Genomic DNA, 144,179 nt, shown 5'->3' with positions numbered 1-144,179 from the left:
TTCGAACGTAGATCGCGTGGCTACTTATCGATTTTTCAGTTATCCTTAACACTAGATATCGTCAATGCCTTTGCCCTGGGAGGCGATTATGGGGGCGCTAGATTTTCATCGGGTGCCCCCATATCTGAGGAGGATAGTCGGGTCCTACCTGAGCAACAGGTGGATCAGTTGCACCGGCCGGGACGGAGTTACGATGCGGAGGGGGGTCGTACGCGGTGTTCCGCAGGGGTCAGTTCTGGGGCCCCTGCTGTGGAACATCGGGTACGACTCGATACTGCGGGCCCCTCTACCCACTGACGTGGTGCTGGCGTGTTATGCCGATGACACGCTGGTGCTCGTCAGCGGGTCAGATTGGAGAGGGATAGCTCGCGCCGCGGAGGTGGCGGTGGCCACCGTCGTCGCTGAAATCCGCAGGCTGGGTCTAGAGGTGGCACCCCAGAAAACGGAGGCCATGTATTTTCAAAAACTTGGCCCCCGTGGGATGCCGCCGGCCAGCCTGCGGATCCGAGTGGGGACAGCCTACGTCGAGGTGAAGGCCCATATGAAGTATCTGGGCCTGATCCTCGACAGCCGGTGGCGCTTCGTCGAGCATTTCGACCGCTTGGCCCCCCGTGTGGAGAAGGCGGCTGCCGCGTTAGACCGCCTTCTTCTGAATATCGGGGGGCCTGATGTTGGAGTCCGCCGCCTCTATGTGGAGGTGGTGCGTTCAATTGCCCTCTACGGGGCCCCAATTTGGGCCTCGCAACTGGATGTCAGCCGGCGCAGCATCTCCGTGCTGCGCCGCGTCAACCGTCGGCTGGCAATCCGGGTGGTAAGAGGGTATCGCACCATCTCCCACGAGGCGGCGACTACCCTGGCGTGTCTCCCGCCCCTGGAGCTCCTAGCCTGGAGAAACCAATTGGTTTTCCGGCATTCCAGGGAGCTTCAGGAGGCTGGGAGGCCGCCAGAGGAGAGGAGGCAAGCGGTCGAAGCGACGAGGCGCCATGCCCAACGGACCGTTTTGTTTATGTGGTTCCACCAACTAATTCAGGCTGGTGGAGCCACACAACGGTCCGTTGGTGCAGTCCTGCCACATTGGCAAGAGTGGCAGGATAAACCGGGTAGGCTGTCCTACAGGATAACGCAGGTGCTCACCCGGCATGGTTGCTTTGGTGAGTACCTGTGTCGAATCGGGAAGGAAGCGACGGCGGTATGCCACCACTGTGGAGACCCTCGGGACATGGCGCAGCACATGCTGGCAGCCTGCCCAGCGTGGGCAGATGAGCGCCGTGTCCTGCAACAGCAAGTTGGGAGGAACCTCTCGCTGGCCACAGTAGTTGGCAAGATGGTGGCCAGCGAGAGGACATGGCAAGTGGTGGCCTCCTTCTGTGAGGTAGTTATGTCACAGAAGGAGGCTGCCGAGCGGGCGCGCGAGCGGGCCGCGCATCCCGCTCGGAGAGGAAGGGCTCGGAGAGGGGCGAGGGCGAGGCGACCTTCGCCTCCTGGCCCCCTCCAATAGCTCCTGAAGATGTGGGCGGCCCGTCAACTTTCACCTCCGGCCACCACGTCGATGGCCGGGGGATGGACGGGCCGCCGGTGGGGGCTGCAGGTGCTCGGCGATAGGAGCCCGAGCATCGAAGGCAGCCCCGGGGCCGTGGGCGTCGGGTGGCCTGGCGTCTGCGGCGGAGAAATCAGGGGGGGAGAGACACGTTGTCGATCCTCCCGGGATGAGCCTCGACAGGCAAGGCAAGGCGGGGGACTCTGTGATGTCTCACTAGAGTTCCCGGTCCCCCGCCGCAGCGCCCGAGGACGGTCACCGTGGGGTTTTAGCCGGTAGGAGTCCGGCACTACCCCGAGGCCCACCCCTACATAACGGCCTCGGGGTGCCCATGAGGATTCCCCCACGTAAAAAAAAAAAAAAAAGGTCTGGGTTACTTTTGGGCTGATCGTAAAAACTGCTGCAGTGAAAAAATTGCCGGATGTAGAATTCCCTGTTTTGCCAAAAGTATGGAATCTATTAGTATTGAAGATCTATCTTTGTGATAGATTTTCTCAATCGCTTACCGCAGAAAGAAGAAAAAATAATTTGTTGATACGGTATAAGGTGTAAGACACGGAGGCGACAAAATATATGGAAGATTTTTCTTCGCGGTCAGGGTTGTCGCACAACTAACTGCAAACCGAGAAACCCCCGTCTATATATGCGTCGCCAAATGGTCGGCAGACCTATTGGTTTTATGACATGACCTGGGCCGACGTCGAACAGAGAAAAATCGCGAAGATTCGGAAATACAAAATATATCTATTCTCAACACTCCCACTTATTTTGAATGTCCGCTAATATTTAATTTTTCTCTCAGATAGCTGCTTTGGCTTGCAAACGGCTGCTTTTGCAAAGGCTTAGTAAAGATATCAGCCAATTGTTCTTTCGATTGAACATACCTAATTTCTACTTCTCCGCGATTAACGACATCACGAATAAAATGGTACTTTATATCAATGTGTTTCGAGCGCTTATGGTTTTCGGAACTATTAGCAATTTTTATGGCCGCTTGGTTATCAACAAAAACAGGGACGATATTGCACACAACATCCAATTTATTCAACATACGACGTAACCAAACCACTTCTTTCACATCGTGAGCTAACGCGATATATTCCGACTCAGCGGTCGAAAGGGCAACAATCTTTTGCAATTGACTGGACCACGAAATTGGTCCACTATTCAAAATATAGACAAATCCACTCCCAGATCTTCGAGTCTCTGAGCATTCCGCATAATCTGCATCCGTGAATCCCGAAATATCAAGTGAACTCCCATTATTTCCGTAAACTATACCGTGATTACGTGTTCCATTTAAATAACGCATTATTTTCTTTACCGATTGTCAATGAGTGTCGTCGTAACAACTCAAAAATTGACTTGCGTAATTGACCGCAAATTCGATATCCGGGGGACAAAGTCGTGCAGTGAACAATAAAGAGCCTATTGCCTCACGAAACGGTATTTTATTGTCAGTCGCAGGTGTTTGTTTTTACAAGGGTATACCTGGCTCCGCAGGTACACTTGTCGGATTTGCTTCAAGCATGTTAAAGGTCTTTAATATTTTCATAATATAGTCCGGTTGAGAAATTTTTAAGAGTCGACGTTCGCGATCGTGTTTAATTTCGAAACCGAGAAATTCATCGGCCCGATCTACCGAGATTTTAAGATTACCTTCTAAATAATCTAAGACGCTCTTAATTGCATTCTCGCTTTTGCTCATAATCAAACTATCATCCACATACAGGGCTAAATACACTTTTGAACTTTCCACTACACCGACAAACACGCACTTATCACTTGCGATGTTCACGAGATTAAATTCGTTCAGAAACCTCGTGAACTTCTCGTTCCAGCATTTGGGTGACTGCTTCAATCCATACAGGCTGCGATGTAGCTTGAAGACTGGCATCCGGTTGGCTCTCAATTGTGTATCCTGAAGGCTGCTCCAAATAAATTTCTTCTTGAAGATCGCCATATAGAAAAGCGGTTTTCACGTCGAACTTCATTATTTCATAATCTTCTGTCGCAGCTATTGCAAGAAGAGTTCTAATGGACTCGTAGCGAACGACAGGTACGAATGTGTCAAAATAATCGATTCCTTCTCGTTGTCGGAATCCTTTCGCTACGAGTCTCGCCTCGTATCTCTTCAGATTTCCAGCTGCATCATTTTTGATTAAGAAAACCTATTTGCAACCGATTGCACGTTTTCCTTGCGGCAGTGCATATATAGTCCATGTATGATTTTCTTCAAGCGCTAGCATCTCTTCGTCCATGGCTTTCTTCCATTTGCTGGTGTCGTCACTGGATATTGCCTCGGTGTAGGTCATAGGCACCATATCAGCCAAAAAAGCAATAGGTAGGCCGTATCGGTCAGGTGCTTGTAATGTTCTTCTATTGCGCAGTTGTCTACCTTCCCGAGCATTTTCATTGGCGGCTACCTGCTCTATCTCTGGCAAAGCTGCGTTTTCTTCATTTCCATTGTTTTCCAGTTCTCGTGTTTCGGCGACATCTTCCACAACTGGAGCTTGGTGTTCGGCTGCACCTTCTGGAGTATGAATCGTCTCTCCTTCGTCTTCAATTCCGAACTTGATTATTGTATCGGTTTCGGCACGCGTTTCGGCACTGGGCAGGGCACTTTCGTTGAAGGTTACGTCACTGCTTATTGAAATTTTCTTCAATTTATTATCCCAGAGTCTATAATTAGTAGACTCCCCATCATAACCGACGAATATGACCTGCCTGCTTTTTGGGTCGAATTTTTGCCGTCTTTCCTTCGGCACGTTCAGGTAAGCTACGGATCCAAACACCTTTAAATGTTTTATATCAGGTTTGCGTTTAAACCACTTCTCGAACGGAGTAATCGTCTCCCCTGGCTTTAGGATGGTCCGATTCAGCAGGTAGCACGCGGTGTTTACTGCTTCTGCCCATAATTTTTGATCCATGTTCTTTGCGTGAATCATAGAACGTGCACTTTCAATGAGCGTACGAATTTCGCGTTCAGCGCGACCATTCTGCTCATGAATGTATGGTGACGAGCATTCGTGGATTATACCTTTTTCCTCTAAAAAGACCCGGAGCTGGCTGCAGGTATACTCTGTCCCATTGTCCGAGCGCAGGACTTTAATTTTCGTTTCTGTTTGCGTCGATACGAATGCCTCGAACTCCTTAAATTTGTTGAACACTTCTGATTTATGGCTCATGAAGTATACCATCCTATAGCTGGTACTCTCGTCCTTAAACAGTAAAAAGAACCGCGTGTTGTTCGGTGAGTTTATGTTTACAGGGCCACAGACATCGGTATGAATTTTCTCCCCTGGCCCGTAATTGCCTTCAACTCCGATGCTTGGATGCGGCCTTCGGGACTGCTTGCCCATAATGCATCCTTCACAAAAAAACTTTGTCAAATTGTCCTTTTCAATTCCATGGATGCCGAGTTGTTCACACGTGTGTTTTACGGTGCGCACATTTACGTGCCCCATTCGCTCATGCCAAAGTTTTAATTTTTCCTGGCCATCTGCTAATTTCAACGCTTTACAGTCAATGGGCACTTTCACTTTGAAACACATTTTAAACAGTTTTCCGTGCGGTATTCCACGTGCGACGAGTTTTCCTTTACTATCGCGAACTTCACATTTGTTTTCAAACGAATGAAAAGAGTACCGTTTTTTGTTCACTGAGCCTATAGAAAACAAACTACACTTTAGTTCAGGAACATAGAGCACATCTTGTAATTCGCGTTCGTATAGCACTCCCTCAAGCACTTCTTGGATTTTAATTGCTCCGATGCCAGCCGCTAAGATGATGCGATCATCCGCTACTTTAACCGCATGACCATTTGAATTCGGCTGCAATGCCGAAAAATAGTCTTTGCGGGAAGTCATATGCATTCCGGCACCCGAATCCGCAATCCACACGTCACTGTCACTTTCGCTGGTGCATTTATATGTTGCAACAATGTCACACACCAACGCTAGCGCATTTCTCGCTGAACTGTCCGATGATTTTCCAGCTTGATTTTTCGGACATTCACGTGCCCAGTGGCCTTTTTCTTTGCAGACTCCACACCGCATTCGTTTTTTCAACTCCTCGATATCCTTCTTGGAGCGTTTCTTTTTCTTTGCGTCGTTCAAGGACGTCTTTTGGACACGAAGTGCGAGCGTCGACACTTCATCCTCAGCAAAACGCCTGTCTTCCTTGATCAGTCTGCTGATCAAGTTCGTTTTCGTTTTTTCCGTAGCAGGAGTGCATTCCCACGTGTGACGAACAATGGAGAACTTCGCGGGTAAACTGCGCAGCAGTTTTGTCATGACAGCTTTGTCCGACGGTTCTTCACCCGCATCCTGCAGGCGTCTACAGATGCTCTCCAGTATTTCCAATTGATCTGCAATGGGCTCCTCTTCATTAACGCGGAAATTATAAAACTGCTCCTAGGCAGCTTGTGCAGCGTCTTCACTTGCATCTCCGTACAGGTCCCTCAGCTTGTTCCACATTTCCTTTGCAGTGGAGCAGTTGTACAAATTGCGGCGAAGATTTGGGGCGATTGTACTCAGTATAATCATTTTTACCTGCGCTGATTTTTGACCGTGCACTTTGAGCTCCGTTGCCTTGTCTTCTGCAGGTTTTACTATTGTACCATCTACGAAACCAAGCAAACCTTTTGCTTCTAGCGCAATCATTACTACAAATTTCCACATGGAGTAGTTAGTGTCGTCCAGTTTCACGATTTCCATTCCAACTTCTTTGTCAAACATTGCGAAGAAATCACTTACACAATTGGTACCCAGTAAAAAGAACCTTTATTCACTTAGCCAGCGTGGCTTATCAACAAACAAATTCTTTCTAGCAGGTGTAGTGGAAGTGTGCTGGGCCCATAACCTGTTGAGGATCTATCTTTGTGATAGATTTTCCCAATTGCTTACCGCAGAAAGAAGAAAAAATATTTTCTTGAAAAGGTATAAGGTGCAAGACACGGAGGCGACAAAATATATGGAAGACGTCTCTCCACGGTCAGGGTTATCGCACAACAAACTTCAAACCAAGAAAAATCCCGGCTATATATGCATCGCCAAACGATCGGCAGACCTATTAGTTTTATGACATGATCTGGGCTGACGTCGAACAGAGAAAAATCGCGAAGATTCGGAAATACAAAATATATCTATTCTCAACAGAAACATTATTCTGGAAGATTTTAGAGTCGGGTTGCATGTCGATTAAAATAAAATATTGCCGTCAAAGTCATCTTCATTTATAATACGCGCTTCGTAGGAGAGTATGTGTTGGATTTATTGTAAATAATAAATGAGCAAAAAAGAATCGATGATTGAGAAACACGGTCTTTGCCTGTATAAAGAAAAACCTTAGTGGGTCCAACGAATCTAAGGGCCTCCGCTGTTTGCCACCGAAGGACAGAGTAATAAACACGGTGCAGGCATAGAGTTTCTTTTTCAAGTAGATGACACGTTTTCTTCACGTACGATTTTCATAGCGATAGGATATCCTTCCTAGCCGTAAAATAAACTTTTTCAAAAACCTTTTTACTCGCCGTTTTATGCGAGGATGAATCGATCTCGCTCCTCGTAATAGAATCAGTTTGCGGATAGACAATTTATTGGAAAATCTCGTCATAGCGACTTGAAATTTTCCCGAGAAAAAGGACAATCTGCCTGTTGTTGAAGCGATCGCCGTGCACGCCGAGTGTGAAACGATCGTAGACGCAGGATTGTGATTGAACGTTGCAGTTCGTGGATGCGATTGCGACGTTGGAGATTCGGTGTGTATCGCCTTGAGTCTTTTTCCAATTATCCGGTTGGAGCTACTGGAAGGCTGATACCGACATATTGGTATCGCCTGGTGGTAGTTCACCATTCGTAGAGGTCGTACGAAACCCACTGGAATCACCCGTCCTGTGTACCACAGAGAGTACACCGACCGGTGGGTTGAAAAGTCTCAACGACCAGATTAGAGCTATACGACGTAGGAGCAACCGGAAGATAGATATTCAGGAAGGATATCACTTCGTGGTGTTCTCCGTGCATCGGGCGTCGGAGAACCCGCTCCAATATACCGTCGTGAGGGGACAATAAGTAGAGCCTAAGCGTACGGTGGAGCGAAGGGTTTGAAGAGCCTTCCTTCCATTACTACACCCACTACCAGTTGTGAGTCGACCACACTGGGCTGTGAACGTAGGGTGGTAGGAATTGCAGGGGATTGAGTCCTGAACCGGTGAGCCGCAGGCCAATTTCTCGGAACATAGGAGCCTCCGTCGAGGTAGCCACGGCTGGCTGCCGGGCGTTCCTTTGATGAAGGAATCGCCGGCTTGGCAACCACGTGAGCATACCGCAGGTTGCTCCTGAGGAGCCGCCGTCGAGGAAGCCGAACCAGGACAAGACGTCCTCTTGCGTGGGTGGTACAAACACCACCCGCACGGGGAGCGTGCTCGCGGGATATAGCCTCTTGGAGCCTTACAACCTCTATTTGGTTTCCCGTCCGTGGCATTGCGAAGAGAACCCGGTAGAATGGAGGAAAACCTCGTCTACCCGGTTGTGCACGTCGGTGAGATCGTAGGAAACGAATCTCATCGACCAGAAAGAGAAGAAAATACAGTCCACTAGCTAGAGCGCTAGATAGCCAGCCAGCTCTCCCCTCCAAGCACACCAGACTGTCGCTGGAGCGCGAGAAACAGCTGACGAGCGCGCGATTGTGGACTTGTCCGCAGAAATATTTATTAGACGGATTCTATTGTTACAGAAAGCCTCCGCAGTAGAGGAAAAAGGAGACTGAAAAGAGGTGACGGGGCCAAAGAAAGAGCCACCGTCCGAGTTTTTGTTTTCGTTTTTCCTTTTGAGTTTACATTTTGTATCTGAATTTTCATTTATATTTTTGTAATAAAAAACTTATTGAATAACTTCTAACAATTTCTCTCCCTGTCTGATTCCTCATCCGGACCCATGTTAAAGTCCCTTAGTACTTTAACAAAGTATATCTTACAATGTTTCATATTTCTATAATACATACAGCAAGCTAGCATTCGAGTTACAATAATGAAATAAATCAGAATGATTGCGTTTATGAGACGAGTAATATACCATGAAGCAAGCACAGTTTTCCAAGAGCATCGGTAGTCCAGCAGTAATCGTACGAAAATGCATACATTGTCAGCATCATGCTTTCTCGAGAGGGGGGGGAGGTCGTATTTATCGAAGCTGACGCTTCACTTTTGCTATGGTTTCACCTTCACAGCCTGTAGGCTTATTGGCGCCATAGGGAATGCGCAAATTTCCCTCGACTCGCGTTTAGTGATCGCTCCGACGAGGTTGGCAGCTCCGACCTCGGGCGATGAGAAAAGGAGAGAGGACTGAACGCTCTCTCGCCAACTGACCACCGGTCAAGCTGGATGCGTTCGTCTTGTACGCTTGGTCGGCCATTATTTCTTGAGTTAAATATACAGTTTTACGGTTACACCTCTGTGTACCATTCATTCGTAATCGACCATCTCCTTCCTGAAACGCGAAGCAGCGTAGGCTGCTAATTAGTACCGCGTCAGTACACGGCACTCAGAAACCTACAACTATAGTGGCGCGTCGTACAGAAAGACGACATCCGCGAAAGCCACTATAGTAGCGCATAGTGCCTAAGAGGTTAAGCCACATGCACCCCAAAACCCTGTCATAAATCCATAACATAAACATATCCATGATTTAAATCTATTATCACTCATCCACGAAGATAAAAAACCGCGCTTACTGTTATTCTTGAATTTCACAACCGTTTCCATTGCATAAAAGCAAAATAGCAGAAGTAAAAGCAAATTAAAAAATAATTAGGCGAAAGCTTTTTATTTAATTTAAATGCCATAATATTTTAAGCACGTATCTTGAAATCTCTGCTAACGTTCGTTCTCGTCGATCGAATGCAACAAACTCTCAAAAGAAACAGCAGTGACTCGAGCACGTTGACGATAGCGTTTTGTTTGTACTACTCGCGGGTGGATGGGCCGTTGAAATGACGAGGAAGAAGAAAGAAAGGATGTAGATATACATAGCCTAGTCCCCATAGGTTTTTAAAGGGCAATAATCAGAAATAATGTTCTATTGAATGAACAGCAGCATATAGACGTCAATTTAATATATTCCATTTTGCAAAAATGAATTTAAGAAATTCCTATGCATATTGAGGTATTAAGACACTAAAAGCGCACCTGATCGACAAAGCGAAAATATATATTGCAGGAAAGCAATTTTTAACGCTTTAATCCTTCGTAGAAGTAGGTGATCATAAGCAGGTATCATAAACCCAGTTTATAAAATGCAGCGGTTATGTGCTACGTTGGATGAGTGTGCTTGAGACTAAGCAGTCTTTACAGCAGAGGTCGGCTAGTGACTATTTATTTTATTACTTATGTTTAGCATCGATGCAGTCCCTAGGTAATTATTTGTACGGTCGGTGACTACCTGCTTAACCGTGGTCTTTCGAGAGCGATCATACAACTTAATTAATCAACCAATAAAAAAAGTACAATATTCCATCCACGAATAGCAGTTTACATTTTTCAAATACCCCAAACTCTCCCCCGGTTGTGAAATGACTTCTTCCAAGGAAAGGGATGTAGAAATGAATCAATCTTGGACGAAATTCCAAACAACACGGAAAGCAATCAGCTAGCTTTACTATTTTTTGTTTGCCTATATTCGCCATGTTCTCAACATGTCAAGTAGAGGCTTTGAATTTATTGACAGGGAAACTGTGCGCATTAGATGTATTAATTGTAATATATTGATACGCAAATCATATGGTCAGAAAAAAAGAATTAATACAGAAGCTGATTTCGCGATGTTTTCAAGAATTCTAAGCAAAGTGGTTACTGTTGGTGATGTATTGTGCAACATGTGTCGTATTTTTGTATACAAAAATAAAAATCGTGTGCGCGAGGTGAATTTCGAAACACCAGTTGACCAATTTCCACAACGTGAGAAATCTTCACATGAAATATTTTCAATCAGAACACCCTCTATCGAAACTTCCACAGCCGGGATCTTTTTGGACGAAACGATTGTACCTGGAACATCTGCAATCGGAGAATGTTCATCTGACGCACGTGTACAGAAACCACCTTCACCCGAAGAGTCAAGCGATAAATCATCATTTGAGTTAAATTCAACAGTTTCTTTAATGGGAGATCTGTCGTTTACATTAGATACAAGTGATCATCCAGAAACAAATATTGCATGCATCGAAATGCCATTTTCAAGGATTATTGCCACTCATAGATATTGTTTCATCTGTGGGTCCAAAACGAATATTATTAATGTACCACCTGAGACAAGGAAGCAGGTATTTATTAAGCGGAGATTATATGTTCCTCAAGGACATAGGTGCTGCTCTAAACATTTATTTAAAAAACGGTTGTTGGAAGACGTTATATTGAGCTTAGGCGTACATTCGAATTCCAGTTTGATCGATGTTAACGAAATTAGAGATTATTTCAAATACCTTGCAGCTACATTATCTAATCCAACTTAGAGAAATGATGAAGTCCATGAGAAATACGGAAAAACACGCTGTGACACAGGCTATTGTTGTCTTTTTATTTAAATTGCGTACTAGAAATTCCAATAGTATGATAGCTTCAATTTTGGGGTTAGAGCGTGAACAACAGGTATCCGATTTTTGTAAAGCAGTAGGAACTCGCTTGAAAATGATATTTTATCATTTCGGAGTCGTGGCTTTTTCTCGTCAACATTTAATAGAAAATGGAACGTCCATTAGTGCTAAACAGTTATATAAAATAACAGACCAGCTAGCACTTATTTTTGACGGAACATATATTCACCACCAAAAAAGTTCAAACAATGAATTGTAAGCAGCCTTTAGGTTTGTAATGAATGAGTGCAGTTACACTATTTGAGAGTATCGATTAAAAGCATTGCCGACTACGTGTATGTGTTTCGTGTGAAGTGTGCATTTAAAAATTGTTCATTTAATTAGTTAATCGTTTGTTAATAATAATTCAGTTAGTTACGTTTGGGTTAGCTTTTCGTACGAACCATTGTACTGAAATATTAAAGGAAAAAATATCTAAAAATATCTTACAGAATACCAACGGAAATCATATTCTGGCCAAAAAGAAGTACCACTCTGCACACCTTTTACTGTTTGCATGAGAAACGGTTATATTATTGATATGCTCGGACCTTTCTATGCAAATCAAAATGATGCAGAAATAATGAAAATTGTACTTCAAGATCCGAATGGCTTACAAAGACTAATCAAACGAGGAGATATTTGTATAGTTGATCGAGGGTTTCGTGATGTACGATCATATTTAGAAGAATCTAGGTATAAAGTGCTCATGCCTGCTTTAAAAGGAAAGTGGAATCAATTAACAACTGCAGAATCCAATGCTTCACGCCAAGTAACGAAAGTTCGCTGGGTAGTAGAAGCGATTCACGGCATCATTGGACAAAAATATAAATTACTACACCACCAAATGGACACTAAATTACTCCACTCAGTCGATTTATATTGCAGAATAGCATTTTTTTAAATAATATATTTGGAAAACGAATAAATTCAGATGTTGAATTCTGTGATGAAATAGTAAATAGAATGTCAAATCAACAACATATAGAAAATACATTGGCAATTGAGGTTGAGAAGAACCACTGAAACAGAAAAAAAATACCATTTAATATGATATCCACGACGGATCTTGTTTAAAGATCAAGTTAATTCGATTTATTTAAACCAGAAATAATCCGTTAATCCGTTTTGTTTTCAATACATGTGGCCGACCAGAATATTCTAGGTCGACGCGTCCGCGGTTCGAAACATAAGACAGCAGAAAAAATCACGCTCCTTGAGTTTTTCTGTAAGTCACGCGATCAATACAGTAACGTTCGATTTCGAACTTTTCGGTTAAACGCTCGACCATAGAGAAGGTACGACAATTACAAATTAGATAAAGACGGACGAGAGCCACGACGACAGCGCCGCGCGTCGGAGGATTCCCCCTCTCTCACGTGTACTTTTCGGCAGCTCGTGCTCGTCCGTCACTTGCAAACGAGAGCCTGCCAAGCGCGGATCGATAACCGATCACGCTTCACATAATTTACAGAATTCGGAATTGCTTCGAGTTATTCTAGCATTCGTTGAAAAATCAAAAGGACCTCGTAATATCCGAATTGCTTCGAGTCATTCGAGCCTTCGGGAAAATTAAACAAAAAAAAAATAGAAAATTCTTGGATTCTAGCGGTTGATTCCCACGCAACGTTGAAAGTTCGAGTTATTCGAACTTTCACAACGCGGGCAACCGACGTATAGCCGCAGCTTTACGGGATTAGCTTGCGTAAGCAAACTGCCCCCAGTAAACTGCGTGTAATTCCGGTTGTTGAATCAAACAAGTTAATCGATTCGGTTGTGAGTACGACCCGGTTAAAGACTGCGGGAAACTCTTTGGTATCATCGAGTTCCCGAATTTTCCGCGTATTGCTGCAAAGAGCGGTCGTGCGAGAGGTATCGAGGTTAAGACTCGATCCTCCCTTGATTTAATCGAACGGCTTTACACCCACCTAAACGGGCCTTATTGGCACGTATACCCTGGGTGGACTTGCCGCCTTCTAGTCGGAGCGTGGGATGAGTTACTCTAAGCCCAGCTTCCGGCGAATGCCAGAGCGTTGTTCTCTGATCGCCAGTCTTGTACGGTCACTGCGCATAGAACGCGACTCACAAGGCGTCGTGGTGACAGTCTCAATAGTAAGTCGTCCTATACGCTATTAAAAGACTGCACCACATCGTGTTCCGTACACACGCATACGAAGACGGTAAGGGGCCGAGGACCGGGTGACGGTTGGAGCCATACAACCTCCCTCTAGGCACCCTCTCCTGCGACAATCAAGTGTTGCAGTCGAACAGAAAACCGAGACGAAATTCCATAATTGAAAGAAAGCAAGCGATTCCCGATTTAAAGGGAACGCTTACATATACAGTCCGCAAGCCTAGCTGGGTACCGCGGCGGCAGAGATTCCCGCTCCTAGGTGCGGCAAGCACAAACCAGAAGCGTACGGAGAAGAGGAAGACAGACGACGTGACTCACGTCGATAGGTATTTAACGCCTAGTTGTGTCTCTTTCTGTTACAGGGCATCAACAGAAGCAGGAACCAAACAACGTCTGGCGGCCACAGACGTACAGCCTGCATTCCCAATCGATAGAAAAATAAAAAAAAAGAGATATAATAAAAGGCTTAGCCGATCCTTCGGCTAAGCGAAAATTATACTTTCTTGTACCGCTTATTTTCCGTCTGTTCCTTCCCTCGAGATCCGGACCCCCGTTAGGCGAGGTATTTTCAAACCTCCTCCCCCTAACAGATCTCCTTGATTTCCCAGACATGACAGAGAGAGACTAAAAATTCTATTTACCGGATCGTATCAATTATCACAAGCAGTTTCATATTTAGCAGAAATAATGGACGAAGACAACAATATTCAGATACGTTCCTTAAAAGATAATTGTTCCGCTCGGTCAACTCGGATTTTTCCGCTTCTTATGGTGCCAGATGCGGAACGTCGAAAAGTCGAAAAAGGTTTTTGAACATTCCGCATCTGGCAAATATCATCATAAAACAATCAAAGACCTTCGTCGAACGAAGGCACTAGACCCGAGTTGGCCAGCGAAGGGTTATATTGTTCCGCAGGTGGTCCGGTCTTCGAGGCCAACGTCGGCCGACCGGCAACGACCATTGTCACCCCGAGGAACAATATAGCCATAACACAACTGCAGAACACGTGCGGCAATTCGGCGCATGCTAATCCGGAGTCCCGTTTTTCTTTTTCTCTCCTCGGCAAAATTAACACGGTCCTCGACTTGGGAAGGGCACCGCGGTCACCCTCGTCCAGGGTGACCTGGGACTCCTCCTTCACCACGTGCGCATGCGAGGGAGAAGTTTTCCGCCCAAACGGGGCGAGAAAATGGATCCTCCTTCCCCAAGTCGATGGCCAATCAATCGAAGTCCAAGATCAATGAAAAGTTCAGTCAACACCCTCAAAATCGCGTGTCGGAGGGGGTTTAAGCCGAGGAGGAAACGGGCTCCGGAAACCAAAGACATTCTTGAAACATTCCTGCAGTAACACACAGTTCATAGATTTCAACTTACCATCTCTAATTAGTAACACGGTTAGAGACGTACGGTTCCGCGAATTTTAAACTTTAAAGTCGAAGATTTACAACCTCCGACGACTCAGAGATATCGGTCGTTCGCGAAACGTGCGAAAACAATAACAACATAATCAAATTCCAAGGGCAATCGCGTCATATTGATAGTAAAATGTATCGATGTTACATAGAATATATACCAAATTCAATTGACTATTCAGGAGTGATACGGTATTATTGCGAATGTGCGAATGGTAATCACGCTATCGGGTGTTGTTCCTATATTGCAGCTATTATTTATTATTTGTCACATGCTCGATTCTTGTCGACAATTATAAGGCCTGCAGAGATATTAAGTAGAATGTTTAACGAGGAGCAAGTGGCAACTGTTATCAATGAAGACAGTGATGAAGATTAAAAATATAAGATATAACTTTATTCAATTTACTTAATGATCATGCAGATGAGTACTATCACAACAAAATTCATATATGTATCAAGTGTCAAATAATCTAAAAAATTGTATTATTAATAGGGGTACTAAAAAGAGATGAACGATGAAAGCTAAGGACACCAGACATGAATTTTTATTAAATTCACCAAACAATCATGCAGATAAGTATTACTACAAAAAAGTTCATACATGTGTAGGAGATTTGTACTAAATATTTGTGCCACGCTGTAGTTTTGTTAAATGTTAATTTATGTGCAAAAGGTTTGGGAGTGTTATGTTCGAGAAGGAATGGGTAACCAGGGACAGCGAGAAAACGAGGAGTTGGAAACGAGTGATTGTCCAAGAGAGACGTGATTATAAGTTGTGTTGCCAATTAATGTGATTTGAATTTGTGTTGTTAATTGTTAATTGCTAATTTGTGTGTTCATAATTCGTTTATTAAAATTATATTCTTTGTATATTTCTTCCTCAAATATATTCTCTCCGTTAAATCCTACACATGTATTAAGTATCAAATAATATAAAGAATTGTATTATTAATAGGAATCCTCAGAAGAGATACAACAAAGAAGCAATGAAGTCACCTCTGTCTTGAGTTAAGCATTATGCATCATGTTTAAAGATCGAGTTAATCCGATTTATTTAAACCTGAAATAATTCGTTAGTCGTTTTGTTTTCGATATACGAGATCAACCAAAATATTCTAGGTCGACGCGTCCGCGATTCGAAACATAAGGCAGGAGAAAAAAACCTCGCTTCTCGGGTTTTTCTGTAAGCCACGAGAACGCTACAGTAACGTTCAATTTCGAATACGCGGATTGAACGCTCGACCATAGAGAAGGTACGAAAAGTATACGTTAGAAAAAGACGGACGAGAGACTAGGCGACAGCGCCGCGTATCGGAGGATTCCCCCTCTCACGCGTGCATTTTGGCCGCTGGTGCTCGTTCGTCACTTGTAATTGAGAGCCTGCCGAGCGCACATCGATAAACGATCACGCTTCACAGAATTCAAAAAATAATCTCGGAATCGCTTCGAGTTATTCGAGCTTTCGTTTAGCGGACAAGCGACGTATAGCGGTAGCATTACTGGTTTAGATTGCGTAAGCAAACTCATACCAGTAACCTACGCGCAATTCCGTTTTGTCGTATCAGCTAGGTAATCGATTCGGTCGTGAGTACGACCCGGTTAAAAGACTGCGGAAACTCGTTGGTATCAACGAGATATCCTCTCAGCAGTGAACTTCGGTTCACGTCAGCCTGCCATTTCCGCGTACTGCTGCAAATAGTGGTCGTGTGAGAGGCATCGAGATTAGGACTCGATCCCCCCTTGATTGTTGAACGGTTTTGCACCCACCTATAGGGGCCTTTGTGGCGAATCTACCCTGGGTGAACTTGCCGTCTTCCAGTGGGAGCGTGGAACGAGTTATTCCAAGCCCAGCTTCCTGCGACCTGCTAGAGTGCTGTCCACTGATCGCCAGTCCTGTACGGCCACTGTGCGTAGAACGCGACTCATAAAGCGCCGTGGTGTGATAGTTCCAATCGTAAGTCGTCAAATACGCCGTTGAAAGACTGCACCACACCGTGTTCCGTACGCACATACTAAAACGGTAAGGGACCGAGGACCGGTTGACGGTTGGAGCCTTACAATCTCCCTCCACTAATCGCCCTCTCCTGCGACAATCAAGTTTTGCAGTCGCCAAAGAAACGAGACTGAATCTCGTTCTCACGTAATAATACCAGAGCGATTCCCGATTTAAAAGGAACGCTCACATATACAGTCCGCTAGCCTAGCTGCGTATCGCGGCAACAGAGATTCCCGCTCCTGAGTGCGACAAGCACGAACCAGGAGCGAGTGAAGAAGAGTAAGAAACACAACGTGACTCACGTCGATAGGTATTTAACGCCTATTCGTGTCTCTTTCTGTTCCAGGGTATCGTCTGGCGAAGTCCAAACAACGCCTGGCAGCCGCCGACGTTCTTTCCACCGTTGTCGAAATTAAACAAAAAAAAAAAAAGAATAAACGGCTCAGCCGAAACTTTCGGCTATGTGAAAATAAAAATTTATTTGTATCGCTCATTTCCGTCAGTTCCTTCCCTCAGGATCCAGACCCTCGTTAGGCGAGGTATTTTCAAACCTCCTTCCCCTAACATATGGTTCTTCGAGCCGGATCGTAACGAGACTGATTGGAACGGGAAAATAGTGGACACTCTTGTATGTGAAGAATTAACCACTTAAGAGTTTAAATCGAGTTGATTGCTTCTCGATAAAACACTATGGCGGTATCGGAAGAATTGTCGCGGTCCGAACCTGAGAATCAACTCACGGAATTGGCCGAAGAGTTTGACCATCTCAAAGCGCTGAGCGCTAACCTAAAAAAGATGGGTAGAGCGAAGTACTCGGAGAAACTCTTGGAGGAAAAACTTAACTACGCCCCACAATTATGGCGAGATACTCGAACCCTGCACACGACCGTGCTGAGGATAATTCCCGCCGCGAAAAGACAAGCCTACGCATTGTTTAAGCCGAGCTACCTCTTTGGTGCGAAAAACGAATTCCAGGAATTCCAGAATTACGTTACCACTGAGATCGACCGAATAGTCGCTGAGTCAAAATCAGCGACAACGGAAGTCCAACCAAGCAGCATGCCGATCGAGCTCCCGAAACAACGATTGCCCCAATTCGGAGACGATCCTCAAGAATGGAAACAATTCGAAGAACTATTCACCTCCGGGATAATTAATAATGCATCGCTATCGGATGTACAGAGACTGCATCATCTGAATGCATGCTTAGAGGGACCGGCTCTCGCGACGATTTCGTCGCTTGAGATCGTCGGACGAAATTTCCCGGAAGCCTGGAAAAAATTGAAGGATAAATACGACCTTCCACGCCTGGTAACGAGGAAGCTGCTTGACAAACTTCGGTTCCTGAAGCCGATCGATTTGAACGATTTTGCCAGTATGCAGCAGATAACTGTGGATTACACAGAAACTATTGCTGCCCTCCGAAAAAGAGGAACCCCCGAGCAGCTGTTCGAATGGTTGCTCGCTCACTGGGCGAAACAGCATTTCACTCCAAAACTGGAGTTGGAATGGTAGAGGACGCTAAGCCTCTCCACCGAGTACCCTACGTTCGAAGACGTTAGGTAGTTCGTCGACCATCACACGCAAGCCTTATTTCGATGAACGAAGACCGGCGAGAGGCAGTCCTCGAACCCGAAACAAAACTTCGAGCGCCGAAGCCCAATGATGCTCGGCAAAAGGGCGTCGCTTCAAAAGCCCTGACGAGCCATAACGTCGTTGTGGATATCAACCCGGTTTAAAAACCAAAAGTGTCGAGTTCGGAGAACAACGGACGAGTCAGGCAGGTGCGAAAAGAAGTGTGCGGATTTTGTGCTGGGCCACACCATTTTTTGCAATGCAATAATTTCAAAGTGTTGCCGGCGAGAGTACGTAGTCAATACGTAAAAAGTCGCCAATGGTGTGTGCAATGCCTAGCTTCCTCACACACAGTGATGCACTGTCAGAGCCCCCAGGTGTGCCGTAAGTGCAGTGGGAGGCACCATTCCCTACTGCATTACGAGTACACGCGGGAAGAAATAAGTGCGAGGCCGTTAGCCCAAAACGCACACGGCAGACAAGAAGAAAGCCGTTTAAATGACCAGCACCGGCGACCGGCCAAATCGAAGCCAAGACAAAAAAGTTCGGCTTCGAATGCTAATTTGAAACATGCCACGACGCCACACTGTACAGCGCTCGGTACAGGCACACCGAGGCCTGTGGTGTTAGCTACGGCACGAGTACGCGTGTTTGATAAGAACGGTGCGACATGAATCGCTCGCGCACTATTAGATCAAGGTTCGGAGATGTCATTCGTCTCCGCGAGTCTGGCTAACGACCTCAACCTACAGCGAGTACGAACCCCAGCCACGGTATCGGGCTTGGGGGGCGATCAAACGCAAAAAATAAAATATAGCGTGAATTTGAACCTCGGTCTGAAAAACGAAGCGAAACCGGTGTGTGTTGTAAATGCGTAGGTTGTGCCGAAAATCACGACTTACCGCACACCGTCGGCGAGCGCGCTTGTTTACAATGCGTTCCGAGGATTACCGCTAGCCGACACAGATCCCGCGGCCGATCAAACGATCGAAATTCTAATCGAAGCGGATTTTTACGCTCAGGTGATTAGATCGGGCTTCCGACGAGGGTCGATCAATGGTCCCATCGCCCAAGAAACAGCGTTCGCTGGGTTATTTCCGGCCCGATAAATGCTGAAGGCGAAACCCGGAATACCGCACGAATGTTGCATTGCATCGTTCTCGAATCGCTTGATTATGCAATTCGAAGGTTCTGGGAGACCGAAGAAATCCCCGTGACTTTGGTACGTTCCAAGGCGGAAGAAGAGTGCGAAGCACTCTTCCGAAAAACCGTCAGACGGGACGCAACCGGAAGGTTCATAGTTCGACTGCCCTTGAATCACCCCAGACCGGACGAAGCGTTAGGACGCTCGCTCCACATAGCGCTGTCCACTCTAATAAGGCTGCGGCGTAAACTCGACGCAGATACGACCCTCGACATCACGGCGGGTACAGTGGGGGCTCTCGAGGAGCGTGCAAACCACTCCATAAGGGTCGTTATGGAGTGGCTCGTTGCACACGACCTGGAGGTGACGCCCTACAAGACGGAGGTGTTCTCCCTAAACTAGAAAAGACTAGGGGACTTTAAAATTCAAGTCGCGGGGGTAGAGGTGGGACCCAGCACCCAGATCAAGTACCTGGGGGTCACCTTCGATAGAAGCCACAGTTTTCGCGTGCACGTGGAAACGGTGGCTTCAAGGGCGGTGCGAGTTATGGCGGCGCTGGCTCGTATCATGCCTAACGTCGGGGGGCCCGGTCAGGCGAAAGGTATGTTTTACTACCGGGTGCTGGAGTCTATCATCCTGTACGCCTCCCCCATATGGGCAGTGGCCACGGATATCCAAGCGAAAAGGGTAAAATTAAGAAAGGCCCAAAGGGTGGGGCTGTCCAGGGTGGTTAAGGCATACCGTACCGTGTTCCTGAACGCTCTTAATGTGCTCGCGGGGGTCCCCCCCATCGTACTGAAAATCAAGGAACGGGCAGCCTTGTATGCCATACAAAGAACGGAGCAGGCCGAGGCGGGGCCACAGTGGGGACAAAACATTAACGGCCCGCACCTGGAAGCGGAAAGGGAGAGGGTCCGGGAAGGCACACTACGCTCCTGGCAGCAATACTGGCAGGAGAGATGCAGTGGGAAAATCACGTACGGATGGATCCCCAGCATTCGTGAATGGGTTGGAAGGGGACACGGTGCCCTCACGTACCAACTCACCCAGGCCCTTACCGGTCACGGGTGTTTCAACGAGTTCAGGCATCGGATTGGTAAGACAGCCTCTGGCGTGTGCTGGTACGGCTGCGGGGCAATCGACACGGCGGAGCACACGCTGTGTGTTTGTAAAAAATGGGAGATTAGGAGAAGGGAGCTGGCGACAACCCTCAGGGTGGGGAGGGTCACGGTCGGAGAGATGGGGAGGAAGATGCTTGAAGGCATCGAAGAATGGGAGGCCATTGTGAAATACGCAACGGATATAATACAAGAGAAGGAGGATTTCAAAAGGGAAACCGACAGGGCTCGGCGAAGGGGTTCTCCTCCTCCTCCCCCCCCCTCTGCCGCCCCCGCAGTAGCCATACCACCTGGAAGGACATGGCGGGTGCAACGGGTGCATCGGGACACGGGATGTACCGGTCTGGCATCCACGTGTACTTTCCGCCGCTATTTTCCCACTCAAATTTACGCTCTCTCACAGCGTGGTTACATAGATCTCTCGTTACTTTTAGCTATCACTTGTGTATTTATTTATCCATTTATTCAGTTCATGCATTTATTTTGTTTAGTTATTTATTTATTTATGTACTCATATAGGCCTTCGGTTAACAATTCATTTATTTTATATATTCATCTATCTAGTTCCTTATTTTATGTTATTTATTTTATTTTATTATATTTATTATATTTATATAATATTAACTTTATTTTATTTTATTTTGTCTTATCTTATTTTATTTTATTTTATTTTGTCTTATCTTATTTTATTTTATTTTATTTTATGTATTTAACCAGCTTAAGTTAGTTATATGGGATTGTGCTTACTTATTTACTTATGTTTATAGATTTGCATAATGTTTAAATATCGCGTTAATTCGACAATCGAAAAACGTCGGTTAAACCATCGCGTGATCGAGAGAAAAACGGACCATTTCTTGTACGGTGTTGTTCCTTGTTTACGCGACATTCCAGAGGCTTCTCTGAGGCGTAATACGTTACGGGAACAATACCGCATAGAAAAACTCCGTATTTACATTCGATAACAGTTCCGCGATCGGCCCAGTAACGGTTCCAAGAGAACAGGTGTTACTACGCCGAAACGAAGAGAGGATTCAAAATTAATAAGAGACAGACAGCTTAGACCAGACAGCGCCACGAGATGAAAATTTCCCCTCCCTCGTGGCCACGGTTAAGCAGGTATGTCTCAGGGACTCGCTATTTGGTTCTCGACGAGAGTGGACCTCATCGTCGACCTCGTCTGAAGTCGGAGACCGATTCTCGACAAGTTAGTTTTGTCTAACCTGTCGTAGAATCATGTGAACAAAGTTGCTCGGAATTGAGACTGCAGCGGATTTAAATAATCCTGCCCTTGAGTCAAAATATTCCGGCCATACGTTCACATGCAGAAATCGGTCACCGCGACGAACGAACCATTTTGGAAAGAAACAAAATCCAACTGATTTTCTTTCCACTTCGCTCAAAAAGCAACCGATGGCTAAAAAGTACCAAATTTACACTTTTATAGTGATTGGTTACCGCCATCGGTGCTGAATAAACACGTATTGCTGTAATCAGTCGTCGTGTAGAAGTGGAAATGAATCAAAATCAGCGTGATTATCTTTCCAAAGATTTAACCCGCAATCGGTGGCTGAGCATAATCAAATTTACACTAAAATAGTGCTTGATTATCGCCACCGTTGCGACGAAGAACACGGATTGCTGTAATCAGTGGTCGTGTTCGAGAACCGAGAGAATTTCTTGATTCTCTGCTTGGCTATTGCACGGTTCAAAAACCCAATCTATAGGGCAACTTTGTTGCATTCCCCCTGGGTTGGGTTCGTCGTTTTCCAGGGTCGAAACAAAAGTTTGGGATAACACCCGATAGGGGCCTTATTTGGCATTCCCTGGGTAAATATCTCGGCTGGTTTCGACCTGCTCGAGCGTGGGTTCCAGATCGTCAGTGGGTACGGACACTGGACGTAGAACTACGTTCAAAGGGCACCGTGGTGTTAGAACCTTAATAATCAGTCGCTTCTGTGCAGTTAAGGCTCTGCATCACACCGGTCCCGTACGGACCAGGGAACGGCGAGGGACCGCGGAGTTGACAACCTTTGGAGCCTTACAACCTCCACTTGTTGTCCTCTCCTGCAAAAACCAAGCCTGCAGCAGGGGGAAGATCGAGATTAGAATCTCGTTTTCCCCATGTGCAATTCAACGTTTCCAAAATCTGAAACGTTGAAATAATAATACAGTCCACTAACACAGTTGTGTATCGCTGTGTAAGAATCTCGCTCCTATTTACCGTAAACGGAAGAAGGAGCGTGTGGATTAGAGCGAGTCAGACAACGCACCGAGCGTTGTCAGGTATTAACCGCCGGATTTCGGTATTTCTTTTGATTACAGAAGACCGAGACGAGAGCCGTAGGGGCCAACGGCGGCGCAGGTTTTTTTTCCTGAGCCATCAGCTCGGGGTTTTTTCCTGCAACTTTTTTTAAATAATAAATAAATTTAATTTCAATTTTAATTTCCTTCATTTTTTGTTTATTTTCAATGTGATTTTTGTTTAAATAAACGGCCTGTGTCCGGTGGACCAGGCGAAGGAAATTTTTAAATGTACAATTCACTTTCCCACACAATTCCAATCCCTCGAAATTCGGACACCCCGTTAAAGGGTGAGAGATCGGGTCAGGGGAGAAAACCCCCCACCAGACCGACTCGCACCTATTTTAACACATAATGTCGAGCGATTGTCCTCGGCCGCGATTACCGTTAATCCTGTTAACGTACAATTCGAAGGAGATTGTCTCTAATAGGATTTGTACAGCAAACAGTGATAGAAAAACGCGTGTATTACTAGTTTTTCTGGCATCGGTAACGGCTCATTACCTTCGATTCGAGTGTGCTAACGGTGTTGATGACGTCAGTACCGTAAGAGAGTAGCGCGTAGAGAATTAGACAAAGATAGACTGCCGAAATTTGGACAGCGCCGCAGAACGGCTAATTGGAGCAACGCGGCGACGTTTTTCGGCTGTCAATCGACACAATCCAACAACGACTTCTGCGAGAGACACTTCGGCTCCCGATCGCGTCTGACCAGAATTCGAACACGACTTGGGAAATAAATTCTTAAGTTATTGGATTGCTTTTTCCAAAAATAAAAGGTGCTACGAGCAGATGTTCAGTCTGGTGCGGGTCCTCGAATTGACCTCGCACAGCTGAGAATTCAAAAGCTCGGATAAAAGAGTGAGGAGGGAGTCAGGTCAACGTCCACCTTGGACGTGTGACATTCGGTCTTCGCCTCCTTATCTCTACAGACCCCGCCGGTGTAACGTTTAGAGGAGCACCAGTGCGGAGAGGTAACGGAGTCGTGGGTCAGGCCCCCACGTAGTTCAAATACTGTCACGAATCACATCGAGTGGTGCATTCGTGCAGTGAACAACGTGCAGTCGGGCTTCGCAGTGCAACTCTCGACCAACAAGTTCTCTGTTGGAACGTCTAGAGAAGCCGCAGATCGACGATCGTGCCGTTGCATTGCAGTGCGACTCGACGCACAGATTCAGTGAGCATACTCGCGGAATCAGTGCATTTGGAGACTTACAACCTCCACGTGCATCCCCGTCCATTGAGCAATCGACCTAATCGGCAAAGAAAAGAAGTTTAATTCCTTTCACGCCAATAAATAAAATAAAGTCCACTAGCGCGTTCGTACATTACGAGCGAGCGAAATTCTCCGCTCCCATACATTCGAATATCGAAGCCAGGAGCGTGAGGACACACACGCGGCGAATATACGTGTAACGTGTTTACGTGTCTAACACATTGCCGTGTTTTTCTATTCACAGAACCTTGGCCTACCTCAACGTCTCGATTCCGACGCAGGATTGGCAACAACGTTAGTACTTGCATCGTCAAATAAGATTTTTCTTAGTTTCTGATTGTTTATTTCATTTTTATTTTTATAATAAACAGTTTTTTTGAAAAGGAAAATCTTACACATTCTCAATCACTTCCCACAATAAAGATCCGATCCCTCTATCCGGACCTCGTCGTTAAAAGCATCAGCTTTTTAACATAAGGTCCTTCGAGCCGGATACTGAGGTAATCGGTAAAGGGAAGTGTTGGCATCCATCAACCTTAAAAAGATGGGTCGAGCTAAGTACACAGAAAAAATTCTGGAGGAAAGGCTCAATTATGTAAACACTCTGTGGCAACAGATGAACGATCAGTATAAGGTCGTGTAGGCTTCTCCCTCCTGGGGAACGACTCTCTTACGAGCTGTTCCAACGGGATTTTATGGGGGAAACCGAAAACGAGTTTTTGGATTTTCAGGCTTATGTGTCTACGGAAATAACCCGTATCACGACTGGTCCAAGATCAGTAATGCCGGAAATCCAGCAATCAATACCGATCGAACTCCCGAAGATGAGGTTGGAGAAATTCGACGGGGATTCTTCGAAATGGGAACATTTCGAAGATCTATTTACCGCCGGAGTAATCAACAACCCCACTTTAACGGATGTACAAAGGTTACAATACCTGAACACCTGTATAACCGGGAGAGCCGCAGCCGCTATCGCATCACTTGCGATAACGGATAAAAATTTCTCAGTGGCGTGGACGACCCTGAAAACAGAATTCGGGCTCCCACGCTTGGTGCTGATCAAGATTCTTGATCAGATACTGAGATTGTCCAAAATCCGAAAAGGTGACCTGTCGAGTGTTCAGCAGGTTACCATTGGCTTTCGGCAAGCACTCGCTATGCTTGCAAAAAAGGGGACTGTGGAAGAGCAGCTTAGCTGGCTGCTAACACACGTCGTAGCAAGTCAATTTGACGCTACGTTGCAAGGGGAATGAGAACGATCCCTCAAGATGTCAACGGAATATCCGTTGATTGAGGAGATCCTGAGATTCCTTGACCAGGAAGCACGCGCTATGACCGTCATTGACGAACATAACCGCAAAACTGCCTCAAAAAAGGAACATAAGCCACGAGTACGGAGTCATAACGCCGTCGTGGGCTCCCCCCCTGCGCAGCGGAAGTGCATAATTTGCGGACAAACGCATGCACTGACCGAATGCGGTGCATTTAAGAGTTTTTCCACAAGAGTGCGGTACCAGCTCATAAGGGACAGACAAGGGTGTATAATCTGTCTGGCCCTAGATCATGACGCAAAGGGTTGCCGGAGCCAACACGTTTGTTCGAGATGCAGTGGCAAGCATCATGCCCTGTTGCATTTCGAGCAATACGAAAGAGAGGCTCCTAGCCAAAAGCCGAAAACGAAATTTTCGAACGGCAAGCGTGAGGAGCGGCGGGATAACGCCCCTTCACAGCGCCGTACGGCTAAGGCGAGAGCCGCCGATACCTCGACGACGCAAGCAACGACGTCACGGGCTACTACGTCACACTACTGCGAGTACAGACGTACCGAGGCCGGTGCTGTTGGCTACCGCGATCGTACGAGTGTACGGAGAAAACGGCGCGTCGCGTTTAACTCGCGCGCTGTTGGATCAAGGGTCCGAGACATCCTTCATCTCGGCGAGATTGAGGAATGACCTCAACCTCCCGAGGAGGAAAACTTCAGCCACGGTATCGGGCTTGGGGGGTGGTCGAACCCAACAAATTAAGTACAGTGTAGGGTTAAATCTGGGAGCGGCTAACGGGGTTACCCCGATGGTTTCGGCCAGAGCATACGTCGTGTCAAAAATCACGAACTATGCCTCGCCGTGTGTAAACGTGTTCAATAACGACGCGTTACGAAACCTTATGCTCGCAGACCCCGAACCCGCGTCCGGACAAAACATTGAAGTTTTGATCGGCGCGGATCTGTACGCCCAAGTTATTCGATCGGGATTCCGACGAATAGCGTCCGAAGGGCCAATTGCACAAGAAACTGCATTCGGCTGGATATTATCCGGACCAATAAATGCAGCAAGCAAGGCCCGGTGTCACGTGCGAACGTTGCATTGCAACGTACTTGAATCGCTGGATTACGCGATTCGACGGTTCTGGGAAATTGAAGAAATTCCCTCGACCTGAGTGCTTACAAAAGCTGAGGAAGAGTGTGAAACTCATTTCCAAAAGACTGTCGCACGGGATGCAACGGGACGATTTATTGTCCGATTGCCGTTTAATCATCCGAAACCGGAAGAAGCGCTGGGAGATTCACTCCATATCGCTCTCTCCGCGTTGTCAAGGTTGAGAAGGAAATTGGACATGGATCAGACCCTCGTACGAGAATACCAAGAGTTTCTCGCGGAGTATGAGTCGATGGAACACATGACTCGTATAGAGCCCTCTGAAAAATCCAGACTCTACATTCCGCATCGAGCGGTCATCATAAAGCGTATATCGCAGTTTTCGTCTGCTTCGCTACAAAGGCCATACATATTGAACTCGTCCATGATTACACGACGAGTGCATTTTTGGCTGCATTGGATCGGTTCATGGCCCGACGAGGAATCCCGTCTTGCATACGCAGTGACAATGGGACAAACTTCGTCGGTGCAGATCGTGAATTGAGAAAACATTTCAATAAGGTGTGTAAAACGCCGGAAATGCAAAACCAATGCGGCGAAAAGGGCATTCGGTGGCAGTTTAACCCACCCAGTGCCCCCCATTTCGGTGGGATGCAGGAAGCCGGAGTCAAATCTGTGAAGCATCATTTAAAGCGCATCATAGGAGAATTTACTCCCACGAGCGAGGAATTACAGACGTTACTCTGTAAAATCGAAGCCAGTTTAAACTCGCGACCAAATTGATATTCGTCGTCCCCACCAAAACAACCGGGTCCGTAGACCTAGGTGGCCACGTTTACGACGTCACAGGAGCTGACCATCGGGGTGTGGTCTCACGCGATATTAATATACCCCCGCACGACATGAACGAAACCATAATTACTATAGTTACCACGATGTTGACGTCGAGCCGTTCGCTAAGGGAGGCGTTCTCCTGCTACACGGCACAATATTTCCCGAAGGGCATTGATTGGATTGAAGTCAACTCACTCACAGTAGCGCTTACGGTGCGTTGGCACCAAAGGGTAGAAGGATACAGCGGAGGACCCGGGCTGCCCAACAAATACACGGGAGCACCTTCAGATGTCCTCGACCATCTGGGACTTGAACCCGCCGCCGGTATCGAGCCTACTTCATACTCCGGCTACGGTTGCTACTCCGCTGTTTCGGGACTCGACCAACGCTTCACCACGCGGGGCAAGGCCAGGAGGTACCCCATGGTGCGCATCGGGGAGTGGGGGGGGGGGGATGGCTTCTCTGGCCGTAGCAACAGGATTTGCCTACTGTGACACGGATACGGCCGAAGACCCGGTTCATCTAGCGGCCCGATCCCACTCAAGCGGCTTGGACAGATTGGAACGTGGTCGCATGTTGCACCGAGGCTTCGAGGAGCGGAAGAGGGCTGCTGCACAACAAGATCGTGTGGCGTTCCCAGAGGAGGACGAAGCCGCGCTCAAGTATTGGGCCTTGTTGATTAAGGACCCAATGCGAGGAGAAGGAGCCACGACGGAGTGATTCGCTCGGTATTTCATAAACGAGTCGGTCCAGTGTTCATGGACTATGAATATTCACGTACGGGGCAACGGCGGCACGCTTACGGGCATACGGACACCCAGCTCATATTGGCGGTCGACCTTAAATACGGAGTGGCAGACCATGACGATCCAGGAGAGTGGCCGCCCTGGATCTCAATATACCTACAACACCATTCCAGGGAGCTCGAGTACGAGGTGATACATCCAGGTCCAACAAGGAGAGGACGATGCCGCCCTTGACTCGGCGTTATTTAAGATAGACCTCAACGCCAACGAAAGACAGGATTGGGGGTTGTGCTACAAAACTCACCCATTAGGAGATAGGCTCGACGGCATAAATTGGATAGTCGACTACACACGGGGGGGTCGTATGGCCTGGGAACAAGGGTGGGACGACCACGGCAGCCCGAGCGTTCCCGAGAATTCATGGGGCTGGGGAGTCCCTATTAGAGTCAAAGACTACTCTAATGAAGAGCTAAAGACGCTAGTCATACCGAAGGGGACAGCCTCGATCGTAACGGGCCGTCAGTTCAGCGACGGGACTATAATCTTGAGAGAAGAAAGGGATGAGAAAGCCACCGGACTCATCCAGCACTATATAGGCCGTTCGATGGGGGTCGATACGTCCAAGTTGAGCAAGAGCCGTAAAGGCGGTTGGCCGTCGGAATACAGCGGCGGGGTCGCCCAAGCACCCGGGGCCGACCCGCTGACCAAAATTGCCGAATTGACAGCAGAGATCGAGCGGTTAAGGTCAGCAGCGATGGCAGAAAACCGAATCAGGAGGAACTTCGAAGATGCGGGACCCCTAGGGTGGGAATCAGACTCGAAACTCTCGCATGGCGAGAAGCGTGGCCGGGACCCTCCTATACTGGAAGCACAGGAGGCAGCGAGGGGAGCAAGGTCGGAGGTAGTTGTGGCCAGAGTCACGAACACACCGGAGGTATTGGAAGAACACGGTGTGAGGGAGGGAGTCAAGCGCTGATTCAAGACATCTACGAACACCTTGACAACGAGAGTTGGGTAGGGGGCGGGAGGATTGTCCCTGAACTTCAGTGGTCCCCAGCTCTTTTCACTTATAAATTACAAGAAGCGTATCGAAGCGTCGAAGAGGAGGTGGGACGTAACTACAACTGTGGATGCGGGATTCCAGCCTGGGGTATGGAATATGACGAATTCCTGCTCCAGCTGAAGAAACCAACAACCAAACACCCGACTTGTGCTGTATGTTCGATTGGAGCTGGAGTGATGGAAGACCACGTGTACATGATTTACAGGACAGCTTACAAGCGGGCAGGTGTCGCAATCCTCGAGAGATTCCACAGGATTAAGAACCAGACAAGCCAGGCATGCAGACACGGGCTGCAAAAACTCTTGAAAAAAGAGACCGGATTATACAAAATGGGGGGCCCGAACATTGACGTCTATTGGAGAGACTTCTGTTATTGGGAGTTAGGTTTTGGGTTCCTCCCTTACAAGGCACCGGACGATATGTACAGCGAAGCATACTCGTGGTTAGGCAGTAAACTCGACCTAGGCGGACCTCTTGGACCGGATACATACTCCCGGCTCTTAGGCGAGGAGGTCGCCACGTTCATGAGCACAGAATGGAAGATCCCGAAGAAGATACCGAGCATAGAGGAGTGGGTCCAGACTTGCAAGTGGATGGAGGGCAAGGCTGGTACTGGACTACCTTTACGAGTGGATGTGGAGGGAAGGAAACCCATGAGGGCTCGCGGGAAGGGGGTCGACGGCTATTACCTATCCGACGCTCAAATTGCAATAGAACTACAGACACCGTCCATCGAGCAATTTAATGTTATGCAAAAGAGCGAGGGCGCAAAAATAAGACCCGTCGTGAAAACGGGGAATGAGGTCAATAGAAAAATGAACTTCCTGTCATCCTACCTAGAGGTCGGACTTCACGGATTCCCCCTCTCCACACTTTTTGCCGGCGAAGACGGAAACGAGCAAATTGACTACGATCTCATCGGAGCGGTTCGCAACCCCATGCTGTGGAAGGTGCCTCTTGACCAGGGTGGATTTGATCAGCACCAAAGCAAAGAAACTATCCGTACTGTTCTTCGGGAAGTAGGTAACCATATATGGAATGCAACCCGAAATGAGGAGTTCTCCAAGGTATTCAATGCTCTGTGGGTCTCCTTGTTCGAGCAGGAGGTGTTGGTGAAATGTGGCACCCATATTTTTAAGTGGCAGAACGGCTTGCCGTCGGGGTGGCGTTGGACAGCAGTGCTTGACATTATTTTGAATGTGTGCAGTTTTAGAGTAATGCACAAAATTGCTCAGAGCCTCCTAGGGTACAAAGCTGACGTTCAGCACTTCTACGCGCAGGGGGATGATGTTATCTTCGCAACGCGTGACCTTCCACTAGTCCAGCGTATTATTGATTGCTACCAGATCGTAGGGTACGAGGTGCACCCCCTAAAGACATATATTTCGCGGAGCAGGGCAGAGTTCCTTAGGCGAAGTTACGAACAAGATGGCGTGACGGGCTACTTGGCTCGGTCATTTGTTAATCTGCGGTTCAGAAATCCGGCTCGAAGGACCATTGTTTACCATCGACCCACGGGCGAAAGGGAGCAGGGATCAGATGGGAGTACAGACAAAACAGGCAATACTTTGTATGTCATAGATTTATTCAGGAATTTTACAATTTCTTGTTCCTTAACTTATATCTCTTAGGTATTCGAAAGTCGATCAGCGTGCCGACCCCGAATGCCGTCCCATTAGCGATTTGAAAGTTTTACCATATTGTCATAGTGACCACCGATTAATGCCAAAACCAAATCCGGAACTCTTGCCATCGAGTTCACCCATGCACTCGACCTCGCAAGGCACCAGTTGCGAGGAACGCTCAACAATCGTCTACGCGACATTGTACCGTCCATCCAGGGAACAATGACGCAGTAGTCGACATCGGAACAGTCGCGATTCGGTCGGGAAACGGCATGTAAGTATCGAAGGATTGGAAGGTCGAGCGACCTCGGCCCGTGTTGTCCCATAGCGATTTGTTTGTTGATTAATTTTGGCACGTTCCCTGGCTGTTCGGGCGTGTATCGGCATCTTTAATTTGGTATATTATAATTCCCAATGCTCGTGCTCCGATGTCGACTACTGCGTCAATGTTCCCTGGATGGACGGTACAATGTCGCGTAGACGATTGTTGAGCGTTCCTCGCAGCTGGTGCCTTGCGAGGTCGAGTGCATGGGTGAACTCGATGGCAAGAGTTCCGGATTTGGTTTTGGCATTAATCGGTGGTCACCATGACAATATGGTAAAACTTTCAAATCGCTAATGGGACGGCATTCGGGGTCGGCACGCTGATCGACTTTCGAATACCTAAGAGATATAAGTTAAGGAACAAGAAATTGTAAAATTCCTGAATAAATCTATGACATACAAAGTATTGCCTGTTTTGTCTGTACTCCCATCTGATCCCTGCTCCCTTTCGCCCGTGGGTCGATGGTAAACAATGTCCCTAGCCTCGCCCCAACCACCCAACCTTAGTGCAATGGACGAGCCTCGCCCTGGAGGAACCGCCTTATTGATCACGGTAACCTCTACGCCAGGTAAGGTACCATAAAATAGTACAACATTCCACTCGATTATCGGCGCGGTTAGTAGCAGACATATGTACTTGAAATGAAATGTATAGGCTCTTTTGAAAAACAGATCCGGACATTGACAGTGACAGCTTTTTGAATTTCAAGTATCAATCTTTCCTCATTTTTTTCATTTTTGAGATTAAAAAAGAATAGAATTGTACATGAGATCTTCAGGGGGTTTTCTACTGTAAAACGCGTATTTTTAATGTTCCCTTTTGTTTAAAGATCGAGTTAATTCGATTTATTTAAACCCGTAATTAGCCGTTAATCCGCTTTGTTTTCAATATACGCGACCGACCAGAACATTCTAGGTCGACGCGTCCGCGACTCGAAACAGAAGGCAGCAGAAAAACTCTCGCTCCTTGAGTTTTTCTGTAAGTCACGCGAGCAGTACAGTAACGTTCGATTTCGAACGTTTCGGTTAAACGCTCGACCATAGAGAAGGTGCGATAATTACATGTTAGAAAAAGACGGACGAGAGCCACGGCGACAGCGCCGCGCGTCGGAGGATTCCCCCTCTCTTACGCGTACTTTTCGGCAGCTCGTGCTCGTCCGTCACTTGCAAACGAGAGCCTGCCAAGCGCGGATCGATAAACGATCACGCTTTACCTAATTTAACATATTCCGAATTGCTTCGAGTTATTCGAGCATTCGTTGAAATTCAACAGGCCCTCACAATATTCGAATTGCTTCGAGTTATTCGAGCATTCGAACAAATTAAGAAAAAAAAAAGACATAAAGAAAATTCTCGGGTTCTAGCGGTTGATTCCCTCGCAACGTTGAAAGTTCGAGTTATTCGAACTTTCACAATGCGGGCAACCGACGTATAGCCGCAACTTTACGGGATTAGCTTGCGTAAGCAAACTGCCCCCAGTAAACTGCGTGTAATTCCGGTTGTCGAATCAAACCAGTTAATCGATTCGGGCGTGAGTACGACCCGATTAAAGACTGCGGGAAACTCTTTGGTATCATCGAGTTCCCGAATTTTCCGCGTATCGCTGCAAACAGCGGTCGTGCGAGAGGTATCGAGATTAAGACTCGATCCTCCCTTGATTCAATCGAACGGTCTTACAACCATCCAAAGGGGCCTTATTGGCGTAAATACCTTGGGTGGACTTGCCGCCTTCCAGTCGGAGCGTGGGATGAGTTATTCTAAGCCCAGCTTCCGGCGAATGCCAGAGCGTTGTTCTCTGATCGCCAGTCTTGTACGGTCACTGCGCGTAGAACGCGACTCACAAGGCGTCGTGGTGCCAGTCTCAATAGTAAGACGTCCTATACGCCATTGAAAGACTGCACCGCATCGTGTTCCGTACACACGCATACGAAGACGGTAAGGGGCCGAGGACCGGGTGACGGTTGGAGCCTTACAACCTCCCTCTAGGCACCCTCTCCTGCGACAATCAAGTGTTGCAGTCTAACAGAAAAAACCGAGACGAATTTCCATAATTGGAAGAAAGCGAGCGATTCCCGGTTTAAAGGGAACGCTCACACACACAACAAGTCCACTAGCTTAGCTGCGTATCGCGGCGGCAGAGATTCCCGCTCCTAGGTGCGACAAGCACCGACCAGGAGCGTACCAAAGAGAGAAAGACAAGCGACGCGACTCACGTCGACAGGTATTTAACGCCTAGTCGTATCTCTTTCTGTTTCAGGGTAACAACACGGGCCGCAACACAGATCGTCTGGCAGACGTCGGCCGATTGTCAAAAAAAACCTATACCGACTAAATAAACGGCTTGGTCGCATAAGGCGATCCGGCGAAAATAAAATTATAATTGTATCGCTTATTCTCCGTCTGTTCCTTCCCTCGAGATCCGGACCCCCGTTAGGCGAGGTATTTTCAAACCTCCTCCCCCTAACATAAGGTCCTTCGAGCCGGATCGAAACGAGGTTGATTGGAACGGGAAAAGAGTGAACACTCTTGTGCGTGAAGGTTTACCACGACAGAGTTTAAATCGAGTTGATTGCCCCTCGATAAATCACTATGGCGGTATCAGAGGAACTGTCGCGGTCCGACCTTGAGGATCAACTCACGGAATTAACCGAAGAGTTCGATCGTCTCAAACCACTGACCGTTAATCTAAAAAAGATGGGTAGAGCCAAGTACTCGGAGAAACTCCTTGAGGAAAAACTCACATACGCCACGCAGTTATGGCGTGATACCCGAACGTTGTACATGAGCGTGCGGAGAATGATTCCCGCCGCGAAAAGACAAGCCTACGTGCTATTTAAGCCGGGCTACCTCCTCAGTGCGGAAAACGAATTCCAGGAATTCCAGAATTACGTTACCACTGAGATCGACCGAATAGTCGCTGAAGCCAAACCAGCGACAACGGAAGTACAGCCACCCAACATGCTAATAGAGCTCCCGAAGCAGCGATTGCCGAAATTCGGAGGTGACCCTCGAGAATGGGAACATTTCGAGGATCTTTTCACCTCAGGTGTGATCCGAAACGCATCGCTCTCGCACGTACAGAGATTATTTCATCTGAACGCATGCTTGGAGGGACCAGCTCTCGCGACGATTTCGTCATTTGAAATCGTCGGACGAAATTTCCCGGAAGCCTGGAAAACGCTAAAAGAGAAATACGGCCTTCCACGTTTGATAACCGGGAAACTGCTGGACAAACTGCTGTACTTGAAGCCGATCGATTTAAACGATTTGGCCAGCATGCAACAAATCACTGTGGATTATACAGAGACGATTGCTGCCCTCCGAAAAAGAGGAACCCCCGAGCAGCTGTTCGAATGGCTGCTCGCTCACTGGGCGAAACAACATTTCACTCCAAAACTGGAGTTGGAATGGCAGAGGACGTTGGGCCCCTCGACCGAGTACCCTACGTTCGAAGACGTTAGGAAATTCATCGACCATCATGCGCAAGCCTTGCTCTCGATGAACGAAGACCGGCGAGAGGCAGCCCTCGCGCCCGAAATGAAGCCTCGAGCACCGAAGCTTACCGACACTCGACAAAAGAGCGTCGCTTCAAAGGCCATGAGGAGTCACAACGTCGTGGTGAATTCCAACCCGGTTCCCATTCCAAGAGGGCCGAATTTGGACCACGACGGACGAGTCAGGCCGGTGCGAACGGAAGTGTGCGGGTTTTGTGCTGGGCCACACCAATTAGTGCAATGCCATAATTTTAAAGTATTGCCGGCGAGAGTACGTAGTCAATACGTACGAAGTCGTCAATGGTGTTTGCAGTGCCTCGCTTCCTCACACACCGTAATGCAGTGCCAGAGCCCTCTGGTGTGTCACAAGTGCAGTGGGAGGCACCATTCCCTGCTGCACTACGAATGCACACGAGAGGAAGCCAGTGCGAGGCCGTTACCCAGTAACGCACACGGCAGAAAACAGGAAAGTCGTGTAAGTGACCAGCCAACGCGATCGGCCAAATCGAAGCCAAGGCAAAAAAGCTCGGCTTCGAATGCTAACGTGAAACCGGCCTCGACGTCGCACTGTACCGCGCTCGGTACAGGCGCACCGAGGCCTGTGGTGTTAGCTACGGCACGAGTGCGCGTATTCGGTAAGAACGGTGCGACACGAATCGCTCGCGCACTGTTGGACCAAGGATCGGAGACGTCCTTTATCTCCGCTGGTCTGGCTAACGACCTCAATCTCAAGCGGATACGAACCCCAGCCACGGTATTGGGCTTGGGGGGCGGTCAAACGCAAGCCATAAAATACAGCGTAAATTTAAACCTCGGTTCGCAAAACGAAGCGAAACCGGTGTGTACTGGAAACGCGTACGTCGTGCCGAAAATCACGACCTACCGCACACCGACGGCGAGCGCGCTTGTTTACAATGCGTTCCGAGGATTAACGCTGGCCGACGCAAATCCTGCAGCCGATCAAACAATAGAAATTCTTATCGGCGCGAACCTTTACGCTCAGATAATTCGAGCGGGTTTCCGACGTGGGTCGATCAATGGTCCCATCGCCCAAGAAACAGCGTTCGGCTGGGTTATTTCCGGCCCGATAAACGCTGCAGGCGAAGCCCGGAAAACCATAAGAACGCTGCATTGCACCGTTCTCGAATCGCTGGACTACGCAATTCGAAGGTTCTGGGAGACCGAAGAAATCCCCGTAACTTCGGTACGTTCGAAGGCGGAAGAAGAGTGCGAAGCACTCTTCCGAAAAACCGTACGGCGGGACGCGACCGGAAGGTTCATAGTTCGATTGCCCTTGAATCACTCAAGGCCGGACGAAGCGTTAGGACGCTCGCTCCATATAGCGCTGTCCGCATTAACAAGGCTGCGGCGTAAACTCGACGCGGATTCGACCCTCGACAGAGAATACTCTGAGTTCCTTGCGGAATACGAATCATTAGGTCACATGACTCAAATTGAGCCTGTTGACCAAGGACGATTGTACATTCCGCACCGAGCGGTCATACGCACGGAAAGTGCAACGACCAAATTGCGGGTTGTGTTTAATGCAACCAGCAGAACGGTCGGAGGGCGATCCCTTAACGACGTCCTACACGTAGGGCAAAAATTACAAAATGACATCACCTCAGTTTTAACGAGATGGCGCGTGTATGAGTACGTGTTGGTGGCTGACATCGAGAAGATGTTTCGACAAATTCTCGTCGCCCCACAGGACCGTCGTTTTCAATGCATCGTCTGGCGCACGTCAACAACCGAACCGCTTAAAGCGTTCGAATTAAATACCGTAACATACGGTACGGCGTGCGCCCCATATTTATCGATGCGTACTCTTCTTGAATTAAAGGAGCAAGATGGAGAGAGGTACCCTCTCGCAGCTCCGATTCTCGAGAAGGATATATACGTCGACGATGTATTTATGGGAGCGCCCGACAAATCCCTGCTCGAGAAAATTCGCAAGCAAGTCTGCGAACTCCTGCAGGGAGGTGGGTTTAAATTGAGAAAGTGGGCTGGAAATTCGGCACAATTATTGCAGAATATTCCCCAAAGCGCTCACTCCCACGCCGTAGACCTCACTCTGTTCGATGATTCCGAATTAAAAGTGCTTGGTTTACGTTGGATCCCTTCCGGAGACTATTTCTATTTTAATCTGCAACGATTTCAACCGTCTGCGGTACCGCTGACAAAAAGAAACTTGTTTTCGGAAATTGCGAAGCTCTTCGATCCGCTCGGCTGGTTATCACCAGTCGTAATTCGCGCAAAAATTTTGATGCAGTCCCAATGGCTGGAGAAACTCCAGTGGGACGATCAAATTTCCGCGGATACGCAAAAAACGTGGAACACGTTCTGCGTGGATTGGAGCAGTCTCAAGGAATTAAAATTCCCCAGATGGATCCGATACGGAGCAAATGCAGCTTCTGTGGAATTACACGGATTCTGCGACGCGTCGCTCGCTGCCTTCTCGGCCGTCACATATTTACGAGTGACGACGAACACCAATGAAGTGTTTACAACGTTAATAATGGCAAAGACACGAGTGGCTCCGATAAAAACACAATCCATCCCCGTTCTGGAATTGAACGGGGCTGTACTTCTCTCCGAGCTTGTCGTGCACGTGAAACGGTCCCTCCCCATAGAGATGGACCGTATAATCTGCTGGACAGATTCTACGATTGCACTCGCCTGGTTGAGAAAGCATGCTTCGACATGGAAGGTTGTGATAGTCAACCGCGTGTCAAAAATCCAGACCTTGCTCCCGAAAGCTGAATGGAGACACGTTCCCACACGCTTCAACCCCGCAGATTTAAATTCGCGAGGTGTAGAAGCTGCGGAACTCATTCAGTCGGAGCTGTGGATCTCTGGACCGACGTGGCTTCGACAAGCCGAGGAAAATTGGCCGAAAGCACCGGCCTCTCTCGAGACCGAGGAGGGTAAACGCGCATCGCATACCCTCTTGGCGACTCCACAAAAGGAATGGGATTTTGTATTCCGATTTTCCAAATGGAGTAAGCTGTTACGAGTCACCGCCTATTGCCTCCGGCTCCGGAGGCCGCTGGCTGGAGAACAGAGGTCATTTGATGCACAAGTTGTCGAAGCATTGGAAATGCAGCGTGCAACGGAAAGAATTGCACGCTACTTGCAGCGTACGCATTTTGCGGAAGAGTACCGGTGTTTAGAAGAGCACAAGGGAATCCCTGCAAAGTCTCCCTTGGAAAGCCTCAACCCTTTCCTCGATGACAAGCATGTCTTGAGAGTGGGCGGAAGATTGGAGATCGCGACGCTGACATGGGAAACCAAACACCCGATAATACTGCCGAAACATCATGTTTCCAACATGATAATTCGGCAATGCGACGTGGACACGTTGCACGGGGGTTTGCAATTAACCATGTACACGGTGAGACAGAAATTCTGGATCATCGGGTGCCGAAACGCAGCGCGCACGGTTATCCACCAATGCATACGATGCGTGAGATGGCAAGCGAACACATCCACGCAAATCATGCAGGATTTAATACCGGAGCGCAGCCAAGCGGCACGACCTTTTACAAATTGCGGAGTCGATTACGCTGGACCGTTTCGGGTCCGCGACTCCGCCGGTCGGGGAAAAACGGCTCATAAAGCGCATATAGCAGTGTTCGTCTGCTTCGCCACGAGAGCCGTGCACATCGAACTCGTCCACGATTATACGACGAGTGCGTTCCTGGCCGCCTTCGACCGATTCATCGCTCGCCGAGGAGTTCCGTCCTGTATGTTCAGTGACAACGGAACAAACTTCGTAGGGGCGGATCGCGAATTGAAGGCACACTTCAATGCGGTGTATCATACACCAGAAATGAGAACGAAGTGCGGTCAAAAGGGCATTACGTGGAAGTTTAATCCACCCAGTGCACCCCACTTTGGTGGTATGCAAGAAGCCGGTGTGAAATCGGTGAAGCATCACCTGAAACGCATCCTCGGAGAATTTACGCCTACAAGCGAAGAAATGCAGACATTACTCTGTAAGATCGAGGCAAGCTTGAATTCGCGACCGATCGCCGCTTTCAGCGACTGTCCCGAGGATTATGCACCTCTTACACCGGGCCACTTCCTGATTGGGGGACCGATGAATGCACTCCCGGTCGAGTCCGTGGAAACGGAAACCCTCTCGCGGCTTACGCGATGGAGGGCCATTCAAAAATTCCATGAGCAGCTCTGGAAACATTGGACGCGAGATTACCTCACGCATCTCCAGAGCCGCTATAAGTGGCGCACCACCCAAGTGCAGTTAAAACCAAACGATTTGGTTCTTGTACAAAATCCTCTTCTCCCCCCAAATCAGTGGGAAATGGGACGAATTGAGGAAGTATTACCAGGCCGAGACAGACGTGTGCATGTGGTAAAAGTACGCACGGCCACATCTACATACACGCGTCCAATTACGCGACTGTGTAGACTGCCCGTCGATGAGTCAACTTCGACAACGGCCGACGAAGGAGCCGCATAGGATAAACAAAGTCCCGAATCCTGTTGTACAGAGAAAAGGACAGGGAATACAGCCGTTTGAAATCAAAACGGTGTTGATTCCCACATATCCTACGTCGTCGGAGACAGAAGGATGAGAGGGGAAGTGATACCCTACTATCCGACTAATTTCCTGGAAGGAAGCGATCCGCGAGGGTCCACGCGTAAAAGCGGGACCCGCGGACAAATTCGCCCAGTTCTCACGACACGAGAAAGAAGAGCTAAGCCATGTCTTCGAGCGGAAGCGACGAAAGCCTCGTGACGGTAGTGGGGTCCCCGAGGACCCAAGACATAAACCGACAATTCGACCGGTTGTTGCAACTGGTCGAGCAGCCACAACCGGGAACCTCCAGACCAGCGGAGGGCGAACCAAGGACGGAGGAAACGTCCACCCCCGCCATCACGGAGGTCCTGCCTAGGCCGGCAGCCACCCAGCCGCCGGCCTTCGTGTTGAATCTGGGGCAGGATATTCTACAGATTCCCGCCCACGTACCCTGGACAACACGAAGGTTACGCTGCAAGGCCCCAGGCGGCCACTTTAAACTAAAGTGGGCAAGAGGTGGTCGGCTCATCGAGCTGGTGTTCCGACCGGCCAGCACAACCCCGAGGACGCCGCCGGTACAGGCGGTCCCAAACGAGGCGCCGGCCGCTGCGCAACAACCACAAGCTGGAGGGCCCCTGCAGCCAGCCGCCACCCCCGCATCGTCCAGGAGGACCCTCGCTAGAAGGCGACGACACCGCGGGCCGGCCAGGGAGGCATACCGGGAACGCACACGGGAACCAGTGAGCGCGGTTATCCAGTGCCCACGGCACAGGCGTCAAGGGCAACGCTACGCCCCGGACAGGACCGCTATCGCGGAAACTGTCCTCGCCACCCTCCAAGTGTTGGAGGACAGACGGGGCCGATCTCGCCGCTGAGTAAGTACCTTGAATTTTTCAAGTACAAAATTTTTCTCAACATTGCAACCTTCTTTATGTGTTTCGATCGCGAAGTGACCGCGGAGAGGGCTCCCCATGTAAATTGCACGGACCGTGCAAGGGGGGCGGTATGTTTAAAGATCGAGTTAATTCGATTTATTTAAACCCGTAATTAGCCGTTAATCCGCTTTGTTTTCAATATACGCGACCGACCAGAACATTCTAGGTCGACGCGTCCGCGACTCGAAACAGAAGGCAGCAGAAAAACTCTCGCTCCTTGAGTTTTTCTGTAAGTCACGCGAGCAGTACAGTAACGTTCGATTTCGAACGTTTCGGTTAAACGCTCGACCATAGAGAAGGTGCGATAATTACATATTAGAAAAAGACGGACGAGAGCCACGGCGACAGCGCCGCGCGTCGGAGGATTCCCCCTCTCTTACGCGTACTTTTCGGCAGCTCGTGCTCGTCCGTCACTTGCAAACGAGAGCCTGCCAAGCGCGGATCGATAAACGATCACGCTTTACCTAATTTAACATATTCCGAATTGCTTCGAGTTATTCGAGCATTCGTTGAAATTCAACAGGCCCTCACAATATTCGAATTGCTTCGAGTTATTCGAGCATTCGAACAAATTAAGAAAAAAAAAAAGACATAAAGAAAATTCTCGGGTTCTAGCGGTTGATTCCCTCGCAACGTTGAAAGTTCGAGTTATTCGAACTTTCACAATGCGGGCAACCGACGTATAGCCGCAACTTTACGGGATTAGCTTGCGTAAGCAAACTGCCCCCAGTAAACTGCGTGTAATTCCGGTTGTCGAATCAAACCAGTTAATCGATTCGGGCGTGAGTACGACCCGATTAAAGACTGCGGGAAACTCTTTGGTATCATCGAGTTCCCGAATTTTCCGCGTATCGCTGCAAACAGCGGTCGTGCGAGAGGTATCGAGATTAAGACTCGATCCTCCCTTGATTCAATCGAACGGTCTTACAACCATCCAAAGGGGCCTTATTGGCGTAAATACCTTGGGTGGACTTGCCGCCTTCCAGTCGGAGCGTGGGATGAGTTATTCTAAGCCCAGCTTCCGGCGAATGCCAGAGCGTTGTTCTCTGATCGCCAGTCTTGTACGGTCACTGCGCGTAGAACGCGACTCACAAGGCGTCGTGGTGCCAGTCTCAATAGTAAGACGTCCTATACGCCATTGAAAGACTGCACCGCATCGTGTTCCGTACACACGCATACGAAGACGGTAAGGGGCCGAGGACCGGGTGACGGTTGGAGCCTTACAACCTCCCTCTAGGCACCCTCTCCTGCGACAATCAAGTGTTGCAGTCGAACAGAAAACCGAGAAGAAATTCCCTAATTGGAAGAAAGCGAGCGATTCCCGGTTTAAAGGGAACGCTCACACACGTACAGTCCCCTAGCTTAGCTGCGTATCGCGGCGGCAGAGATTCCCGCTCCTAGGTGCGACAAGCACCGACCAGGAGCGTACCAAAGAGAGAAAGACAAGCGACGCGACTCACGTCGACAGGTATTTAACGCCTAGTCGTATCTCTTTCTGTTTCAGGGTAACAACACGGGCCGCAACACAGATCGTCTGGCAGACGTCGGCCGATTGTCAAAAAAAACCTATACCGACTAAATAAACGGCTTGGTCGCATAAGGCGATCCGGCGAAAATAAAATTATAATTGTATCGCTTATTCTCCGTCTGTTCCTTCCCTCGAGATCCGGACCCCCGTTAGGCGAGGTATTTTCAAACCTCCTCCCCCTAACACCTTTGGTATTTTTCTTGCATCGACATATCGCATATATATTTACTATTCCTATAGTAATTTTCACAAATTTTTACAACGAGAAACAGTGAAAAGTAGTAGCAGTGCAGAGTCTCGTATTCAATCGTGTATCGAAAAAGAGTTCTAACTGGTTCCACGATTCCAGCCGTTCTGTTTGACTAAATCAAGAAAGCGCAAGATTCCTAAGGAGCCTTTCTACTTTGTGAGATTTAAAAAATCGAATTTCTTATGCATTTTCTGTTAGTATGCAGTCTCGAAAATACATGTATCAAATATTAAATTGAAATTCAGAAAATTAACGAAGTTATAGCCTGCTGAAATGTACCACGCGCAGGTATAACAACTGGACATGAAACTTTAAAGCTGTTTTTCTCGAAACTATATTTTTCAGCACTACGTAGACGACAACATGAAAACCATTCAAGATATGAACATCAAATTTATATAGTATCTTTAGAACTGGTCTCTCTATGGCATGAACTAGAATACTTGCGATATGTGCAATATGTTTTCTTTTATAACAAAAAAGCAAGCGAATATAAGAAAATATTCAATATTTTTTCGTAAAATAGCTGCCATTCTTCGTTTTTTTGAGAAGATCCTAGTTCATGCCATAACCAAACTTATCTATATTAAGAATATCTTCGGTTTTTGGATTTCGGATAACTTGTTCGCAAGATATCACCTATGCAGTCAGGCGCCGTTCATAAAAACTGTTGTTCGTTGATCAACCAAAACAGCGTAATCAACAGGTATTATGCGTTGCAAAAATTCGTGAATATAGTTAAATATATAATAAATATATCCACAAAACCCGGAATTAATCGCTCTTTAATAGCACGCAAAAAAGAAATTATTAAGAAACATGTATTTTTCTTACCTACAAAGTAGAATGGCTCCTTAAGGGGGTTTCCCGTAAGGAAGTAAAGGTAGACCGTAATGACGTACAGTTGAGATTATTGGTAGTTCCAGATAACACGACGGCTAGCGCGAGTATATTTTCCAACCATTTGTAAAAATTCCGATTGTCTGTCAATTTGTGTTTAAATATCGTGTTCCTCCAAGACGGAGAAACTTGGCCGCGATTCCAGTTTCTATGTTGAATTCGCGTTATTCTAGAAGGCTGGGCTGGCGCTGAATTTTTTCAGCATACAGAAAATTAAACCGCGGCCATTTACGTGTTTTTGCTAGCTAAATTCGCAGGAATTCTCGCTACCCAGTTTTGCGGTCACGCGACAGAACCCAGTCCGCGGCCGTCAATAACGATGTCGCTCGATTAACGTACATGCTCCAAGAAGTATGAGATCCTCATAATCACTTCTCGTAATCGAGTCTAGTTTGCGGACATTCATTTATTGGAAAATCTCGTTATTGCGACGTGAGATGTTCCCACAAAAGGATAATCTGCCTGACGTTGTAACGATCGCAGTGCTCGCCGCGCGTAACGCGACCGTGGACGCAGGATTGTGATTGAACGTTACAGTTCGTTGCTGCGACAGTGACGTTAGGGATTCGGCGCGAAGCACTTAGAGTCTCTTTCGAATTAATACAGTCTGAGTCACTGGAAGGTTGATACCGACATACTGGTATCGCCTCGTGGTGGTTCGCTGTTCGAAGGGATCGCACAATCCACTCGAGTCACCCGTCAAGTGTACCATATAGGGGACACCGACCGGTGGAGTGGCAGGTTCGACCCATTAAAGCTATACGGTGTAGGAGCAACCGGAAGATAGATATTCAGGAAGGATATCACTTCGTGGTGCTCTCCATGCATCGGGCGTCGGAGAACCCGCTCCAATATAACGTCGTGAGGGGACAATAGGTAGGGCCTAAGCGTACGGTGGAGCGAAAAGCACACTGGGCTGTGAACGTAGGGTGGTTGGAATTGCAGGGGATTGAGTCCTGAACCGGTGAGCCGCAGGCCAGTTCCTCGGAACATAGGAGTCTCCGTCGAGGTAGCCACGACTGGCTGCCGGGCGTTCCTTTGATGAAGGAATCGCCGGCTTGGCAACCACGTGAGCAAACCACAGGTTGCTTCTGAGGAGTCGCCGTCGAGCAAGCCGAACCAGGAGAAGACGTCCTCTAGCGTGGGTGGTGTCCATACGCCACCCGCACGGTGAGCGTGCTCGCGGGATATAGCCTCTTGGAGCCTTACAACCACCATTTGATTTCCCGTCCGTGGCATTGCGAAGAGAACCCGGTAGAACGGAGGAAAACCTCGTCTACCCGGTTGTGCGCGTCGGTGAGATCGTAGGAAACGAATCTCATCGGCCAGAAACAGAGAAAAATACAGTCCACTAGCTAGAGCGCTAGATAGCCAGCCAGCTTTCCCCTCCAAGCACACCAGACTGTCGCTGGAGCGCGAGAAACAGCTGACGAGCACGCGATTGTGGACTTGTCCGCGAAAGTATTTATTTGCCAGATTCTTTTGTTGCAGAAAGCCTCCGCAGTAAACTAGCAAAAAGGAGACAAAAAAGAGGAGATGGTGCCGGAGACTGAGCCACCCTCCAATAATTCTTTTAGTTTCTCGTTTTTGTTTAAGTTTTACGTTATTGCAATTTGCAATAGGTTTATATTTTTTGTAAAATAAAAAATTTATTGAAAAACTTGTAATAATTTCTCTGCCTGTCTGTTCCCTCATCTGAACCCACGTTAGAGTCCCTTAGTACTTTAACATTTGGTCCTTCGAGCCGGATTGGAAGTAGAAAAGACAATAGAGAGTTACAAATACATTCACGTAAGTCGCTACTTACGGGACGAATTTTCGAGTTGATTTTAAATCCTCGAACAAGAGATCACCGTGGCATTGGCCAGAGAGGTCGGTCGTAGCGAGATCGAAATCGATTTCGATGACCTGACCTGCCGGTTTGAAGCAATGTCTCGATCGATAACGAATTTAAAGAAACGAGGTCGAGCTCAGTACAATGAGATACTTCTAAAGTCAAAGCTCGACTCAGTTTCCGAACAGCACAAGGAAGCTGTTGATCAGTACTTGGCTGTTCGAAGAAAATATCCACCTGCGAAGTGCGAGAAAAGCAACTTCGTTTTGAAAGGTAGAATCGAAGCATGGAAAACGATGTTTATGGAGTTTCAGGCGTACATTGCTACGGAACTGACACGACTAGCCGCTGAGTGGAAAACAGCGGCGTCGTCGGTCGGCCAGCACGATGTCGCTATTGAGCTTCCAAAGCAACGTCTGAATAAATTCGGCGGGGATCCTCGTAAATGGAGCCATTTCGAGGATCTATTCACCGCCAGCATAATAAATAACTCGAGGCTTTCAGATGTGCATCGATTGCAATATCTGAATGCCTGTGTGGAGGATCAAGCGTCGGCTGCGATCGCACACCTTGAAATTACCGACGATAATTTCGAGGTAGCGTGACAAACCCTAAAAGATCAGTCCGGGCTTCCACGTATTGTGATCGTCAAACTGCTTGATCAATTGACAAAAATGAAGACGATTAAAAAGGATGACCTGACTAGCTTACATAAGGTCACCGTCGTCTTCAAGCAGGCTTTTGCCGCTTTTGAAAAACTGGGCACGTAAGAGAGCAGCGAGATTGGCTGCTGGCCCATGCAATCAAAAGCAGGCTGAAAGGGCCTCTCCTTTTCGAGTGGGAACTGTCGCAGAAGCTCTCTATGAAATATCCCTCGTTTCACGAACTGGTGGAATTTCTGGAGGTGCGTGCTCGCGCCATCACAATAACGGATGATGGTCAGAGCAAATCTTCGACGAGTAACCCACCGAAAATTAAAGTACGGAGTTACAACTCCGTCGTGGAAAGTCGCTCGGAGAACAGCGAATCTTGTGGATTTTGCGGCCTCGAGCATGGAATAGCACAATGCAGTGCTTTCCAAGGCTCGACGGTAGCTCACCGCAATCTTCACAAAAAAGATATTCGGTTGTGCATTATCTGCTTGTCGCCGGATCACGAGCGGTTCAGCTGTCCGTCCGAAAAAGTATGCCCTAAATGCCATGGCAGACACCATACTCTGCTGCATTGAGAGCAATACGGATACGAAACGAAAAGTCGTAAGCCTACGACGGAGTTTTCGAAGGACAAGCAACAGAAAAAACGGGCAATCGACCCGCGACGTCTCCCCCTGGCAGGACAGAAAAGTCAACCAGGTGGCGACGAAACAGAGAAAATCCCCAATGCTGATTGAAGGCATTTCCCGAGCATTCCAATACCGCGAATTCAAATTCGCGAGGAATGGAAGCTGCGGAACTTCTTCAATTCTAGCGGTGGATTTTTGGAAAAAATTGGTTTCTTGGAAAAAAGATTCTTGGAAAGAGGCATATGGCCCATAAATCGCTAAAATCAAATTATGTGGTTTTAGTGCAGAACTCTCTATTCTCCCATAAATCTATGGAAAATGAGACGAATCGAGGATGTTTCATTGGTAAGGGATAGGCACGTGTCGTTAAAGTACACACGACCAAATCTATCTTTACACGACCAATTTCTAGGTTGTGTGAATTTTTCCACGATAGCGACAATTGGCAACGTCGTTTTCGAGGAAACATTGAAATTCCAGATTTTGTCGCCGAGGAATTCGGAAGGTGAAGTACCACCGCGTTCATAGCAACCGGTGTCTACTTCCATCTATCCGTCGTTGCTAAAGCTCAATCTGAGGTACAGGTTGCCTAGCAACGTAAACAACCCGGGCGAGACTGCGGTCCACGCGTCGCCATATTGGCTTCAGTTGAGTCTGAGCTTCACAATGAGCGACACCGGAAGCAACGTCAGTCAGATCGAGCACACGGTGATGATCTCGGGTGATCCCGAGATCGACCTGCGGTTCGACCGCATCCTGCGGATCGGAGAGGAGTCCGCTAACCCGTCTTGGGCGGACGAGGTAGAAGCCGCCGCCAAGCCAGCCCCGGAGCCCGAGCTGGAAATCAACTTGGGCCTGGACAAGGTCCGAGTTCCAGCCCGGATTGTCGAGTTGGGTGGGAAATTTTACGCCCGACAACCCGGGGGGATGTACGTCTTGCGTTGGGCACCCGGCGGACGCCTGCTGCACAGCGCCTGGAGAGCGGACAAGCCGGAGAAACCGGCCCAGCAACCAGCCGCCTAATCGGCCGCGTCGGCAGCCGCCATGAGGCCTATGGAAGCCGGCCCCAGCGGTCAAACTCCGCGTCCGAAGCGGAAGCGGAGGAGGGCAGCGGCACCGGAAGCGCCCTGCAACAGCCAGGCAGGAGGGAGCGGCGGAAACCAGCGAGGTCCGGAAGGGTCTCGCCAACCCCAGCCACCCGGCTCCCGCCAGGAAGGAGGCGTCCATGGCAGCCGGCAGGGACTCTCGCGACGGTCGAGGCCACGACGAGAGCCTTGGCCGACCAGATGCTGCTAACCTCAATGAGGATCTTGCAGCAAGCCACTTCTGGACAACAGTAAGTACTTTTAATTATTAAAAAATTTTTTAATTTTGTAAATTAAAAGTGCGCGTCCCTCTTCCTCAGTTCGTGTAAAATCATTGCCGTACGGAACAACCGCGTCCTCATAGTGTTGCACAATTCGTGCAAGGGGGGCAGTATGTTTAAATATCGCGTGAGTCCGAGACGTAGAAACTCGGCCGCGATGCCCGTATCTATGTTGAATTCGCGTAATTCTAGATGGTTATGCTGACGTGGAAATTTTCTATCGTTCAGATTAGTATACCGCGGCTATTTACGTGTTTTTCAAGCTAGCTTCACTGAAATTCTCGAGTTTCCAAAAAAATTCTAGAAATTGTATTGTTAGCGCTGGGAAAGAGAGAGAAAAGAGATCTATCGGAGAAAGATCGATAGACGAAACGCGGCAGCGCCGCGCCGTGGCCACGTAGCGCGTAGCAGCCCGGGCCCAGCAACGCGAGGCGTAGCTACCCGGTTCTGCGCTTGCGCGACAGAGCCGGCCGCGGCCGTCGCTGCTTGCAGATCGTCACCGTTCATTCTTGAGCCGTCGACGATCGAGAGTGGACCCTGTGACGGTCGCGTTCTCATTTACCTACTAGCTCCGAGGAGAATGAGTCGATCTCGCTCCTCGTAATAGAATCTGTTTGCGGACAGACAATTTATTGGAAAATCTCGTCATAGCAACTTGAGATTTTCCCCAGAAAAAGGACAATCTGCCTGACGTTGCAGCGATCGCAAGGCACGCCGAGTGCGAAGCGATCGTAGACGCAGAATTGTGATTGAACGTTGTAGTTCGTTGCCGCGACTGCGACGTTGGAGATTCGGTATGGAACACCTTGAGTCTTTTCCAATTATACGGTTGGAGCTACTAGAAGGCTGATACCGACAGACAGGCAGCGCCTAGTGGTAGTTCATCGTTCGTAGGGATCGTACAAAACCCACTGGAATCATCCGTCCTGTGTACCACAGAGAGTACACCGACCGGTGGGATGGAAAATTTCAACGACCAGAATAGAGCTATACGGCGTAGGAGCAACCGGAAGATAGATATTCAGGAAGAATATCACTTCGTGGTGCTCTCCATGCATCGGGCGTCGGAAAACCCGCTCCAATATACGTCGTGAGGGGACAATAGGAAGAGCCTAAGCGTACGGTGGAGCGAAGAGTTCGAAGAGCCTTCCTTCCATCACTACACCCACTACCAGCTGTGAGTCGACCACACTGGGCTGTGAACGTAGGGTGGTTGGAATTGCAGGGGATTGAGTCCTGAACCGGTGAGCCGCAGGCCAGTTCCTCGGAACATAGGAGCCTCCGTCGAGGTAGCCACGGCTGGCTGCCGGGCGTTCCTCTGTTGAAGGAATCGCCGGCTTGGCAACCACGTGAGCATACCGCAGGTTGCTCCTGAGGAGCCGCCGTCGAGGAAGCCGAACCAGGACAAGACGTCCTCTTGCGTGGGTGGTACAAACGCCATCCGCACGGGGTGCGTGCTCGCGGGATATAGCCTCTTAGAGCCTTACAACCTCCATTTAGTTTCCCGTTCGTGGCATTGCGAAGAGAACCCGGTAGAACGGAGGAAAACTTCGTCTACCCGGTTGTGCGCGTCGGTGAGATCGTAGGAAACGAATCTTACCGACCAGAAATAGCAAAATTACAGTCCACTAGCTAGAGCGCTAGAGAGCCAGCCAGCTCTCCCCCCCCAAGCACACCAGACTGTCGCTGGAGCGCGAGAAACAGCTGACGAGCACGCGATTGTGGACTTGTCCGCGAAAGTATTTATTTGCCGGATTCTTTTGTTGCAGAAAGCCTCCGCAGTAAAAAAAAGGAGACAGAAAAGAAGAGACGGGACCGAAGAACGAGCCACCCTCCAATCCAAGCTTTTGTTTCCGTTATTTGTTTTGTTTTTACATTTTTGCACCATCTAAATTTTGATACTTTTGTAAAATAAAAAATTTATTGAAAAACTTGTAATAATTTCTCTCCCAGTTTATTCCCTCATCCGGACCCACGTTAAAGTCCCTTAGTACTTTAACAATTAGAATGATAAAAAAACATTTTCCATTGTGCTATTGGCTTTGGTAAATGCCAATTATAAATTTATAGCCGTCGATATTGGATCATGCAGAAAGAATAGCGATGGAGGTATATTCAGTAATTCAAAATTAGGAAAGTGTCTTGCACAGAATAAATTGAATATACCGGAAGATACAAAATTACCAAATACTAATACTGTGATGCCTTATGTGATGCCTTTATCTACGTCGAATGCAATTACACCTACAAAATGTTGATAAAATTATTTTAACGCCGTGCATTTTACATAATTATATTTTATCATCCCGTGATTTTCGACCATCGGATATGGGCATGGAACCTTCGGAAACAACGATGCAAAATCTCCCGTTGCAAGGTGGTAGCAATACTTCAACCGCGTTTCATCTAAGGGAAGCATTTAGTGATTTTTTTAATACTACACGAAACTAACGTAGAAATATGTATCCTCATGAAGAACAATAAAATACATGTATTTATATGTTACTTACCGGTTAAATTTATAATTTTCCCAATGTCTCTCCAAGCAGCTCCCTTTTTCTCATTGTCACTGTATCCTCTTTCTTCCTGATTATATAAAAAACTATGTAGTCGCACCAACTCTATTAATTACCTCGTCTTTCATACTTTGCGATTCCGTTGCACCTGTGTTTGACGTACTCATTTTTAACTGAGAAATTGTGTTTTTCGAGGGTATTTGCGGTTTATATAAGTTCTGTTGCGTTGCTATTGGTTAAAAATGTTGGGGATGGGGGTGTACAATTTTTTAGCTTATTGGTTCGTGACAGTGGTAGTAGGTGTGGTTATTTTCTAAAATGGAAGGGGAAGTGCGCGAAGTACGAATTTTCTGTTTGGGAAGAAGGCTGGTGGTTCTTGGCATCGAAGACGCGGAGTCAAAGTAAATACACAATTTCAGCTAAATGGATAGAAATACGAGCGGATAAGGACCTTAAACCTTTTTTTTTGTTGGGACCCTTGACTTTGAACTTGCCCGAACTCAAACATTCTGTTAAAGAATACTGATCTTTACCTGTCCGTACACGCAACGTGCCTGAACATGCTGTGACGCTAGATATAAACACTCCTATTCCAGTACTCGCAATAATGTCTGCCAAAACTGGAGATGCTGCAAACGTTACGTGCATGAATGGATCATGTGCACGTTCAAAACGTAACGTGCCGAAACGGATCCGCGACGTTACGTATAAATACTCGTATCTTAGCAGCTTGAAAGAATGTTTGCCTGAACCGTGCCGGCTGTGTCGTGCTGTAAACGGATAGTACAAATCGACCTTTATACGGACTTACGCAGGCCGGAAGCGAATTTCGGAGACTTGGAGCGATCTCTTCAAAAAGCGATCCATATCTGTATTTGAAGGGTGAAGGAGACGATCTGTTAATGATCGTCGTATACGTTGACGATATCCTTATTATGTCTAGGAATTTGAATAAAATTACTAACTTCGGAATTGAACTACACCAAAATTTTCAGATGAAGGAACTAGGTGATCATCGATGCCTGGGTATAAATTTTGAGAGAAATCAGGGCGGCATAAGCCTGACCCAGAAGACCTATATTCGCGATATTTTGCGACGTTTCGGGATGGAGAACGCGAATCCGGTATCAACTCCTCTCGACGTGGGTACAAAATTGACGAGAACGGAAGTCTGGACCCCATCCGATGGACCGAAACCGCCGTATCGTGAGTTAGTCGGAACATTATTGTATTTATCCGTAGCAACGCTGCCGGACATGGCTCATGCGGCGAGTTTGCTGAGCCAGTTCAACGAATATTTTGGACGGACTCACTGAATGGCAGCAAAGCGGGTTCTACGGTATCTACGAGGAACAGCAGATCTGGGCATCACCTACCGGCGCAACGAACGGCCGATAGAAGGATTCGTCGATGCAGATTGGGCTGGATGTATTGATGACAGGTCATTTACTGGGTATGCATTCATTATGAATGGCGCGTGCGTAACGTGGGATTCGAAGAAGCAGCGGACAGTGGCTTTATCTTCAAACGAAGCAGTGTATGTGGCACTCAACGAGGCAACCAAGGAGGCTATCTATCTTCGGCGTTTTCTACGCGAGCTCGGCGAGAGCGTGGACGTTATAAAATTGTCAAATGATAATTTTGGAGCTCAGAGACTTGCAGGCAATCTAGTTTTCCACGCTTGGGCCAAGCACATAAACATTCGGCATCATTTCGTTCGCGAGGCTGTCGATTCAGGGCTAGTGGATATTCAACACATCGCTTCTGAGAATATGCCAGTGAAAAGGTACATCCTTCTTTAAAAGTTTCGTTAATGGTTTTGCGGTTTTAGCCATATCGGGGATGAATCGTCTGTAGCAACCTACCAGACCTAGAAATTGTTTAATATTTTTCCGCGTTCGGGGTACTGGGAAATTTATTACAACTCGAATTTTATCTGGGTCAGGCTTCACTCCTTCACTGGTAACTTTATGACCTAAGTATGCGATTTCTTTTTGCAGGAAACGACATTTCGTCGGTTGAAGAGTTAATCCAGCATTTTGCAACCGAGCCAGAAGGGCCCTCAGTTTACGTGCGTGTTCCGAAAGGGAAACTGAGTAAATAACAATGTCGTCCATGTAGACGAAGAGTTCGATTCCCTGCAACCCGAATGGCGCGAGATCCATAACTCGTTGAAAGGTGGCTGGCGCGTTCCTCAGGCGGAAAGGCATCCGGTTGAATCCAAAGTGGCTGTAGGGGGTGGAGAAAGCCGTTTTGGACTTGGACGCGGGATCTACGGGGATTTGATGAAACCCGGAGGCTAAATCTAAGGTGCTAAAATGTTTAGCTCCTCCTAGCTGATCTAAGACTCGTTGGTTAGGGCCGAGGATAAAACGTATCTACTCGCGTTGATTCAGAGCCGAGTACAGTACCTAATCTACCGCGGCATTGTAGGCGACGATTCCCCCCAGACTGTAGAAGCATTAATAAATCTAATAAAATCCGCGTATCCCTGGAGATTTAACCTTAACGACTTGCAAAACGAATTATGAGGCGTACAGCGTCACGATCATGAAACTATCGAAGAATTCGGTTACCGGGTACATGGGATTGTAGATCGTGGGATTCAGACGGCGCGTGAAAATGACGATCCGGAGCAATTCGTCGGGATCAAGGCGTTGCTCACGGAGAACGCGGTTCGCGATTTCCTAAAAGGCCTGCTAAGCGACATTATCTCGGGGATAGTATCGAGGGACGATTTGCAGGATCTAAAAACGGTCATAAAGTCAGCCTCCAGAATTGAAAGCCTAGCCGGTTTTACGTGAACCCCGAAACCCGCGAACATTCCCCGGGATCGGCCCTGGATACTTAGGACGGAAGTACATGAGCGAGCTTGTTTCCGTTGCGGGGAAACGGGGCATTTGGTCGCGGACTGTCGGCGCGAGGCTAGTAACTGATTTCATAGGCCCCAATCATACACACCGAGATGCCGACAATGCGGGGGAACGGGGCACACGGAAAGACAGTGCCGTCGGTATAGTTCAAATCGCGTTCCTGAGGATACGCGCCCCATCCCCTTACTCTCCGCGAACCTGGAGGACCGAGGTTTGCATGTATCCTGGCGGGTGATGCCAGATGAAAGTGTGAATGGGGATGACCAGGACCGCACAGAGATATCCAGAGGTGTGACCTCGGTAGTAAATCCGGTAGACCCTGTAGAAAACCTTTTAGCTGCACAAGATATCAATGACAAAAATAGAATCAATGTCGGGGAAAGAATTTTAACCATAACTGCCTATATGAATGAACCGACGCAATCCTCCCCTATCGTTCCTACTGTATTCTATTTAAAGGACCACCTTTTTACACGACGAGATAACCTCATTCACTTCGTCCCTATCAACGGCACCGATACTTCCCACGCCACCGAGGGACTGTTAAATCGAATAGGTCTATCAATAGAACAGGTACGACAATACGAACTAAATGTTGGGAATGCCATGGCGTTCCCTCAGGACAAATACTCGGTATTCTTTTTGTTTTTCAAAACCGATCCCCAAGACGAATTAAATTTTGATCACATCCAAAACTTCCTGAAATCCCTCAAAAACCTACTAAACTCTTTGCGTTCCGATACCTTCAGTATCCTAATAGACCCAAATAAATTCGACTCCTCCGCGCAGAATAATATATTAAGCTTGCTTAGGGAAATCTTTAACGACATTTTCTCAGAATGATTTGAAATTTTTTAATTTAATTTTGTTAACTTTTTAACGAAGCCTCCATCAACAAATTAGTATTTTTGATTTCCGTCTTATTTTGGCCTCTAGAATCTCCCATTAAAATTTTTCCCGGGGGTGGCCGAATACCCTGTATAGATGAAAACCCAAATGCATTCCAGAATCTTGTTGAGTACTGCTATTCTGTTCAAAATGAACCAAGATGCCATATTTGTGGTGACGTGGCAATAATTAAATGCGCATGGTGTAAGAAATCTTTATGTTTCAAACATTTTTTCGACGAGTACCACTATTATCGAAACTACATAGAGTAATTGCTATACACACTGTATGTATTTATAATTAATATATCGCTTCGCCTTTGCCACGATGTCATAGGTGGGCAATAAAAACAATTTTCATTGCTGTTAAGAAACTTGTTACTGTTATTATTACTTGTTGCTTGTGTAAGAAGTCTATATGTTTGGACCGTGGGACCGTTGGCGTCGATGATGTTTAGTCTAAGCTAGTGTAGGCATCGAGTGAGGTGTGTAGGTTTAAGCTGAAATACGTTCGGGGCACTGCGCCTCGAACGTGCGTTTTGTTTAGATCATTATTGTAAGATAGGAATAAGGAAAGGTCGACTTTGACTGTGGGAACGTCACTCTGCATCGAACGTTAATCGAGAGGAGTCACAGTTCTATGCTTAGGAATTTTACGTTTACGTTTTATGTCTATCTTTTATGTTCTCTATGTTAACTAGTTTTACTAAATATTAAATAATACAGTTAATATAGTTACGTTTATTGTCCGCGTGTTTGAATTCAACCATACGTCTTTGACCATCCTCGCCAATCCTTACACTTGTTACTGTATAATTTAGTACAAGCCTACAGTGCTTCATTAAAATCAAAGTTAGAACGGCTACTACCATAGTGGATGTACGCGCAAGATGTAAATCATCAAAATTTGCAAAACTATAAGAGGCAATTTTAAAATGTTACATGCCAATGGATTTGGAATAAAATGCTCGTCATTTTTTGTCATGAAAATTTCAATAAAATGAAAAATTAAGTTAATAAATTTTTTTTTGTTATAAATTGTATTTTGTTAAATTTGTTAACGCCATGTTATTGTACATAAGAAACCATTAAACTCGCCCATTAACAATTTTTTCGTATGTCTTTCCGTTTCGAGCCACAACTTCAAAGGGTGGTTTCACCCCCTAAACTCGAGTTACCACAGCTAAAAAAAAATACGTGTCGATTATTTTTGGCTGCTTTATGAGTGTACGAAGTTTCATTAAAATCGAAGCCGGACCGTTCGCGGAGGTTCCTTGTAAATACCACGGGGAAATGCGATTAAATAAATATATAAAACAAACAAATTTTATGTTTATTTACGTATGAATATCTTCGAAATTTCATGAAAGCAGGGGGACAGTGTTGAAAACACATGAAAACTAACGATGAGATTAGTAAAACTTGACAATTTATAACCTCCCGATAATCTGAAAAACGGTCAGCGACAAGCGAAGTAATCCTAATTAGTGCAGCCGGCGCCAAGAGAATAAGTTTTTAAGACACGTGCGGACGGTAAAGTGTTAACATTCAAAATACATAGGGAAAACATCATTTTAAGCTTCACTTAATACTTTTCTTATTATTTTTCTAAAAAAAATTAATTTCGCGTCAAACTTCGTTCATAAACAACTTATGCAACGTTATTTTTAGTAAAAATACACCAACCTGTAGTAAGAATGTTGAATACCCATAACACATGTATATAAGAAATCTACATGTAAAAAGAACCACTGTACTTGACCACCCCTCTTTTCATGTTAATATTAAACTAAAAGATACGACGCGGCCTACACCGAAAACCGACCAAACTTCTACGAAGTCAACAAAGCTCACGGCGAAAAAGCTAGGCCGCGCCAATCAGCGACGACTGATGGGCTCGAGCCGATCTACCGTTCCGGTATAAATATAGTCCCTTTGGCCCATCGCAGTCAGTCACTACCCGACTACCGAAAAGGGAACCTTTCAAAGTACCGGCTCCTTCGCGGCAGCACAGACAAGGTATACGAGTAGACCTTACACCTTATGGACTCGAGGCCAAATCTAATTGCCATACCGACCTGAAAGTTCGGAGGTGATTTTAGCATCCTCTTTCCATGGATAGTGGTCAGTAGAAAAACTATTCATTTAATTCGTGGGATGGGCAAACAGACTATAGTTGTGTATAAATATATACGAGTTGCAAAATACAAATTATTCGCATTTCTTTGTCTGGTTAAAGTTGCAAATAATCTATATTAATTGACTAGTTCTGTTTAAATATCGCGTTAATTCGACGTATTTTCGAGTAAAATATAATTCGTCACCCGGTATTGTTTTTTCGGCGTACGTAAGACCAGAGGTACCTCGGTCGTCGTGTCCGCTACGCGAAAACAGTACGGGATAGAAAAACAGCCGCTCTCGGTTTTTTCGAGACCTCACGCGATCGATCACGTAACGCTCAATTTCGAAACGAAAGTTTCGACGCGCGTGTCTAGAGAAGGTGCGACAATTTTGTATTAGACAAAGACGGACTCAAAAAACGTTTACAGCGCCGCTCTACGGAGGTTTCACCCTTCGAGCGAACATTTTGACTGTCCGTGCTCGTCCGTCACTCTTAATCTGGAACCGGCAGGGAGCACATGGGCATACGACCCCGCTCCTCGGACATTCCATAGTTCTCGAATAGTTACGAGTCACTCGAATTTTTCGAATAAATTCTAAACGTGGAATAGGAAGGACTCCATCCGAGAACGGATTGTAAAAACAATCTTTTACCGTGACTCCTTCCGTAACCCGTTTACAATTTAAATTAAAAAATCGTAAACGAAGAAAGGAATCGAATACGAGGACGGATTGTGAATCAATCCCTTCCCGTGATTCCTTTCACAACTCGTTGTAATTCGATATAGATCAGGTCGGGTTTCGACCAGATCAAAGCGACTGTAAAATTTCGTGAGTTACAATCCGAAATTTCTATTCAGCGGTGGTTATAGTCCACGTCAGTCTGACATCAGACACGTATCGCTGCAATCAGAGGTCGTGTCCGAGGTTTCGAATTTGAATCTCGAACCTCTCGACTGTCGAACAGTGCAAACCCACCCTTAGGGGCCTTCGTGGCGTGCATACCCTGGGTGGTCTTACCGTCCTCCAGTCGGTGTTCGGGACAATACTTGAGTTCCGGCATCCGGCGACCAGCTAGAGCGCTGTTCAATCATCGCCAGTGTGTACGGACCCTGTGCGTAGAACCGCTCAGTATAGCGCCGTGGTGTACGCACTATAATTACAAGTCGCTGCATGCGCTGTAAAGGTGCTGCACCACACAGTGCCCGTACGCATTACGAGGACGATAAACGGCCGAGGAGCAGGCAAATAGTTGGAGCCTTACAACCTTCCTCTGTGAACCTCTCCTGCGACAGTCGAAATTAGCAGTCGGGAAAAATCGAGATCGATTCTCGTCTTCCAAATCTGCAATCCAACGTTTCCTGGTTTAAAAGGAACGTTCACACATACAGTCCCCTAGCTTAGCTGCGTAACGCGGCGACCGAGTTCCCCCCTCGTGAGTGCGACACGCACAACCAAGAGCGCGTGAACCTTAGAACGAGACGGACAACGTGACTCACGTTACTCGGTATTTACGCATAGTCTCGTCGCTTTTGTTTCAGGATAGAGCGACGCGAACCGCCGAAAGGAGTCGGCCCATCGGCGGGGTTTTTTCTGGCCAGACGCCGGCCAGACGTCCAGGCGGTTAAAATTAAAAATTAAGAGTTTGTGTTTGTGTTCGTCCTGAGAAAAAGAAAGTACAGAAATAAACGGCTTCGTCGACAATTCGACGAAGCGAAAATAAAACTAACGTGCAATTACTACTTTTCCAACGTCCTTTCCCTCGTGATCCGGACCTCCGTTAGACGTGGCGTTCAATTAAAATATTTGAAACCTCCCTATTCTAACAAGTTCCATTTAGAATTACGAACGATGAGAAACTATTGATTTCCTTTTCCAAATTCTAATTTGGAGGATCAGGCCTCGATCTACCATATGATTCATAATTAATTTGGGCAATATAAGAATATCTCGACTTACGAACCATACGACCGTACAATGCGTAAATAATTTTTGATCGAAACTTTTGTCGATAGCGCATCAGAAGAAAAATTCGTGAATTTCCTTTCGTTACCAATATCAACGAACGGGTTAAATATGATTCGCAGAGCCACTGTCCTTAAACACAAAGTGCGCTATAACACTATTGATATTTTACGTGATCAGTATTTTGATTTGTTAAAACATAACCTCATATTGAATCGGTGATGTAAACAATACTTAATTAGTTATTAAACGATTGTTTGAAAAAGATATATTTATTCGAAAACGTGTGATTTAGGTATGGCGAATGCTACAAATCGGAAAGTGTCCGACTTTGCAATCAATTAACGAATGTAAACAAAGAATCAAATTTAATAGACTACGTATCACATTACTTTTCGACAATTATTAAATACTCTGTTGGAAAGAGAATCAATCTTAGATCAGTTTCTGAATTAAACTGCCCTTGACAATCATTTTATGTATACAGAGAGTAAAAGAATAAAATTTATTCGTTTTGCTAGAAGAACAGAAATTCTTCGATCGGTAATCGAATAAAAACGTCCGTTCGTATCAGAAATTGTGACACTAGATGAAAATATAACCTATGCAAAATCTGGAATTGATCAGACAACGGAGAAACGTGGCAAATCGCAGTTAAAAATTTGGTGTCTTTGTAACCCGTTTTTCTCCATTATAATGTCTTGCTATCATACATGTTAGTACCTCTTTGAGTTCATCTTTTTATGCTTTATAAAGATATAGAAAAAAAATTTTGAATTTTTTGTTTTTTATAAGTTGCGATTCTCAAATTTCAAGAATGTATTGCGGAACCAAAATATACTTTTTCGCATTATATTTGCTTCGATAAATAGTACAAGTTTTACTCACAACATTTTTTTCTCTGTTTATAAATAACGAAGATATTTACAGAGATCTTTTAAAGCGTTTTTACGTCTTTGATTTCATATTTTGAAATGATGTAGGTGTATATCAAGATTATAGTTTCTTAATTATTTTGTATTTCAATTAAATCATACGGACAAAATGATGTATGTAAACACGTGCGAAATAGTATTCAATATTTTGGAAATGCTACTACATTTCCCTTCGACTAGATGCTATATAGTACTTAAAAATCCTTAACTATGGTTCATTAGGCTACTATCTGTTCTGAACAAAGGATCAGGTACTGAATGTTGGAGGGGAACAGGGCTAGTACTTGAATTTGATGAGGCTGAATCGACCCACCTGTTAGATTTGCGCTAAGGAAAGTTTATGGTAAGAAAAAGCGTCCAAAACTGTGTGCAAGGCCAAGATTGTCACATCTACAGGTCAGCTTATAGCCCTAGCATAAAACCTCCGAATTTCGAACCAAGAAAAAGCATTGAGGAAAAATTAAACCATTGTAGGAAGTTGTGTGGTCAGCCACCAAAATTCGCGGCTAGGCGAGGTTTATGGCAGTGAATGTGTATGGTCAGCTTTCGCGAGCGCGTAAGCGCGAGCTGTGTCGTACCCAGGCTTGCGCCTATACCGACAGGTGTTATGGTGTGACAAGCACCCCTGCCAAGTACGAAAACAGAGAAATACTAGCCCCCTCAGTACTGGCATATCCTTGAGGTAGGGTAGTTGTCGACCAATTTTGACTCCAAGCCATTACTGCTGTTTAAATATCGCGTTAATTCGACAATCGAAAAACGTCGGTTAAACCATCGCGTGATCGATAGAAAAACGGGCCATTTCTTGTACGGTGTTGTTCCTTGTTTACGCGACATTCCAGAGGCTTCTCTGAGGCGTAATACGTTCCAGGAACAATACCGCATAGAAAAACTCCGTATTTAGATTCGATAACAGTTCCGCGATCGGCCCAGTAACGGTTCCTATAAGAGGTGTTACTACGCCGAAACGAAGAGAGGATTCAAAATTAATAAGAGACAGACAGCTTAGACCAGATAGCGCCACGAGATGAAAATTTCCCCTCCCTCGTGGCCACGGTTAAGCAGGTATGTCTCTGGGGGACTTACTACCTGGTTCTCGACGAGTGCGGATCTCCTGAGCCGACCTCATCAATCTATCGGAATCGATAAATACGATTAATTAGATTCGTCTAAGACGATCGTGGATCCACTTAACCGAAACGGTACAAGAAAGAGACTGCTGCGGATTCGAAAGAATCACGCCAAGTCGAATTTCATACCCTACGGTTTCGTGAGAATATCTCGATTTCCGCGGTAAATGAACCATAGGAACGGGAAAATTTACTCGATAATTTGAGTAATTTTCACAACCCACCATCGGTGGCTGAATATAATCATATTACACTTAAACAGTGCTTGATTATCGCCACCGTTGTGACGAAGAACACGGATTGCTGTAATCAGTGGTCGTGTTCGAGAACCGAGAGAATTTCTTGATTCTCTGCTTGGCTATTGCACGGTTCAAAACCCAATCTATAGGGCAACTTTGTTGCATACTCCCTGGGTTGGGTTCGTCGTTTTCCAGGGTCGAAACAAAAGTTTGGGATAAGACCCGATAGGGGCCTTATTGGCATTCCCTGGGTAAATATCTCGGCTGGTTTCGACCTGCTCGAGCGTGGGTTCCAGATCGTCAGTGGGTACGGACACTCGACGTAGAACTACGTTCAAAGGGCACCGTGGTGTTAGACCCTTAATAATCAGTCGCTTCTGCGCAGTTAAGGCTCTGCATCACACCGGTCCCGTACGGACCAGGGAACGGCGAGGGACCGCGGAGTTGACAACCTTTGGAGCCTTACAACCTCCACTTGTTGTCCTCTCCTGCAAAAACCAAGCCTGCAGCAGTGGGAAGATCGAGATTAGAATCTCGTCTTCCCCATCTGCAATTCAACGTTTCCAAAATCTGAAACGTTGAAATAATAATACAGTCCACTAACACAGTTGTGTATCGCTGTGTAAGAATCCCGCTCCTGTTTACCGTAAACGGAAGAAGGAGCGTGTGGATTAGAGCGAGTCAGACAACGCACCGAGCGTTGTCAGGTATTAACCGCCGGATTTCGGTCTCTTTTGTTACAGAAGACCGAGACGAGAGCCGTAAGGGCAAACGAGAGCCGTAAGGGCGAGGCGCCCAGTATTTCTTTTCTCTTCGTTTGTTTTTTTTTAATAAATTTTCTTTATTTTTGTTTATTTCACTTTTGAATTTTTTTCATTTAAATAAACGGCCTAGTCCATTGGACTAGGCGAAAGAAAATTATCAATTGTACACTCACTTTCCCCCAAATTTCCAATCCCTCGTGATCCGGACCATATTTCGTTAAAGGGTACGAGACAAGGTTTTATCATAACCTTTGCACGAACTCGTACCTATTTTAACAACTGCACTAAAAGGAGTTTTTCTTTAGAGTCGTCTTGTATCTTGGAACCCATGTTCTAAGAGTGCGCTCGACTCATATTTATTATAGTCAGATCATATTATAACCATTATATTTATTATAGCCAGAGCCTCGTTAGCCGGCAACGGCTGGAGAAGTAATATCTCCCCCACAGCTTTGGACAGCCCGAGGTTTATGACAGTCGAAACGTCCAATGTTCCTTAAAGTAATATGCAGCGACGTTAGTGCTGCAGCTCCGCGAACATTTCCGAAGGATACGACCGGTGAATGGTACCCGTCACGGTAGTAAAAAAACTTTCGTTTACAAAGATTTAGCGACTACGTCGCACGTTTTTATTAGAACGGATGCTGTACGGGGTCCGCTTGAGAATCCGTACGACGGGCCATTCCCAGTCGTATCCCGGAAAGAACAGTATTTCGTAGTGCGGGTTAGGGGCAAAGAGACCACAGTCTCAATTGACCGGCTCAAACCCGCCTACATTCTAGCATCGAGTGCAGGTAGTGAACAGGTGCACGTCACGCCAGCACCTGTACAGGACGACATAAGCACTCCACCAACCTGTATGCAAGAACCTTTGCGTACCCGTTCAGGTAGACGGGTACGGTTCCCTGACCGTTTACAGATTAGATAATAAGTAGTTTTAGCAAATAGCAAGTAAGGATTCTACAGACCTAGTGAAAAGTAAATAGATTATATTTATGTACATAGTAGGTTTAAATAGTGTAAATAGTTAAGATTAGATCATTAAGACAACGTTTGCACTGGTAAGGGAGTGATGTAGCGTCCGGTCGTACGCACAAGAGAAAGTTTTTCTTTCGTGCAAACGGCCCACGTAATTTACGACTCTCGTTCGTCGAAGCTGTTTTTGAGGAAGATATTTTCCAGACACGCGTAACGAATGCGTTCAGTAAATTCTTCTCCTAAGTCCCTCAACAGCAAATAGAGACCGTCGCAAATTAGGAATATCCAGAGGACACTCGACGCGTTCCCATCGGAGTTTCGCCAAGTGGGCCCAATGCGGGTGGCCCGAAGGAAATCTTGCAGTGAGGGCGCAACGTCATCCCCCTCGATCACCACGCCGTTTCGAAAACAAGCACGCTGTGGGTGTAAGAAATAGGCGGTGATTTGGGGAAAATAAACGGCACTGATTGGAAAGGTCCAACGCGTGGGGTTAACCAATCAGGGTTGTTTAACAATTTTACCAGTGCGAACGTGGGGTCGACACGGATGGAGAAGCAACGAAACGGGACTTGGTTTTGCGCGCTCCAACGAGTACCATATCTAGGAAGAATAAAAGAACTTTTGTCACCCCAACGGCGTTTCCTACATTGACTAACCTACCCCACAGCTGTATAACGTGGTTAACAAATTGCGGCTTGGACGACTGGGTGGAAATGACAAACACTGAATTAAAAAAAAAATTTATATGTAGTCACCATTTTTCTATTAATAATTTCCATAATTCTGGAAGATTAAAAAAGAATGCTGTTCCTTATTTATATTCTATAAATAGCAATATTGGTAATAAGCCGGTTCTTTTGCCTCAAAAAAAAAATGCTATTTCTAGAATAGAAGAACGCGATGAAATACAGAAACTTGAGAATGCGTTAATGCAAGAGAAGAATAAGTCTAAGATTCTTTACTCGCAATTACGGACAAAGTGTAAAGTAGTAGATAGATTAACGGAAAAAATGTCTTCAGGCAATATCAGTGATGCATGTCTGAAGAAAGCTGTCGCACGTAGAGTTCGAGGTTTTATTTTAACATTTATTTTAATGCAATTATTCCCCTCAAGAAGGGAAGCATATAGTAAAAAAGTACATCGTTCATGTTTAACACTGCATTATATTTCGCCCTTGCTGTATAATAAAATGCGCCACGTTCTCAAGTTTCACCTTTCAAGTCCGGTCACAATCATTCGTTGGTTCGGTAAAATCGACATTTGACCTGCAATTTGTCCAAATTTATTTAATGTTTTAGCGATTAAAGCATCCAACATGGATGCTTTTGATCGGAATTGTGTCTTACTATTTGAGGGTTTCGAAGATTTAGGTTTCTTGGGTAGAAACGCGGCAGTGGGGACGCAGGTACTCGTTTTTATGATAAGAGGTTTATTCAGGAATTCGAAACAACCGCTTGCGTTATTTGTTTGAAAAAATGGTATCAAATCGAAACAATTATCAGCATTATTAGATGCTATTTTAGACACATTATATAATGTAGGTTTGATAGTCAGAGCTGTTGCTTCAGTCCAAGCAGCAAGCAACTAAAGCACAGCAGGAGAAAAAGTAAAAGTAGAAAATCATTTTTTTATTCGAAATGGCCGTAAAATTTATTTCTTATTTGATTATTTACACTTATTTAAGAGCATCAGGAATAATTAATTAAAGCACGATTTTTTAATTGATGGTCATGGAGTATCCTGGTGCGATGTTATATCTTTATGGAATGTAGAACGCGATAGAGGCACCAGAGCGGCTTACAAATTAAGCGATCAACATGTCAGGCCAAATTCTTTTGATAAAATGAAATGTAAGCTCGCTTTGCAAGTATTTTGTAAAAGAGTTTCTTCTGCTTTGTTTACTGCTTGCGCTACAAAATGTATAAAATCGAGTACTGTGCAGAATACAGCATGCTCCTTTCAAACTATGAATGATTTGTTTGATAATTTGAACAGCAGATGTGCTCGCGATCCTAATCCAAACAAGTGCGCTATTTCTGATTTATTTCCTGATATCGAAAGCAATTTGCAAACACAATCAAATAACATATCCTATAGGTATGTTATCGCGGATAATGAACTTAAAACTCCGCCTTGTTTCTTAGGATTGCGACAGTCAGTAAATGCTACAGTGCAACTTTGGCACGATTTACAGAGAGAAGGTGCCATGTTTTTGATGACCTCTCGATTGAATACGGGTGTTATAAAAAATTTCTTTTCGATTCTTCGAGTGCACGGTGGCACTTACAACCGAAATCCATCTGTGAAAGCGGTGCGTCTTGCTATCAGGAAGAATATAATGTTAAATTTGACCAGTAGTTCTCTAAATAGTAATTGTCTGCCTGATGAAGACGCAACGCTTTTAAAAGATGTTGCTATAGCACGATATGCTTTAGCATCATCAAACAATGATGTTTCATTTAATAATGTAGAAATAGAGGACAATGATGTTGAGAATGATGACATGCAGTTAGAAATTCATAACGAATTGGAAACATTGTCGACGTCAGTGTGCTCTTTAGAATCTTGTGCAATAGAATACTTTGCACGATATATTGCCAAAAAAAGCACGGAAAAATCGCGATGTAGCATGTGTTATAACGATTCAACAGACAACAGCAGAGAATTTCAGCGAAACGATCAACTACTAATATCCTTTCGCGTGTTTATTGTAAGTGAAAATATCGTTTTGTATTTTACAGGGAAATTTGTGGGATGTCATGCATAATAGTAGAATCACATCATAATTTGTATAGCCTATTGCATGGCTTCTATTTTCAGAAACGTTAAGTGTATTCCGAGAGTGTAAAGTCCTTTCTTCACGCCTTCACGTGACCAATCCCCTTAACATTATTACAGATACAATAATATTAATATTATTGTATACATACATAGTAGTAATGGAACTAAGATGAAAGAAAGGCACTTATAATTATAATGATAATTTCTCATGGATTCTATTTTTCAGGCCTCCATATACGAGTGAGTCAGTCGGACAAATCATTCGCCGAAGAAGAAAATTTACGTTCTACATCATTAATCTCGTTTAGATTTTGTGTATAATATACTGTAATTCGTATATTTCTTGTTACAGTTATATTCTCTAAATTACTCGTCTGTATGCACTCTTCCTTTTTGTACATTATGACCTTTAAACTCGTTTATAAATAAATAAATAAATAAATTTTAATTTGTTGGTTATTACTTAATCATTCTTTATAATTATAATTTTATTACTTTATATTTTTTTGATATTTTTTACAAATAACGTATATGAAACCTTGAAATGAGAACATAAAACGTAAATGTAAAATTACATTTAAATTCATTCGGTTATTTAATCTCAATCGTACTAATAGTATAAATATATGAATGCACGTCCATAAGTATAGTAAAAAAATGTCCTCTTTTAAATAGTTAACATATGATCAGAGGGTCTTAAAACGTGTATTTCTGTAAAAAAAATTTTGAAATTTCTTTTTATTATGGCACTCTATAGCTATACAGGGTATTCGGCCACTCCTGGGAAAAATTTTAATGAGGGATTCTATAGGCCAAAATGAGACGAATATAAAGAATACCAATTTGTTGAAGGAGACTTCGTTAAAAAGTTATCAACAATTAAATTCAAAAATTTCAAATCATTCAGGAAAAATTATTTTTGGTTGCGAAGGCCAATTACAATCATTTTTGGTGAATAGACATACCGCCGAAATCCTACTCACTTTCTAGAAAAAAATTCGAGAAGGTGTAAAATTTTTCGACGGAAAAAAAAATTTGAAATCATTTTGAAAAAAGTATTTTCGGTTGCGGGGTAAATAGATACACCTTCGAAATCTTGCGCATTTTTGAGAAAAAAATTCAGCATAGGCAGAACTTCAAACGCTAACTTTTTAACGAAACCTCCATCAACAAATTGGTATTCTTGATTTTCGTCTCATTTTGGCCTCTAGAATCTCCCATTAAAATTTTTCCCAGGGGTGGCCGAACACCCTGTATTGGTTGGAAAGTAAAAATGCCTAGGCAGTCAAGATTCGAAATCGCATGCCGGTGATACGAGATCGAATTTCAACTGTGTTGAGAGTAAGAAGGGGAAAGACTCACATTCCACTTCCTTCTCGAATCCCCGAAGCTATACGAAGCGCCAGAACTCATATACAAGGTGTCTATGCATTATTACATTTAAGTGGAGGAGTAGTTTCCTTTAGGCACCAGCCTGCCGCCTGATAATACAGTAGTGCCCAACTAAGTGAACTGATGTTTGCTCACATAAATGACCAGAGGTAACCCCACCAATTCCTAAAAGCCAAGCGGCTTCGAACATCGAGCGTGTCGAATGCAAACTCACGCCGGTCGATATCGATACATTGTATATATGGTTCCGGGTGCAAGCTATTGTATCTTACTCGGCACTTATCCTACTTCCCTATCTCTGCTGAATTCTGAGAACTAACCATGCCCACATAAATGTCCGAAGCCAGTCCCGAGCTTGGTCATTTATGTAGACATTACTGTACTGGATTACCTTTTTCAATCCCTCCCACAGTCAATCCACATGCATTTACGCATATACTACAGCTGTCTGCCCATCAATACTAATTCGAAAAGGACGCTAAAATCACCTCCGAATTGTCAGGTCTACTCGTATACCTCGTCTGTAGTTCAGCCACATATTTTTAAACATTGGGATTTTTGTTGGAACACCCCCTAGGATTATGCCATTAGATGAAAAAGTGTTGCACATCAAAATTGAAAATTTTTTATTTTCGTAATTCGTTTTTCTCCGTTTTAATTCACAGTTTTTATAGTTTTGTATATTGCTGAATTCGTCTTTTTGCGCTGTATAAAAATATAGACAAAAATATATCATTGCATTAAAAAAAAAAAAAAAAAAAAAAACAAGGACTGAAATTTCAAAAATTGACTTTGAAAAACAATTTTTTCTTTGAGGGCTACATTTGACTCTTCAAATTTTTGTTCGAACAATTTTGTTATATATTCACAAATAACTACGATATGTATAGAATTTACTTATTTCTATTTAAACGGTCTATTTCTAGAAGAAAATATAACATACAAAAAGCAATTCTGAAGCATTGAAGTAATATCTAAGAGAGTAAAAAAAAAGATTATTCTTATTGTGTTAAAATCTCTTTCATTAAAGTATGTTTTATCACATTAGGAAATTGTTTTCGGTGTTTTGAAATTATTTATTATGTAAAATTGTTTTTCTTCCCTATTTTTGGATAATAATTAATTGTATTCTTTCATAAGTTTAATTTCATGTTTAGCAGTGTCATTACAATTGTCATCATCTTCCCACGTGTCCGGATCTTTTCTTAAAAATTCAGCTGACATGGAAATTCCTTCAAAAAATCATGTTGCCTCGTGGAAAACAAAATGGTCCAGTCCTTTGTCAATATAATTTTGTATATCTTCAGTACCAATTTTTAGTCTTTTGCTAGAGTCATCTATGGCCTCGTTGATCCATCGCCCCCAGCACTCATAACTTACTGTCCTTTTCCACTTTGTTATCGGAAAAAGATAATGCTAATGCTTCTGATGTTAAGTACCACAAGTGGTTGAAACATTTCCTTATTTCCACCTTGCTTACTTCTTCACCAATCTCATGAAACGAACGAGGTTCTGCAACGAATTCCAAATCTTGGCGTGAAGCTACCATCGTCGCTGAACTTTTAATCCATGTTTTTAAATACACTTTGGCGAGAAAGATACAAATATCTCTAATTCCACTTTCTTCTTTATCACTTAAATTAAATTGTTCCTTGAATGAATATATTTTCAAGCAATACAAAACTTTCACCATCCATCGAGCGTGATAAAAATCTCCTGGAGCTCGAAAACTTATATTTTTTAGTGGAGTTCCATCTATGAAAATAACAACAAGATCAAGAATTTCTTTATAATTCTCTCGTAACTGTTGCCCATTTTCTAGAATATTTGTTGAAAATTGGATCATTTCGTGAACTACTGTAGTTTGAATTATTTGGTGGACATATTTGTTTACAATTCCGGATACAAATCTCAATTTATCAATTCTTGGTTATGTTTCTTGAAACTTGTTGGATAGCGGAGCACTGGGAGCCAAAGATTTTGATAGTTTTTCGTTAAATACATTCTGTAGAATAATCTCATATATACGACGCCTACAGGGTAAATATAGATATCCCTGTTTAATTTTTGTTCAAGTAGAACGCAAGCTCCTTGGAAACGTCCAGTGTCTGTTGGAGTATGTAGTGTCACAACAGTGCTTGAACTTTGTTGCACCATTCTTCTAATGAGTCATATACCGTAGAGGCTTGATCATTTCCACTGTTACGTGGAATGATGGGAATCCACAGCAACCGTATGACACCTCTAGAAGTGATAATTATTGGTAATCTTTTGACTTTTCCTGCTCCATGTAAAGTTGGTGAAAGTTTTCCGTCCCAATGTCTCGTAATCGCAACAAACCCGCAGTCATTGATTGTTGTATTACATTTTCATATTATGAATGTATTATATGATCCATTATATTTTCATATTTCATTTCACTGCATATTCCTTTTTTAGTTTCACGGCTATTCATTTTATACGGTATATTCCATTGCATTGATTCTATATCTTATAATGATTGAAATAGAAACACTAAATATCTTCGTTATTTACAAACATATAAAAAAATGATATAGGTAAAACTTGTCCTATTTAACGAAGAAAATACAATGTGAGAAAATATATTTTTTTCTCGCAATTAATTTTTGAAATTTTACAATCGTAATTTATAAGAAACAAAAAATTCAAAATTCTGTTTTTATATCCTTATAAAAGTGTAAAAAGACGAATTCAGAGGGGTATTAAAATGTATGACAGCGATACATGAAGATTTAATGGAGAAAAACGGGTTACAAAAATAAAGAATTTTCGTAATTCCTGGTGTTGTTTCGAAAAAAATTTTTCATTAAATATAACTAAAGTTCACTCTATTCCCGGCCAGGCATTGGAAAACAAATTTTAAAAATTTTTTGTGTAGAAATACACGTTTGAAGGCCCCCTGATCACATTTTAACTATTAGAAAATAAAAAATTTTGTCTTACTATGCTTATGAATGTGCGTTTATGTATCTATATTATTAATACGATTGAATTTAAACAACTTAATGAATTTCAATGTAATTTTACATTTACGTTTTATATCCTGATTTGAAGATTCGATTAGACTTCGAATATAATTAGCCCGTCAATAATGATTAGTATACGTCATAGTTTTTTAGTTATTGCGATACATACACGTTATTTTAAAAAATTAAAGGAAATTTCTGAAATACTCTTAGAACATTTATATGTAAATATGTAAAAAAATAAAAATTGTTAAATCCAAAAAGAGACTCGAACTTGCGGTCCAAAAACTTTCTAGTGGTTACACAATTGGAAAATTTATCCTGTATACTCTCTGGCAGTCAAAAGCAGTTTTCAAGTACCATAAAACCATGCAATACTACACTCGATTATCGGCGCGGTTAGTAGCAGATATATGTACTTAGGAGGGTCCTTTAATAAAGTAGACAACAAAATAGACATTCTTTCCGAATTTTATAGGAAAAAACCATGAGACTTCTTAATACGAATATTTCGCTCACTTTATTATTCGTATTTTGAGAATACATAAATTTTTTTAGTACAAAATAGTATTTGGTATTTTTCTTGCATCGACGTATCGCATATATATTTATTACTCCTTCAGTAATATTTACAAATTTTTACAACGAGAAACAGTAAAAAGTAGTAGCAGTGAAGAGCCTCGTATTCAATCGTATATCGAAAAAGTGTTCTAATTGCTTCCATGAGTCCAGCAGTTCTGTTTGTCTAAATCAAGAAAACGCAAAAGATTCTTAAGGGGCCTTTCTACTTTGTGGGATTTAAAAAATTGAATTTTTTTTGCATTTTCTTTGAGTATATAGTCTCGAAAATATATCTACCAAATATTAAATTGGAATTCGGAAAACTAACGAAGTTACAGCCTGCTGAAATGTACCACGCGCAGATATAACAACTGGACGTGTGATTAAATATGTTAAAATCTATTCAAAACCGCGTTCGTCGTTTTTGCACCCAGACCTCACGCGAAGATTCGCTTCAAACACCGGTGCAAACGGTATCGTGACGTCAGCGTCGAGAGAGAGAACCGTAATATACATTGAAAAGAGATCGACAGTTGGATTCGGCAGTGCCGCGTCGCGACGACAATGCGCGACCGAGTCTTCGTCTGTCAATCCCCGACAGAAACGAGTGAATTCTCTTCTGTTCAGGGTAAAAATCTTAAATAAATAACTTTAATAAATAACTATCAGCGAGCAATTAAAAATTACAGTCCACTGATCAACGCTAAACGGAAGCTGATCTCCCCCTCCAAGCGCACTGATAGTCGTTAGGAGAGCGAGACGAACAGCTGACGAGCGTGTGTTTACGATACGTGTACGCATGTATTAAATTTGGTTGAACCTTTGTTTCAGCACTCAAGGTCCATCACACACAGGGCAACGCCGGTGAGGCCACTCCTCTGGCCAACAAAAAATATATTTTTTATATTTTTATATTTTTCAAAAATCTCTTTTTTTTTTTTTGAAAATAAACGGCTTGTCGCTTCGCAACAAGCGAAAAGTTAATAATAAAACTTGTCAATTGACTTTCCCTACTATTTCCCTCGTCCGGGCCCCGGTTAGAACCCTTAGTTTCTAACAAACGGTCCTTCGAGCCGGACTGAGGTTGAAAGAACAGGAAAGATTTGGAAGTACGTTCACGTAAGTCGCTGCTTACGGACAAATTAACTTCGAGTAGATTATAAAATCCTCGAATCAGAGATCAGCATGTCTGTAGCCAAGGATGAGGGTCAAAGCGAGTGCGAAGGCGATCTCACGACCTGATCACCCGGTTCGACATGATGTCAAGGTCGACCTCTTATTTAAAGAAACGTGGCCGAGCTCAATACACTCAGGAGCTCTACAGAACAAAGCTCGCCACCGTGTCCGAACAATACAAGGAAGCCGTTGAGCAGTACTTGTCGATTCGGAGAAAATATGCCCCTGCAAAACGCAACACTTGCGACTTCCTCCCAAAAGGTGGTGTAGAAACTAAGGAGGCCGAGTACATGGAGTTTTAGGCGTACGTTACTACGGAGCTGACCAGACTGGCCGCTGAATCGAAAGCGGCACCCACGTCGGTCAGCCCGCATGACGTCGCTATCGAACTTCCGAACGTCTCCATAAGTTCGGAGGTGATCTACGCAAATGGACACATTTCGCGGATCTGTTCACTTCTGGCATAATAAATAATCCGAGGCTTGCAGATGTGCATCGACTGCAATCTCTGAACGCCTGCTTGGAAGATAAAGCGTTGGCAGCGATCGCGCACCTCGAAGTTACCGATGAGAATTTCGAAGTGGCGTTGAAAACCTTGAAAGAACAATTCGGGTTATCACGTATTGTGACCGCCAAACTGCTCAATCAATTAACTAAATTGAAACCGATAAAAAGAGATGATCTGGATAACCTAAACCAGATCGTCGTCGTTTTCAAGCAGGCCCTTGCGGCATTCGAAAAGCAGGGCACAATTTTACATCAGCGAAATTGGCCGCTGGCCCATACTATTCGAAGCCATTAGGAAGGGCCTCCGTTCTAGAAAGTCCAGCTGAAAAAACTGTGACCTGCGGATTCTGCGGCCTCGAGCACAGAATGACCAAATGTGGTGCATTCCGTAACTTGACGCCGAACCGCCACTATCAGTTCATAAAAGATAGCCAGCAGTGCATTCTCTGCCTGTCACCTCAGCATGCAAGCACGCGTTGTCCTTCCGAGGAGGGGTGCCCGAAATGCAATGGCAGACATCATGCTCTGCTGCATTTCGAGACCTTTCGGGGCGAAACCAAAAGTCGTAAACCTGCGACAACGGTTTCGTTAGACAAACGCCCGAAAAAACGGTCTACGGCCCCACCAAGCCGGCCGCAGCATGCCAAACGAGCTGCTCGTACCACGACGTTACAAGCGACGACGTCACAGCCCGGTACGTCACACTGTAACGCGATCGGTGCAGACGTACCGAAGGCTGTCCTGTTAACCACGGCGAACGTACGTGTTACGGAGAGAACGGTGCGTCGCGAATCGCGCGCGCACTGATCGATCAGGGCTCAGAGTGGTCCTTCATCTCCGTAAATTTGACAAATGACCTCAAATTCTTGCGGAGGAAATCCCCCGCCACAGTAACGGGCTTACGGGGCGGCAAAACCCAACAAATAAAATACAGCGTGAAAATGCATTTGGGAACGGTACAAGATACCGCGCCGATAGTCATGACGAGAGCGTATGTCGTACAAAAAATTACGAGCTACGTCTCGCCCTTGGCAAGTGCGCTCAAATGCGACGCGCTAAGGAATCTGCCGCTTGCAGATCCAAATCCAGCTTCTGGTCAACCGATTGAGGTGTTGATTGGCGCGGACTTGTACGCATAAATTATTCGACCGGGTTTCCGTCGAATAAGCAGTACGGGTCCAGTCGCCCAAGAAACTGTATTTGGCTGGATTCTTCCCGGCCCAACAAATGCGAAGGGCAATAAAAATAAAACTTTGCGGACGTTGCACTGTAACGTCCTCGAATCGCTGGATACGGCGATTCGCAAGTTTTGGGAAATCGAAGAACTCCCTTCGACCTCGGTACGCACCAAGGCGGAGGAGGAGTGTGAAACGCACTTCCAAAACACCGTCGCTCGAGATGCGACAGGACGGTTTCTCGTCCGATTGCCTTTTTCTCACCCGAGACCGGACGAAGTTAGGAAACTCCTATCGAATCGCTCTCTCCGCCCTTGGAAGGTTAAGAAAAAAATTGAACACAGACCAGACCCTCATAAGAGAATATACGACGTTTCTCGAGGAATATGAGGAGCTGGGTCATATAACTCGCATAGAGCCTATTGACGAGACCAGACTCTATATTCCACATCGAGCGATCATACGCACCGAAAGTGCAACGACTAAATTAAGAGTCGTATTTAACGCGACAAGCCGAACTACCGGCGGTCGTTCTTTAAATGACATCCTACACGTAGGTCCAAAATTGCCGAACGACATCACGTCAGTTTTGACCCGATGGCGTCTGTATGAATACGTGTTGGTGGCCGACATAGAGAAAATTTTCCGACAAATTCTCGTCGCCCCGCAGGATCGTCGTTTTCAATGCATCCTATGGCGCACACCCGACAACGAACAGCTCAGTGCATTCGAATTAAATACCGTAACTTACGGTACGGCGTGTGCGCCATACTTGTCGATGCGAACCCTCCTTGAGTTGAAAAATCAGGACGGGCACAGGTACTCCCTTGCCGCCCCGATACTCGAGCAGGACATTTACGTAGACGACGTTTTTATGGGAGCACCCGATACGTCCTTGTTGGAGAAAATTCGTAACCAAGTTTGCGAGTTCCTACAGAGAGGTGAGTTTAAGCTGCGAAAATGGGCAGGAAATTCGCCATTATTATTGCGAAATATCCCCCAAAGCGCTCACTCCCACGCCGTTGACCTTACCTTGTTCGATGACAGCGAATTAAAGATATTAGGTTTACGCTGGATACCGTCCGGCGATTATTTTTATTTCAATCTGCAACGGTTTCAGTCGTCTGCCTCGCCGATGACAAAACGAAATTTGTTTTCGGAGATTGCTAAGTTGTTCGATCCGCTCAGCTGGTTATCACCAGTCGTGATTCGCGCAAAGATTCTGATGCAATCCCAATGGCTGGAGAAAATGCAGTGGGATGATCAAATCTGAGCGAATACGCTTAATACGTGGAATACCTTTTGCGTGGATTGGAGCAGCTTAAATAAGCTAAAAATCCCCAGATGGATTAATTATGAAGCCGACACAATTTCCGTGGAAATTCATGGATTTTGTGACGCTTCGCTCGCAGACTACTCAGCGGTCACTTACTTACGAGTGACCGCAATGAGCAATGTCACCTTTTCGACATTGATAATGGCAAAAACGCGAGTGGCTCCGATTAAAACGCAGTTAATTCCTGTATTGGAATTGAACGGCGCCGTGCTGCTCGCCGAGCTCATTGTGCACGTGGAAAAGTCACTTTCATTGAAGGTCGACCAAATAATCTGCTGGACAGATTCGACGATCGCATTAGCATGGTTAAGAAAGTACGCCTCCACATGGAAGGTTTTAATCGCCAACCGTGTGTCAAAGATCTAAACGTTACATCCGAATGCTGAATGGAGGCACGTTCCCACCCGCTTCAATTCCGCGGATCTGAATTCACGCGGAGTGGAAGCTGCGGAACTCCTTCAATCTAAGCTGTGGATTTCAGGACCAAATTGGCTAACGGAATCGAAAGATTGTTGGCCGAAAACGCCTTCGTCCATCGAGACCGAAGAAGGGAAGCGCAAAGTGCACGCCCACGTAGCAATTCCGGAGAAAGAATGGGAATTTGTATTTCGATTCTCGACCTGGAATAAGCTACTTCGTGTAACCGCATACTGTCTCCGACTGAGGGGACTGATGCAAGGTGAGCGAAGCTCGTATAATGCGTAGGTCATTGAAGCGTCTGAGATGCAGCTCGCAAGCGAAAGAATTGTCCGCTACATCCAGCGCACGCATTTTGCAAAGGAGTACCGGTGTTTGAAAAACCACCGAAAAATCCCAGCAAAATCAACGTTGAAAAGTTTGAACCCTTTTCTCGATGAAAAAGATGTCTTGAGAGTCGGAGGCAGACTGGAAAATACAACACTGTCATGGGAAACCAAACACCCCATAATTTTGCCGAAACATCACGTTTCTACAATGATAATTCGGCAGTGCCACATTGATACGTTGCACGGGGGATTGCAGTAGACCATGTACACGGTGAGATAAAGATTTTGGATACTCAGCTGTCGAAATGCAGCGCGAACGGTAATCCACCTACACGCAAATCATGCAGGATTTAATACCTGAGCGTTGCCGCGAGGCGAGAGCATTTTCGAACTGTGGAGTGGATTATGCGGGACCTTTTCGTGTCCGCGACTCCGCCGGTCGAGGAAAAACCGCCCACAAAGCGTACATAGCAGTTTTTTGTCTGTTACGCGACACGGGCCATCCACATCGAACTCGTCCACGATTATACGACGAGTGCCTTTTTGGCAGCGTTAGATCGATTCATTGCACGAAGGGGAGTTCCGTCCTGCATTTTCAGTGACAATGGAACGAACTTTGTCGGGGCAGATCGAGAATTACGTGAAAATTTCGAAGCAGTGTACAACACGCAAGAAATGCGTAATAAATGCAGTCAAAAAGGAATTAGATGGAAATTTAACCCACCAAGTGCACCGCACTTCGGTGGCATGCAAGAGACCGGTGTGAAATCGGTGAAATTTCACCTGAAGCGGACTCTGGGCGAATTCGCTCCCACAAGCGAAGAGTTACAGACATTGCTTTGTAAAATCGAAGCAAGTTTAAACTCGCGACCGATTGCCGCTTTGAGTGATAGCCCGGACGATTACGCGCCGCTCACACCGGGACATTTCTTAGTCGGAAGTCCGTTGAACGCGCTTCCGACGAAATCAGTGGAAATTGGAAAACTCTCCCGTTTGACATGTTGGAGGGCGATTCAAAAATTCCACGAACAAATCTAGAGGCATTGGACACGTGATTATCTTACGCACCTCCAGAATCGTTATAAGTGGTGTACAGCCCAAAAAACATTAAAACTAAACAACTTAGTTTTAGTGCAAAATCCTCTCCTCCCCCCGAATCAATGGGAAATGGGACGAGTAGAGGAGGTATTCACCGGCAGGGATGGAAATGCACGTGTTGTTAAAATACGCACGGAAAAATCCATTTCTAGGCGACCTATTACGCGGTTGTATAAGCTGCCTGTGGAAGAAATCGAGTCGGCGGCGGTTAGCGACGCCGACGAGTTCACATAAAAACCATAACATCCAACGGTCGAAAGTGATCGAAAGGTGAGAAACGACCGTTTCTAGAAATAAACGGTGTTGATTCTCACCTGACCGTTGTCACTAAAAGTTCAAACGGATTAGTGGGGGTTATGAATCCACCAATCTGAGTTGGTTTATTGGTAGGGCGTATCGAGTAATCCGAGCGCCTCCGAATCGTAACGAAATTCGCAGAACCGAAAACCGCTGAGTACCAAAGAGAATATCATGAGCGACACAGCTTCAAACCTGTCTTGCGAGGGAAGTGCGGTGTCATTTTCCGGGGACCCGGAAATTGATGAACGGTTCGGGCGTATTTTACAACTCGGGGAACGGCCCATATCCCCGAGACGCAACGACGAGGAGACAGCAAACCGAGCCGGCGCCAAGGGAACCGGAGGTGACCCTAAACTTCGGGGTCGACTCCTTTAAGATCCCGGCCAGGGTCCTGACCACAACGAGGATGTACCACTGCCGGGCTCCCGGAGGCCAATATGTCCTCCGGTGGGATAAGGAAGGACATATGAAGTCCTGTGCGTGGCGGGCCGATAAAAGGGAAGAATCGACCTCGCCGCCACCACCAGCAGTTCCAAGGTCGACTGTGGCTGCCCCCGCCGAACGAGCTCCGCAATCAAAGCGGAAGCGGAGGAAGCCGGGCAAAAATGCACCCGCCAACCCTGGACCTTCCACCAACGGCCTACAGCCGCCGACCCCTACAGGCTCGCAGGCCAAGAAAAGAAAGAGGGCCTGGCAGCCGTTCAGCCAGATCGCCATGGCGAAAGCCATGGCTGATCAAATGTTGACAACATCGATGCGCTACCTGCATCAGGCGGCAGCTGGTCAACTGTAAGTACTTTTGATTCTTTTTTATAATTAAAAGTGCGCGAGTTCTTTCTCTTCACGTAAAAATGTGACCGTACGGGACTACCGCGTTCTCCGGGTATTGCACAATTCGTGCAAGGGGGACAGTATGTTTAAATATGTTAAAAACTATTTAAAATCGCGTTCGTCCGAAATATTAAATTCTCGGCCGCGATTCCCGTATCCGTTTGTGTACGTGACACTGCGGAAGGTTAAGCGTTCGTCAAGTTCGTTGAACGTACGAACAATTTAAAACCGCAGCCGTTTACGTGTTTTTGTACGCAGACTTCACGCGAAGATTCGCTTCGCACCGGTTTAAACGGTATCGTGACGTCAGCGTCGAGAGAGAGAACCGTATGATATATTGAAAAGAGATCGACAGCTGAATTCGGCAGCGCCGCGTCGCGACGACAAGGCGCGACCGAGTCTTCGTCTGTCGATCCGCGACGATATTCGCAATTATTCACGAGCCGACTGCGAACGGAAGCGGATCCCAGAAGATCTCGCTCCTCAAGTACGGACTCGCATATCACGTTTGGACTTGTTTTTTTTAAAGAATTCTCACCGTTGCTGCGGTTAGAGTATTCCCATAACAATCTACCTGCGACAAAAGGGAGGTCGTAATACACGCTGCGCGTGGCGCGACCGCCTTCGCTAGGAAGGATTGTACGTTGCAGTCGTTGCCGCGACCGCGTCGTAAGGGACTCAGGGTGCACCCACCCAGAATCCCTTTAAAGCTATACGACTTTGGAGCCTTCCAAAGGTCATACCGTTGAATCGGTATCGCCTCGTGGAGTGCTCTTCGTGCAAAGGTCGCTGAAAACCCTCTCCAGACACCCGTCGGTGTACGAGTCGATCGTATACCCTACGGAGGAGTTCGGGTTCAAAGCGCCTCCCTTCCGTCACGCCGCCTACCACATACGGTCCCCGTGCAACACGGTCGCCGGGTAGGCTTTATAGTGCGGTTGGACCCGCGAGGGATTTTTTGCAAAGGACACTTTACTGTCACGGTCCCCGGAAGAAACGGTCGCCGTGCAGTAATTTTACAGTGTCGCAGGAAATCACCTCGCACGACGTTTCTACGCCACCCGCACGGAGAGCGTGCTCACGGGATCCACCCACTTGGAGCTTTACGACCTCCATTTGGTGACGCGTCCGTGGCAAAGTCGCCCCCGACAGATACGAGTGAATTCTCTTCTGTTCAGGGTAAAAGTCTCGCTGATAATTTCAATAAATAATTATCAGCGAACAAGTACAAATTTACAGTCCACTGATCCACGCTAAAAGACAGCTGATCTTCCCCTCCCAGCGCACCGATAGTCGCTAGGAGAGCGAGGCGAACAGCTGACGAGCGTGTGTTTACGATACGTGTACGCACATATTTAATCTGAGCGAACCTTTGTTACAGCAACCAAGGTCCATCCCACCAGGGGCCGCAACGGTGAAGCCACCCCGGCCACACAAAAAAATAGAATTATTCTTTTTTTTTTCATTTTATATTTTTTTACGTTTTTATTTTTTTTCAAGTTTATTTCCAAATAAACGGTTTGTCGCAGAGCGACAAGCGAAAATACAAATAGTAAAAACTTATCATTCAACTTTCCCTACTATTTCCCTCGTCCAGACCCCGGTTAGAACCCTTAGTTTCTAACACTGTGCGACAAGCGAAAAAATTAATAATAAAATATGTCAATTGAATTTCCCTGCTATTTCCCTCGTCCGGACCCCGGTTAGAACCCTTAGTTTCTAACAATATACCATTTATTTGTAATTTAATATACCGAAAATGCTTAATAGATTTACAATCTTCATAGTTTTCAATTTTATATAATTACACATGCATATAATATATTTTATTAAAACCTGTATTCCATAGAGTAAAATATTCCATATAAATGTTTCTTTACATGATAAAAATACGCAATGGTATCTAGCCTGTATCAGCCGATTTCAGATACTGGTACGTACATCTAAAGTGTGACTGGAGTCAGTTGTGTCCGGATGTCGGGGGAACCCTGGGGAGTCCTCTTTAGGTCGCGCCCGGACGTTATATGCCAGAATCGTGGAGTGTTTGTTTGTGAAATTGAGTTTTGCTATTTCTTAACTATAGAGATAAATAGGTAAGTAGCATACTTTCTGGTGTGTATGTGCTAAACGTAAGTGGGTAGGTCAGGGCAGGACTGTCCACATTAGTTATTTGGGTAGACATGTTTTCGCGTGTCAGTCCTGTACCTGTAGTTCGATTTCGAGAGTTGAAAAGTTAGCCGATCCAAACAGTTGTACTGTTTGTTTTGGTATTACTTTCGATTCTTGACAGCGCCACAATTTTGAAGTCACTCTTCGCGTTCGCGGTCGTGGTTAGCCCCCTTCGAAATGTTCGACCCAATCGAGTTACTTCACACGTGCTCAGACAACAATTCTAGAACTTGTTGGAGGTCTGCGTATTTCACGGAATACTCGAATCTAGTTGTAAGTTTCAGGCTTTGGCAGAACTGCCGATAAAAGAAAAGACTCTATGAGTAGAAGAGGCCCTGACAAACTGTCGCAAGAGTGGACTGCAACGAATGGCTGTTCATTATCATCCTCGGATACTGTTGCTACTAGACACGACTCGCGATTGTTTTTATGCAAACTTAGACTCTGAATGTTTGCTTTAAAAATAGCGTTGCGAATGATTAGTAAACGCGATTGCATCTCAGAATAGTGTTGTGAATAATTACCATTCGCGATTCCTTTTACTGTTACAAATCGTGTTTGGAATTTGTATATTATACATTACTGTTGCCCCACTTTCCCTTAAAACATTTAAAAAATAATGAGCTAATCGAGGATTACATAAATTTCTTAATAATTACATTGACATATAGTAAACAATAATTAGTTTAAACTTGCGGAGAGCCGCGGCAGCCCCAATAATTCACTTAAGCATTAAAAGCACAATTATATTCCATTAACAGTATAATAAAAGATACTTAACTGTCCCATTAAATCTACTCTTACATCCAATGAAATCTATTTTACTACCCAAAGAAAATAACTAAAACATAATTTTGAGATCCACTTTACCCTTTTTTATTAAATTTTTATAAGAAAATAAATTTCGCGCTCAATTTCCTCCATAAACTACTTCAATAACGCTACTCTTACAATTAATAAACTAAATAGGGGGTTGTTACAACACGATATTTAGGATGATATTATGTTACAACACTACATTATCTAATGCATTAGATAAATACCCAAGTAATGGACCAATGACACTTAATGTTTGGAATGTTGAATCCCTTTTCTGTAAAAATGAACCGTATTTCGAATTTTTGGTCATACAAAATCAGAATATAAAGGCACGAAGAGGACCCTTTCTATACAAAATAAATTAAATTGTTTTATATACAAGTCTAATTATGATCTCTGTTGAAATATGATCGCCTGTAATTCTTGTCGAGGATGGTCAATAAAGTTACGCGCACCTACAAAACGCAAACACTTTCCTAATATCTTTATTAAAAATGCTTATCGACTATACCTTTCTTTCCACGCGTGCACGATTCCTTTCTACCTTTTCCCCGTTCTTCTTTTATTTCCCTCGCCTTCTTCTGTTTTTCCCGCTCATCATTTTTCTCTGTTCGGCTATTCTCGACCGCCTTCGGACGTTTCCGCTCTCTCCCGCCACACATCCACACACACACGCACACGCACACACACACATATCCACTATTTCTTACAGTTCGGCCATTCTGACCTAGTTCGGCCTCCGAACTTATGACTTTAATATTTTATTATTACATATGCTTATTATTATTATTATTATTATTTTTTTTTTACCTTATCATCTACAAAAGTCTTATCCTTGTACTTATAATTAATTTAATTTCCATCAACCTCATTCTTTGTTCGTCCTGAAATTTTACGCCAAGGTCGCATACTTTCTGCACTCCACGTTCCTTCATACGGCCTATTTGCTCCGTTAAACTCGTCTAGCGCTCGAATTACATATCTATCATTCCGCAATACTTTAGTAACTTCGTATGGTCCTTTCATTTGCGGTATGAGTTTTTTCGCACTACCTGCCTTATTTTCGAAATTCTTTATAACTACATAATCGCCTTCTTGATACTTACACGGTTCTTTGTGATGCCCATCGAAATAATTTTTGTTATAATTCTGAGATTTTTTTATATTTTCTATTGCCTTCGTCCGAACTGTTTCTAGATCGCGTGCTTCTACATTTACTGTCTCTTCAAGGTATTCTGCGATCCCATCAATTGCCTTTCCTCTTTGATTGACACCAAACAATAACTTGCTTGGAGTCTCCCCTGTACTCTTATTAACAGTATTGTTTATCGCATATTCGACGTCATCGATTACTTTATACCAATATTTACCGGAACTATTATCTATTAATTTGCCTAACATTGACCCTAATATCCTGTTTATTCGCTCTGCTTGACCATTTGCTCTGGGAGTGGCCGTTGCAACCAATACGTGATCAATGTTCCGTTCCTTTAAAAACTCTTCAAATTCGCAAGCAGTAAAACAGCTCCCTCTGTCAGATACAATTGTACGCGGTCTGCTGTAATCACTAAAATATTGTTCTAAACACGTTATGGCTTCTGTTAAAGTACTAAGGGACTTTAACGTGGGTCCGGATGAGGAAACAGACAGGGAGAGAAATTGTTACAAGTTTTTCAATAAAGTTTTTATTACAAAAATATAAATGAACTATTTATAACATTATAACAAAACAAAACTAGAAACTAAAAGAAAAAACTGACGACGGCTCCTATTGCGGCCTCGTCTCCTCTTTTTTAGTCTCCTTGTTTAAATTTTTTACTGCGGAGGCTTTCTGAAACAAAAGAATCCGCCTAATAAATACATTTGCGGACAAGTCAACAATCGCGCGCTAGTCAGCTGTTTCTCGCGCTCCAGCGACAGTCTGGTGTGCTTGGAGGGGAGAGCTGGCTGGCTCTCTAGCACTCTAGCTAGTGGACTGTAATTTTGCTCTTTCTGGTCGGTAAGATTCGTTTTCTACGATCTCACCGACGCGCACAACCGGGTAGACGAGCTTTTCTTCGTTCTACCGGGTTCTCTTCGTAATGCCACGGACGGGAAACCAAATGGAGGTTGTAAGGTTCCAAGAGGCTATATCCTGCGAGCACACTCCCCGTGCGGGTGGCGTTTCTACACCACCCACGCAAGAGGACGTCTTGTCCTGGTTCGGCTCCCTCGTCAGCTGCTCCTCAGGAGCGACCTGCGGTATGCACACGTGGTTGCCAAACCGGCGATTTCCTTCATCAAAGGAAACGCCCGGCAGCCAGCCGTGGCTTCCTCGACAGAGGCTCCTATGTTCCGAGGAGCTGGCCTGCGGCTCACCGGTTCAGGACTCAATCCCCTGCAATTCCAACCACCCTACGTTCACAGCCCAGTGTGGTCGACTCAGCTGGTAGTGGGTGTAGCGATGGAAGGAAGGCTCTTCGAACCCTTTGCTCCACCGTACGCTTAGGCTCTACTTATTGTCCCCTCACGACGGTATATTGGAGCAGGTTCTCCGACGCCCGATGCACGGAGAGCACCAAGAAGTGATATCCTTCCTGAATATCTATCTTCCGGTTGCTCCTACGCCGTATAGCTCTATTCTGGTCGTTGAAATTTTCCATCCCACCGGTCGGTGTACTCTCAGTGGTACACAGGACGGGAGATTCCAGTGGGTTTCGTATGACCTCTACGAACGGTGAACTACCACTAGGTGATACCAGTATGTCGGTATCAGCCTTCCAGTAGCTCCAACCGGATAATTGGAAGAAGACTCAAGGCGATCCACACCGAATCTCCAACGTCGCAGTCGCATCCACGAACTACAACGTTCAATCACAATCCTGCGTCTACGATCGCTTCACACTCGGCGTGCATTGCGATCGCTGTAACGTCAGGCAGATCGTCCTTTTTCTGGGGAAAATCTCAAGTCGCTATGACGAGATTTTCCAATAAATTGTCTGTCCGCAAACTGATTCTCTTACGAGGAGCGAGATCGACTCATCCTCCTCGGAGCTCGTAGGGAAATGGGAACGCGACCGTCACAATGTCCGCTCTCGATCGCCGACGGCTCAAGAATGAACCGTGACGATCTGCAAGCAGCGACGGCCGCGACCGGCTCCGTCGCGCAAGCGCAGAACCGGGTAGCTACGCCTCGCGTTGCTGGGCCCGGGCTGCTACGCGCCGCGTGGCCACGGCGCGGCGCTGCCGCATTTCGTCTATCGATCTTTTTCCGATAGATCTCTTTTCTCTCTCTTTCTCAGCGCTAACAACACAATTCCTAGAATTTGTTCCAAAACTCGAGAATTTCAGTGAAGCTAGCTTGAAAAAACACGTAAATAGCCGCGGTATACTAACTTGAACGATGGAAAATTTCCACGTCAGCACAACCATCTAGAATTACGCGAATTCAATATAGATACGGGCATCGCGGCCGAGTTTCTCCGTCTCGGACTCATGCGATATTTAAACAGCTTCCCTACTTGTAGTGCTTTTCGTTGGATAAAGTTTTACAAATTTAGTAAACCCATCCACTACCAGTAAGATATACTGCTTTATCAATCTTGATTTCTCAATTGGCCCATAATGGTCAATGTGCACCGTTAGAAACGGTTCGTTTCCTTTCGGAATATTGTGTAGCCTACCCTCAGCTTTCCCATATTTAGGCATGTACGCAATGCAGGTTAAACAATTCTCTACATAATCTTTTACTTTTGTTGTTAACTGTGAAAAATAATAATGTTGACGAATTGCGTCACAGACCTTTTCAGAACCTACGTGCCCCATTTCGTCATGATATTTACTAATTACTTGGTCTTCCATTTTCTCCGGAACATAGAAAAGTAACCTTTCACCTGCTTTGCGATACACAATACCTCCACGCATTTCATATAAACTACTTTCCGTTCTTTCTAACTTCTGCCTTAATTCTACAATTTTGTTATCTTTACCTTGACTTATTACTAAATTAACATCTAATGAATTAGCCTCTACTACCAATACGCTCTGTACCCTACTAAATGCATCTACATGCTGCATTCGCACGCCTGGTCTATGCTCTGTCGTATAATCATACGCTAACAATTCAATTGCCCATCGCTCAATTCTGGCATTCACCTCTCTTTTTTCTAACGTTAATTTTAGCTCATTACAGTCTGTTACTATTTTAAATTTTATACCATAAAGATAAATCCTAAATCGCTTTAACGTGTATAAAATTGCCAACGTTTCTAGTTCAAAGCTATGATATTTACTTTCCGACTCGGATGCACGTTTTGAAAAATAAAATATGGGATGAAATTTATTGTCTTCCTTACGCTGAAGCAGCACTGCACCAAAACCTACCGCACTTGCATCCGTGTGTAATTCTGTTTCATCATGTGGACTGTAAATACCTAACACCGGAGCTTCAATTAATTTTTTCTTCAACGCTACAAATGCACTTACTTCTGTCTCACCAAATATGAAATTCTCATTCTTTCTGAGCAATTTATACAACGGAGCAGCTATCAATGAAAACCCTTCTATAAATTTCCGAAAGTACGATGCTAACCCCATAAAACTTTGCACACTTTTCCGATTTTGAGGTATTGGATAATTTTTTATCGCTGTTATTCCAGAATCGACCGGTCTTAAAGTGTCTTCCCTCAATGGTATATCCTAAATAATCTATTTTTGACGTGATGAACTTGCACTTATCGATCCTGAGTTCGAGCCGATTTTCTACTAAAATTTCAAATACGCGACTCAAAATTAAAAAATGTTCCTCTATCGTTCGTGTCGCTACCAGAAAATCATCGACATACACGATTACATGCCCAGATTTAATCAAGTCCTTTAAAACAGTTGTAACGTATCTGGTGAATCTAGCAGTCGCAATTTTCAACCCAAACGGCATGCCCAAATATTCATATTGCCCCACTGGCGTAATAAAAGCAGTGTATTTTATAGCACTCTCATCTACTTTTATTTGGTGAAACCCGTCTTTCAAATCAAGGGTCGTATAGTATTTCTTCCCATGTAATGCATTAATCTGATCCTCGATCACAGGCAACGGAAAATTATCATGAATTATATATTTGTTTAGCACCCGATAATCTACACATAATCGCGTTTCACCATTTTTTTTTTTACTAGTACTATTGGAGAAGCATATTCAGACTCACTAGGACGTATTATTTTTTCCCCTAACAAATTATCAACGATTTTCTGCACTTGAATTTTTTCTGCGTACGCTAATCTCCTTGGTTTAAAACGAAACGGCTCATGTTTCTTCAATGACAAAGTCATTTTCATCTGAATCGCGGGTACGTTCGGACGCTCTACTTCTACATATGTATTTTGATCGAAATAAATTTTTTAGAGCCGCACGATTACTATTTGATAATTCTGAACCAACCACTAACGAATCAACTGTTTCATCTTCCCGCGAGCTACTGATATCGATATTCATAATTTCATGCACAGCATCATTGTACATCACCGTTCCTTCCGGTTCTAATAGCCTAATGCCAAATTCTTTCATTAAATCGCGACCAAATATCGCCTGGCAACGCATCGTTCTATCTGGCACTACGTACATCGAAATATTGTTTTTAGAAATTGCTCCAACGGTTACATTCACGCGCGTAATGCCTACTATCTCTAACTTTGATTCATTTATCCCTTTAAACATTTCAGATGTATCCCGCGTTTTCTCTATTATTACATTGGAAATTAACGACTCTTTCACAAAACTAACTGGACTACCGGAATCCATTTGCGTCTCCAAACTAACCGTGACATTTACGTGCTTATTATTGACGTTATACTTTGTTTAAAGATTTGCATAATGCCGAGCGATTGTCCTCGGCCGCGATTACCGTTAATCCTGTTAACGTACAATTCGAAGGAGATTATCTCTAATAGGATTTGTACAGCAAACAGTGATAGAAAAACGCGTGTATTACTAGTTTTTCTGCCATCGGTAACGGCTCATTACCTTCGATTCGAGTGTGCTAACGGTGTTGATGACGTCAGTACCGTGAGAGAGTAGCGCGTAGAGAATTAGACAAAGATAGACTGCCGAAATTTGGACAGCGCCGCGGAACGGCTAATTGGAGCAACGCGGCGACGTTTTTCGGCTGTCAATCGACACAGTCCAACAACGACTTCTGCGAGAGACACTTCGGCTCCCGATCGCGTCTGACCAGAATTCGAACACGACTTGAGAAATAAATTCATAAGTTATTGGATTGCTTTTTCCAAAAATAAAAGGTGCTACGAGCAGATGTTCAGTCTGGTGCGGGTCCTCGAATTGACCTCGCACAGCTGAGAATTCAAAAGCTCGGATAAAAGAGTGAGAATTATTTCACTTTTTGCTTGCTAAACGAATCGGGTTCCGATTCGTGCAAAGGCATCTCGAAGTTTCGCCCGGGAAATTTCCAGACAAACTTCCGATTAAATATTGTTCAATTTGGAGGAATCGAGAATACACCGATAAGGTGCTCGACCTCCCTGGTAATTACAAGGTCGTTTCGAGCGTATAAACGTTTGAGACACAAAGAAGTGGACGAATACCGTTCAAATTTCTTTGGGATTGCTATACGGCTTAGGAGACACCGAAGGGAAGAACCTACGTGGTGAACCTCCAGGTGGGCTCACTGGAGTCAGGTCAACGTCCACCTTGGACGTGTGACATTCGGTCTTCGCCTCCTTATCTCTACAGACCCCGCCGGTGTAACGTTTAGAGGAGCACCAGTGCGGAGAGGTAACGGAGTCGTGGGTCAGGCCCCCACGTAGTTCAAAATACTGATTCGAATCACATCGAGTGGTGCATTCGTGCAGTGAACAACGTGCTGTCGGGCTTCGCAGTGCAACTCTCGACCAACAAGTCCTCTGTTGGAACGTCTAGAGAAGCCGCAGATCGACGGTCGTGCCGTTGCATTGCAGTGCGACTCGACGCATAGACTCAGTGAGCATACTCGCGGGATCAGTGCATTTGGAGACTTACAACCTCCACGTGCATCCCCGTCCATTGAGCAATCGACCTAATCGGCAAAGAAAAGAAGTTTAATTCCTTTCACGCCAATAAATAAAATACAGTCCACTAGCGCGTTCGTAAGTTACGAACGAGCGAAATTCTCCGCTCCTGTAAATTCGAATAACGAGCCAGGAGCGTGAGGACACAAGCGCGGCGAATATACGTGTCTAACACATAGCCGTGTTTTTCTGTTCATAGGAATCATGGCCTACCTCAACCAGAGGCAAGTTCATCGACCGGGCCGAGGCAGGAGCCAGAACCTCCGAAATTAATTGCCAATTTATACGGACTTACGATTTTCGAAAATTTCTTCATTGTTTTTTTTAATTATTAGAAATAAACGTCTTGTTGTTTAAAAGAACATCATAAGTGTCTGAATTCACTTCCCACAAGAATAAATCCGATCCCTCTATCCGGACTTCGTCGTTAAAAGCATCAGCTTTTTAACATACTTAATTAGCTGTCGAAATTCATCGTTAGCCGCTCCTTGTCCCGTGACGTTGGAAATCTGGTCATTGGACCTTCCTTCCAGTTTCCTCCTGTTTGGACACTCCCCCGCTTGATGGCTCATTTTACTACAAATGTAGCAGGCACCTTTCTCCCGTCGCGGCTCCATGCATCTCGTAGCGATGTGGCCAACCTTGCCGCAGTTGTAGCAACGCGTCAACGTACGTTGTGTTCCACCTTCCTGTCTTTGGCTTCCTGGTATCTGCTTGCTCAATGCCACGTCACCTCCTTTGCTCGCAAATTGCCACGTTCGTTCATCACTTCTTACACTTGGCTTATTGAAGGATGGAAGCGAAATGCATTCCATTGCTTCCAATAGTTGCATCTCCGACTTGAATTTCTGCATGCTTACTTGATTTCGGAGATTTTCGTTCGGAATTCCACGTACAATATAGCTCACCAGCTCATTTTCACTTATGGGTACTTTATTTGCGAGTATCACCTTCTCATGGTAATAATCAGAGAATGGCTCATCGTGTTTCCATACTCTTTGCTCAAATTTCTTTCTTCTAACCAAGCAATCTACTTCTTGCCCGTACATTTGTTTCATTTTGTCGAGGAGCTCGTCCACTGTCATATCTAAATATTCCGACCTTGAATGAAACCATTTCTGTGCTTTCCCTTTCAGCTTACTTCCTATCATTACTTTCGTCTCTTCTTCATTTAAATTATATTTATTTCTTAATAGCCGTATTTGGCTTTCCCAATTCCTAAATGTGCCTTGATCACCATCAAAGTCACTTAATAAATCACGAACATTATTTAGACTTAATTGTCGTGGTGCGCTTCTTCCTTGCATTCCTAAATTTTGCACCACAATGTAAACATGCGTCCCTGACAATCTCAACCTTTCTATCTCCTGCCTTGCAAACTGCAGCTCTCTTTCTAACAACGCTGTTTCTCTGCGTGCGATCTCTGCTTCGCGCCGTAGAATGTCTTCTCTCTCTCTCTCTCCGAACCTTTCTTCTTCTTTTTCACGTTGGAGTCTTCCCTCTTTCTCACACGTTATCGTCTCTCCTCGCACCGCGCCGCGCTGACTTTCTTCTGTTTCGTACCTATTTTTTTCTCCTTCCACCTCATGTCTCAATGGTCCTCTTTTTCCACCGAATTCAATGGCGTTATGATCGTCTTCTTCTTGATTGACCGGCAATAGATTTGCAATGTCCATCCACTTTCCACTTGGAGCTACCGCCATTAGACGAGTTATCATTTCACTTTTCTTTCCTGTCGTTGCAAGATTCATTTTACGCAACATTTCTTTCAAAACACTTAATTTGAGTGCTTTTGCACAATTTGATTCCATCATCGAAACGTGGTATTTTTAAAAAAAAAAAAAATTTTTTTCATCTTCGATGAAAATTTTTTTTTTTTCTCACAGCGTTACACACACTTCACCGTTTCTTTTTAACATGCACTAAGCAAAATTAACAGTGAGAGTTATCCCCTTTCTACGTTCAAATCACAACTAACTTGCACACAGCTATCCTTTCTCCACTAACCTCGTGCCCACGCGGTCTCACCTTCCACTTATTATCACGCGGTATTATCCCACTTCTGATGTAATTCTTGTCGAGGATGGTCAATAAAGTTACGCGCACCAACAAAACGCAAACACTTTCCTAATATCTTTATTAAAAATGCTTATCGACTATATCTTTCTTTCCACGCATGCACGATTCCTTTCTACCTTCTTCCCGTTCTTCTTTTATTTCTCTCGCCTTCTTCTGTTTTTCCCGCTCATCATTTTTCTCTGTTCGGCTATTCTCGACAGCCTTCGGACTTTTCCGCTCTCTTCCGTCACACACACCCACATATCCACTATTTCTTACACTTGGAGAGGCAAATATTTAAAAGCACTTCAGTATTATCATGCTCAGAACAAAAAATATAATTTACATCGATGAAACTTTGGTGAACAATACCCTATCTTTTGGAAAGTGTTGGCAAAGTGAGCACATGATTGGCATTGTGGAAAACACCAGTGCATCTCATCGATTCATAATTGTACATGCTGGAGAGAAGGCAGGATTTGTTAATGGTGCCAAATTAATGTTTAAAGCCCGTTCTGAAACTGGAGATTATCACGGACAAATGAATGGGGAAAATTTTCAAAGGTATGTATACATTAACATGAAATTAAATTACATGTGTCTTTAAGTAACTTCTATTTCTTAGTGAATTAGATATTTGATAAGTTATCCTGCTCACGTTTCACAGTTGTTCCTAATACAAAAATTGTTAACAGATGGATCCCAGAAAAATTGTTACCAAACATTCCCGAAGATACAATTATTATACTGGATAATGCACCTTATCATTCGGTACAAATAAATAAGCCTCCTTCCAAATATGCTACAAAGCCAAAAATGATTGAATGGCTCACAAAAAACAATATTCCTTTTCCTGAAAGCATGCAGCGATATGAATTATACGAACTAATCGAGAAAAATAAAATTAAAGAAAAAACTCATAAAATCGATGAAATTTTTAAAGCAGACGGGCGCACAATGTTAAGATTGCCGCCCTATATGTGCGAACTGAATCCAATAGAATTAATTTGGGTACAAGTGAAACGAAAAGAAAAAGGAAAATAATCCCTCCACTTTGACCAGTGCCGAATTATACAAATTAACAGATGATGCTGTAAATTCTATAACACCTGAAAATTGGAAAAAAGCTGTGAGCACGTTGACAAGCTGGAAAAGCAGTATTGGGAGAAAGATAATTTATTAGATACTATGATGGCAGAATTGACAATTGAAGACAGCAATTCTAAAACTGAAAGCTCAAGTGGAAGCAGTCTTTCAGAAGATATGGAATAAGTAAGTAACAGCCTGATATTTATGTATAAGTAATTGAAATAAGTGTATTAAAAAACATAATGACATTTTTATTTGGTTTGTAGATGAAACTCTATAATCCGAACCTACGGCCTTCGTTTAAAATCCACCGCAACGCAAACGTCGTCACATCTTACTTTGTCTGGAAACGCCTTTGTCAGGCGACGCGATTAGTATGTGTGACCGGATCGGCTCACAGCGCGCGACGATCTAGAATGCGTATGCATGAACTGTCTTATCGACGACGACCAATCGTACCCGCATACCTTAGCCTCGTTATCTATTCATCGGTATATAGTACTTAAATAACGCTATCCTTACTGTTGTATTATCTTCTTTTAAATAACAGATTTATTTATAATAATATACAAAAAAACACCTTAACTAAAACTTAACACGTATTTAACTCGCTTGTTCCTCTCGTGACTCTTTTGTCTCCTCGACACCCTCCGGTATTACTCTCACTCCTTGCTACCAACTTCACCCATCATCACTGCCAACCTCCACAACCAACTCACCACCTATGTCATTCACAGAAGATTCTCCCCTAACACTTACAATTAGTAAAAATATGCCAAGCGGCAATAAGAATGTTGAATACCCATTACATTTATGTAAGAAATCTACATATAAAACGAAACACTGTATCCAAATATGTAATATGAAAAAAAAGATTCATGGGAGTTTGGACTACCTTCTTGATTCAGAAATCCATCCATAAAAAATAACTGAGAAGTAATATGAAATATATGAAAGACGAATTGAGATTTAATGTTTGGCTTAAGTTAGCAGAAAAAGCGTAGAATTTTCAAATTTTAAAAAGAGAAAGAGACAAAAAAAATGAAGATAAGGCAAATGAAGAAGGGGATAACGAATCTATTTACCCTGTGAAAAAATAGATAAAATAATAGGAAGACACAAATCTATTTAGACTATGTAATCTCAAATTTCAGAGATAAAGAATAAGAAAGAATATTGAACATATTAAAAAAAGTAGTTTAATTAATAACATGATATTTAAGATAACTGACATGCTATTATTATATAACACTACATTATCTAATGCATTAGATAAATATCCAAGTAATGAATCAATAACACTTAATGTTTGGGATGTCGAACCTTTCTTCAGTAAATGTGAACTGTACTTTGAATTTTTGGTCATACAAAATGAGAATATAAAGGCACGAAGAGGACTCTTATGATACAAAATAAATTAAATTGTCTTACATAGAACTCTACTTACGATTTCTATTGAAATGTGATCTTAAGATAAAAGATGACATGAAGGGGTGAAATCACTGTGACAGTTGAAAATGAAGGCAACTTTCAACAATTTTTTGGGCATAACTGTGAAACTTTTTCTGATAAATGTTTAATGTCTTCGAAAGCACATTTCTTGAACTACTTCTTGTAAAAATTTCGTATAAAAATATTAATTGTTATAACCATGATAGGAACCAGCATGAGAGGCTTCCAAAAATTTATTAGAAACGGCCGGACGCGTAATTTTTCATTGCAAGTTGTGAAACCAGAAATCATGCAATTTCCTTAAACTGTAAGACAGTAGCTTCAGTTTCACGTACAGATTTTTAAAAATGATTATATATTATAAAATGATGGAACTTTGAAGGAAATATTTTCAAGAAATTGTAATCAAATCAATATTTCTTTTAACACCACGTCGAAACTAATTATTCCATCGAAAATTTCGAACGTGCAACTGAAGAAAATAGTATTAGGAATCACCATACTAAATTTTAAGTAAATCGGATGAAAATTGACTGCATTATTGAGATACGCAGTTTGAAAAATATGGTTTTGAGAAAAACGTGTTTAAAAAGTTTTGCACCAATTAATCTAAGAAATAACATTGGAGCATTTAAACTTTCTAAAGGGTACCCATTTCAAGACCCAAAAACGTATCTTTTGTAGAAAGATCATCCTCATCTCCTTCATTTATATCTCCTTTTTCCTTCAACCAAATGTCATGTGTCATTGTTTTGTGTTTTCACTCAGCAGCAAAAAGGCAAAGCATGTTCTGTTTGTGTCGATAGGACCTTCATAATTTGTAATAATTCTGAATAGCTATTGTTAAATTGGATTACGGCTAAATAAGTTGCCAGCTGGACCACTTTAGTCGTGTATCAATACATTCTAAATACTCTTCATTCACACAATTGTCTCGATCAAAATAATTCCTATTCATATAAAACCTTTACCACAGCAGAAATAATAAAAAAGTTTCAAATGAATATCCGAAAGTAAAGAGCAGTTAGTTTCAAACATTATGTGTATTACATTTTCTACATCTACTAAATTTTCTGTAATGTTGTCATTTTTGCGAATTTTACTTTAATATTTTAAGGGATCATTCTTAAAACTCCAAGCAATGAAAAGAGATAAAACAAAAATTTCAAATTTTTTCAATCTGTCGCAGTGGTTTCTCCCCTTAAATTCAAGCCATTTTCATTTTTCCAAATTACAGATTTAAAAATAATTTTAATATTTACAAAAAAATGATAATAGTTTTAAAATTAATTAATCAAATTTAAACATTAGAGATACACACTATCAATAAACAATATTATTAATATTATTGTGACATTTTTACTTAATTATAATATTAATATAGACACATAGATTATTAATTTATTAAGACATAAAGTTAATAAAGTCCCAGCAGATCATATATACTTTAACGAGCCCAAATTAGCATACAACCTTATAAAATATTTTATGAGTGATAAACGTATTTTGTGTAATCTGAATGTTATAGCTGCAACTATATCTTTAGTTAAGGAATCAGGAATTCAATTTAGAAGTACTCCGACTAACAATATTAAGTTCTATGTGAAGACATTTGTTAATAAATATAGACATAACATTGATGATTTAATCAGACTTAATAAAGTAAGCAGGCCCAGTGGGAAGAATATTCATATATTTAAGAATATGAAGATACTGATAAAAATATTCTTTTTATCTTTATATCTTGTCTATTGCATAATATACATTTAGATTCCTTTTTTGATAAATTACGAGTAAACTGAATTATTTTAAAGGACTTGTCAAAAACAGTTTTCATTTTTTTATAAATTTGTTTTATGAAACAACCAATTCAATTAAGTTGCATGCATGCATAAGTGATAAAATTGTATGAAGACTTTTGAAGCATGTGAGACAAAACTTACAAAGGCCTTCATAGAAAATTTTTAAACAAAATGTTTACTTAAATGTTAAGACTTACCTTTTATAAAAACCGGCGGTATCGACTGTGTAGATCGTCTTACGTTCGTGCCCGATGAAGTAGAACGTGCTCAATTTAGGTTATGTATGTTCCTTACGTACTACTTTCTCGATGTATACTTTTACGCCAAAATTTGCGACAAGCATCCCATCTTCGTCGCCAAATTGTAGTATCCTGAAATTCGCAAAACTGGTTAGGTTCAAATCTTCGTTGGACGTCTACTTCCAACTTTATTAATAACAAACCGTGAATGCAGAACAGTCTTTGTATTTCCAACTATATGCTCCCTTTCCTTTGGTTAGCGATAAATGATTCCAACTCACCATATATTTCTTTGGTTTGATATTACACTTCATTTTCACACGTGTATAAATCCGATGAGTCTAACCGAGAAAGTGTCGAGATTCCCCGTAGATTCTTTCATCGCGAAGAAAGCGGAAGCACACGGTCCCGCCGTACTACGCTGCGCGCGCAACCTTAAGGCTGGTTTACACGAGTACATATGAGTACGCTTCATGCGACCTATTGTGCTGTTGCGGAACACGTGGCCGGTGAGTTAGGGAAATAAGGTCGTGGGACGGTGCCCGTGGAGCGCTGAACCGCTCTGCTCGGCGAGACGCGCGGAAATCAAACAACTCAATACGTTAAAAATACTTTAACAACTTTATTCAGTACTTTTCTTTGGATATCTCTAAATAGCGATTGAAAACGTTCTCTAGCGCAACACGATAGCTCGTATAGACTGAGAGAGACCCGGCCACGCGGGCTCGGTCTTATATATCCATTCGTCCCGATCGGCGTTTGTTTCTTCCTTTCCCCGGTTGCCAAGTTTTCGGCGCGTGCCATGGTATATTCCCGATCCTCCGAGCGAGAACCGGCGACATGGCCAACCGAGCGATTCTCACACACACACATATCCGCGCCACAAGCATACAGCCTACCTCTAACGGTCAAAACTACATTGTATGCACAAAGTATCGCCAACGGTCTACAAATGCTCGGTTTATGCCTGGATTTCCTCGCGTTGAATTTCCTACAATAATAAATAATACGCATTATAATCTCCCTCGCTCAAATCGCAGCTTCGATGGTGAGAAAACCAGTTCCAGCAATTTCCCGTCGCGCCGCTGTATGTACATAAACCCTACGTCATGCAAATGCGTAACAGTGCCAGCCAGACCTCAAGTCTCGACCCTACATGAAAATGTTTCAGCGTGCTATCATGTAGTTTAATTTTCTTAACCATAAATAACCCCAATTCGCTGCATCGACGCATCGTTGTTAATAGCAACGATGACGGCGAATTTCATTTTTATACATAGATGTGAACTTATTCAAGTGATTAAATGGTATTTATGTAAATGAGCCTATAAATACGCATCTCAACTCGCGGCGGGACTTGGCCACATGATTCACCATACGACGAAGCACCATATGTTCTGCATGGCTATATCATCTATATTACTAGCGGTAACTTCTAATCACTACAATATCATGATCTGGTATTATTTGCGTTAAAATTTAGAGGATCCAATTATGCAGATAGATTGCACTTTTCAAACATATCAAAATAATTCTTGTAGGGATATGGTTTCGTGATATCGATTTAGAGAATTATCCCTCGTAATCTCGGTGCACACACAGGTTTTTATTTCGCAATCTCTCTCTATACGTCTCGCTCTCTATACACTCTGTCTCGTCTTCTATCGTTCGCTTGCTTATATTCGCGTTCTCGACCACATTCATTGTCACACCGATTTCGGCGTCTATTGCCCTTTACACTTCCTCTCTCTCTCGCGCGTACGCTCGCTCGCTCGCTCACTCACTCACTCACTCACTCACTCACTCACTCACTCACTCACTCACTCTCGCGGTCGCGGTCGCTCGCCTTTCGGCAGTGTTTATCACCTATGCCGTTGACACCGGTGGGTCACTTTCGTACACGTCTTAACGGCTATTGCTATGTCGATGCTCCGAAGCAATGTTTCTCTTTACGATTTTTCGTCACCCACATTCTTGACCCATTTCCCTAACAATTTTTAAATAAATTTTCTATTGTTACGCTATCGCGTGAATTTGGGTTTTATTGCGTCCCGATCTGCGGCCTAGGGAGATAAGGATGTGGGTTGGTGCTCTTAGAGCGCTGAAACGCTCTGCTCGGCGAGGCGCGCAAAATAAAACACTTAGAAATTTTCCGTAGTAACTCCAAACAAATTTACTTTATTTCGTAGGTTGACAACATGGCCGTATTTTAGATGTTTGCTGTACTCTCTCGAGAGTTGATCTCCCCTTCCGCGAGAATCTTCTCGTGAACCTCGGCGTTTGTCTCTTCTCCGGGAAATTCTTAGATCCTTCCTCCAGGTTGTCCTGATCCAATAGGGGGTTTGGTCCTACTCCGTCCGTTAAGATCTTCTTCGATCGGCAATCCACCCCCGAGCTGCGTGGAGGTGGGAGACACGCGGCCATGTTCGTAGCAGGCACATGTGGTAAGGGAAAGCGTGGGAGTCCAGAACGAAAAGAGGCTAGCTAGTGGGTTAAAGCAACCCTTAAAAAAATTTATGACCCTCTTGGAGAAAATAAACGGAAACGCGAAGTAAAGTACCATGAGAGCCCCGTTGTGTTTCAAGATCCTCGCGAGATCTAGAAAAAATAAAATTCATCAGGAGGCGGGGGAAACTCCAATTCGACACGGCTTTTAGAAAATAAACTAAGTATTTCTAAGGAATACCTTCTTTTCTCCTTCAACCCTTGACTTTCCCCTGATTGATCGCCCACGTAGACTCTTATACAGTAGCGGCGTACATTATAAGTCGTTGGTTCGTTTGAATTCGCTCTGAATTTTAATGGAGTTACATGATCGCGCACTCGATGGTTATTAATCGAGTTCCCATAAATTCCCGTCGCCGAGCTATATCTACTAAACCTAAATTCACGCGATGGCGTAACAGTTTAATACACATAGCACCGCAACAGGAATTAATTGGAATTTAATTAATCACCATCCAGTGCAGGATCATGTAACTGCATTCAAATTAGGAGTGAAGAAACGGACTAGCATATTATAATGTACTGTAACGTCCGTGTAGCGTACGTCTCTCAACTCTGGCCTCTCGTCTCTATATTACGTGTTACGCTATCACGTGAACGTAGGTTTAATATACATAGCACCACAACGGGAATTAATCGAAACCCGAGTACGCACCGTCGAGTACAGAGTCATGTAACTGCATTCTAATTAAGAGTGAAATTCAAATGGACCAGCGTATTGTAATGAACAATGCCATTTGGAGTTTTTCAACGTGGGCGATCAAACTGGGGAAGGTAGAGAGAAAGGAAGGCATTTCTTAGAGACACTTAGTTTATTTTCTAAAGGCCGTGTCAAATCGGAGTTTCCGTCGTTCCTTCTTTTAATTTATTACGGACCGTGTCGAATTAATTATTTCCGTTAAGAATTGCGATGGTCTTGAAACACAGCATGGCCCTCGTGATACTTCGCGTTCCATTCCGTTCTTTTCATGAGGGTCATAAATTTTCTTAAGGGTTGCTGTAGGTCGCTGGCTTCGTTTTTTCTCTCGACTCCCACGCCTTCTCTCACATGCGCCCGATCCGAACATGGCCACACAGCCTCCACCTCCACTCGGCTCGAGGGTGGATCACCGATTGAAGATGATCCGGACGGATGGCGCAGGGCACAAATCCCAATTGGACCAGGACCACCTTAGAGGGAGGATCGAGAATTTTCCGGAGAAGGGACGAACGCCTAGGACGACGGAAGGATTTTCGCGGAGGAATAGATCGATTTTCAATTTCAACCAAGTTGTATCAGAAAATCGTACGCTGAGTTAACTCCAACGAATAAATTTTGCTAAAGTACTTTCAAACATATCGAGTAGTTTTGATTTTTGCGCGCCTCGCTGAGCAGAGCGGTTCAGCGCTCCACGGGCACCAACCCACATCCTTTTCCCCTAAACTGCGAACTCAGGACGCAACATACGAATAGTTAGTTACTAGATAGTAAGTAACTAGATTGCGGAAACCGCCCGCAACGTCATAAAATATTATAACCATTCTGTTTATTCAGTAATAATTATTATATTCAATCACTAAGTATAATATTTAGTCTTATTCATGTATTAATCGTTATGTTTATCCATTGTTAATTATTATATTCATTTAGGTCTTGTAAAAATTTATAGAAGTTAGTTAATTGAAGTAATAGAATTTAAGCATGCGTAGCATTAAGAAATATAGATTTTACATACTTTTGAAGCGAGCTGGACGGCGTAGGTGACCAGAGGAGCATGAGAGCACTCCTGGGCGCGACGTCTCAGCCGGCGATACTCGGGGAAATCCTGATACTGTAAGGAGATTGGAGCACAGGGAAAGGTCTCCCACTCTTCCGATTACTGAGAATTTAACGACAGACATTAAATAAAAAGGAGAGTCTCCTCCTAATCCAGCTCTCAAAAAGTTCGCAAAATCTGCACATGGTCTTCACCCGGGTAATAGGCTGCGATCGCTCGTAATTTGTTTTATGTAACACAGAGCCGTGCAAGGGTTCACCTCTAAAGAATAAATCAATGTAATCAAATTGTAATGGTGATCCATTCATTCCATTCCCTAATCCAACTCTCTTGGCGACAATAGCATGCGTGTCAAAATTAAAATAGTCCTCAGTATTCTTTTATCCAGTGGGTTATTGAGTGTTGAAGCCCGTCCACAACATTTAGAAAAATATTCAAGGACCACAGAATATCCTACTATTCTACCGGGCTACTGAGCGTCGAAGCCCGCCTGGGAAAATAGTAGCGAATCAGCATACTCGTAAAATTTAGATGCCTAAGAGGACCCGTCGCTCCGGTCGTCGCCAACAAATTCGACGTCTAGTGATCCTTTTAAATCTGTCGGCACCTTCAGACCCGCAATTACTCGGAGTTCGGACCCCTTGGCAGCTCATCCCGATAGAGGTGCCATCCCAACGCCTTGACCGTGCCAACGTCCCCGAGGGCGATCCACGGTAACAGCGCTACGTGAAATACCTTTGCCGGTCCGCACGCCGCCCCCGGAGGAATATGAAACCAAGTAAGTCTAGGGAAATCCTTTTTTACCAATGCCGACGGAATCCAGACGTAACAGTACAATGAAATTCAACGCGGGCAGTCAAGCCAGAGAAAATCGAGATTCATAAACTTTCTTAACGGCTGTGTTCAGGATCAGTGGGTTTACAATACGGACGTGACTTCTCCGCTATTTTTGAGAATTAGAATTTCGGGAGCTTTTTATTTAGCAAAGCGTTCTGTTCTTCAGTAACTCTGTTTTACATGTGAAACTAGCTAATGACCTCGTTAGATCGTCTAACAGAACCATTCCAGAGAAATTCAGAAACATCTTACGTTTCATACGGTTCCGTAAACAGCTTAATAGAATAAAAGGAGTGAAATCAAGTGAAATATGTCACTAGCAAAGAAGATTTTCTTGGTATATTTAAGAAATTCGAATCACCCTTTCGAAGTAGTAAAATAGTCTTAAATGAAATTGATAGATCCAATTGTAGTTGCTAGAGTTTTAGTGGTGATCGGTGGGTTTGGACTGAATTTTGTAAATTGTAATTTGTCGTTAGAGCTCAAAGATAGAATAGCGTCGTTGAAAATTGTGTTATTGGATCTGTTAAAGAATTTGTTGAAGTAATAAAAAAAAATCTGTATTTGCCGTATTGTATCTGTGTGACCGCCACGAGAGTGCGGAGAGTGAGGCGAGAGGACGATCGTCTTTTGTCCATGATCGGTTGCTGTTTGACTAACTGGCGAGAAGACCGACCACGTTTTTCTGTAGCTGTACGGGCACATGTTCATTTTGTTACTATTAAACCACGTTTTTGATATAACGTTAACAGAATTTCTATTCGAAACGTCAATTTATTGCAAAGTGTTCTGAAAAGTAATAAAACCTAGGCACTCCCGAGCCTTAGTACGACCTTGTGAAACGTCAACGGCGTCATACGCGCAGGATTAGGCCTATCGCCACGCCATCAACCGGATCAAGCGTGCGATTTATGAGCGTTTTTGTTTTGAAACCAGAACTGTGTTAAGATTCGAAGCGTCCGCAGCTAACGAGTTAATTGTGATTAAATGATATAGTGAACAATCTAAGTGTATGATTCCCTCTGGCACAAAACCCAACGTGGCTGTAAAGTCACGATTCCTCGCTCCGTATCCTTACTAGGATAGAACCAGCGAACCAAAAAAAAGCGAACTGAAATTGTTACGTTTATATTTAGCGTTATAATGTTTATTTCGCATTTGTGAAATACACATTGAGTAAAGAACATTAAGTAATTGCTCATTATAAAATAATTGTAAGCATTTTGCGTACGTTAATATCTTTTAATTATGAAAAAATTATGCAAAAATTTTTGTAAGACTAAGAATGTTAGAAAATCAAAACTATTTGTATTTGGTGTTTGGTGTAGCTAATTATATTTATCTAGTTACTTTTGTTATTTTTTAGTCTTTAGTGTCATCATTGATATATTTAAAATACAAGATTTAATAATAAAGTAGATCAGAAATCGTAAAGTGATCATTATTGAACAATACGAACCTGATGCAAGATTAGGGAGCTGCAGATAATGTTAGTTGGCCTCGTAAATTTGAATTATTAAATATAATATAACTCGAGCAGAGAAGTTACATTATTGTTGGATAGTTTAACTACAATCGCTTAGTGTAATGATGGATTTTAGAAATTGATTACCTCTGTTTAATAATAAACGCTATAATTTTTAAAGAAACAAGTTCTGTACAAACGTTTTGTGTAAATTATGTCGCGTTTAGAGGAAATTGTGATTACCTAAATAATTGCGCGGTGTTCACGTACTAGTGTTGCGGAGGTAAGAACGGTTGAAAATAAAAGGTCGTAATAAAATTTGACTGTGATATCATAGTTCTACATGGGACGATCAGCTAAAATTTGGTTGAAATTTATCTTGCCCTGAAATACATTTGCTTATATGTATCTGTAATTTGAAAAGGGAACATAAATGTATTTGATTTTTCATGATGAAATTTTAGTTTCCTAGTTAGTTAAAAATTTGCGAGCTATCGGTTCGTAATTTATACGGAAAGCTCATTTTTTATGTAAAAACTTATCTGGAACTAAGGAAATTTGGCTCAAATTTGCAATAGAACGTCAAATATTTCTATAATAATTAGAACAAAAACAAATAATTATAAGTACTAACCTAAAAAACAATTAAAGCCGTAGTAACTATTTCGGTCAGTAATTGCTACAAATGTTAAGTGTAGAGCTAAATCGCTGTTGAACCAACTGGAACAAAATATTAAAAATATCTTAAACTACAAAGAATTACCAAATATACAAGAAAATTATTATAATTTGCATAATCTATACCTTAAATAGCGGAGGTATAGTTTGCTTAAGTCGTCAAAATCGATTTCAATTTGAAACTTTTAAAGCAAACATTCTGTGCATTAATATCAAATTGGAAACCACAATTGTATCAAATTAATAAATCTGTATCATTCGTGATCACAACCTTCAACTGTTCTTCCAGTAAGTCCATTGCCATCCCCTTGTTTTCCTTTTGTGCGTGGGAAAATCCTGCGGATAAAATATCCCATGCCCCAGTCCACTCACACACACATTCCCACATGCAACACATTCATGCCGATGTTTGGTCCGCGAGAGATTTCGCCCCGACCTCCGGGGTGCCATCCAAGGATGCGGCCACCAGCCTTCTCAGGTTGATGAACTCATCCCCGAATCCCATTCCAGCGGCTGCCCCTATCCGCCACCTAGGGACGTGTAACGTAGGGCTTCACCACTCCTTTTTTTTTTTGTACGTGGGGAAATCCTCATGGACACCCGCAGGCCCACGCGAAGGGCGGGCCGGCGGGTAGTGTCGGACTCTTACCGACTAAAACCCCACGGTGACCATGCTCAGACGCCTGGCGAGAGACCGGGAACTCTAGTGAGACATCACAGAGTCGTGCCTTTTCAGGCCCCTCCCGGTGGGAGGCACACCTTCCACCGCATTCCCATTCAACCGCAGGCGCCTGGTCACCAGCGCCCACGGCCCCGTGACATAGGACTAAGCCGCCGACTGGGTGGCCACGTTGGCCGCTGGACTCATCCGCAGCCAACGGGCCAACCTGCAGCCTTAGGCAAAACCCGCGGCAAACATCCCATGCTCCAGGCCACTCACACACACATTCAGACGCGCAAAGCATTCATACCGGTGTTTGGTCCGCGGGAGTTTTCGCTCCGACCTCCGGGATGCCATGCGAGGATGCGGTCACCAGACCACCAGGCTATCCGCCACCTGAGAACGCGCCACGTAGGGGTTTACCTCCCCTGCTACCTGGACAACCAAACGGGTGCGTGAAAAGTTTTTGTAACATTTTTATATTTCCTTTATGGCGCTACTTTGCTGCAGGTAGGAACTCGGAAAATTTCGTAGGAAGACAGGACAGGATAAGAGGGGATGCGTTTCTTCCGGGCCTCCTAGTGGACTCATCATTAAGGCTTCCTAATAGGCCTTGGCTTAGACGACTAGGGGTTCACCACCTCTTTTTTTTTTTGTTCGCGGGGAAATCCGCATAGACACCCCGAGGCCCTTAATTTGGGGAGGGCCTCGAGGTAGTGCCGGACTCTTACCGGCTAAAACCCCACAGTGACCATCCTCCGGCGCTGCAGCGGGGGTCCGGGAACTCTAGTGAGACATCACAGTCCTCCGCCGCGCCTAGCCTGTCGAGGCTCATCCCGGGGGGAACGACAACGTGTTCCTCCCCCCCTGATTTCTCCACCGCGGACGCCAGGTCGCCCGACGCCCGTGGCCCCGGCCCCGGGGCTGCCTTCGGTGCTCGGGCCCCTCGCACCGAGCACCTGCAGCCCCCAGAGGCAGCCCGTCAATTGCTCGGCCATCGACGTGGCTGCCGGAGGAGTTGGCTGACGGGCTCCGCATCTAGAGGTTCACTTAGACTTCAAGGCCGCTGGAGGGGGCCAGGAGGCGATGGTCGCCTTGCTCTGGCTCTCCTCCGAGCGCTTCCTCTCCGAGCGAGATGCACGGGCTGCTCGCGAGCCCACTCGGCGGCCTCCTGTGACATGACCACCTCACAGAAGGAGGCCACCACTTGCCATGTCCTCTCGCTGGCCGTCATCTGGCCAACTACTGTGGCCAGCGAGAGGTTCCTCCCAACTTCCTGCTCCAGGACACGGCGTTCATCTGATCACGCTGGACAGACTTCCAGCGTGTGCTGCGTCGTGTCCTGAGGGTCTCTACAATGGTGGCACACCGTCGTCGCCTCCTTCCCGATTCGACACAGGTACTCACCAAAGCAACCATGCCCGGTAAGCACCTGTATCATCCTGTAGGGTAGCCTACCCGGTTTGTCCTGCCACTCTTGCCAATGTGGCAGGACCGCACCAACGGACCGTTGTGTGGCTCCACCAGCTTGAATGAGTTGGTGGAACCACATAAACAAAACAGTTCGTTGGGCACGGTGCCTCGTCGCTTTGACCGCTTGCCTCCTATCCTCTGGCTGCCTCCCAGCCTCCTGAAGCTCCCTGGAATGCTGGAAAACCAATTGATTTCTCCAGGCTAGAAGCTCCAGTGGCGGAAAACAGGCCAGAGTAGTCGCCGCCCCGTGGGGGATGGTGCGATACCCTCTAACAACCCGGATGGCCAGCCGACGGTTGACGCGGCACAGCATCTCCGTGCTGCGTCGGTTGGCATCCAGTTGCGGGGCCCAAATTGGGGCCCTGTAGAGGGCAATTGAACGCACCACCTCCACATAGAGACGGCGGACTCCTACATCCGGCCTCCCGATATTCGGAAGAAGGCGGCCTAACGCGGCAGCCACCTTCTCCACACGGGGGGCCAAGCGGCCGAAATGCTCGACGAAGAGCCACCGGCTGTCGAGGATCAAGCCCAGGTATTTCATATGGGCTTTCACCTCGACGTAGGCTGACACAACTCGGATCCGCAGGCCGGCCGGTGGTACCCCTCGGGGGCCAAGTCTATGAAAGACCATGGCCTCCGTTTTCTGGGGTGCCACCTCTAGACCCAGCCTGTGGATTTCGGCGACGATGGTGGCCACCGCCACCATCTGCGGCGCGCGCAGTCCCTCTCCAGTCTGACCCGCTGACTAGCACCAGCGTGTCATTGACCCCAAAACTGACCCCTGCGGAACACCGCGTACGACCCCCCTCCGCATCGTAACTCCGTCCCGGTCGGTGCAACTGATCCACCTGTCGCTCAGGTAGGACCCGACTATCCTCCTCAGGTATGGGAGCACACGATGAAAGTCTAGCGCCCCCATAATCGTCTCCCAGGGTAGGGTATTAAAGGCATTGACGTTATCTAGTGATATCGCCAGAACCACCCTACCCTGGGAGGTAGCCCCCTGAGAGAGGGACCGGACCAGCTGGGTGGCATCGAGCGTGGACCATCCCTCTCTAAAGCCGAATTGGCAGGCGGCCAAGTCGGATCCTACCATGGACAGGTGGTGGCGAGGCGGGCAGCCACTATGCGTTCCAAGAGCTTGTCCGCCTCATCCAACAAACACACCGGCCGGTACGCGGAGGGCGTACCTGCGGGCCTTTCTGCCTTCTGGAGGACCAGCCGCGCCGCCTACCAGGGCGAGAGGAATACCCCTCGGCGGAGGCAACCGCTCAGCAGCCTCCTGGACCGCGGACTCAAGACTCCAAGGGCACAGGCCAACACGTGGCCAGACACCCCGTCGGGACCCGGAGCAACCTTCCGACAGCTCATCCGATGAACGGCCCGGCTCATCTCCTCAGGGGTGATCTCCAATTCCTGGGACCAGATGGTAGGATCCCAGGGTCCTCAAGGAGGTCGTACCCAGTCCCGGTTAGACCCCGAGAACAGGGATGCTACCACCTCTTCTAAAAACTGAAGGTCAAGAGTCTCCGTCAGAGGGGGCGCCCCCCCCCCCCCCGGATCCCTATTCAGCTCCACGAGGAGGTCCTTTCATGCCCGTACCTTGGCGACTCAGATGGCGCGCTGGAAGGTCCGCCGCTCTATAGCGAACTCCTCATAGATGCGCGCCATCTGCACCGCGATCGGGCGTCGACGACGTGATCTCCGAGCGTGAGTATATCTTCGGCGGGCGCGCGCCCGCCGAGCGTTGCACTGCTCGATGTGCGGCGACCACCAATCACGCCCTGGCTTCTGGGAGGCTTAGCCCGGGGCATGGAGGCCTCACAAACCTCTGCCATTTTGCCCCGGAACCATTCAGCCTCACACGCTTGACGTTGTCAACGGGTCCGTCCTCTGGCCTGTAGCAGGCTGCCGCTATTGCGCCCACTCCACTCTCTTGAGGGACCATCGCAGGGGGGGGGGGCTGCAGCATCCGCCGCACGCCTCCGACCCAGGGGCTCCTTTCGCGCCGGAATGGCCCTCACAGGAGTTCACAACTCCTGCCGACTAGACAACCAAACGCATGTGTGGCATCTAGTTACTTTCTTTATAGTTACTAACTATACGCCCACGCACCCGTCTGGTCGTTCAGGCGGCAGGGGGAGTGAACTCCTACGTGGCGCGTCTCCAGGTGGCCGATAGGGGTAGCCGCTGGGATGGGATGCGAGGATGAGGCCATCAACCTGACAGGCCTGGTGGCCGAATCCTCGCATGGCATCCCGGAGGTCGGAGTGAAAGCTCCCGCGGACCAACCACCGGTATGAATGCTTTGCGCGTCTGAATGTGTGTGTGAGTGGCCTGGAGCATGGGATATTTGCCGCGGGTTTTGCCTAAGGCTTCAGGTTGGCCAGTTGGCTGCGGATGAGTCCTGGGGCTAACGTGGCTACGCGGCCAACGGCTTAGTGCCATGTCACAGGGTCGCGAGCGCCAGTGACCAGGCGCCTGCGGTTGAATGGGAATGCGGTGGAAGGTGTGCCTCCCACCAGGAGGGGCCTGAACAGGCAGGACGCGGCGGGGGGTTCTGTGATGTCTCACTAGAGTTCCCGGTCCCTTGCCAGGCGTCTGAGGATGGTCACCGTGGGGTTTTAGCCGGTAAGAGTCCGGTAATACCCGCCGGCCCGCACTTCGGGTTGACTCTGAGGTGTCCATGAGGATTTCCCCACGTACAAAAAGAAAAAAAGAAAAGTTACTAACTATACGGAATGTAGGGACAAGGGGCCAGAGTGAGGGAACGTACGCTACGCGGCCGTTATTCGTTGTATGGAGAATCATGTGGCCAAGACTCCGCCGTGAGTTAAGATGCAGATTAGCAAACCCACTTAAATAAATACCATTTAATCGCTTGAATGAGTTCACATCTATGTATGAAAATGAAAGTCCTCGTCATCGTTCCTATTGACAACGATGTGTCGATGCATCGAATTGAAGTTATTTATGGTTAAAAAAACTAAACTCATGGCAGCACGCTGAGACGTTTTCTTATAGGGTCGAGCCTTGCATCTCGCTTACACAGTAGCTCGGATGGAGTGTGCTCATTTGAGCATGCATAAACCAATCTTAAGGTTGCGCGCGCAGCGCAACACAGCGGCACCGTGTTCTTCCGCTTTCTTCGCAATGAAAGCAGAGATGCCAGAAAGACACCGAAGGTGCTCTCTCACCCTATGCCAGATCACGCGTACATGAGCTCGTGGAATTTCGGAAAGTCAACAAAGGCAAACTGACGCATGCCCTCTTTCTCGATTCTCCGAAGTTGTCCGAAGTAATTTCGGACCGCCTCGTGAGGCTCGAGAGAGGAAGGCTCACATTTGCCTTCTCGCTCTTAACAACTGAAATCCGACCTCCCGTCTACGGCATACGATTTGGAATCTCGAGCCGAGATTCTCGACTGCCCAGACATTTTTACTTTCCGACCTATGTAGGCGCGCATAAGCAAAGTACCCATAATGGGAAAAAATTTAGTAAAATTTATTTTACGGAAATATACGTTTTAAGACCCCCTGATCATATTTTAATTATTGAAAAAAAAGAATATTATTAATACGATTGAGTATAAATGGCTGAATGAATTTAAATGGAACTTTACATTTAAGTTTTATGTTCTCATTTCAAAGTCCGATTAGACTTTGACTATAATCAGACCATGGATAATAATGAATATACCTCTTGTTTTATAGTTGTTCCGATACATAGGCGTAATTTACAAAAGATCTTTTAAATGTTTCATATAAATCTTGGGACGAATTCAATTTTATGTAAAGAAATTAAATAAACTTTTTCTCTATCTTCTCTAGAAAAAAAAACTTAAATGAAATCTTATACATTATATGCTTACTTAAATTGCATTGAAAACGAATACCACAAATGTTTTAGAATAATGTGCAAAATGGTTTTACTCGCAAAGGGTTAATTGAGAAATAAATGCTTGGTAATTAAAAACAGCAGTAAGCAGCTTAACCGGCTGGGATTTTCGCTAAAACGAATTGAAAACTCGGTTCTTACAAGGGAAAGTTGGAATGGTACCCGATTTTGGGTGAAGTTTTACTGCAAGATATTATTAAAGTTATTGCAGCTACCTATCTTCAAAAATAGAACCAAATGCACCAACAACCAAAGTGGCGTGAATGATGAGGTGTTTGGCTACAAGTTCGAGCTTCTTTCGCTCTGCATGTTCGAACCCCGCTAAAAGAAATCTTTTTTTTTTAATTATATTTTAATCGTACACTAAATGTGACATTATATTTTTGTCTGATCTTCCAATATTTTTTTTTAAAGTTGAATTTACCAATTACATTTAACATGTGTTATTTTCAATATATGAAGTACATGAATCTGGATGGTATTTTTCGTAAAAACAGTCAAAACATAAAAATTTTAAACACTACATACATCTAATGAAAATTCTGTTTTCACAGAAATTACAAAATTTTGTATTTAACTCTGATGGAAAGGCCGCTTCATTTACATTGATATAATGTGAATGATTTTCGGATTTCGATTTACTTGTACCTTGTACTTTTTACCTTATACTTCCGGTAAAAAGGGTGTGGCGCTGCTTCGCTGCGGGGTGGGGCAGCTCGTGAGAATCTTGTTGGTGGACGGAAATGGAAACGAGGGGACGCGTTTCGTCCGGATCTGCTAGTGGACTCATCAGTAAGGCTTTCTAGCTGGCCCTGCCTTAGACGACTGGGATATTGAGAAGTCGTTCGAGGAGTGTATACAGGGTGTCCCGTAAATAGTGTAAGAACCGGAAATGGGGGGTAGCTGAGATGATTCTGAACAACAATTTCCTTTGCGAAAATGCCGGATGGGGCTTCGTTTTTGAATTATTAACGAAAAACACTGACCAATCACGGCGCGCGCCTGCCGCGCGCTCAGGGCCGTCCGAACTCAGAGAGCCACCGTGTCGAGTAGGTAGCAAGATGTGCATCGGAGATACGTCGAGGAACGAATACAAATAATTAAAAATACTACCACTGCAACTGTTACCTCTGTGGATTGGATAAATCAGCCAGCTAAATCCAATTTATTAATTATTTGTATTCGCTGTTTCCAAGGAAGAAGGAATAAAATGTGGGAAGATGCTCTCGGAATTTTTAGGAAATTAATTCTTCGCCGGCCCTATTGCAACTTGCAAGTAAATGGGTAAGGTGAATTTCAATTAATTCTCTATTGTGGAGTGAGAATGTGAGTGCGTTGGTATGTAAATGCGTGAGGTGAATGACTGGAGTCAGCTGTTCGGACCGGGAAAGCAAACTAATCGATTGCCCGGTTTTATCAATTTTGCCCGGTTACGAAGACGAATGCAGAATGCGTGCAGGTTTTGTCTTAAGGCGCGTGTGTGTGTGTGTGTGTGTGTGTGTGTGTGTGGGTGTGTGTGTGTGTGTATGTGAGAGAGTATGAGAGTTTAGGAGAGAGTGACCGGGGAAAAAACAGAGCGTTGCGAGCAATTGGGGAATGCGGAGCGAGTGTGTGCGCTGATTTTATCCTACACTATTAACCCCTTGCATGCGAAGAATGTTTCGGTACACACAAATCCAGTCTGCTTTTCCAGTACAGTTTTTAATTAATTTCCTAAAAATTCCGAGAACATCTTCCCACATTTTATTCCTTCTTCCTTGGAAACAGCGAATACAAATAATTAATAAATTGGATTTAGCTGGCTGATTTATCCAATCCGCAGAGGTAACAATTGCAGTGGTAGTATTTTTAATTATTTGTATTTGTTCCTCGACGTATCTCCGATGCACATCTTGCTACCTACTCGACACGGTGGCTCTCTGAGTTCGGACGGCCCTGAGCGCGCGGCAGGCGCGCGCCGTGATTGGTCAGTGTTTTTCGTTAATAATTCAAAAACGAAGCCCCATCCGGCATTTTCGCAAAGGAAATTGTTGTTCAGAATCATCTCAGCTACCCCCCATTTCCGGTTCTTACACTATTTACGGGACACCCTGTATATAGCAACTGTGGGGTCGGTCGAGCGCTTGTGAGAGCGCGACCCCTCTGGTGGCGGACATGGCAGGCGACGCCACAAGGGATATAACTGGCTAAAACAGTTTTATGATAGTACCTGCTAACTCATGTTACTGTTCTAAAATGAAACGTTATCTTTTGTACCTTTAAAAATATTCGACTATGTCGTTTTAAAATTTAAAATCCAACCCATACTTTGTATCACACTGGCAAACGGGATCGAGTTTTCAATTTGTCTTAACGAAAATCGCAACTGGTTAAGCTGCTTACCTGTTTTCATTTACCAAACATTTATTTCTGAATTAACCTTTTGCGAGTAAAACCATTTTGCACATTATTCTAAAACATTTGTGGTATTCGTTTTCAATGCAATTTAAGTAAGCATATAATGTATAAGATTTCATTTAAGTTTTTTTTTCTAGAGAAGATAGAGAAAAAGTTTATTTAATTTCTTTACATAAAATTGAATTCGTCCCAAGATTTATATGAAACATTTAAAAGATCTTTTGTAAATTACGCCTATGTATCGGAACAACTATAAAACAAGAGGTATATTCATTATTATCCATGGTCTGATTATAGTCAAAGTCTAATCGGACTTTGAAATGAGAACATAAAACTTAAATGTAAAGTTCCATTTAAATTCATTCAGCCATTTATACTCAATCGTATTAATAATATTCTTTTTTTTCAATAATTAAAATATAATCAGGGGGTCTTAAAACGTGTATTTTCGTAAAATAAATTTTACAAAATTTTTTTTCCATTATGGGTACTTTGCTTATGCGCGCCTACATAGGTCGGAAAATAAAAATGCCTGGGCAGTCGAAAATTACGGCTCGAGATTCCAAATCGTATGCCGTAGACGGGAGGTCGGATTTCAGTTGTTAAAAGCGAGAAGGCAAATGTGAGCCTTTCTCTCTCGACTCCCACGAGGCGGACCGAAATTACTTCGGGCAGCTTCGGAATAATCGAGAAAGAGGGCATGTGTCAGTTTGCCTTTGTCGACTTTCCGAAACTCCACGAACTCACGTACGCGTGATCTGCCATGTGTGAGTATCGCACCGGGTGCTGAATCTGGCATCTATGGTGCTGATTCTGGCATCTCTTGATGAAAGAATCTTCGGGGAATCTCGACATTTTCTCGGTTTAACTCATCGAGTTTATACGCGTGTGAAAACGAAGTGTAATATCAAACCAAAGAAATATATGGTGAGTTGTAATCATTTATCGACAACCAAAGGAATGGGAGCGTATAGTTAGAAATACAAAGCCTGTCCTGCATTCACGGTTTGTTATTAATAAAGTTGGAAGTAGACGATCAACGAAGATTTGAACCTAACCAGTTTTGCGAATTTCAGGATACTACAATTTGGCGACGAAGATGGGATGCTTGTCGCAAATTTTGGCGTAAAAGTGTACATCGGGAAAGTGATACATGAGGACCGTACATAACCTAAATCGAGCACGTGTTTTACTTCATCGGGCATGAGCGTAAGACGATTTACATAGACGATACCGCCGGTTTTTATAAAAGGTAAGTCTTCACATTTAAGTAAACATTTTGTTTAAAAATTTTCTATAAAGGCCTCTGTAAGTTTTGTTTCTCATGCTTCAAATGTCTTTATACAGTTTTATCACTTATGCATGCATGCAACTTAATTGAATTGGTTGTTTCATAAAACAAATTTATAAAAAAATGAAAACTGTTTTTGACAAGTCCTTGAAAATAATTCAGTTTACTCGTAATTTATCAAAAAAGGAATCTAAATGTATATTATCCAATAGACAAGATATAAAGACACACATATATAAAGATAAAAAGAATATTTTTATCAGTATCTTCATATTCTTAAATATATCAATATTCTTCCCACTGGGCCTGCTTACTTTATTAAGTGTGATTAAATCATCAATGCTATGTCTATATTTATTAACAAATGTCTTCACATAGAACTTAATATTGTTAGTCTGAGTACTTGTAAATTGAAGTCCTGTTTCCTTAACTAAAGATATAGTTGCAGCTATAACATTCAGATTACACAAAATACGTTTATCACTCATAAAATATTTTATAAGGTTGTATGCTAATTTGGGCTCGTTAAAGTATATATGATCTGCTGGGACTTTATTAACTTTATGTCTTAATAAATTAATAATCAATGTGTCTATATTAATATTATAATTAAGTAAAAATGTCACAATAATATTAATAATATTGTTTATTGATACTGTGTATCTCTAATGTTTAAATTTGATTAATTAATTTTAAAACTGTTATCATTTTTTTGTAAATATCAAAATTATTTTTAAATCTGTAATTTGGAAAAATGAAAAGGAGTTGAATTTAAGGGGAGAAACCACTGCGACAGATTGAAAAAATTTGAAATTTTTGTTTTATCTCTTTTCAATGCTTGGAGTTTTAAGAATGATCCCTTAAAATATTAAAGTAAAATTCGCAAAAATGACAACATTACAGAAAATTTAGTAGATGTAGAAAATGTAATACACATAATGTTTGAAACTAACTGCTCTTTACTTTCGGATATTCATTTGAATCTTTTTTATTATTTCTGCTGTGGTAAAGGTTTTATATGAATAGGAATTATTTTGATCGAGACAATTGTGTGAATGAAGAGTATTTAGAATGTATTGATACACGACTAAAGTGGTCCAGCTGGCAACTTATTTAGCCGTAATCCAATTTAACAATAGCTATTCAGAATTATTACAAATTATGAAGGTCCTATCGACACAAACAGAACATGCTTTGCCTTTTCGCTGCTGAGTGAAAACACAAAACAACGACACATGACATTTGGTTGTAGGCAAAAGGAGATGAGGATGATCTTCCTACAGAAGATACGGGTTTGGGTCCTGAAGTAGATGCCCTTTAGAAAGTTTAAATACTCTCATGTTATTTCTTACATTATTTGGTGCAAAACTTTTTAAACACGTTTTTCTCAAAACCATATTTTTCAAACTGCGTATCTCAATAATGCAGTCAATTTTCATCCGATTTACTTAAAATTTAGTATGGTGATTCCTAATACTATTTTCTTCAGTTGCACGTTCGAAATTTTCGATGGAATAATTAGTTTCGACGTGGTGTTAAAAGAAATATTGATTTGATTACAATTTCTTGAAAATATTTCCTTCAAAGTTCCATCATTTTATAATATATAATCATTTTTAAAAATCTGTACGTGAAACTGAAGCTACTGTCTTACAGTTTAAGGAAATTGCATGATTTCTGGTTTCACAACTTGCAATGAAAAATTACGCGTCCGGCCGTTTCTAATAAATTTTTGGAAGCCTCTCATGCTGGTTCCTATCATGGTTATAACAATTAATATTTTTATACGAAATTTTTACAAGAAGTAGTTCAAGAAATGTGCTTTCGAAGACATTAAACATTTATCAGAAAAAGTTTCACAGTTATGCCCAAAAAATTGTTGAAAGTTGCCTTCATTTTCAACTGTCACAGTGTCATGTCATCTTTTATCTTAAGATCACATTTCAATAGAAATCGTAAGTAGAGTTCTGTGTAAGACAATTTAATTTATTTTGTATAATAAGAGTACTCTTCGTGCCTTTATATTCACATTTTGTATCACCAAAAATTCAAAGTACGGTTCACTTTTACTGAAGAAAGGTTCAACATCCCAAACATTAAGTGTAATTGATCCATTACTTGGATATTTATCTAATGCGTTAAATAATGTAGAGTTATAACATAATAGCATGCCAATTATCTTAAATATCGTGTTATTAATTAAATTACTTTTCTTAATGTGTTGAATATTCTTTCTTATTCATTATCTCTGAATTTTGAGATTACATAGTCTAAATAGATTTGTCTCTTCCTATTATTTTATCAATTTTTTTCACAGGGTAAATAGATTTGTCATCCTCTTCTTCATTTGCCTTATCTTCATTTTCTTTGTTTCTTTCTCTTTTTGAAATCTGAAAATTCTACCCTTTTTCTCCTAACTTAAGCCAAACACTAAATCTCAATTCATCTTTCATATATGTTTAAATATGTTAAAAAACTATTTAAAATCGCGTTAGTCTGAAACATTAAATTCTCGGCTGCGATTCCCGTATCCGTTTGTGTACGTGACACTGCGGAAGGTTAACCGTTCGTCAGGTTCGTTGAATGTTCGGACGATTTAAAACCGCGGCCGTTTACGTGTTTTTGTACGCCGACCTCACGCGAAGATTCGCTTCGCACCGGTTTAAACGGTATCGTGACGTCAGCGTCGAGAGAGAGAACCGTATGATATATTGAAAAGAGATCGACAGCTGAATTCGGCAGCGCCGCGTCGCAACGACAAGGTGCGACCGAGTCTTCGTCTGTCGATCCGCGACGATATTCGCGATTATTCACGAGCCGACTGCCAACGGGAGCGGATCCCAGAAGATCTCGCTCCTCAAGTACGGACTCGCATATAACATTCGGACTTGTATAACAAAGAATTCTCTCCGTTGCTGCGGTTAGAGTTTCCCAGAACAATCTACCTGCGACAAAAGGGAGGTCGTAATACACGCTGCGCGTGACGCGACCGCCTTCGCTAGGAAGGATTGTACGTTGCAGTCGTTGCCGCGACCGCGACGTAAGGGACTCAGGGTGCACCCACCCAGAATCCCTTTAGAGCTATACGGCTTTGGAGCCTCGCAAAGGTCATACCGTTGAATCGGTACCGCCTCGTGGAGTGCTCTTCGTGCAAAGGTCGCTGAAAAACCTTCTCCAGAAACCCGTCGGTGTACGAGTCGACCGTACACCCTACGGAGGAGTTCGGGTTCAAGGTCGCCTCACCTTCCGTCACGCCGCCTACCACATACGGTCGCCGGGTAGGCTTTATAGTGCGGTTGGACCCGCGAGGGATTTTTTGCAAAGGACACTTTACTGTCACGGTCCCCGGTAGAAACGGTCGCCGTGCAGTAATTTTACAGTGTCGCAGGAAATCACCTCGCACGACGTTCCTACGTCACCCGCACGGAGAGCGTGCTCACGGGATCCACCCATTTGGAGCTTTACGACCTCCATTTGGTGACCCGTCCATGGCCCACGCTCCCGACAGATACGAGTGAATTCTCTTCTGTTCAGGGTAAAAGTCTCGCTGATAATTTCAATAAATAATTATCAGCGAACAAGTATAAATTTACAGTCCACTGATCGACGCTAAAAGACAGCTGATCTCCCCCTCCCAGCGCACCGATAGTCGCTAGGAGCGCGAGGCGAACAGCTGACGAGCGTGTGTTTACGATACGTGTACGCACATATTTAATCTGAACGAACCTTTGTTACAGCAACCAAGGTCCATCCCAACCGGGGCAACGCCGGTGAAGCCACACCCCCGGCTGGATTATAAAATAGTTCTTTTTTTTGTAATTTATATTTTTTTTATTTTTTTCATTTTTTTTTGTTAAATTTAAATAAAAGGCTTGTCGCAAAGCGACAAGCGAAAATTACAAAATAAAAACTTATCAATCACTTTCCCTAGTATTTCCCTCGTCCGGACCCCGGTTAGAACCCTTAGTTTCTAATAATATATTTCATATTACTTCTCAGTTTTTTTTTTAGAAATGGATTTCTGTAATCAAGTAGGTAGTCCAAAACTCTCATGAATCATTTTTTTTCATATTACATATTTGGGTACAGTGTTTCATTTTATATGTAGATTCCTTACATAAATGTGGTGGGTATTCAACATTTTTATTACCGCGTGGCATATTTTTATTAATTGTAACAATAGCGTTATTTAAGTAGTATTAAAAGAAAAGGATAAAGTGGAACTTCAAATGATGTTTAATTATTTTCTTCGGATAGTGAAATAGATTCCATTGAATGTGTTACGTATGTCGAACGTTTCGTTCCCCAAATTTTTCTTGCCACTTGCGTGCATTAGGAAATCGCCCTGCTACTTATCTAACCTTTGAAATGGGTGTCACTTCCGTCACGATGCAGCAGCCCGTTAATTAATACAATTCAGAGAATAGAGTAGCTCGTTAATTAATACAATTCGGAGAATAGTGCACACGGTAATTTCTAACGTACTTTTGAATCCGCCCCACACAGATTTTTTGGTATATAAACCCCGTGATTTCATTACTCAGGGGATCATAATCGTACCGTCACGTTTAGTGTCAACTCCACGTCTCTCGTTACGTGTATACGGTTTTTGATAGTCAGTTGTATTTCGGGAGATCGGGCTACAGTACCCTGTCGTATCAATATTAAACCATATAGAATCCGTGAACCGGCATAAATTCTATTGCGGCCATTACTTTCAACTGACATACCCCCGTACCGCCAGTGCGTCAACACCGAGCAGAAACATTTTAGGTATTTATAATTATTCCTTGAACGCGACATAAGATACACGAAACATCTGTATTTTACTTGTTGGCTTAAGAATATATTCACTTTCATTATTAAATCAGAGTTATCCAACTTCTTTAACCCATAATTATATAAAGCGATTATTATTAGTTAAACGTTCCCACAATAATATAACCTTACCGCTCGGGTTATATTATATTTAATAATTCAAGGTTACGAGGTCAATTAACATATCCTGAATTCAAATACAAATTCTTCCGACCTAGTGGCTCCTCGATTACGCATCGAGTTCGTCCACGCAATCTATTACCATCCTAGCGGCTCCCCGATTTCGCATCAGGTTTGTCCGCATCCTTCAGCTCCCTGATTTCGCATCAGGTTCGTCTGTGACTTATCCAACTTCCCAGCAGCTCCTCGATTACGCATCGAGTTCGTCTGCGCGCCTTCCAACCTCCTAGTAGCTCCCCGATTTCGCATTGGGTTCGTTTGCGTCGTTATCAACAATCCTAGTGACTCCCCGATTTCGCATCGGGTTCGTTCACGACGTTTCACCCTCCTACGGCTTCCTGGTTTCGCACCAGGTTCGTCCGTACGTGACTCCATCCCAGGAGGCTCCCTGATTTCGCATCAGGTTCGTCCGTGCACCTAACTAACAAATTGATACCATATTCCATACTCTCTCTCGCACTCGCAGGCCACGCGCTCTGCACGGCCCTGGCTCGTAACAGAAACTGGTGACAGCGGTGGGATTTAACTATTTTAGAATCGCTACGTAATTTTTGGGTTTCTTGAGAAGTTGTAATTTCTCTTATTGAATTTAGACGATATACTAGTTTTCGCTAGTTAAGTCAACCAGTTAACTCTTGTTAAGAATATACTAGTTTTCGCTAGTTAATACACATTGTTAATTGAATCTAAATATACTAGTTTTCTCTAGTTGAAATAAAATAAATTATTAGAAATGACAAGTTCACAAGCAAATATTTCGTCGAACGATATTATGAACTTGACATTATCGCTTGCAAATTCAATGTCACTTTTGACACAAAAGACATGCATACAGAACGTTACATCGACGATACCGACTTTCGATGGAGAAACTCCATCTTTATCGCGTTTTGTACAAAGTGTGGAGGATGAGTTAACATTGATACCTGAGGGTTCGGAAGCCGATTATCTGGCGATTGTTCTGACTAAACTCATAGGTCCCGCACGAAGGTGCACCTTAGAGCATAAATTCGTGAGTGTTAGCGAATTGATTAAACATTTAAAAAAGAGATTTGCGCCGGGAAAAAGTTTGTCGTATTTCCAAGTAGACATCGCGAGTTTACGTATTCGCGAGGGTGAAAGTTTGCGACAGTACGTCGACAGGACTAGTCACCTGGTTTATTGCGCGCACGGAGCCATTCGAGAAAGATACCGGGACAACGCCGAAGATTTCATCAAGGAAATGGAACGAGATGTTTTGGAAAATTTCATCGAAGGCTTACCGGATCGTATTTCTTGGAAGGTGTCGGCACAATTTAGAGACATACGGACTCTTGAAGATGCTTACGACGCCGTGCTGCATATAGACAAGAAACTAAGGAATCGAAGACAAATGCCCCGGAACGAATCACCTGCACGGTGGTCACGAAAGGACCGTGGGACTGATGATTATCGCCACTGCGACAGTCAAGTGTCGTATCCTGGTTCGCCAAGTCGTTATGACCGAGGGCGGTACGCTAGAACATATGAATCTCAAGAGGATCGAGAAGAGCAACCACATGCGTCGGCATGGCCCGTGCGACAAAGGAGCCCCTCGATTTCCCATTCGAGGCGTTCTTACGATTTTCCTAAGGATGAAGGAAATCATTATTCCATATTAAAAAATTCCGAAAGATATCGCGAACCGAAATTATATTGTTGGTATTGTGAAACTACGGGACACGACGGGAAATCCTGTAGGAAAAATCCGCGTAATCCAAAAAACCGACGCGACTCGCGGGACTCGTCAGCCGAATCGAACGGGTCTTTAAACTTCAATCGCGCTCACCGTACCGGCGACACGATGAGCGGAAACGAAAATCGTCGTCAAGAGACAGTGTACTTCGAAAACGACTCCTTATCAAAGAAACACCTGCCCCACGTCTCGAAATCAAAATCCCAGAACTGAAATTAGGAAAGGGAACCTTTTTAATCGATTGTGGTGCAGCCATCAACTTAGTACGTCTCGATGTTTTAGGAACAAAAGCAATAATAAATTCTCGCGAAGAAATAGAAATAACAGGATTAACCACAACTCCAATTTACACGTTAGGAACCACAATTCCCCATATTCACGATACACCCGCATTTTTCTATATAGTAAGAACTCTTGCAATAGACGCTGATGGACTCATCGGAAGCCCATTTTTAATGCAAGAGGGTGCCGAAATTTCTTATTATCATGGGACCATGGTATTAAGGGACAAACCTATTAGACCATTACGTTTTTCAAACCACAAAGATTTGTTTTCATCTTTAAACTCGCAAACTCCGACTAAACACCGGCTCGAAGCTCGTACGATACAACAAATCACGGTAAAAATAGCAAACCCGACAGTAAAGGAAGGATATTTACCACGTATTAAAACTCACGATCAACTGTACATAGGAGAAGCGGCTGTAACAAATAATAGCGGAAAATGTCACGTCTTAGCAACGAACACCAGCAGCGAAGACCTCGACGTAGAGATAGAACCACAGATAATAGAACCGTACGATTTTCTAAGCACATCGGACGAAGACCTTTGCTCATATGCAGAGCAGCCAACAAAATTCAGGACCACCGAAGATAGGATAGAAAAACTCGTAAATACACTAAATACCAATCATTTAAACAGGGAAGAACGAGCATCCGTCATTGATTTAATAAAAGAATTTCCAGACCGATTTTTTCTGCTTGGAGACAAATTAGGAAAAGCAGCCGATTTTAATCATTCGATTCACACCATAGACGAAATACCAGTAAACACAAGACAATATCGATATCCGCCTGTGCATCAGGACGAAATACAAAAACAGGTTAGCGCATTATTATCACAAGGCATAATTACTCCGTCAAAATCACCCTACAACTCACCTTTATGGATCGTACCGAAGACAGCTGTCTCACAGGGAAACAAACGTTGGCGCATGGTAATAGACTTTCGCGCATTAAACGAAAAGACAATCTCCGACAAATATCCATTACCACAAATCACAGAAATTTTGGACCGATTAGGAGGAGCAAAATATTTTTCCGTTTTTGATCTCGCCAGTGGATTTCACCAGATAGAAATGAATCCAAGGGATAAGCAAAAAACAGCATTCACCACACCGCATGGACATTACGAATTTTCAAGAATGCCTTTTGGCTTAAAGAACGCTCCACCTACATTTCAACGCCTCATGGATCAAGTTCTCACCGGATTACAAGGAACAGACCTCTTCGTTTACCTGGACGACATTGTCGTTTACGCTTCATCATTACAAGAACATAATATCAAGGTTAAAAAATTATTGAACCGCCTTCGGGAACAAGGCTTAACCCTTCAAACTGACAAATACGAATTCCTACGCGAAGAAGTTGCATATTTAGGACACATAATTTCCGAAAAGGGAGTAAGACCGGATTCAAGGAAATTGAAAGCTGTGCAAGACTTTCCCACACCGAAAACGCAGAAGAATATTCAACAATTTTTGGGCTTAGCAGGATACTACAGAAGATTTATACCAGATTTCACCGTGAAGTCAAAATCGTTGATCAATTTACTAGGAAAGGGCATTAAATTTAAATGGACAGAAGAACAAGATCAAATTTTAATCAATTACGTAAAGAACTTTGTCAACAACCTATATTGCAGTACCCGGATTTCACCAAACCCTTCATCGTGAGTACAGACGCATCCGAATACGCCATAGGAGCTGTACTTAGCCAGGGGGAAATAGGAAAGGATTTACCAATAACATATGCATCTCGGAGCCTTAATAAACCTGAAAAGAATTATTCGGCAACGGAGAAGGAATGTCTCGCAATGGTTTACGCAGTCAAGTATTTCCGACCCTACATCTATGGGACAAAATTCACCCTCGTCACAGATCACCGTCTTTTAGTCTGGCTATATTCAGTTAAGGACCCGACTTCCAGGCTAATAAAATGGAAATTAAGACTTTCAGAATACGAGTATCAAGTTATCCACAAGTGTGGAAAAACGAACATGAACGCAGACGCGATGTCGCGCAACCCTCCATCTGTCTGTCTACCACTTATTTCACGGGAATCTAGAAACGATCCCGACTTCAAGATTCAAGTACCACCGGCTACCGACAAACAGTCTATAGGTCACCGTATACAACAGTTACGGCAAGTCAGGGAGAACCGACCCAAGTACCGGGAGACCAGCAGCAGCTCAGACGAAGAACAGTGCCCCACTTATGGAAAAATTCAACATTCTCCAATATTAGCTAGACACCGAGCCCTACCCAGCTTATCGCACGAAGTAACATTGCCAGACGAATCTCAGGAAATCATAAACAACTTACTGCCAGCAGCAAACTCTACAAGGAACACACTACCGGAGGAAGATATCAATTTACCCGATGACCTAATGTCCTTTGAAGAACCACTTGAAATTACCAATAATGAAAATACAATTATGGAAAATCCTCGTAAAAATGTATTCAGTACTCCACAGGTAACACCGCATGTTACAGACGAAATTTTACAACCAGCCATAATTCATCCACCTGCAAGGGTTGCAACCGAAACAAGTGCAGAACGGCTACCTGACGCCTTTGACCGCACGCCTGACTCTTACCTACCATACGCGTCCGACACAGATGTTTTAACCGACGAAAACGAGCACCGATACACTGCGTCAAAACAATCTTATAAAATAACTGTTTCTTCGAACACCCTCGCTGCGGAAAACGGACATTACGCGCACTTCATATCAGCAAATTGCAACCTAATATCCACCGTAGGAAAAGTATTACTGGACACCGAAATAATTAATAAACCGGATCTTTTGGCAGCGCAACCGAAAAAGGGACACGTATTGACTTCAGACAATGGATTGTTTAAAACCTTCAGTATAGTAATTTCTGACAATTTTTACGACAATATTACGGCAAAAGATGTATCCCATGGGTTAAAGACTCTCAGACATACCCTGGACCAAAATCAAATAAATTCCTTTCGAATATCTGTAACAGGAGATTTACACAAATTACCAGCTAACAAATTTTACAAAATATTAAAAGAAGTTTTTGCCGAAACAGATCAACAAATTATTTTATGCAGCTGTGCTATCACCACACCGTCCGGATCGGATAGATTGGACATAATTCGCGAAGCCCATGATAGTTTAATTGGAGGGCATAAAGGGGTAACAAAAACATACAAACGCATTCGATCAAAATTCCATTGGCCAAAAATGCGCAACGAAATTTAAGAGTACATCAGGACATGCCAAAGTTGCCAAGAACAAAAATTAGTTCGAGCAAAGACTCGCCAACCCATGTTGATCACCGACACACCGCTGGATGCATTTGACAAAATATCACTGGACACCGTGGAACCTCTTCCGATCACGCCTAATGGAAATAGACATATTCTTACCATACAGGACAATCTGACGAAATACTGCGTGGCAGTTGCAATACCTAATATTCGAGCCGCGACCATTGCAGATGCCTTCGCACGACACTTTATCGCAATCTACGGTACACCTCGCGCAATACTAACAGATAAAGGAACTAGTTTCATTGGAAACTTAATGACGAATTTGGCAGAAATATTTAAAATTAAACAAATAACAACTTCCGGATACAGACCACAAACTAATGGATAATGATCCAATGGGAAAGAAGTCATATCGTGCTCACTGAATACCTCAAACATTACATGAATAACTACGAAGATTGGGATTTATTAATTCCTTTTGCAATGTTCTCATATAACACATCCGTTCACGAAGCAACAAATTTCACACCATACGAGTTAATTTTTGGAAAAGTAACTCGAGAACCCAGTTCGTTCCCAGATAAAGAAAAATTAAAATCATATGGAGATTATTTACAAGACTTGATTTCACACATAACTACAATCCGTAACATTACTTCGGAGAATTTAAACAAGGCAAAAACCCGTTCAAAAGATTATTACGATAGACGGTCAAACCCAGTAAATTTCAATGTAGGTGATTTTGTTTACGTACTTCTAGAACCTCGTACAAATAAATTCGACCCACACTACATTGGATCATATAAAATTCTAGACGTAACAGACCGAAACAATGTTGTCATTCAAACCGACAGTAAAATAATTAAAAAGCACCAAGACAAATTAAAACCTGCTTATTTTCCATCTTCAGTGGAATCAAATCACTCAGTGGATCACGATGTTCATCTGGATGCTTCTGATACCACTGACCACTGGCCAGAAAATAACTAGCAACGGTTCAACCATAACGCCGCTGGTGAATGATGCCGGATTGTTCTACGAGAGACAGCCAGAAATTAGGATTTTCCGCACACAATGGCGCTTAGTCACATCATTAGACGTTAACCGATACCGCAAACATGCTCCACCTGTAAAGGAATTTATCAAAGCCATCAATCAACTCTGTGACCGTCACGATTCCCTTCACTGCATCAGCAAAGAGTGGGGACCCCGATTAATCAAGAAAGAAGAAAACACGTTCCAGTACATCAAGTTAATAAAAACTGCAATAGGTGATATCTCAATTACTAAATCATCGCGTCCCAGTGTACCTTTTGGATTTATTGGCAGCCTAAGCAAAATATTATTTGGAACCTTGACACAAGAAGATGCGGAATATTATAATCAAGAGTTAAATAAAATTTATAATGACCAACATGAAATAACAGAGATCATAGAAATACAAACCCATATAGTTAGAGCCGAATTTTCTTCCACTCATGACAGAATTGTTAACCTAACAAAATTCACTACTCAATTAATGAAAACTATGGCTGAACACTCATTAATGTTCCGTGAAACAGAATCCAACATAAGTAAATTACGTTTCGAAGCAGCAGCAAGGGACGCGGTATTTGAGATTGAAAAAGGACTGGATGACTACAATGCCAATCTGTTATTATTAATAGATTCCATACTTTTGGCAAAACAGGGAATTCTGCATCCAGCAATTTTTTCACTGCAGCAGTTATTACGATCAGCCCAGAGAATCAAACAAACATCGAAGCATGAATTTCCTCTGACGCCGGAAGAACTACTTACGGAGCAAATCAAAAGAATTACGAAGTTAAACGTCATTTTTAAAAGGGGAAGAATACTTTTTGAACTCTCGATACCCTTACTTGAAACAAGAGCCTACAGTTTATATAAGATATATCCTTGCCCATCCATACATAAAATTGGGGGAAAATCTGTAGTTTCATACATCAAATCAAAAATTCTATTCCTTGCTGTATCATCAGACGAACAACAATATATTATTCCAACCGAGGACTACCTGAACCACTGTCATTTCCATCGCGGACAATTTGTGGGACCATCAACACTACCAATATACCAAACGGACCGCCACGCTATCTGCGAATCTACGGCATTACTTCCCTTCTGCAATAAAATGACCGATCTGCGACATAAGAATAACCTCTTCTATAAAACCATATTGGTTTACTGCCAGGGAGACAAAGGAGTAATTAAAAATATGTCAAACACAGGAATTTTTGAACTCAAACCTGGATGCCGTGCAACGATTAATTCCATACAATTCGAAGCCGTGGAAACAATGAAAACAACCGAGGACGTCATTTACTACCCTTCAAGCGTGTATAATTTGTCAATAATATTACCAGAACCCATAACGCATCACCTGGAAGTTTTGGAGAGAGACACCTTCGACACGAATCATACTGCCTCTACCTGGGATAAGCTACCTGCAACATTGGCACTAACCGAAATAGAACAACGAGCAAGAGAACTATCAAATCATCGAATCAGTTTTCGCGACCAGAAAATTATGAATTTCACGTCCATTGGAACTATATTCATAATATTAATAGTGGCCGGCATAATAGTAATTGGAAAAATTGGGGTCAACAAACTATCAAAAAATACAAATCCTCCTGAGGAACCCAGCAAAATTACAATGAATATACCTAATATCCTGGAATCAGGTAAAAAAATTGACAAGCCGAGCGCTACAATCTTCTAGAGACGCCTGCACCCCCAACGGCTCCCCTCCACCTACACGCAAGGAAGTTGGAGTGGGGCTTGGGCCCTTTAAAAGCAAGATGCTGGACCGTATCGAAATCAGTATTAGTCACAGATGCAACCAAAAACCAGTATCGGAACGCAAACCACATCTTTCCTGCAACAAGGAACACCTCTATCAGCCAAGGAATATCAACCCTGCTCGGCTGGACCAGTGTGCAAAGGCCGAGCTACCCAAACCAGGCTAAACATCAGAAAAAGGCGTCAACCAACGCATCCCTCACGAGACTGGACCGGGTTAAAAATCATTACGGACCAAAATATCCACTTGTTCACCCCGGGAACAAACTAAGAGGTACTTCACAACACAATGGAAATCATCCCAGCCGAAACCCTAGGAACCGAGACCCGAGTTGTGACTACCCATGTGGTAGACATGACCAAGGTATGGGTGGTGCTGGAAAAGGACCTGCTTAACCACCGGACCATGGGGTACGAGTTACACCACCGCATGGAGTGCCAAGGGGAGATGTACACGCTACCGCTAGACGCCTTGACACCAGAGCGGTTGGTGGCCGTCCGACACAAGGGCATGTGGCGAAAGGGCCAACTCCAACAAATTACTTTACACGGGTGCGAAGTTTTCCTTGGGGACTACGGAAAAACAGTAGATTTTCCGGTAACAGAAATTAGATCTCTTCCGCCGCGCTACCGGAAAACTCTAAGGATGGCGTTGAAGATCCAGTTGAGGGGAGTGCAGCCCAGGAACGTCACCCCGCTCAACGCTATGACGAGGATTGCAGTGCTCGCACTGAGCAATCGAAGAGGCCGAATATCCAGGATCGGTAACGCGGAAGACGGAGTCATTGCCGATCTCCACCTGGACCGACTACCGGGGCAGCCACCTGTGAACGTAGCCGAGCACTGGTCGGAGGTGGGCTACGTCGTGCCCAAGGTCTAAACCCAGAACGCACAACGCACCAGTATTGATAAGTACACGCCACAACATGATACTACACACCCCAACACATTTAGCTTCCAATTATTTTATATTTTCGCGACTTCTATTATTTTCTTTTGTAAATAAGTAACAGGGCGCTTTCCGTCTAATATGAAAGCATCATGCATAACGCGATGTTTCATTTTGGGGGAGGGGGGGGGGCGGCGATGTTACGTATGTCGAACGTTTCGTTCCCCAAATTTTTCTTGCCACTTGCGTGCATTAGGAAATCGCCCTGCTACTTATCTAACCTTTGAAATGGGTGTCACTTCCGTCACGATGCAGCAGCCCGTTAATTAATACAATTCAGAGAATAGAGTAGCTCGTTAATTAATACAATTCGGAGAATAGTGCACACGGTAATTTCTAACGTACTTTTGAATCCGCCCCACACAGATTTTTTGGTATATAAACCCCGTGATTTCATTACTCAGGGGATCATAATCGTACCGTCACGTTTAGTGTCAACTCCACGTCTCTCGTTACGTGTATACGGTTTTTGATAGTCAGTTGTATTTCGGGAGATCGGGCTACAGTAACCTGTCGTATAAATGTTAAACCATATAGAATCCGTGAATCAGTGTAACTTCTATTGTGGCCTTTATTTTCAACTGACATACCCCCGTACCGCCAGTGCGTCAACACCGAGCAGAAACATTTTAGGTATTTATAATTATTCCTTGAACGCGACATAAGATACACGAAACATCTGTATTTTACTTGTTGGCTTAAGAATATATCCACTTTCATTATTAAATTAGAGTTATCCAACTTCTTTAATCCATAATTATATAAAGCGATTATTATTAGTTAAACGTTCCCACAATAATATAACCTTACCGCTCGGGTTATATTATATTTAATAATTCAAGGTTACGAGGTCAATTAACATATCCTGAATCCAAATACAAATTCTTACAACCTAGTGGCTCCTTGATTTCGCATCGAGTTCGTCCACGCAATCTATTACCATCCTAGCGGCTCCCTGATTACGCATCAGGTTCGTCCGCATCCTACAGCTCCCTGATTTCGCATCAGGTTCGTCTGTGATTTATCCAACCTCCCAGCAGCTCCTCGATTACGCATTGAGTTCGTCTGCGCGCCTTCCAACCTCCTAGCAGCTCCCCGATTTCGCATTGGGTTCGTCTGCGTCGTTATCAATAATCCTAGTGACACCCCGATTTCGCATCGGATTCGTTCACGACGTTTCACCCTCCTACGACTCCTTGGTTTCGCACCAGGTTCGTCCGTACGTGACTCCATCCCAGGAGGCTCCCTAATTTCGCATCAGGTTCGTCCTCGTTAGCAGCTATCCTAGCGGCTCCCCAATTTCGCATTAGCTTCGTCCGTGCATCTAACTAACAAATTGATACCATATTCCATACCCTTTCTCTCGCACTCGCAGGCCACGCGCTCTGCACGGCCCTGGCTCGTAACAAAAGTATCACCGAGACTTTGCCCTGAACAGAAGAGCATATCCTCGAATCTGTCGGAGGCTATGCAATGCCACGGACGGGACATTAAATGGGGGTTGCAAGGCTCCAAGAGCGCGGATCCCGTGAGCACGCTCACTGTACGGGTTGACATATTGAAGATTCCAGGCAATGCAACTCCCCGCAACATTGCAGGTACTGGACAGCGGCCGTTCATCGGGTAACTGTGATAGTGTGTAGTGTTAGCAGAAAAGTCCCAAGCAAGTCCAACCACACTAAGGTTCCTACACAGCGGCCGTCAAACGGGGGATTGTGGCTGTAGGAGTTGTGATGAAAGGAAGGCGCTTCGAATCCGCAACTCCACCGTTAGCTGCGCTGTCTACTTGCACACCGACGGGTTACTCGAGTGGATTCTCAGTGGCTTTATGCACGGCGAGCTCACCACGAGGCGATAGCAGTTTGTCGGTACCGCCGTATAGCTTTCAATGGGACTCTAGATGTTGCACACCGAATCCCATACGTCGCAGTATATACGCAACGGCTCGTGAATACGCCGTAAAATCGTCGAGCATCGCCATGCAAAGACTCGGTCACGCATCGTCGTCGCGACGTGGCGCTGTCGATCTCTTTTCAATTAATGATACGGTTCTCTCTCTCGGCGCTGACGTCACAATACCGTTGGAACAGGTGTTCAAAGTGAATCTTCGTGTGAGGTCAACGTACAAAAACACATAAACGGCCGCGATTTAAACTGTCTGTACGCCGAACGAACTCGGCGCCAGCTATAACTTTCGAAGTATCGATATTTAGACGATATTTCTATAACCATTTTAAAGTGGTGTCATTCTACAGATCATAAGATTACACACAAAGGAGTAGGGATAGACTCATGATGCGATATTCGTTAAGCCAAACGTAATTAAATATCGTTATTGCTCGATTTACCGCATTGGTCGAGTGGTGAGTGAGAGGCACCGCTCGAGTTGTAGCACCACATTCAGTGGTGACTGAGGGGCACCACGCGAGCGCAAAGGGTACGATTGAGTATAAATAGCTGAATGAATTTAAATGAAACTTTATATTCAAGTTTTGTGTTCTGATTTCAAAGTCCGGTTAGACTTTGACTACAATCAGCCCATGGATAATAATGATTATACTCTTGTTTTATAGTTGTTCCAATACATAAACGTAATTTATCAAAAATCTTTTAAATATTTCATATAAGTCTTAAGAAGATTTAAATTTTATGTAAAAAAAATTGAATAAACTTTCGCTCTATCATCTCTAGAAAAGAAAAAATTAAAAGAAATCTTATACATCACATACTTACTTAAATTGCATTGAAAATGATTACCATAAATGTTTTAGAATAATCTGCAAAATTGTCTCACTCGCAAAGGGTTAATTGAGAAATAAATATTTAGTAATTGAAAACAGGGAAGCAGCTTAACCGGCTGCGATTTTCGCTAAGACGAATTGAAAATTCGATTCTAACAAGGAAAAGCTGTAATGGTACCCAGTTGTGGGTTGGGTTTTACTTTGAAATATTATTAAAGTTATTACAGGTACTTATCTTCAAAAATAGAACATAAAGACAAATAGACCTACATTTACCAGCAACCAGCGTGGTGTGGGTGATGGAGTGTTTGCTTGCAAGTTCAAGCTTCTTTTGCTCTGCAGGTTCGGATCCTGCTCGAACAACTCTTTTTTTACTTTTTCAATTATATTTTAATTGTACGCTAAATGTGACATTATATTTTTGTCTGACCTTCGAATATTTTTCTTTCTAAAAGTTGAACTTAACCTATTAAATTTAACATATGTTATTTTCAATGTACAAAGTACATGAATCTCGATGGTACTTTTTGAAAAAACAGTTAAAACATAAAAATGTCAAGCACCACGTACATCTAATGAAAGTTCTGTTTTCACAGAAATTACAAAAATTTGTATTTAACTCTGGCAGAAAGGCCGCTTCATTTACATTGATAAATGTGAGCGATTTTCAGATAATCGTACCACAGACGAGGTATACGAGTAGACCAATCACCTTATGGACTTTCGCGGCTGAATCTGACTGTCACACCGACCTGAAAGTTCGGAGATGATTTTAGCAGGTCAGTTGAGAAACTATTCACTGAATTAGTATTGATGGGCAGAAAGCTGTAGTGTGTGCGTAAATACATGTGAGTTGGCAGTGCAGTATTATATTAAGCCTGTGGCCAAAGGAAACTGCCCCTCCACTTACACACACAATGCGCAACCACCTTGTATATGAGTTCTGGCGTTTCGTATAGCTTCGGGGATTTGAGAAAGGCGGCGAATGTGAGTCTACTCTTCTTGCTCTCAACACAACTGAAATTCGACCTAGCATCACTGGTATGCGATATCGAATCTCGACTGCCCAGGCATTTTTTACTTCCCGACCTATGAATCCGCATATAAGCAAAATACCATAATGTAAAAAAAATTTCAAAATTTTTTTTTACGGAAATACACCTTTCAAGACACCCTAATCATATTTTAACTATGAAAAAAAAGACATTTTGTTACTATGCTTATGGACGTGCGTTCATATATTTATACTATTAATACGATTGAGTCTAAACAACCGAATGAATTTCAATGTAATTTTAAATTTTTAAATCTGAAAAAATTTGGGAATACTGTCCTGTTTGTCCTCTTTGTTTAGCAATTTAAAAAAACGCTGATTCGTTAAAATCAATCATATTAAAATAAAAGACTGGGAAATAATAATAAAATAATAATTTTCCTTCAATAGTTCTCCATTGCAAAAATTCTACAGTATTCTTACATTTTTTTATATTTTAAAATTTTCCCATATTATTAGAAAGTAGGTATACGGCGAAAGCTATACAACTTTATATGTATACAGGGTGTTCGGCCACCCCTGGGAAAAATTTTAATAGAGGATTCTAGAGGCCAAAATAAGACGAAAATCAAGAATACCAATTTGTTAATGGAGGCTTCGTTAAAAAGTTATTAACAATTAAATTCAAAAATTTCAAATCGTTCTGGAAAAATTATTTTCGGCACTTTCGAGAAAAAAAATCGGATAGATGCTGAAATTTTTCGGCGAAAGAAAGGCTTTTGAATCGTCTTGGAAAAATTATTTTTAGTTGCAGGGGTCAATTGCAAGCATTTTTGGTCAACAGACATACCCCCGAAATCCTACTCAGTTTCGAGAAAAAAATTCGTTAACGAAAATCTAATTTCTGGCCAGAAATGTCTGCCCGAATTTTTATGCGAATCTTTAAAACGTCATAACTCCTCAACGAATTGGACGATTTTAATGTTTAAAAAAGCAAACTACGCGTATTTTGGTGGAGACAAATGATGTACAAATCGCAAAAATATTCGAAAGGTTGGTCCTTGACCCCGCAAAATGAGAAAAACCCCATAAAAATGGTCCAATTTTCAAACAGCCATAACTCCTACAATTGTGAATATATTTCAATGAAACTTTTTTCTGTAGTAGAGCTCATGGGTACCTACAAAAGAGTATTAGACAACTTTTTTGTAGAACATCAAACAAAATTACTAAAAATGAAAAAGGAATTTTTAAGAAAAATCGATAGGGGGTAGGTGCCTAAATTTTTCGACGAAAAAAAAAAATTTCAAATCGTTCTGAAAAAATTATTGTCGGTTCCGGGGGTCAATTGCAATCATTTTTGGTGAATACACATACCCCCGAAATCTTGCGCATTTTTGAGAAAAAAATTCAGTACTGTCGGAACTTTAAACGTTAATAATTGTTTAACGAAGCCTTCATCAATAAATTGATATTCTTGATTTTCGTCTTATTTTGGCCTCTAGAATCCACCATTAAAATTTTTCCCAGGGGTGGCCGAACACCCTGTATACATATAAAGTTGTATAGCTTTCGCCGTATACCTACTTTCTAATAATATGGGAAAATTGTAAAATATAAAAAAATGTAAAAATACTGTAGAATTTTTGCAATTGAGAATTATTGAAGGAAAATTATTATTTTATTATTATTTCCCAGTTTTTTATTTTAATATGATTGATTTTAACGAATCAGCGTTTTTTTAAATTGCTAAACAAAGAGGACAAACAGGACAGTATTCCCAAATTTTTTCAGATTTAAAAATTTAAAATTACATTGAAATTCATTCGGTTGTTTAGACTCAATCGCATAAATAGTATAAATATATGAACGCACGTCCATAAGTATAGTAAAAAAATGTCTTTTTTTTAATAGTTAAAATATGATTAAGGAGTCTTGAAATGTGTGTTTCTTTTCAATGTACTTTTTCGTCCTATTTTTCTGGGGCTCTAGAGCCCCATTACCATTTTCGTGTCACTCGCAATGTTACCAACAGATTTAGAAATAAACGCAAGTGCAAGTGAGACAGAAATTGAAATTACAGAGATTTTAGTATTTTTTAACGAAATGAAAGCTGTACAGTCCAGAATTGAGCACCAATTGATTAATTTCATTGGAGTAACCAATCGATTAAGATCATTTAAAGATATCAAGATTATTAAAATACATAAGTATGTACCTCATTGATAAATACGCCGCAAATCCTCTATTTTTTTATTTTGAATTGTAATGTATCGTTTATTTAAAAAGTAACTCGGTAAAAATGTATTTGCGACTCGAAATCAGTCATCAGACAATAAATAAAATTCTACGAAATATTTCCCTAGGAACGATCAAGTCTGAATCCATTTACTATTTTCAATTTCATTCTTCAATGTTTATGTACCCTGTAACAAAAACTTGTCCAAAAGATTAGTAGCTGAAATAAAAGTGTATTAATAATAATTAATAACAGAAAAAAAAGATGCTTCCACGAGTAAAAATTGATATTAAAAAATTGAAAAACAAATATTACGCAATTGAAATTGAATGAAAAATTAAACTCGTCTCAGTGTTAAGATAAATACGAAATAGGTTGAAAATTTTATTCATTTATTACCGTAGATTTTATTTTTTGTTTCGTTTATCAAATGAAAAATTTTTCAAGACGTATACATTGCAATAATTATATTTTACTGTATTGAAAACTAAATTAGGTTCGTACAAACAAAGCAATAACGAACAAAAATTTCGATTTCACGCGGAAATTAACTCTCAATATGAAATATCGAATTGCAATTTGCATATCTTTTTGATGCAAGCATTCTATTTTCCATCAATTAAAACAATGATCGCGAACAAACTTTGATTTATGCAAAGAATACAGAATATTTATAAAAAAATTCACTATTTATAAATAACAATTGAGTTGCAAATGTTATTATATCCCGTAAAAATTACCAACTCTAATAATGAATAATTAGTGATATATGTATTGGAACAATAAAATTAATCATAATATAGCATTTTTAAATGCATCACAAATCTGTGATAAAAATATATTCACATAAATTACAGACTTTAACACGTTATAAATTCGTCTATTTACAACAATACTTTCAAGCAGTATTTCCTTTGGCAAACATATAAAGAAAAAATGCATTTCAGATAGAATAATCGTCCACTTGTCTTAAATTCAAACAATCCGTGAGTGGACCATTCTTTCTTTCGCAACACTAATTTATTAATATAAAAAAGTATACGCGAGTGGTGCTTGTTATTCGTTAAATGAACCACACAGGGTTCCCTTATTAATTAAATCGCGTGCACCCATATTCAATAATGCGCAACACTAATTTTAATAACGATGTTGAGCCATTTGAGGCTTTGCAGAATCCCAGCTTGCTTCTTGATGATCCTGGGTGCAGTGGTCAGCGTTTTGGCCAGCTTTTGGGCATTGAATCGCAACTCTAATTAATAAAATACGCGACAAGTCAAGATCGCAACGCTAATTTATAATATAAAAATTCCAAACGCGATTTGTAACAATAAAAACAACCGCAAATGGTAATTATTCGCAACACTACCCTGAAAAGTAAACGCGAAAAATAGTAATTCGCAACGCTAAGAGCAAACCGATCGGTTAATTCGCAACACTATTCTTAAATAACAATAAAAGCAATCGCGTATGGAATTCGCAACGCTAACCTGAAAAGGAAACGCGTAAAATAGGAATTCGCAATGCTAAGAGCAAACCGATCACCTAATTCGCAACACTATTCTTAAATAACAATAAAAGCAATCGCGTATGGAATTCGCAACGCTAACCTGAAAAGGAAACGCGAAAAATAGGAATTCGCAACTCTACAAGCAAACGCGATTATTGTATATTCGCAACTCTATTTTTAATGGAAATATATTTATGCTTCGCAACGCTAATGCAAATCGCGTTGCCCAAAAATGCTGGATCGGGTGCTGGCGTCTTCAGTTGTAGCTACAACATACATGCACGAAATAAACTAACTACTTCAAGCTACTTCAAACTACAATAGAGTGGCACATATGGGGATGAAGTTAGACGGTTTAGTATCGCAACCCTACGGGACAACAACGCGATAAATCAACAATCGCAACGCTAATTTATAATAGAAAAATTCCAAACGCGACTTGTAACAAGAAAAGCAACTGCAAATGGTAATTATTCGCAACACTACCCTGAAAAGTAAACGCGAAAAATAGTAATTCGCAACTCTAATTCGCAATCGCGTTTACTAAAAATTTGCAACGCTATTTTTAAAGCAAACGTCCGGTTCCTAAGTTTGCATTAAAAATAATCGCGAATCGTGTTTATAAGCAACACTAACACATCAACGCGATAAATTTTTGGTCGCAACACTACGAGCAAACGCGAACACTGTATATTATTCGCAACTCTAACTTAAATCAGGGTGTGATGGTAAATGTAAATTCACATGTACTAGCCACAAACTAACTACTTCTAATACTACAGTTGGGGTCGAATTTTGGCATTTAAAGTATCGCAACGCTAAAGAAAAAATCGCACGATTAATCAAGATCGCACGCTAATTTATAATATGAAAATTGCAAACGCGGTTGATATCCATTATGTGTACAAAAGAGTAAAAATGCAACGCGAGTCGTGATTGTTCGCAACACTACCCTGAAAAGCAAACGCGAAAAATGATAATTCGCAACTTTATAAGCAATCGCGTTTATCAATAATTCGCAAAACTATTTTTAAAGCAAACATTCAGTAGCTAAGTTTGCATAAAACCAATCGCGTATCGTGTCAAGTCGCAACACTACCCTGAAAAGGCAACGCGAAAAATAACAGTTCGCAACTCTAAAAGCAAACGCGATTATTGCACATTCGCAACTCTATGGATATTAAAGCCGCGACTTGCCCTGATGGCTGGCATGTATGGTGCAATTATGTATACATGCATACGTGAACCAGCCAACAGAATACAGGGGAAGGATGGCTGGCATGTATGGTGCAATCATGTACCAAGTACATGCATACGTGAGCTAGCCAGAAAAATAAACTAACTACAACTACAGACGAGTCAAGTGACAAAGTAGTAATAGGAATGACTTTCCATCCTTATCCAAAGATGAAGATGAAAAGCCATTTGTTGTAGCCCACTCTTGAAACAATTTGTTAGGGCCTCTTCAGCTCATTGAGAGCCTTTTCTTTCTTCAGCGGTCCTGCCAAAGCCTGAAATTTACTTAAGACTTGGTTCGAGATTTTGTGCAATACGTAGTCTTCCAACAATATATGAATTGTTGGTCGAGCATACGTGGTGAATTTCGAGGGGGACGAGCGTTTCGAAAGGGACCTAATCACGACCGCGAGCGCGAGAGAGCGACTTTAAGAGTCGCGCGATTCGAGGAGTCGAAACTAAAGCCGAAACAAACAGCATACACCGTTTGAATCAGCAAGATTTCTACTCTCGAAATCGTAACTACAGGTGCAAGACTGCCACGCGAAAACGCGCCTACCCAAATTACTAATGTGGACAGCCTTGCCCTGACCCTACCTACTTAAATCTAGCACACATACCAGAAAGTTACCTACCTACCTAACCCTATATTTAAAAAATTGCAAAACGCATTCTCTCAAACAAACACTCCACGGTTCTCATTCTCAATGTCGTATTTAATTTTTAGTTAAAATGACTCGACTTGTTATATGTAATATATCAATAATAAAATACGTTAATATTGAAAAATACTATTATTCAAAAAAACTGTTATGATTGAAATTTAATTACTTAAAATGAAAGACTTTAATTAAGATTTCATGATAAAATAATTTACTTCAAAAATTGAAATGAATTCATTAAATTGTTATTCAAAATATTCAATTATCCTTGGTCGATTCTGTCGTCAAAGTAAATTTTTTAAAAGATCAAACTAGTATAAAATGCATGTTACTTTGACTCGAAAATCGACCTGTCGCGAAATGCCTTCTTGCACGTTAAATACATCATACGATGTATTAATTAAATAAACGATCAATATTTAATAATTTATATTAATGTTGTAAATATTATTGTACAATGTCATATTATCATTCATATTCTACTCGATCTTGTGATATATATAATGTTTCTCACATTATATTAATTCATTTTCTATTCAATCATACAATTCATACAAAATTAATAAAAATATTTCATATATTTTATAAAAATTGTATTATATATATTTGTAAAAATTTTATAATAATTATAATGTGTAATATTGATTTGTGGCATTAAGAAACGCGAGTGCAAGAAGACCCTAAAACCTGCTCTAAAAAATATAACAGTTGATGTTACTACTCACGGGTATTTTTCATACCCGTGGTCGCTTAACTCGTCAAAAATAGCAAGTATAGAACTGGTCACCCGTGTTGATTCGGATCTTTTATCCTACAACATGGTTGGGGACCAGAGGAACAAAAGTCACATGCGACTCACTAATGATGACTGGAAGTTCTCGAAGTCATCCATCAGTCAGCAGGGTCCTGCTGGTTAGATTCAGGTCCAGGATCAGATCCAGATACTGTAAGAAAAATGCAAGAAAATTAGAATTTATTGCAAAATTACAAAGATTTTTAGTTAACAAATTTGAAAGTATAAATTTATACTTACGTTGTTCGCTCGTGGTCCACCGCCCGATACCCCCCGGATACTGCTGCTGGTTTCCAGAATGAGGTCCAGAGACTGTAAGAAAACTGTAAAAAAAAACAATTAGAATCTATTCTTAAAACTCTAGAGATTTCTAATTAAACATTTCAAAGTATAAATTTATACTTACACTGTTTGCTCGTGAAGTATCGCCCAATAGTCCTCTTCAGTGATGCACTGACTCTAATTCCGGTAACGAGGAGTTTAAATTTCAAATTGAAAAAATAATTAATTTGATTAGAAAGTATTAAGTTAGAGTACCGCGACCGAAGATTGAAATCGGCAAGCAAAGGATTCTATTTTCGCGATTCAGGAAAGAAGGAGAGCCACGATGCTCTGAAAGTAATTTAAAAACTGCGTAAGAAACACTGATGCTATTATCGCGTAACCTAACTCGAAAACGGCTCAGGGTCACTTTGCACCGAGAAACAAACTTATTGCTACGCACAAATACTGAATCTACCGGTCGCATTGTGCGCGGCCAACCAAATTTTGCTGGAAAGAAAGGGACAGGAGACAAGAAATACAACAAGCACACGTGTGCTTTTCCTATCAGTTTTCTCTTTTCTTTTTCTTACTAGAGTTCGACAACAGAAATACTGCTTTACTTAGTACTGCTGTCTACACAGTTTGTCACGTAAAAGGTTAATGCCACGAAGGCGAAATGTTCTCAATCAATGAGAATTTCAGATATTATCTACAATTTATAAATATTATATCACCAAGTTACATAGTTAGAGTTGTAAGCATGATTATGTTTACTTTATCGAACGTTAGAAAATCCCGTAATTTTTATAAATATTCTTAAATTTTCGACAATTAAAGTTCGTTGGTTATTTATGCTTGAATAGCATATTCCAACTCCGCAGTTACTACGTTTACTGAAACTTGTATCGAAATATATATGGAAATTGGAATTACAACAATTCATAAAGAAAGGAATATAAACAATCAATTAAATAAATAACGCTCGGAAATATTCAATCGCGATCAGAATACAGTTAAATATAAATTATTCCAATTTGTCGTTGATATCTACCGACGCCATTTCTGTATACTTCGATATATATCGAAGCGGATAAAAAGTTTGTTAACGATATTCATATTGTAAGATTAGAATTTTAATAATAATCTAATACGATTCGCGACGCACACGGCCGGATTGTGTTCGTAAGAATGTCGTAATTGCAAAAGCCCTGCATGTCGCGGACGCTCGCCTTTTATTGTTCCCCGGCCGAATGTTCTCGATGTTTTCCGCGTTTCCGCGGTTTCCAACATACACGCACATACACCAATCATACCGTACTCTTATCATTCTCGCCCGGCCGAATGTTCTAGACGTTTCCACGTTCTCGAAGCTTCGGCCGGGCCTTCGCACACATGCATATGAAACCACATTCACGCCATTAATGATCGCTCGTCTCCTACAATATAAAAAAACAAAAAATTATAAAATTATTACATTTTGTAATCGTCCAAAGTGTGATACCTCTCGAAGCAATTGCCAATATGTAATCTTGGCTTTTCTAGACAGGTATCACAAAAATAATGGGTCTGCCGTCTTTCACCCGGAATTTTTCTATTGGAACACACTACACAATCTTTCTTGGTTCCAGAACGTATAATGTGTAGGTGGTTGTTGAGCCTGCCCTCCGTATTTGGTGTGTAAGTGTATTTTCGAGATGTGCTGTTTTGTCGAAAATTCCCAATCAATTGGTCCACCAACAATTTTACAAACTTCAAATGTGACATTGGTTTTTCATTATTTATTTTTTTAACAGAAGTGTACAATATGTATGAATTTACTGTACACATTTCCATCCCCCAGAAGAATAATTTCCTCCACCATTTCAGGGATTTTCTCAAAAAACAATATGTTGCAGCATATTGGTCGGCCCGATCTACTCCACGCATATTTTTTGTGTAATCAATAACAATTTTAGGTTTTTGTACTCTGACTAATTCACCACCACGTACTCTTCTATCAACCGATATCAAACCCGCTTCATTACGAGTACTTAACAAAGTTACAATCCTTTTGTCCTTCCATGCGAGAACTAGGGTTTTGCCTTTTCTGTAAGCCACTGTTTTTCTGTCTCTTACAAATTGCGGTTTTTTTGTTACCATTGGTAAATATTTCCTATTTGTTTTTATTGTGCCGGTGAGGAAACAATTCATTTTTAGCAGTTCTTCAGCAAGGGGTATGCTTGTATAATACCTGTCGGTATACATGTGATAACCTTTAGCATTAGGAACATTGTCCAATAGTTTCCTATACAGGTCTAAGGGAATTGTGGAACTGACAGGCAGATCAGGTCTTATGAGATTTTCAGAAGTAATACTGCCGTAATAAGGCAAAACCGAATAAACATAACCGGTATTTGAGTCGGCCAGAACGTAAATTCTAATTCCCCATTTAGTGGGTTTAGCTGGATTATATGTCATAAAACATATTTTCCCCTTAAATTTTATAATGGATTCATCAACGCAAATCGACTGATAAGGTACAAAATGTTCGGAAAATTTTTAGTTGATGTATTGTAAAAAGTTATTAGCCTTTTGAATGCGGGTCCTTAAGCATGTATTTCTGCCTACTGGTGCATTTTTGTGTAAATGAAGCATCCAAAATATTTGTTGGAATCTATCTCGGGTAAATACGTCTGAAAAGAATGGAATTTTACTGGTGAATTTGGTACACCAATATTCCTGGAGATTTGCAACCGGCATGGTTCCCATATTCAAGATCACTCCAATGAAGACCAGAAATTCTTTCCGATTAACATCACTCCATGTATTCCATATTGATCTCTTTGACAATTGCTTTCCTCGCAGTTTTGAATTTGCGTAATCATTTGTCTCTTTTATTATGGAATCAATCAATGTATCCGTAAAGTATAATCGAAAAAAATCTAATGGTTCTTTTATATCGTTGGAAATTTGTGGTCCAGCAATTCGAGGTGAAATATCGAAATCCGTAGGAGATGGAATATTATCCACTTCCGAAACATCTATCCATTCGTCATTTCCAGTTGAATCTGCTGTGTCTTCTACATTTTCTCCGGTATCACTTTCAGATCCCTCAATATCACTTTCAATTCTCGGTATGTATCGTCGTACAACAGGAAATATATCACTATCATTAGAATCGGATTCATGGTTTAGTTCAATATTGTCTGCGTTATCATGGGTAAGAGCGTCTATATTTGTTTAAAGACCTTAACCGCCCTTCGGGGGTTATTTTAGTCTGACGTGGTCCGGATTACGAGGGAAAGGACACTGGGAAAAATTATTGAAATAAATTGATGCACCTGAATTTGCTCAAGAAATTAAACTTTTATTTTTAATCAAAAAAGAAAAAAAGGAAAAAAACCGCCTAGACGTCGGTCCGACGTCTGGGGAAAAAACCTGGGCCGGCTGCTCCTGGCCAAGTTCGCGATGTGTTGTTCTGTAACAAGAAAAGACAAGGCTGGATTTAAATACTTATTAACGCTTGTCGCGTCGCCTGTCTTGCTCTATCTCGCACGCTCCTGTCTGTGCCGTTCGCACTCGAGAGCGGAGATTACAGACACGTCTCGACGAACTGAGATATGTATGTGGACTGTATATATGAACGTTCTCACAAATCGAGAACGTTCGATCGCTGTGCGGAAGAAGAGATCTAATTTCTCAATTCTCCGCTTTTTAGCGATCGTTGAATGCCGCAGGAAAGGACAACAGATGGAGGTCGTAAAACTCCAAATGCTGTCCAAACCGCAGTTTCTCACCGTTCCCTGCGTACAAGACGCGGTGTGGTGTAGCCCTTAACGGCGCACGTAGCGTCTTACGTTTAAAGGAGCATACACCACGGTGCTCATTATGCGTTGCTCTACGCACAGGGTACGTACTCACTGGCGGTCAAGGAGCGTTGCTCGAGCAGGTTGAGCTAAGAAGTCCGGAATTTCTTAGCCCCGACCTGAGAAACGGTGAGCCCACGTAGGGTATCGGTCAGAGACCACCCTAGGGGTGATATACAAAACCGTGCGGACAATTCAACTTGTCGCACGACCGCGTCAAATGCAGCAGTCCGTGGAGTCGTCAGTACTGATCGGGCCGTAGCCCTTGCTGAGACTGGAGTTTCGACACACGGGAAACGATTCTTATCTGGATTCCCCTTTCATGACCGCGTAGCACAAAAGTCACATGAAAGTTGGACGAAAACCCACAGTCTTTTAAATTTTGTTAATAATCTCGCCAAGCGGGAACCGAAGTTTATCAATTCCCTCACACGACCACGTAACTCGAGCGTCACGTGCTATTCGGCGAGATTGTACAGTCAATAATCGGGGCTGATAAAATGCCTCACCGATTTAGTTAATTTTGAGCAACAATTTAAACTTCTCAACGAAAGGTTCGAGTGTTCTCAGAACTTATATTCGGAGATTTGGTTTCGGCGCGGAGCGGAATCGTTTGTCGATCTGCTCGCTGCGAGGACTCGCTATCGAGTCTCGAAGCTAAGAAGCGAACAGACATCCGCAGTCGCGGCCACGAGAGGGGTAATCACCACCTCGCGACGCTATCCCTGCTCTTCAATGTCTATCTCTTCTTAATTTCAATATTCCTGTACCCTCTCTGTTTATGGATCTTCGACGATCGATCCCAAGTAAATATATTGGGTCGATCACGTGACTGAGAGCAGCCAACACTCGCGTATGGTTTTTCTAACCTGTATCGTTCCGTGTACCGAACTACGCATCAGAGAGTCTCTGGAATGTCGCGTACACGAAAAACAATGCCGTACGAGGAATTTATGGTTCTCAATTATAATTCACGTTAACTTGAATATTTCTCTAAACGATTCTCAAATCCGTCAATTAACGCGATATTTAAACAATATTATTTATGTTATGTTCACTATAAACTTCAAATTCTAATTCATCGCTACTACTTTCAATATCACTATAATTTTCACAAATTTTTCTTTTATTTGCCATATCGGGGATATAAATATGAATTCAAAATATAAAAACAACAGATAAACTTGAATCTGATACACTCTACTACTAAATAATAGGACTTAACTCACTTGCATCCAAGTGCGGACAACAGAATGTTGCTCAAACCGCGATTATTTGCTGTTATCGAGAGCATAACAATCCGCGAGCTGCGACCGTCATTTGTCACCAACAGCGAAACATCCTACAACTAGTTTTTACGATTTGTTTTTGTTCTTATGTTAAAAACTGAAAATTATTTGCATTGTCTCCGTAGCGGAGCCCTCGAGTTTGAAGACAAATTTTAAATGGCTCCGCTCCGGAGCCCTCGAGTGCAAAGGGTTAATAAAGCATTGTAGGCTTGCACCTAATTATACAGTATCAAGTAACAAGTAACAATAACAGTAAGAAGTCTCTTAACAGCAATGAAAAGATTAATTGTTTCTATTACCCACCAATGGCATCGTGCAAAGGTGGAGCGATTTATAAATTATAAATACATACAGTGTGTGTAGCAATTACTCTATGTAGTTTCGATAATAGTGGTACTCGTCGAAAAAATGTTTGAAACATAAAGATTTCTTACATCATGCGCATTTAATTATTACCATGTCACCACAAATATGGCATCTTGGTTCATTTTCAACAGAATAGCAGTACTCAACAGGATTCTGAAATGCATTTGGTTTTACATCTATACAGGGTATTCGGCCATTCCTGGGAAAAATTGTAATGGGAGATTCTAGAGGCCAAAATAAGACGGAAATCAAGAATACTAATTTGTTGATGGAGGCTTCGTTAAAACGTTAACAAAACTAAATTAAAAAATTTCAAATCATTCTGAAAAAATGTCGCTAAAGATTTTCCTAAGCAAGCTTTATATAGTATTCCGCGCGGAGGAGTCGAATTTATTTGGGTCTATTAGGATACTGAAGGTATCGGAACGCAAAGAGTTTAGCAGGTTTTTAAGGGATTTCAGGAAGTTTTGGATGTGATCAAAATTAAATTCGTCTTGGGGATCGGTTTTGAAAAACAAAAAGAATACCGGGTATTTGTCCTGAGGGAATGCCGTAGCATTCCCAACATTTAGTTTGTATTGTCGTACCTGTTCTATTGATAGACCTATTCGGTTTAACAGTCCCTCGGTGGTGTGGGAAGTATCGGTGCCGTTGATAGGGACGAAGTGAACGAGGTTATTTCGTCGTGTAAAAAGGTGGTCCTTCAAATAGAATACAGTAGGAACGATAGGGGAGGATTGCGTCGGTTCATTCATATCGGCGGTTGTGGTTAAAATTCTTTTCCCGACATTGATTCTATTTTTGTCATTGATATCTTGCTAAAAGGTTTTCTACAGGGTCTACCGGATTTACTACCGAGGTCACACCTCTGGATATCCTTGTGCGGTCCTGGTCATCCCCATTCACACTTTCATTTGGCATCACCCGCCAGGATACACGCAAACCTCGGTTCACTAGGTTCGCGGAGAGTAAGGGGACTGGGGGGCGCGTATTCTCAGGAACGCGATTTGAACTATACCGACGGCACTGTCTTTCCGGGTGCCCCGTTCCCCTGCATTGTTGGCATCTCGGCGTGTATGGTCGGGACCTATGAAATCGGTTATTAGCCTCGCGCCGACAGTCCGCGACTAAATGCCCCGTTTCCCCGCAACGGAAACAAGCTCGCTCATGTACTTCCGTCCTAAGTATCCGGGGCCGATCCCGGGGAATGTTCGCGGGTTTCGGGGTTCGCGTAAAACCGGCTAGGCTTTCAATTCTGGAGGCTGACTTTATGACCGTTATTAGGTCCTGCAAATCGTCCCTCGATACTATCCCCGAGATAATGTCGCTTGGCAGGCCTTTTAGGAAATTGCGAACCGCGTTCTCCGTGAGCAACGCCTTGATCCCGACGAATTGCTCTGGATCGTAATTTTCACGCGCTGTCTGAATCCCACGATCTACAATCCCATGTACCTGGTAACCGAATTCTTCGATAGTTTCATGATCGTGACGCTGTACGCCTCATAATTCGTTTTGCAAGTCGTTAAGGTTAAATCTCCGGGGATACGCGGATTTTATTAGATTTATTAATGCTCCTACAGTCCGGGGGAATCGTCACCTACAATGCCGCGGTAGATTAGGTACTGTACTCGGCTCTGAATCAACGCGAGTAGATACGTTTTATCCTCGACCGTAACCAACGAGTCTTAGATCAGCTAGGAGGAGCTAAACATTTTAGCACCTTAGATTTAGCCTCCGGGTTTCATCAAATCCCCGTAGATCCCGCGTCCAAGTCCAAAACGGCTTTCTCCACCCCCCACAGCCACTTTGAATTCAACCGGATGCCTTTCCGCCTGAGGAACGCGCCAGCCACCTTTCAACGAGTTATGGATCTCGCGCTATCCGGGTTGCAGGGAATCGAACTCTTCGTCTACATGGACGACATTGCTATTTACGCAGCTTCCCTTTCGGAACACGCACGTAAACTGAGGGCCCTTCTGGCTCGGTTGCAAAATGCTGGATTAACTCTTCAACCGACGAAATGTCGTTTCCTGCAAAAAGAAATCGCATACTCAGGTTATAAAATTACCAGTGATGGAGTGAAGCCTGACCCAGATAAAATTCGAGTTGTAAAAAATTTCCCAGTACCCCGAACGCGGAAAAACATTAAACAATTTCTAGGTCTGGTAGGTTGCTACAGACGATTCATCCCCGATATGGCTAAAACCGCAAAACCATTAACGAAACTTTTAAAGAAGGATGTACCTTTTCACTGGCATGTTCTCAGAAGCGATGTGTTGAATATCCACTAGCCCTGAATCGACAGCCTCGCGAACGAAATGATGCCGAATGTTTATGTGCTTGGCCCAAGCGTGGAAAACTAGATTGCCTGCAAGTCTCTGAGCTCCAAAATTATCATTTGACAATTTTATAACGTCCACGCTCTCGCCGAGCTCGCGTAGAAAACGCCGAAGATAGATAGCCTCCTTGGTTGCCTCGCTGAGTGCCACATACTCAGCTTCGTTTGAAGATAAAGCCACGGTCCGCTGCTTCTTCGAATCCCACGTTACGCACGCGCCATTCATAATGAATGCATACCCAGTAAATGACCTGTCATCAATACATCCAGCCCAATCCGCATCGACGAATCCTTCTATCGGCCGTTCGTCGCGCCGGTAGGTGATGCCCAAATCTGCTGTTCTTCGTAGATACCGTAGAACCCGCTTTGCTGCCATTCAGTGAGTCCGTCCAAAACATTCGTTGAACTGGCTCAGCAAACTCGCCGCATGAGCCATGTCCGGCCGCGTTGCTACGGATAAATACAATAATGTTCCGACTAACTCACGATACGACGGTTTCGGTCCATCGGATGGGGTCCAGACTTCCGTTCTCGTCAATTTTGTACCCACGTCGAGAGGTGTTGATACCGGATTCGCGTTCTCCATCCCGAAACGTCGCAAAATATCGCGAATATAGGTCTTCTGGGTCAGCCTTATGCCGCCCTGATTTCTCTCAAAATTTATACCTAGGCATCGATGATCACCTAGTTCCTTTATCTAAAAATTTTGGTGTAGCTCGATTCCGAAGTTAGTAATTTTATTCAAATTCCTAGACATAATAAGGATATCGCCAACGTATACGACGATCATTAACAGATCGTCTCCTTCACCCTTCAAGTACAGATATGGATCGCTTTTTGAAGGGATCGCTCCAAGTCTTCGGAATTCCTTATCAAGCCGCTTGTTCCAGGCGCATCCGGCCTGCTTAAGTCCGTATAAAGGTCGATTTATACTATCCGTTTACAGCACGGCACAGCCGGCACGGTTCAGGCAAACATTCTTTCAAGTTGCTAAGATACGAGTATTTATACGTAACGTCGCGGATCCGTTTCGGCACGTTACGTTTCGAACGTGCACATCATCCATTCAAGCACGTAACGTTTGCAGCATCTCCAGTTTGGGCAGACATTATTGCGAGTATTGGAATAGGAGTGTTTATATCTAGCGTCACAGCATATTCAGGCACGTTGCGTGGACGGACAGGCAAAGATCAGTATTCTTCAACAGAATGTTTGAGTTCGGGCAAGTTCGAAGTCAAGGGCCCCGACAAAAAAAAAGGTCTAAGGTCCTTATCCGCTCGTATTTCTATCCATTTAGCTGAAATTGTGTATTTACTTTGACTCCGTGTCTTGGATGCCAAGAACCACCAGCCTTCTTCCCAAACAGAAAATTCGTACTTCGCGCACTTCCCCTTCCATTTTAGAAAATAACCACACTTACTACCACTGTCACGAACCAATAAGCTAAAAAATTGTACACCCCCATCCCCAACATTTTTAACCAATAGCAACGCAACAGAACTTATATAAACCGCAAATACCCTCGAAAAACACAATTTCTCAGTTAAAAATGAGTACGTCAAATACAGGTGCAACGGAATCGCAAAGTATGAAAGACGAGAAATTAATAGAGTTGGTGCGACAACATAGTTTTTTATATAATCAGGAAGAAAGAGGATACAGTGACAATGAGAAAAAGGAAGCTGCTTGGAGAGACATTGGGAAAATTATAAATTTAACCGGTAAGTAACATATAAATACATGTATTTCATTGTTCTTCATGAGGATACATATTTCTACGTTAGTTTCGTGTAGT

The sequence above is a fragment of the Colletes latitarsis genome, chromosome 12, assembly GCF_051014445.1.
Source record: "Colletes latitarsis isolate SP2378_abdomen chromosome 12, iyColLati1, whole genome shotgun sequence".
Lineage (NCBI taxonomy): Eukaryota > Metazoa > Arthropoda > Insecta > Hymenoptera > Colletidae > Colletes > Colletes latitarsis.
Note: the sequence above shows the minus strand (reverse complement) of the source record.